The 137377-nt window shown below is 43.9% G+C and overlaps 3 protein-coding genes across 4 annotated transcripts; 2 read left to right on the top strand and 1 right to left on the bottom strand.

Annotated features, from left to right (window-relative positions):
- Positions 1-1501: 1501 nt before the first annotated feature.
- On the bottom strand, positions 1502-10685 carry FKBP4 (FKBP prolyl isomerase 4). The gene is made up of 10 exons (XM_070409532.1): positions 10415-10685; positions 7955-8099; positions 7321-7463; positions 6386-6506; positions 5962-6118; positions 4940-5030; positions 4754-4837; positions 4319-4504; positions 3545-3784; positions 1502-2303 (listed from the first exon to the last, which is right to left on the bottom strand). The coding sequence occupies exons 1-10, from the start codon at positions 10517-10519 to the stop codon at positions 2199-2201; spliced, it is 1377 nt and encodes a 458-aa protein (XP_070265633.1). The 5' UTR covers positions 10520-10685; the 3' UTR covers positions 1502-2198.
- A 45803-nt stretch (positions 10686-56488) lies between these two features.
- Positions 56489-74426, top strand: LOC139006315 (maestro heat-like repeat-containing protein family member 1). The gene is made up of 10 exons (XM_070408757.1): positions 56489-56530; positions 57644-57736; positions 58183-58331; positions 58680-58826; positions 67848-67946; positions 68500-68578; positions 69124-69234; positions 70502-70575; positions 74031-74147; positions 74376-74426. The coding sequence occupies exons 1-10, from the start codon at positions 56497-56499 to the stop codon at positions 74424-74426; spliced, it is 954 nt and encodes a 317-aa protein (XP_070264858.1). The 5' UTR covers positions 56489-56496.
- Positions 74427-75247: 821 nt separating this feature from the next.
- Positions 75248-131398, top strand: LOC139005265 (maestro heat-like repeat-containing protein family member 1). 2 transcript variants are annotated; one of them, XM_070407560.1, is made up of 26 exons: positions 75248-75386; positions 76059-76102; positions 76794-76953; positions 77438-77490; positions 78314-78421; positions 81987-82103; positions 84917-85039; positions 85352-85504; positions 86223-86348; positions 86712-86791; positions 87372-87507; positions 88996-89085; positions 94548-94652; positions 96658-96807; positions 97882-98036; positions 98291-98423; positions 99060-99244; positions 100056-100193; positions 100416-100533; positions 101189-101329; positions 101656-101829; positions 121425-121583; positions 122164-122286; positions 123364-123469; positions 125195-125260; positions 130878-131398. In XM_070407560.1, exons 1-26 carry the CDS (start codon positions 75326-75328, stop codon positions 131147-131149), a joined length of 3276 nt encoding a protein of 1091 aa, XP_070263661.1. In that variant the 5' UTR covers positions 75248-75325; the 3' UTR covers positions 131150-131398. The 2 variants fall into 2 exon arrangements, with proteins under 2 accessions (XP_070263661.1, XP_070263663.1); XM_070407562.1 differs by lacking the exon at positions 86223-86348.
- The last annotated feature ends 5979 nt before the right edge of the window (positions 131399-137377 follow it).

Raw genomic sequence — 137377 nt, 5'->3', positions numbered from 1 at the left:
GTTCAAGAGATCTTATATTCCAGGCAGATCTTTCATTAACTTCAAAGCCTTGGTTTCCTCACTTGTAAAATGGGGTGATACTGCCCTGGCCAGGTAGCTCAGTTGGTTAGGGTATCATCCCAATAAGCCAAGGTTGTGGGTTCAATCCCAAATCAGGGCATGTAATCAACCAATGAATACGTAAGTAGAACAAGTCAATGTTTTTTCCTCTCAAATCAATAAAAAAAAAAAAAAAGGGTAATACCTCCTTTGTAGGATGGTTGCAGGGATTAAGATTAATTCACATGAGGCTCTTGGCTTAGTTCTAGGTTTACATCATGTTAACTAGGGTTACCTATTGTTGGCTGCAGGGAGGGCCATGTCTAATCTTGAAATACCAAAAAGACCCAGACACAAACTCCAGGCCCTAGGACTATGACATGAATCTAGCAAGAGGGAAAGTGGTGATACTAGGAAACTAAGACACCCAAATTTTAATTCTGGCTCCAGCACCAGCCATGCTGTATGACTAGGTGAAACTTTTCACACATGTTCACCTTCAATAGTAAAAGTATGAAGAAAATTCTGGAAGGAACTGAACAGGCCTGTGGGTAGGGAGACTAGCTCTGTCACTGTGTAGGAATTACTCAGCAGCCTGCACAGGAGAGGATAGTGGCATAGATGTAGGCTTTGGCCTGCAGCCAGGTCAGCATAACTGCCTTGTGCCCCTGGCTTCTCCGGGGCCCCATGCTATATGAGTGAAGGGTCAAACGTTTTTTCCTGTTAGGCACAGGAAAGCTGGGAAACAGGCCTGGGTGCCTGTGTTCCCTGGCTTGAGGACTGTTCTTCCCTCTTAATTGTGTAAAAGGTGTCTGATAGGTATGACATCAGGATTTTCCCTTAAGAAACCAAGGAAGCTTGTGCTTTCTATGTTAGTTAGGTGGAAATAGCTACATCTACCTTCAAAATAAACACAAGTGGTCCCTGTATTTTATAGTTCGTATTTCCCTCTTCCTCAGTGTTTGGGAAGACAACCAGAGTTGGCAAAACTGCCAGTCTGCTTGGGGTGGGGGGTGGGGGGGGGGGGGGAGGGGAGGACTGGAGCCTATACAGTACCCAGGAGGCCCTGCATGGCAGTGTTGTACCTGCTCAACTACAGCGGCTCTATCAGGTGCTGCATTTCAAGCAGGACTGGGGATGTGACGGGTGGCTCTGTCAATTTTTAAAAAAATTTTAATTTATTTTTTACAGAGAGGAAGGGAGAGGGATAGAGAGTTAGAAACATCGATGAGAGAGAAACATCGATCAGCTGCTTGCTGCACACCCCCTACCGGGGATGTGCCTGCAACCAAGGTACATGCCCTTGACTGGAATCGAACCTGGGACCTTTCAGTCCCCAGGCTGATGCTCTATCCACTGAGCCAAACTGGTTAGGGCAACTCTGTCAATTTTACCACCATAATGTAGCCCACCCATGCCCACCCTCTGAGGCCAAAACAAAAAGGACTGCCTGACACCCAGGTTTAATTGTTTCCACTTTATTGCTCAAGTGTAGAACTTGAGGTGAGCCTGGACCTTCAGCAACGTGCAGAGAAGAGGCTGAGGGGGGTGGGGATGGGGACACAACCTGGTTGAGAAGAGAAATAGGTTGGAGAGGAAAATACTGGAAGGGGATACAGGGGGTGGTCACCATGACACCAGAAGACAGCATCAACCACACCATCTGGGTGAGGAAGGGAATGGAGAAGTAATGGGCACAACAGTGGTTTTTCCCATGCCCCTAGCACCCACATGGAGTTTACATGTTTGGAAATGGACAGGGAGGAGGAAAGGGGGAGGAAAATGGCTGCCCAAGGAGGTATCCTCTCCACCCTGATTTCACATCCAACCCCACATCCCTACTAACATCCTTCTACCATTTGAAAAACAGGCATAGCAAAAAGAAGCAAAATAAATTAACATTCTGATGTGTGTGTGGACATCCGTTCATATGTAATGGGAGGAAGAGGGGAAGAGGGGATGAAGACACCTAAAATGATACCCCACCTCAATCCCCCAGTCTACTCCTCCTTTCCCCCTTCCCCCAAAGCCATCATCCAACCAGATAGAAAAATAAAGGTCTAATTCACTCAAATTTCTTCATTTTTACAAAACAAACAGGGTGGAGCAGAGAAGGGAGCAGGGGAAGCAGGCAGCTGCAGAAATAGGGCTGGGAGAGGCTATGCTTCCGTCTCCACCTGAGGTTGGCTCCCTGCCACATCCTTCGGCTCGTCCTTCATCTCTGCATCAGTGTGACGGTCTCCTGCAGCTATTGCTGCCTTGGCCTGCAAAAAGAAAGAGGATGAATTCCAGCTCTCATTTGGCTAGTCACCTGATGAGAAAGCTTTTATTTCATGTCCTCAACTCTTGCCTGCCTGCACTCATCTGGTCTGGTGCCACACACCTAGCACCCTGTCACCATGTCTATAGTCTGTACCCACAAATACTCATTCCCCAAGTAAAAACACATACACATTAATTTCTAGCAGAATTACATGGACACAATTCCCTTTCCAGATATGTCCTAAAGATACACCTGCACAAAACTATGAATTTATAAAATAATTCACTGCAATACTGTTTAGTCTGTACTTGTCCACCATGGTAGCTACTACATGTGGCTACTGAGCACTTTAAATTGGCTAGTTCAAATTGATGTGTTTTAAGTCTAACATACATATTGGATTTTGATGACTTAGTTTGAAAATACATAAATGCAATTTTTAAACATGTTTAATATTTAGATAAATTGGGTCAACTAAATAGTATTAAAATTAATTTCACCTGTTTCTTTTTCTTTAACATAGCTAATGGAAAATTTAAAAATTATTTTGGCCTGCATATTTCTACAGGACAATGCTGGTCTAGAACACCGAAGACTAGAGACAGGGAGTGGGGTAAGTGAGATATGATGTATCTATGCAATGGTATACTATATAAGCATAAGGAAGAATGTGAAAGCTCTTTTGGCTGTAGATGTAAAGTAAGTATTCAGGTATGATGATAAGAAAGCATAGTACAGAAAATAGAGCATGTTACTTTTTATTAGGAAAAAGGGAGAAAACATAAATGTATCTGGATGTACATTTATTCAACATACTGGAACGATACAAGAACTGGTAATATCAGTTGCTTTTGGATGGTGGGAGGCTTTTTACTACACATTCTTTTGTACAATTTGAACAATGTAAATGTATTACTATTTTCAAATAGATGTTTAAAACCTGTGTTTTAAAAAGGCAGAGAGAACTTATGTTGGAAAGCACACTCAGCAATCAACTCCTGACCTCTAAGGCTTGCAAGTGGGTTTCCAGCCCTGACCAATGAGGAATGCTGGCCCTGACAGCAGGGGTTTTCACTGAGGAACACCCACACTATTGCTCCAGGGATGAGGGCCACTTCTGGTTGCCAGGACTGGCACAGACAATCACAAAGAGCCCACAACAGCTGGGTTGGGCAGAGGGACGAGGAAATGAGATGGGCAGATAGAGACATTACTGGTCCCTGTGTCTGTCCTGATCCTCACCTTGTTCTCTTCCTCAGCCAGCCTCTCAAACATATTGGCATAGAGCTTCTTCTCCCGTGCAAGCTGCTTGCGGATCCGCTGATGGCAGACAGCCAGCTGGGCCTTGGCGGCTTTGTTGCTGGGGTACAGCTGCAGGACCTTCTGGAAGTCAGCCCGTGCCAAGTCAAAGTCATTCACTGCCAGGTGGGCCTCTCCCCGGCGGAAAAGGCCCTTCTCATTGTTGCTCTCCAGCTCCAAGGCCTAATGATGAGGGAGGAAGCAACAGTGAGACCTCAGCTACTGTAGCTTATCTGGCCAAGACTGGGTTCCAGAGGATGATGGAGAATGGAAACCACTGGCTCTACTCCAGAAAGAACGAGTCTTGAAGCATTAAATGGAAAAGACCAAGGTCTAGGAAAGAACCTCATTTAGTCCAAGAGGCAGAGAGGGAAGACAGGTCTTCAGATGGGAGAAGGACTTCTGACATTTCCATTCTCTTTAGAATAAAGCAAGTATGTAAGAGGGAAAAGCTAAGAACCAGGGTGAACAAAACACTTAAGCAGCTCTTACCATCCAGTGTTTGCTTCCATCTCTGGGTCAACTGCCTCCCACCACTGAAGCCAAGGCACTTGCTTCTCCTATCTCCTGCCTCTGGGCCCTTAATCTCTGAGCTCCCAATGTTCCACCCTGCTTACTCCTACCCTAGTCACTGAGGGCAAGATGCAGACATGCTGGCAGCTCACCCCAACCTTGCCTGTGAATGTTGCTCCCATGCCTTCTTTAAAGGGGCCTCACCTTGTTACAGCTTTCAATGGCAGCTGTGAAGGCCTGTAGTTTCAGATGACACATGGCCAGGTTGAGATGGGAGGCCAGCCGAAGGGCCCGTGCCTTCTGTGCTTCCTCATCAGAGAAACTGGACTCGTATTCCAGCCAGGACACAATCTTCTTGTACTGCAGTAAAGCTTGCTTGTACTTGCCTTCCTAGAATGGGAAGGAGGCTCAGGCATACAGCACAGGTCCAGTGGCACCAGGCTGTCATACCTGGCAGACACCAGTGGGCCTCTGGGCCTACGAGAGTCCTGCCCACCCGTGACCGCGCCCCCGCCAGCAAGACCAGCTGGCTAAGATACACTCAGTGAAGACTGCAGGTGCCACTTGTCTGCTCCCTGCCAGAAAATGACCTCAGCCATCGGGGGAAGGGTATCCTCTGGACCATGGCTGCTGGCTCACCTTGAAGTACACAGTGCCCCGCTCTTTCACTATGGTGCTTTGTTCCAGCTTCTCCTCTGAATTCATCTCCCAAGACTCCTTGGCCTGCCGTCCCCCAAGGAAGAAACACAACTGTCAGTTACCCCAGAGAATCACTTGCAGGGTGGGAACTGACTCCAGGATAGGGAAGGCCTTGAGCAAACTCACCTTCTCAAAACTCTTGAGCTGGATTTCATATTTCAGGTCAGCATTTGGTGGGATTTGGAACTTTTCTTTCCCAACACTGCCAAAAGCATAGCTGTGGGGACAAAAACAAAACAAACAAAAAAAGCTCTAGGTTATCTCAGCAACATTTAACCTGCTCCACACAGAAAAGGCTTTATTATCTGTTTCCTGGAAGTACCTCCCCATCCCTTGAAACCTGGTTCAAATGTTTCCTATTTAGCAAAATCTTCCCTGACCTCTTTACACAATCAGTTGGTCTCTTAGTATCTTACATACCCTTGGAATAACTCATACTACACACTGGCATGATTACGAATTTAAATGGCATCTCACTGAAAAATGAGTCAATAGATGGCAGGAACAATGTCTCTGAATCCCTAGGAATTTCCAGCATTGTGTCTGGCACAGAGTAGGTGTGTTTCAATAAATGTCATTTATGAGTGAAGGAATTTATGGGAGATGGAAATCTTGATGTCAGTAGAGAGAGTTGCCCTAGATGGTTAGGCTCAGTGGATAGAGCACTGAACTGCAGACTGCAAGGTCCCAGGTTCGATTCCAGTCAAGGGGACATGCTCAAGTTGCGGGCTTGATCCCCAGTAGGCCCCCTGGCTGCAGGAGGCAGCCAGTCAATGATACTCTCTCATCATTGATGTTTCCATCTCTCACTCTCTTCCTATCTGAAATCAATTAAAAAAAGTAATATATATATGTATATATATTTATATAAAAAGAAGAGAGAGAGCCTGTAGCAGCCATGACTGAAAAGATTACGTTCTGATCCAAGGAGATGTGGAAAATTGTGGCCACATTCCTAAATACAGCAGAGAGATCATAATGGCCTATGTTTGGTGTGCCCAGAGGCATCGTGAACACTAATGAAGCTGTGGGGGTAGTGAACACATGCAGAGGAAAGGATACACATGGCCAATTATACAACTCACTGTGGATATGTAGATCTCTGACCTTGGTTCACCCACCTGCTCTACAAAGTGCCCATTCCTCACCTGGGCTTGAGGTGCACAATGGAATGTTCTCCTTTTTCCATGTGCTGAATGGCTTTCTCCAGCCCACAAGGCAGATCCAGACTCTCACCCTCGCCGATCTCAAAGTGGAGCTCCCGCTGATCAAAAATCTGGTCCTTGTAGTACCCTTCCAGTGCGACTGGCATGCAAGAGAGGCAATGTACCAGGTGTGTGAGTGGGCAGGTGATTGAAGAAGGATGCTATGAGCCTAACTCTATTACCGCATCACTTCTTGCCCCCAAGATGCCCTGGCTGTGTTCTCAGACTTGGGGGGATAATTAAGAAGATATGTCCAATCCGTCATTTTATAGACAAGAAAAGAGGATCAGAGAAAGGAAGTGACTTGCCCAAAGCCACCCAGAGACTAAGTATCAGAAACCAAATTAAAACCAGACTACCATCTCACCCTCTACAATAGCACCCTCGTTGGGCTTGGCATAGCCTTCGCCCCGAGTCCGTATTCTCCGGATGATTCCGCCATCTTCCTCTTCTGTCAGGTCCTCTCCCTTGAACTCAAATAACTCCACCTGTGGGGAAAGATGTAAGGTGACACAACTCCTTTCAGCACTAACTCATCAACAGTGATATACAACTTTTATTCAGAAGAGTCCCTAGTAACTGCTAGACTAGGTCAGCCACACTAGGAGTGGACAAAGTGACACTTTTGCTTAGTTGTCAAGATCTGCCCTAGGCGTTAACTTTGGTAGAGGCAGGCCACAGAGATTAACCTGAGGAGATCAATCTATTTACTACCTGCTCCACATAGTAAGGATATGTTCCAGACAATCCTAACTTGGTTAATTGAGATGCCCAATCTGACAGGCATTAGAAATGACCCAACATCTCCCAGTAGTTTTCTGAACATTCTCCAAGTATTAGTGGCCATTAGGGCTCAACTACCTTCAGACTGAATGGTGTCAAGTGAAAACGCCCCTCACTTTCTTGACCCATGGAGGGAGGCATCTCTCCCCACCTCTAATCTCTAGGCGCCAATTCTGTACTGTCATTTATAACTGCATGCAGATTCTGACCTCCAGACTCCTTTCAGTTAAAGTTATACCCCATCTCCTCTGGGCACTGCTTTTGAGATAAACATGTCTCAACCCATTATCCTGCTTCGAGTTTGAAAAGGGATTCGTGGCCACCTCTTTCCACCTGAAATCTCCATCACAGCCCGCATTCTGGTAGCAGTAAGCTATGTGCATTTCTCTTCTCCCCTTAAAGGCCAGGCCCTCAGGCTTGGCTACATTGTCTCTAAGCAGCAGGAAGGACTGGAGGGCAGCCAGACCCTGAGCTGAGATAACGCTGGCTCTTTGCCTTGCTCTCTGGCCGGACATTTACCTCAAACACAAGTGTGGCATTGGAAGGGATCTTCGGAGGGCTACCTGCCAACCCGTAGGCATAGTCTGGTTTGCAGGTGATGCGACATACTTCTCCCACCTTCATGGTTGCTACAGCAATGTCCCAAGCCTTGATGACCTCCCCTGTAGGTACAGAGAGCAAACAGGTCCTCCTTGGTAGGGACATGACTCAGGGCTCAGTGGCCTCAGAATACCATGTGCTGAATGGCTTTCTCCAGCCCACAAGGCAGATCCAGACTCTGGGGGGAAGCTGGACAATCTTTTGAAATGGGACCAGAAAGGTAGAAAACCTGGTTGCAACCAGTGCTGTCATCCCAGGCCGCTTAAAACAAACAAACAAAAAGACAACAACACACACTCAACTCTAGAACAAAGGAGTTCAAGAAACAGAGCAGTTCACTCCTGAAGAGGAAGTGAGGTATTCAGAGGTGATCAGGGGAAAAGAGAGAGGAATCAATACAGTTACAGGACAGTGCAGGAAAAAGGAGTAACAATAACAACAAAATCAACAGTCTGTAATAAACCATTCCTCCTTAAGCTTCTGAAAATGTTTTCCACTCGTAACAGCTTACACCCTCCTCAAAGCCTATCTACCAAGCCTAGGTTTTGCCTACCTTTTCCCAGGTCAAAGGAGAATTTGTCTTTGCGGTCCAGACTGGAGTCAAACTTGGTACCATCTAATAGCCAGCCAGTGTAGTGAACGAAGACTCGGTCCCCAATCATAGGCATCTCTGTGCCTGTGCCCTCTCGCTTGATGACCTGGAAGAGGGAGAAGGTGAATTCCCAGGGATGGGGGTAGAAAGAGGCAAAAAACTGCCTGCACACCCCTGACAGGAACATAGAGAAGGTCTTCTGCCTCCTTGTAAATAGATTCAAAGGACCAATCCTCAAAGGATTCTGATACCAAGGTTGGCTAGAAGCCAACTGACTTCCCAAATCTTTCTTGAGGTGTGATATGACTTGGTTTGAAAAACTGGAGACACTCAAACTCTCTAAATCTTATTTGTAAAGTACTGATGATAATCCCTTTCTGAGTTATTGGAGGATTAAATTGGTAAAATTTATAGCAGCAGCAAAGAAGTAGTTATGCTCTGTTTTCTCATTCTTTCTAAATGCCAGTGACCATCAGATCAGGGTCTGATTTGGATATAAGGAGAGGAATATGAGAAATGAAAAGTCCAAAAGAGAAAAAGGAATATACCAGACTAGAGGCCTGGCGCACAAAATTTGTGCATGGGCACAGTCCCTAGGCCTGGCCTGCGATCATGGCCATCTTCCCAGGCTGCTGGCAACTGGCCCCACTCCCCGCTGCCATCCACTCCTGGTTCCCCGGCTGCCATCGGGTGATTGGAGCCTGCTGGCTGGGGAAAAGGACTGAGGGGGTGGCCGGCAGGCCCAGATCAGGCCTATGGGCTGGGGGCAGCTCCTGCGTTGAGCATTTGCCCCCTGGTGGTCAGTGTGCATCATAGCGACTGGTTGTTCTGTTGACCGGTCAATTTGCATATTACCCTTTTATTATATAGGATTACAGATGAAGACAGGTGTCAGGCCCTAAACTCTGACTCAGAACATGGGCATTCCAAACTGGTAGGCTGGTTTAAGTCCTCCATTTCTGGGCTAAGGATATTTCCCAGGAATTTATAAGTCTCTGCTTCTCTTCCTTAGCATTTAGAAAAGGTCCCTCCATGGGCAACCTGGTAGGTGTTTTCATTGTCCTCTTAAGGAAAATTTCCAAGATAGTATGGACAAGGGATTAAGGAGTAGAAAAGTTAAGGGAAAGGAGTGAGGATAAAAGGGGAACTGACCCTTCCTTGTAGAAATCACCAGGACACTGGAGAGATAAGGGGAAGCCACATGCCCACTGGGAGAGCAGCTTGAGATTCCAAGATCTGGAATGCATTTCTGGAGTAGGTAGGGGCTGGGCTCCTGGAGGTTTGTCCAGGAGCACGAACACACACACACACACACACACACACACACACACACACACGTGGCGTTAGGCGGTGGGCATGAGATCCGGGCTAGGATTTCGCTATCCTGGACTCTGCAGAACCTGCTCTGAACCGCCGGTGGTTGTCCTGACCCAGGTCAAGTTGCCTTGCTCCCAGAGTCCCTGACACCTCCCCCTTTACTCGGGCTATTTGTAGTTGGCGGCTACACTGCACCAGGCTCCCAAGCAAAGCACCTCCTCTCGGCACCACACCTCACACCCCAAGCCCCAAATCAGGAAAGGCGGGGGATCCGAGGTGGGAGGGGAACTACAGGTCCCGGCATGCACCGCTCCCTGGTTTTCCCGAGGCTTGCGGGAGGGGGACAGCGTGGCTGAGCGGGTGACCTAGCTAAGTCCCAACCTTTAGAAAGGGGTTAATGAGAGGGCGGAGGGCGCCAGAACCTTCCTCGCGGCCAGGCCCGGGCACCAAGTTGCACACAAGCCTCTCGGTCAGGAAATAACTCTTGTAACCCGCTTCAAGTCCCCGCTAACTAATTGCTAGCGCTAGTAGGCGAGTTCTCGCTCCACAACCGACGAAAGCGGCCATAGGCCTTCCCGGCTGCTGCAGGCAGGGAAGGAGCTAGAAATGAGGTGAGGGAGGGGCGGCGTGGCGGAGGCCCCCCGGGCGCACGCTGCCCAGGGCCCCCGAGCTTCTGCTCGCGTGCACCGCCGCGCCCCATTCCTCCCGCTTCTCCCCGCCCCCTCCCCGCCGCACGCGCACGCCGGAGTTGGCGCTGCAGGGCCGGGGGCCTGAGCCCCGACTACAGGCTTCCAAGGGGGCCGGAAAATGGGCCAGGGGAGGGCCGCGCACCTAGGCCCCCCCCACCCCTTCCGAGCCCGCGGCCGCCCTCTCACTCCAAACTACGCAGCCCAGTCCAGGAAGGCGTTGCAACCAGTCGGTGGCTGCACGACCACTCCACGACTGTCGGGAGAGGCTGCAGGGGCGGCCGTCCCCTCCCCTCCGCCCCCTGTGCCCCCGGTGCCCGGCCGGGGGCTTCCAGGCGCGGTGGGAGGGCGGCTGCGAGGGGGCTCGGGGCTCGGCGGCCCCCGGCGGCCCCGGTTCCCCGGCGCCTCCCGCCCTCACCTTCAGCACGCCTTCATCCTGCTTGGGGCTGATGTCCACTCCTTCGATTCGCAGCGGCGCGGACGGCGCCCCGCTCTCGGCCGCCTTCATCTCCTCGGCGGTCATAGCCGCTCCGTGCGCCGTTTACTCAGGGAGCTGGGTCTTGGGCGCGCGCCAAACCCTCTCGGCCGCCGGCCTGTCTGCACGGGGCTGCGGGCGCCGGCTCGCGGGCTCCGACCTGCGATCTGGTCCGCGGCGCGAGCCCTCCGCCTCCTGCGCTCGCGGGCCGCAGCGAGTCCGGCGGGGGAGCCGGAGGAGGTGGGTACCGAGCGGCCGCGGGAGCGATTGGTCCCACCCCACCGCGGAGGGAGGGGCTGGGAGGAGCCGGGGCGGGAGCGAGAGACGAAGGGGGTGGGGTGGAGAAGTTTCTGGAGACGGCGGCGGCGGAGCCGGTTCCAGTGCTGTGGGCGCAGTTTCCTCCTGCTGGCGGCCGGGTCCGCGGCCCCCACTCCTGGGACCCTCGGGCTCTGGGGACCGGCCTTCCCCCAGCCACACGCTCTCCCTCGGCCGCTTCCCGATCTAACCGGATTCTTCCAGAGCCTTCTCGATGCCCCTACATCACTCAGTACCTAGCCTGCCACCCAGAGCAGTCCTGTACTCGGCAGCCCGCCGCGCGGTGTGTGCAGAGCTGGGTAGCGGCTGTGAGTGGCAGCGCGTCCGTCTCCCCGGGACCCTAGGCGCGCATATTCATAAATGCCGACCGTAAACACCAGACGGCATGGCCTCTCCGTGCTCACTGGGCGTGCACACTCAACGAAATGGGGAGCACGACAGGGAGGGAAGCGGTGGAGTGGCCGGGAATAAGCAGCGCTTACCCCAAATGCACAGAATTGGGCGAGAGCAGCCTCGACTTCCCCAGAGCCCGGAAGATGTGCGGCCTTCAGTTCTTCAAAACGCGTGGAGTAGCCGATTTGCAAGAAATGAGCCGCTGAGCTAAGGATTCTTACACCGGGGCCGTATTTAATGGTCTGTCCGGGACAATAATAAAACTGCTCTTTCGGTTAATATTTAAAAACAGAAATCGTTTCAGCTCATGAAAAAAGTCATTCCATTTTACGATAGACCTGTGGCAAGGTATATTTTCTCAATACTTGATTCCCAAGTGTTTATCAACTGCCTGTGGAGTGCAGAGCATCTGTGTGGTGGGTCAAAGCTCTGCAACACCTAGTTACCCGAACAATAGCTTTTCCTTCTGGAGAGGGTCTTAATTTTGCTCAGAACTTAACCCGTTTATCTTTTATTGAGTGCTTATTTTTAACTTATTATTTTAAATCCTCACTCGAGGATATTTTTTCCATTGATTTTTAGGGTGGACCGGAGGGGGAGAGACAGAGAGAAACATCTAATGTGAGAGATGTACATGGGTAGGTTGCCTCCCGCATGAGCCCCAATGGGGCAGAGGATGGAGCCTGCAACTGAGGTATGTGCCCTTGACCGGAATTGAACCCAAGACCTTCAGTCCACTGGCCAGTGCTCTGTCTACTGAGCCAAACCGGCTAGGGCTTAATCCCAGTTTACTATTGCCTGGTGAGTGATATCAAATAATCATTGGCTATTATGAATTTGTATTCCAGTAATAATAATAAAACTTTATTTTGAGCCCTGGCTCTGGGCCTGGCACTTGGCTATTGTACACAAACTGTCCCATTTAGATAGGTAATCAAAAAGGCAGTTACAGATAAAATTTCAATAACTTAATGTAATTTAATAATTCATCATAGTTCTTCCTGATCAAACTTTACTGGAAAGAGATGCAGAAGAAATGAAACTGTCTTCTCCAGCAATTTACAGCAAATGAATTTAGCCACAACTATAACATTTCTTATTAGATGACTGGGGAGACCCTGGGAGGATACTGGGGGAGAAGGTTGACTCACTAGGGGTAAATCTATTTATTTTCTACACTTTCCTTAGTAGGGTAAGAAGGAAGTAACAGTGCCCCAACCCTCTGAAACTTCAGGAGACAGGGAAGGAGGGGAGGGTGCTTGGCTTGCTGGTTTGGCAGTTGTTTTGCTGTTGGCTTATGAACCTGCTTATTCTCAACATGTGCTAATTTCTTTTAATGCTAGGGCCACTGGGTTTTATTTGGCAGAACAAGTTAGGGTAGAAGAGAAAAGTTCACTTTTAAAGTAATGCTCTTCTGAACATATTTCTTCATTGGAAGCAAATAGCATAAGTCTGTGTCTTTTAATTCCTGTCAGCACGCATTAATCGAGTACTTAAGCTGTGCTTGTCATTGTATAAACACACGATAGCAGTAGAACGAGCATATGCATTGGGTCGCCCATGTACTAACCATTTGATTTGGGGCAGGTTATGGGGATAGTAACATCTGTTGATGAGAGTAGTTGTGATGGTTAAAAAGGAGGAAACGTATGTCAGCTCTCTAGCATGGTGTGGTAAGTGCAATGGTGGAGATGGGAACAAAGTGCTAAGAATACAAAGATCTGTAAGAGAGGGGAAAGACAAGATTGGAGGGGAAGGGGAAGGATAAGAGGGAAAGGTTTCTAGCAAAAAAGTTCTTTCCCCATTCAGTGAGTGAGTAGATGCGGGGGCTGGGAGATGGGATGGGGAGGGAGGGGCAGTAGGCGTTGGGTTCTTCAATCTCAGAGCAGGACCTTATTGTTTCTAGATTTTTTTTTTCTGGTTATTTATGTTATATTCTTCCAATTGTAAAATTTAACACATATTCAGTGTAGAACTTGTACAGATGTTCTGTACTCTCCCTCCTCTTCCTAACCCCTTCCTCCCACCCCACTGTTTGAATTACTTTTTCTCATCAAAGATATTTAACAATGTAATTATTTTCTTTTTTTTTTTTCTGTACATCAGGTTATTTATTCACTTGATTCTTAGATTCATTTGTTGATAGATGCATGTTTGTTGTTCATAATTTGTATCTTTACCTTTTTCTTCTTCTTCCTCTTCTTAAAGGATACCTTTCAGCATTTCATATAATACTGGTTTGGCGGTGATGAACTCCTTTAGCTTTTCCTTATCTGTGAAGCTCTTTATCTGACCTTCAATTCTGAATGATAGCTTTGCTGGATAAAGTAATCTTGGTTGTAGGTTCTTGGTATTCAGCACTTTGAATATTTCTTGCCATTCCCTTCTGGCCTGCAAAGTTTCTGTTGAGAAATCAGCTGACAGTCGTATGGGTATTCCCTTGTAGGTAATTGAGCCTCTTTCTCTTGCTGCTTTTAAGATTTTCTCTTTGTCTTTTGCTCTTGGCATTTTAATGATGATGTGTCTTGGTGTGGTCCTCTTTGGATTCCTTTTGTTTGGGGTTCTCTGCGCTTCTTGGACCTGTAAGTCCATTTCTTTCTCCAGATGGGGGAAGTTTTCTGCCATTATTTCTTGAAATAGGTTTTCAATATCTTGCTGTCTCTCATCTTCTGGCACTCCAATAATTCTGATATTAGTCCGCTTAAAGCTGTCCCAGAGGCTCCTTACACTATCTTCACACTTTCGGATTCTTTTTTCATTTTGCTTTTCCAATTGGGTGTTTTTTGTCGAATCTTTGTTTTGATTCTTGTGCTCCTCTGGTCTGCTATTGGGTATAATATTCTTTATTTCAGTCCGTGTATGCTTACTTTCTAATTTCTTTATCGTAGCATCGAGGGTCTCATTAGTTTTCGTGAGGCTCTGCACAAATTTATGGCAAGCCCTCAAAATTGCGATTCTTAGCTCCATATCCTCCATTTCTGTCATGTTTTTTTGTCTCCGCATCTTTTATGCTTTCTTGGTGCACCCCCTTGTGGTCTCTGTGCGCAGTCTTGTTCTAGCCAAGCCTTAATTGTTGTAGTTAACACTAGAGGGATTTGACCACCAGGCCGACTGGCTGTAGGAATCAGCTGTTTGGAAAGCGTCAGTCTTCTGGGGAGGCGCTAGTCCAGCCCTTGCCTGAGGCGATCGGCAAATGGCTCTGCGCAGGGTTTGGGCGGGGCGGGCTCAACAGGGCGGGGGGAGGGAGCAGCTATGGACGCTCTCAGTCCTGTCCCAGCAACCGCTGCAAACCTCGGAGGGGCCGTAGCCAGACAGTCCCGCTTCTCCCGTTTGAGTCTGGGTCCCTAGAGACTCGCCCGGATCTGTATCCCAGAGTCTGAGACTCACTCCTGAGTGAAAACGACAACCGCGCCCTCAGCCACCAGCCCGCTTTGCGCGCGCACCTCCGCACCACTGTACCTTTAAATTTTCCACACTGCGCCTCCTCTGTGCGTCGGAATGCTGTTGTTTTTGCTTCTAGTTGAAGAGTCTCTCCTCAGCCAGCCTTCCTGTGGTTCTGGTTGATGTCCGTTCCGACTTTTAGTTGTATTTTTGAAGTGGTTGTTTACGGCGGCAGTCTCCGGTGTTTACCTATGCCACCATCCCAAGTTCTGTCAACAATGTAATTATTTTCATTCAGTCATCATTCAGTCATGTAAAATCCTTCCGAAAATTTCCCCTTTTGCTGGAGAAAGAGAGCACACTTAAGAAAAAATCATCCACCATACTCTGCAGATGACTCATGCTACGGTTAGAAATTTTATTGCCAAAATGAGCCATCCTGAGCTCATCTTTCTAATGCAAGGGCCATCTTTCACACATGAAAACCCCTTGTTTTTTAAAGTTGCTATTTTTTCTTCTTAGACTGCCAGTGCTATTTAAATATTTAAAAAATTATGTAATATTTGGATCATTTAAAAAAATGAGAGATAAGAATGTGTTTATGTATATACATGTACACACATGTTATATAACATACCACCCAAGCTAGTAATTAGAACATTACCATTATGATTTATGTCAAAAAATGTAATACCAAAGCACTGGCTGGTATGGCTCAGTTAGTTGGAGCATTGTCCAATACATTAAAAAATGGGTAGTTCTATTTCTGTTCAGGGCACATATCCAAAACTTCTTCTTTTCCAATTTGTATGCCTTTTATTTCCTCTTCTTGTCTGATTACTATGGCTAGCACTTCCAGTACGATGTCGAACAGGAGTGGTGAAAGTGGGCATCCCTGTCTTGTTCCTGTTCTTAGAGGAAATGGTTTTAGTTTTTGCCCACTGAGTATGATGTTGGCTGTAGGTTTGTCATATATGACCTTTATCATGTTGAGATGTGCTCCCTCTCTTTGCTGAGAGTTTTTACCAAAAATGGGTGTTGGATTTTGTCAAAGGCTTTCTCTGTGTCTATTGATATGACCATGTGATTTTTTTCTTTCAATTTGTTTATGTGATGTGTCACATTTATTGATTTGCGAATATTGTACCAGCCTTGCATCCCTGGAATAAATCCCACTTGATCCTGGTGTATGATCTTTTAAATATATTGCTGGATCTGATTTGCTAATATTTTGTTGAGGATTTTAGCATCTATGTTCATCAGGGATATTGGCCTGTAATTCTCTTTCTTTATAGTGTCTTTATCTGGTTTTGGAATTAGGATAATGGTAGCCTCAAAAAAGGGTTTGGAAGTGCTACTTCCTCTTGGATTTTCTGAAATAGTTTGAGGAGTATAGATGTTAGTTCTCCTTTGAATGTTTGGTAAAACTCCCTTGTGAAGCTGTCTGGACCTGGGCTTTTGTTTGGTGGGAGTTTTTATTTTTATTAAATTGTTTATTTATTTATTTATTATTTTTTTTGGTGGGAGTTTTTTTTTTTTTTTCAATATTTTATTTTTTTATTTTTTATTTTTTATTTATTTTTTTTAAGTTATTTTTTTTTATTTTTTTTATTTTTCGCTAAAAGTATTACAAAGTGTATTACATAAGTGTCCTTTTTTCCCCCCCGCCCTTGACAGACCCCTGCCCTCCCTTACCCCCCAGTGTCTTATGTCCGTTAGTTATGGTTATATGGATGCATACCAGTCCTTCAGTTGATCTCTTAATCCCCTCCCTCCTCCCCCCCAACCCTCCCTGGCCTTCCCACTGCAGTTTGACAATCAGTTTGAGGCAGCTCTGCCTCTGTATCTATTATTGTTCAAAAGTTTGTAATGGTCTTTATTATCCATGAATGAGTGAGATCATGTGGTATTTTTCCTTCATTGACTGGCTTATTTCACTTAGCATAATGCTCTCCAGTTCCATCCATGCTGTTGCAAATGGTAAGAATTCCTTCTTTTTTACAGCAGCATAGTATTCCATCGTGTAGATGTACCACAGCTTTCTAATCCATTCATCTACTGATGGGCACTTAGGCTGTTTCCAGATCTTAGCTATGGTGAATTGTGCTGCTATGAACATCGGGGTGCATATATCCTTTCTGATTGGTGTTTCTGGTTTCTTGGGATATATTCCTAGAAGTGGGATCACAGGGTCAAATGGGAGTTCCATTTCCAATTTTTTGAGGAACCTCCATACTGCCTTCCATAGTGGCTGCACCAGTCTGCATTCCCACCAGCAGTGCACAAGTGTTCCTTTTTCTCCACATCCTCTCCAGCACTTGTCGTTTGTTGATTTGTTGATGATGGCCATTCTGACAGGTGTGAGATGGTACCTCATTGTTGTTTTGATTTGCATCTCTCGGATGATTAGTGACTTTGAGCATGTTTTCATATGTCTCTTGGCTTTCTGAATGTCCTCTTTTGAAAGGTGTCTATTTAGATCCTTGGCCCATTTTTTGATTGGATTGTTTATCTTCTTTTTGTTAAGTTGTATGAGTTCCCTATAAATTTTGGAGATTAAGCCCTTATCAGATATGACGTTGGCAAATATGTTTTCCCACGAGGTGGGTTTTCTTGTTGTTTTGTTGATGGTTTCTTTTGCTGTGCAGAAGCTTTTTATTTTGATGTAGTCCCATTTGTTCATTTTCTCTTTAGTTTCAACTGCCCTAGGAGCTGTATCAGTGAAGAAATTGTTTTGGCATATGTCTGAGATTTTGCTGCCTTTGTATTCTTCTAGAATTTTTATGGTTTCCTGTCGTACATTTAAGTCCTTTATCCATTTTGAGTTTATTCTTGTGTATGGTGTAAGTTGGTGGTCTAGTTTCATTTTCTTGCATATATCTGTCCAATTTTCCCAACACCATTTATTGAAGAGACTATCTTGGCTCCATTGTATGTTCATGCCTCCTTTGTCAAAAATTAATTGAGCATATTGGTTCGGGCTAATTTCTGGACTCTCTATTCTATTCCACTGATCTATATGTCTGTTCTTGTGCCAGTACCAGGCAGTTTTGAGAACAGTGGCTTTGTAATACAGCTTGATATCTGGCATTGAGATCCCACCTACTTTGTTTTTTCTCAGGATCGCTGCAGCTATTCGGGGTCTTTTTTTATTCCAGATGAATTTTTGGAGAGTTCGTTCTAGATCCTTGAAGAAGGCCATTGGTATTTTAATGGGAAGTGCGTTGAATGTATAGATTGCTTTGGGTAATATGGACATTTTAATGATGTTGATTCTACCAATCCAAGAACATGGTATGTTCTTCCATCTGTTTATGTCTTCCTCTATCTCTTTTTTCAACGTCCTATAGTTTTCTGAGTAGAGGTCTTTTACCTCTTTAGTTAAGTTTATTCCTAGGTATCTTATTTTTTGGGGTGCGATGGTAAATGGGATTGTTTTTCTAATCTCTCTTTCTGAAAGTTCACTATTGGTATATAGAAATGCCTCGGATTTCTTGGGGTTAATTTTGTATCCTGCTACATTGCCAAATTCATGTATTAAGTCTAGTAGTTTTTTGATGGAGTCTCTAGGGTTCTGTATGTATAATATCATGTCATCTGCAAATAAGGACAGTTTTACTTCCTCTTTTCCAATTTGGATGCCTTTTATTTCTTCTTCTTGTCTAATTGCAATGGCTAATACTTCCAGGACTATGTTGAACAGGAGTGGAGAGAGTGGACATCCCTGTCTTGTTCCTGTTCTTAGGGGAAATGGTGTTAGTTTTTGTCCATTGAGTATGATGTTGGCTGTGGGCCTGTCATATATGGCTTTTATTATGTTGAGGTATGATCCTTCTATTCCCACCTTGCTGAGAGTTTTTATCAAAAATGGGTGTTGGATTTTGTCAAATGCTTTTTCTGCATCAATTGATATGACCATGTGGTTTTTTTCTTTCAATTTGTTTATGTGATGTATCACGTTTATTGATTTACGGATGTTGTACCATCCTTGCATCCCTGGGATAAATCCTACTTGGTCATGGTGTATGATCCTTCTGATGTACTGCTGGATCCGATTTGCTAAGATTTTGTTGAGGATTTTGGCGTCTATGTTCATGAGGGATATTGGCCTGTAATTCTCTTTCATTGTGTTGTCTTTACCTGGTTTTGGTATTAGGGTGGTGCTAGCTTCATAAAATGTGTTTGGAAGTGTTCCATCCTCTTGGACTTTTTGTAGTAATCTGAGGAGGATAGGTTTCAGTTCTTCCTTAAAAGTTTGGTAAAACTCCCCTGAGAAGCCGTCTGGTCCTGGGCTTTTGTTTGCTGGAAGCTTTTTGATGACTGCTTCAATTTCTTCCATCGTTATTGGCCTATTGAGATTTTTAGATTCTTCCTGATTGAGTTTTGGAATGTTGTATTTTTCTAGGAATTTGTCCATTTCCTCCAGGTTGTCTAGTTTGTTGGAGTAGAGTTGTCCGTAGTATTGTTTAACAATCATTTGTATTTCTGTGGGGTCTGTTGTTATTTCGCCTCTATCATTTCTGATTTGGTTTATTTGGGACCTCTCTCTTTGCTTCTTGGTGAGCCTGGCTAGGGGTTTGTCAATCTTGTTTATCCTTTCAAAGAACCAGCTCTTGGTTTCATTGATTTTCTGTATTGTTTTTCTGGTCTCTATTTCATTGATTTCTGCTCTAATCTTTATTATCTCCTTCCTTCTGCTCACTCTGGGCTTTTCTTGTTGCTCTCTTTCTAATTCTTTGAGTTGTAGAGTTAGATGATTGACTACCATTTTTTCTTGTTTTTTGAGGTAGGCCTGTAGAGCTATAAACTTCCCTCTCAGGACTGCTTTCATTGTGTCCCAGAGGTTTTGGATTGTTGTGTTTTCATTGTCATTAGTGTCCAGGATGTTTTTAATTTCTTCTTTGATGTCATCGGTAACCCAATCAATATTTAATAACATGCTATTCAGCTTCCAAGTGTTTGAGTATTTTGGGTTGTTTTTATTGTGGTTTATTTCTAACATTATGCCATCGTGGTCTGAGAAGATGCTTTTTATGATTTCAATCTTCTTGAATTTGTGGAGACTTTGCTTGTGACCCAATATGTGGTCTATTTTTGAATATGTCCCATGAGCACCTGAGAGGAATGTATATTCCGCAGCTGTGGGGTAAAGTGTTCTGAAGATGTCAATTAAGTCCATCTGATCTAGTGAGTCATTTAGGATTGCTGTTTCTTTGCTGAGTTTTTGTCTAGCGGATTTATCCAGTGATGTTAGTGGTGTATTAAAGTCCCCTACTATGATTGTATTGTTGTCGATCTCTCCCCTGATACCTTCCAGGAGTTTTCTTATGTATGTGGGTGCTCCTGCATTGGGTGCATATATGTTTATCAGGGTTATATCCTCTTGTTGTATTGATCCCTTTAGTATTATGAAGTGGCCTTCCTTATCTCTGGTTATGGCCTTCACTTTGAGGTCTATTTTGTCGGATATAAGTATTGCTACCCCAGCTTTTTTTTCATTTCCATTTGCCTGAAAGATATTTTTCCATCCCTTCACTTTCAGTCTGTGTGAGTCCCTTCTAATGAGGTGGGTCTCTTGTAGACAGCAAATGTATGGGTCATGTTTTTTTATCCATTCAGCCACTCGATATCTTTTGATTGGACCATTTAGTCCATTTACATTTAAAGTTATTATTGAAAGGTACTTGTTTGTAGCCATTTCTATTTTTTTTGTGGCTGCTTTCTTTCTGGGCTTTTTATTTCTTCTTTTTACACCAGTCCCTTTAGCATTTCTTGCATTGCTGGCTTGGTGGTGATGAACTCCCTTAGCCTTTTTTTGTCTGTGAAGCTTCTTATTTCCCCTTCAATTTTGAATGATAGCCTTGCTGGATAGAGTATTCTTGGATTCAGTCCTTTGCTTTGCATCACTTTGTAGATTTCCGTCCATTCTTTTCTGGCCTGATGTGTTTCTGTTGAGAAATCGTTTGATAATCTGATGGGGGACCCTTTGTAGGTAACTCTCTGTTTCTCTCTTGCAGCCTTTAAGATTCTCTCTTTGTCTTGTACATTTGCCATCGTTATTATGATGTGTCTTGGTGTCGGTCTTTTGGGGTTCATCTTGCCTGGGACTCTCTGTATTTGTGTAACTTTTTTCTTCCCCATATCTGGGAAGTTTTCTGTCATTATTTCTTCAAATAGATTTTCTAATCCTTGCTGCTCTTCTTGTCCTTCTTGCAGCCCTATTATGCGTATGTTACTTGGTTTCATGTTGTCCTGAAGCTCCCTTAGGCTCTCCTCCTGTTTTTTAATTCTTTTCTCCAGTTGCTGTTCAGATTGAGCTTGTTTCTCTGCCTTATCTTCTACCTCACTAATTCGGTCTTCTGCTTCTTCTAGTCTGCTGTTGAAACTTTCCATGGTGTTTTTGATTGTAGCTATATCACTTTTCATTTCTTCCTGATTCTTGCATAGGTTGTTGATTTTCTCATCCATCCGGTGAATGAATTGTACAACCATCATTCTGAATTCTTTTTCTGTCATGTTGCACGCTTCAGCTTCATTAATTTCCTTTCTTGGTGATTCTTCATTGTCTTTCCTCTGGGTATTGTGTCGTCTCTTCATTCTGATTATCTCCTGATGGTTCAAAGGTTGAGTTGCGTGGGCCTGGGCCGTGCGCAGTGGGAGGCTCCCACCACCCTAGTGTCACTGAAGAGCTCTGACACTAAGATGTGTGGTTGTTGTTGGTTGGTGGGAACCAGGCTCGCTCTGTGTCAGTGTTGCCAACACTCAATGTGGCCTCGCGCGTGCCCTTAGAATTAGGGACCCTGCCTGCACTGTGCTGAAATAGAGGCCCCCCTGACGCGTGTTTAGCACCAGAGCAGAGCCCCCTAGCTTGCGCCAGGAGTCAGAGTTCCCCAAGAGTTCAGTATCAGAGTCTCTGTTGCTTCGCGCAACCTCACCTTGAGAATCAGGGTCCCTGTGTGCCCTTGCACCAGGAATTGGATTCACTGGCTCTTAGTATGAATGCACAGGAAATCAGGATCTCAGGCACAGGTGATAAGAAACACAGTCAAGTCACTGGTGCTTGGTGCTGCCTCCTGCCCTGAGAAACGGGGTTTCTGGGCCTGTGCTAGGCGGACAAACTCCCGTTCGCGCGATTGCTCCCAGCCCAGGGCTCTGATGCCAGCAGTGCGCGCAGGATTAGTTCCTGGTGCTGTGCGCGTTTTTGCTCCCAGCCCAGGGCTCTGATGCCAGCAGTGCGCACAGGATTAGTTCCTGGTGCTGTGCGCGTTTTTGCTCCCAGCCCAGGGCTCTGATGCCAGCAGTGCGCACAGGATTAGTTCCTGGTGCTGTGCGCGTTTTTGCTCCCAGCCCAGGGCTCTGAAGCCCGAAGTGCGCATAGGATCAGTTCTAAGGTGCTCGCGCACTTTCAGGCCAAAGTTTCTGCAGCGCTGAGGCCCCGGCAAGGGGTAGGTCTATCAGTTAGTTACTCTGGCACTGCCCGCGATCCTGGGGGGAGGGGGGATGGGCTCTGCTACTCACGGATCTGCAGCAGGGATCTCCGAACTTTCCGTGTCTGCAGGTCTGTAGCTGTGGTCACAGGTCTCTGTCCCCAGTGGCTGCAGGGTCCTGGTATGCGTCTGAGATCAGACTGGGTGGTGCTGAGGCCAGGATCCTAGTCTCAAGCAGCTCTGTTTCCCAAGATGGCGTGGTCGCTGTGCCTCTGCTGGCCGCCCAGGAGTGTCCGCCCCTCCGTGGAGGGGCGCAGGCCTCCTCTGGGCTCCCGCAGTCGCGCCGCCCGCAAGTCGCCGCCTCCGGGTTAGTAGCCGCTGGGTTAGTAGCCGATCTCTGGATGCCGGTAGGTAACCGCTTCCCAAGATGGCGTGGTCTCGCCGCTGCGCTGGCGCCCAGGGGGAAGTTTCAGCCTCAATCTCTAACCATCCGCATTTTTCAGGAGTTCTCTGTCTTTCCTGGCTGCAGACTGTCTCTCAGCTGAACCTCCCCAGCTTGATCGGGCTGGTTGTTACCCGTTTCAGCTGCTCACCCCTATCTGCTCCGGGACGAAGGACCAACACGTCCGTCTAAGCCTCCGCCATTTTTTTCTCCTGGTGGGAGTTTTTTGATTGCTGCTCAATTTCATCAATTGTTATTGGCCTATTCAGGTTTTCTGATTCTTCCTGATTCAGTTTTGGGAGATTATATTTTTCTAGGAATTTGTCCATTTCATTCACATTGTCCAGCTTGTTGGCATTTAGTTGTTCACAGTATTTTCTTAGAATCCTTTCTATTTCTGTGGTGTCAGTGGTTACTTCTCCACTTTCGTTTGTGATTTTATTTATTCGTGTCCTCTCTCTTTGTTTCTTGATGAGTTTGGCTAACAGTTTATCAATTTTGTTTATCCTTTCAAATAACCAGCTCTTGGTTTCATTGATTTTTTTGTATTTATTTATTTATTTTTAGTCTCTATGTTATTTATTTCTGCTCTAATCATTATTATTTCCTTCCTTCTACTTACTCTGGGCTTTTCTTTTTGTTCTCTTTCTAGTTCTTTAAGTTGTAGGGTTACATAGTTTATTGCTGATTTTTCTTGTTTTTTGAGGTTTGCCTGTTGTGCTATGCACTTTCCTCAGGATTGCTTTTACTGTGTCCCAGAGATTTTGTTGTTGTGTGTTCATTGTCATTTGTTTCCAGGAAGTTTTTGATTTCTTCCTTGATCTTGTTGGTAACCATTTCATTGTTTAATAACATGCTATTTAGCCTCCATGTGTTTAAATGTTTTTGGGTGTTTTTACTGTAGTTGATTTATAATCAACTGTGATATGAGAAGATGCTGGATAAGATTTCAATCTTCTTGAACTTGTAGAGACTTGTTTTGTGTCCTAACATGTGGTCTATCTTTGTGAGTGATCCATTTGCACTTGAGAAGAATGTATATTCTGCTGTGTTGGGGTGATATGTTCTATAAATGTAAATTAAACCTATCTGATCCAGTGTGTCCTTTAGAGTCTCTGTTTCCTTGTTAAGTTTTTGTCTGAAAGACCTATCCATTGAAGTCAGAGGGGTGTTAAAGTCCCCTACTATGACTGTATTGTCGTCGATCTCTCTGTTAAAATCCTCTAGAAGATTTTTAAATATATTTAGGTGTTCCTATATTGGGTGCATATATGTTTACCAGGGTTATATGGTCTTGTTAGATCAACCCCTTTAGTATTATGTAGTGACTTTCGTTGTCTCTTGTGATGGCCTTCATTTTGAAGTCTATTTTGTCAAATATGAATATTGCTACTCCAGCTTTTTTTTCTTTTCCATTTGAATGGAAAAAATTTTTTCCCATCCCTTCACTCTCATCCTATGTGTGTCTTTTTTAAAAAAAAATTAAATCTTTATTGTTCAGATTATTCAGTTGTTCCTCTTTTTCCTCCCCATAGCTCTCCTCCACCCAGTTCCCACTCCTCCCTCTGCCCTTACCCCTCCCACTGTCCTCATCTATAGGTGTACGATTTTTGTCCAGTCTCTTCCTGCGCCCCACACCCCTTTCCCCCCAAGAATTGTCAGTCTACTCCCTTTCCATGCCCCTGGTTCTATTATATTCACCAGTTTACTCTGTTCATCAGATTTTTTATTCACTTGATTTTTAGATTCACTTGTTGATAGATATGTATTTGCTGTTCATAATTTTTATCTTTAACTTTTTCTTCTTCCTCTTCTTAAAGGATACCTTTCAGCATTTCATATAATGCTGGTTTGGTGGTGATGAACTCCTTTAGCTTTTTCTTATCTGTGAAGCTCTTTATCTGACCTTCAATTCTGAATGATAGCTTTGCTGAGTAAAGTAATCTTGGTTGTAGGTTCTTGCTATTCATCACTTTGAATATTTCTTGCCATTCCCTTCTGGCCTGCAAAGTTTCTGTTGAGAAATCAGCTGACAGTCCTATGGGTACTCCCTTGTAGGTAACTGACTGTTTTTCTCTTGCTGCTTTTAGGATTCTCTCTTTGTCTTTTGCTCTTGGGATTTTAATTATGATGTGTCTTGGTGTGGTCCTCTTTGGATTCCTTTTGTTTGGGGTTCTCTGTGCATCCTGGACTTGGAAGTCTATTTCTTTCACCAGGTGGGGGAAGTTTTCTGTCATTATTTCTTCAAATAGGTTTTCAATATCTTGCTCTCTCTCTTCTTCTGGCACCCCTATAATTAGGATGTTGGTAGGCTTGAAGTTGTCCCAGGGGCTCCTTACACTATCTTCATATTTTTGGATTCTTTTTGCTTTTCTGGTTGAGAATTTTTTGCTTCTTTGTATTTCAAATCTTTGACTTGATTCTTGGGATCCTCTTGTCTGCTGTTGGATCTCTGTACATTATTCTTTTTTTAAAAATATATTTTTATTGATTTTTTACAGAGAGGAAGGGAGAGGGATAGAGAGTTAGAAACATCGATGAGAGAGAAACATTGATTAGCTGCCTCTTGTACACCCACTACTGGGGATGTGCCCACAACCAAGTTACATGCCCTTGACCGGAATCGAACCAGGGACCCTTGAGTCCACAGGCTGATGCTCTATCCACTGAACCAAACTGGTTAGGGCTCTGTATATTATTCTTTATTTCAGTCAATGTATGCTTAATTTCTAGTTGGTCTTTTTTCATATCCTCCAGGGTCTCATTAAATTTATTGGCGGTTTCTAGAAAATTCTTGAAAAACCTTATAACTGTGGTTTTGAACTCCATATCCAGTAGTTTGCTTTCCTCCATTTCTGTCATTTGTGACCTATTTCTTTGTCTACGCATTTTTTATGCTTCCCTGTGTTGGTAGAGTGGCTTTGTGTGCTAGGTGTCCTATAGGGCCCAGTGGCTCAGCCTCCCCAATTACCTGAGGTGGACACTCTTTGTGCACCCCTTTGTGGGCTGGCTGCACAGTCTTGTTGTAGTTAAGCCTTGATTGTTGTAGGTATCACTGGGAGGAATTGACCTCCAGGCCATTTGGCTGTGAGAATCAGCTGTGTCTATGGTGGGAGAACTTCTGTGCTGAAGACACCCTTCTGGGGCAAGACTTGCTTCAGTGTGGCTTTGGTGCTCATTGATTCTGCCCCCTGAGTGTGTCTCTTATGGATCTGAGGAGTTGTAATCTGGATGGTCCCTCTCTGACCACTGGGTATCCTGGCTCTTGGATCTAAGGAGGTGCTAATTTAGCCTCTGCCTGAGGCTACCCAGCAGGAGCTATGGAGAGATCTGCAGATTCCCCTTCCTGGTTTGGGGTTTGGAGGTGCCTAGATGAGGCCCAGCTGTGAAGCAATGCAAGCTGCTGTGGGGGCTTGGGCCTTTTCTTGGAAGTTCTGGGTCTGTCTGGCCCAGCTGCAGTTTGTTAGGTAATTTTCAGATTGCTAAGGGCCAGGGCATTCATATGCAAAAGCCTCTGCCAAAGCTTGGGTGGGGTGGGGTCTCAGGGAATCAACAGGGAGGAGCAAACAGCTATGGCTGATCCTCAGCCCTGCCCTAAGAGGCCCCGAGTTTCAGAGTCCTGGTAATCGCTGCAAGCAAATCTGAGAGAAAGCTGCCCTCGAATTCCGAGTTCTGCCCGCTGCCAGACAGTCCAATTTCTCCCCGTATGAGTCTGGGTCCCCAGATACTTCCCGGAACTGGAGTTCAGAGCAGTCAGGGGCTTGTGACTCCCTCCCGATTCAAAAAGACAGCCGCGTCCTCAGTTGCCAGCCCTTGCCGCATGCGCCTCTGTACCTCTGCACTTTACTTCTGTACCTCCTCTGAGTCTCAATGTGCTTTTCTCTTTCCTTTTAGTTGTAGAACTTCCACTCAGCCAGCCTTCCTGTAGTTCTGGATGATGTCCGTTTTGTCTTTTAGTTGTATTTTTGAATTTGTTGTGGGAGGCAGCAATTTCTGGTGTTTACCTATGCCGCCATCTTGGTTTCTCCTGTGTCTTTTGTTTTGAGGTGGGTCTCTTGGAGACAGCATATAATTAGGTCATATTTTTGTATCCATTTAACTACCCTATGCCTTTTCATTGGAGTATTTAATTCATTTACATTTAGGGTTATTGATAGGTACTTACTTACTGCCATTTTAATTCTGTATGGCTAGGTTTTTCTCTCTGTTTCTTCTTCTCATTACAGCAGTCCCTTTAGTATTTCTTGTAATGCTGGTTTGGTGATGTACTCCTTTAGCCTTTTTTTTATTGTCTGGGAAGCTCTTTATTTACTGTCTACTTTGAATGATAGCCTTGCTGGATATAGTAATCTTGGTTTCAGATCTTTGCTTTCCATTACCTTGAGTACTTCATGCCATTCCCTTCTGGCCTGTAGAGTTTCTGATAAGAAATCAGAACTCCTTATGGGAACTTCTTTGTAGGTGACAGTTTTCTTTTCTCTTGCTGCCTTTAAGATTCTCTCTTTGTCTTTAATTTTTGGCATTTTAATTATGATGTGTTTGGGCATAGGCCTGTTTGGGTTCTTCTTGCTTGGGGTTCTCTGTGCCTCCTGAACTTGTGTGACTTTTTCCTTACCAGGTTAGGGAATTTTTCTGCCATTATTTCTTCTAACACGTTCTCTATTCCTTTCTCCCTTTCTGCTTCTTCTGGCACACCTACTATTCTAAATTGTTACATTTCACATTGTCCCGCAGCTCCCTTAAGCTGTCCTCCTGTTTTTTAATTGTTTTTTTTCGTTCTCTGATTGAGTGATATTTTCAGCTGTCTTCTAATTAACTGATTTGATACTCAGCTTCCCCTAATCTGCTGTGTATTCCTTCCAATGTGTTCTTTGTTTGTGTTGTGTCATTCTTTTTCTTTTTTGTTTTTTAAAATATATTTTATTTATTTTTTACAGAGAGGAAGGGAGAGGGGTAGAGAGTTAGAACCATCGACGAGAGAGAAACATCGATCAGCTGCCTCCTGCACACTCCTTACTGGGGATGTGCCCGCAACCAAGGTACATGCCCTTGACCAGAATCGAACCTGGGACCCTTGAGTCCGCAGGCTGACGCTCTATGCACTGAGCCAAACCAGTTAGGCCTGTGTTGTGTCATTCTTTATCTTAGACTGTTCTTTTTTCATAGTTATTATATCTTTTTTCATGCTGTTGAGCATCTTTACCATCAGTACTCTGAACTCTGTTTTAGATAAATTTCTTATCTCTGCTTCATTTATCTCTTCTGGAGAATTCTCTAATTCTTTCATTTGGGGGTTGTTTCCTTGTCTCCTCATTTTGGTAGTCTGTTTGGGTTTATGACTATGTATTAGGTAGATCCTCTACATCTCTCAATGTCTAGTGCAGGACAGTGTTTAAGGCTGTTGCTGTCTAATTAGATCAGGCAAAGACTCAAAGCCTCCAGAAACGGCCTCTGCCTACAGACTGATAGGATTCCAACTTGAATTGCCCCCTCCCCGCCCCCCCCCCCCCCCCGCCCCAAGCAATTGTCCTCAGGTGTGTCAAGAGTTTTTTCAATAGGTTGGGGCATTTGCTTCTGCCTGAAGGCTAATTGTTATTTTTAATCTCTTAAGTGGCCTCAGGAAAAGGTATTTTCCAATAGGGTGTGTCAACTGTTGCCCCCTCTCCCCCCAGGCAAGGCAAATGTCTATGTGGGAAAGATGTCCTTTGCTGCCTGAAGGAATGACTCAGCCCAGGAAAATTGGGGTGTCTGCCTCCTGAGCTCTATCCCCTGAGTCTCTAATCCTGGCCTCTGCTCTCACAGCTCCAGTCCACTTCACCCTCCCTCTGCCTGAGCACAAGGTGAGTGGCTCCACAGGGAATCCTGTGTGCTGGTCCTTTAAGAGGGTGCCTGACTTTCAGATATCACTCCCTAGCAGATAGCACCCTATTGCTTTTCACAGCCAGATGTTATGTGAGTACTCTTAGCTCTGGTGCTCTCTGCTGGGGGGACCAGCTTGAGGATTAGATCCTAGGGTTCTCAGTGGGAGCCCCCCATGACTGAAATATCTCTCTGGGACCTCAGTTGCTGTCTGTGGGCTCCTGGCCCGCCCTTTCTTGCCTTTGCCCCTCCTACCAGTCTCTATGCAGTCTCCACTTTCGGTCCTCGGGTATCAGGGTTCTCTCCTGCGAGTTTTCCGTTGATTATTCAGGAAGTTTTTCTGTATTTTAGTTGTAATTCCAGTTTGTTCCTGGGAGCATGTTTGTGCAGCATCCACTTAACTCTGCTGCCATTTTTAATCGTTCTTGTTTTTCTGTATTTTTCCTCATATAGATCGTGTACATATTTTGTTAGATGTATGCCTAACTATTTAATTTACTGGAAGAGGGGAGGTGCTAATGTAAATGGTATATTGTTTTTAATTTCAAATTTCACTTGTACATTGCTGGTGTATGGGAAAGCAATCGACTTTTGCGTATAAACCTATATCCTACAACATTGCTATAATTCCTTATTAGTTCCATTAGGTTTTTGTTGTTGATTATTTTAGATTTTCTTGTCTCCTTTTTTTAAAATTGATTTCAGAGAGGAAGGGAGAGGGAGAGAGAGATAGAAACATCTGTGATAAGAGAGAGTCATTGATTGGCTGCCTCGTGCACACCCCCCCACTGGGGATGGAGATGGAAATGCGGGCAAGTGCTCTGACTGGGATTTGAACTGTGACCTCCTGGTTCATAGGTTGGTTGATGCTCAACTACTGAACTACACCAGTTGGAATATTTTGGATTTTCTACATGAATAAGCATGTCATCTGAGAAGAAAGGTAGTGATTCTTAAAAAGTATATTTTTACTACTGATATCAGAGAAGAAGGGAGAGGGAGAGAGAAACATCAGTGATGAGAGATAATCATTGATTGGTTGCTTCCTGCATGCCCCACACTGGGGATTGAGCCCACAATCCGGGCATGTGCCCTGACCAGGAATCGAACCATGACCTCCTGGTTCATAGGTCAATGCTCAACTTCTGAGCCGGGCCAGTTGCTCTATGCTAGTGATTTTTTATGCGTCTTATTTAAAAAATCATTGCCTATCCCACGTCATACAGAGAATCTTCTTTTTGATTCTTGAATTTCAGAAACTTTTTTGTTGTATTTTCACATTTAGGTCTGTGATGCATCTCAAGTTAATGAATTAACTTATTTTTTGTTAAACCTCACCTGAGGATATTTTTCCATTGATTTTTTGAGAGTGAAAGGGAGGGAGAGAGGGGAAGAGAGAGAAACATGATATGAGAGAGACACATTGATTGGTTGCCTTCCGCATACATCCCGATTGGGGCTGGAAGATTGAACCTGCAGTCCAGATACATGCCTTTGACAGGGAATCGAATCCATGACCCTTTGGTGTGAGGGCCGATGCTTTAATTACTGAGTGCACCCTCCAGGGCTCAAGTTTATTTTTACATTATTTATTTTAATCCTCACCTGAGGATATGTTATATTATTTATTTACATCAATTTATTTATTTATTTATTTGAATCCTTACCCGAGGATATGTTTTCATTAATTTTTTTTTTGAGAGAGGAACGGGGTTTGGGGCGGGGGGAGAGAGAGAGAAACATTATTTGGTTGCCTTCCATAGGCATCCCCACCGGGGATTGAATCTGAAACCTAGGTATGTGCCCTAATCAGGAATTGAACCCAAAACCCTTTGGTGTATGAGAGAACGCTCCAACCAGTCAAGCCAGGGCAAGGTTTATTTTTTTACTTATGGATGTACAATTGACCCAACACCATTTATTGAAAGACCACCTTCCCTCACTGAACTGTGATGGCTCCTTTGTCATCTGTCAGATGTCACTGTATTTATGTCTGTTTGTGGACTCTCTTTTGTTCCAATGGTTTGTTAATTTGGTCCTGTGTTAATAGGGCTTTAGTTGCGTTAGCTTTAAAAAAGGTTTTGGTATCTGGTAGTGTAAGTCCCCTATCTTTGCTCTTCTGTTTTTTCATTTTTTTGTACACATTTTGAATCACTTTGCCAATGTCTTAAAAAATACTGGTATTCTGATTGGGATTCCATTAAATTTATACATCAAATTAGGGAGATTTGACATCTTAAATAACGAGTCTTCTAATCCAAGAATATGATATATGCCTCTATTTATTTAGGTATTCTTTATTTTTTCTCAGCAATGTTTTAAAAAATTTGTATTTTTATTGATTTAAGAGAGGAAGGAAGAGGGAGAGAGATACAGAAACATCAATGATGAGAGAGAACCATCGATCGGCTGCCTCCTGCATACCCCACACTGGGGATCGAGCCTGTAGCCTGGGCAAGTACCCTGGAATTGAACCGTGACCTCCTGGTTCATAGGTTCAATCACTGAGCCATACATGCTGGGCTGCTGAACTGTTTTTTTTTTAATATATATATATTTTATTGATTTTTTACAGAGAGGAAGGGAGAGAGATAGAGAGTTAGAAACATCGATGAGAGAGAAACATCGATCAGCTGCCTCCTGCACATCTCCCACTGGGGATGTGCCCGCAACCAAGGCACATGCCCTTGACTGGAATCAAACCCGGGACCCTTCAGTCCGCAGGCCGACGCTCTATCCACTGAGCCAAACCGGTTACGGCATGCTGAACTGTTTTTAAATTGGCTGTACCACTTTGCATTTCCACCAGCAGTGTATAAGAGCACATTTGCTCTGCATCCTGGCCAATACGAAATAGTCCTTTAACATTTTAGTGGGTATGCAGTGAGATATTGTGGTTTTAATTTTCATTTCCCTAATAAATGATGTTGAGCATCTTTTTATGTACTTATTTGCCATATTGTATATCTTCTTTGGTGAAGAGTGTCTTCATATCTTTTACCTATTAAAAAAATAAGATGTCTTTGTTATTGATTTGTGAGGTGTGTGTGTGTGTGTATAGCATAGTGGTAAGCTGAATAGAGGCCCTCCAGAGATGTCCATATCCCAATCCCCAGAATCTATGAATATGTGACCTTGGATCTTGAAATAGGGGGTTATCTTAGTGGGTCCAGTGTAATCACAAGGGTCTTTATAAGAGTGAGGTAGGAGGGTCAATATCAGAGATGTAGATGTGACAATGGAAGCAGAAGTCCGTGTGTTGTGGGGCCATAAGCCATGGAATACAAGCAGTCTCTAGAATTTGGAAGAGATAAGGAAACCAATTTTCCCTGGAGCCTCAAGAAGGAACACAGCCCAGCTGACACCTTGATTTTATCTCAGTGAGACTGATTTTGGACTTCTGACTTTAATTACTGTAAAATAATAAATGAATATCTTAAGCCATCAAGTTTGTGCTAATATTTTAGCATTTATGGAAAGATTTGAAGCTAGCTCTTTGCTTCTTAGTCCAGTGTTGTTTTGTTTCTACCTTCGTGTTCTGAGTGGAGGGGGCAGGGTCTTTCAGATGGTGGGAACAGTGCAAGAAAGCCACCCCAAGGTGGACATGACGTCCATGACACAGAGAGTAGAGGAGTCTTAGAGTGTGTTGGAGGAGTGGTATGAGGTTATTAGGTAGAGAGTACTCGATTTTGGAAGCAGAGGAATTTTGGCTTGAGATGGTAAGAAACCACTTAGATGATGGAACATTTAGGCTATTCATCAGAAGTATGGGAGCCCAGCTGGTGTGGCTTAGTGGTTGAGCATTGACCTATGAACCAGGAGGTCATGGTCCCATTCCTGGTCAGGGCACATGCCCAGGTTGCAGGCTCGATCCCCAGTGTGGGGCATGCAGGAGGCAGCCAAACAATGATCGATTCTCTCTCACTGTTGATGTTTCTATCTCTTTCTCCCGCTCCCTTCCTCTCTGAAATAAAAAAATATATATATATATATATATATATTTAAAAAAGAAGTATGGGAGTAGGAGTGGCTGAACTGGGATGGAACAAGTATTGGAGAAAAAGACTCTCTAGCCCTTTCACTCAGTTCTCATGGGAAGGCAAACCTGACATGCTGTCATTATTTTAGAACAGCGTCTCACAGTTCTGCGACCCAAGCTGATTCTGTTAATGAGGGATGGGGAGTCTGGGAGATCAAGGCCATCGCATTTCTTTGGGACTCTCTGGTTCACTGGTCTGCCCAACATGCCCCAACCCCTCACCTCCAAACTGGCACTGGTCTCACTGATGACATTGAGGTGGCACTGTCAGCCTGGTCAGCACTTCACTCTAATCTACCAGCACTTCACTCTGTCTCTGCATGGGCACGGGGTTTGTTGCTGGAGTTGGGGGGGCGGGGCTCTTGCAAAGGAGGCCAAAATATATTGTCTTCTTTGTTGCTCCTGTCCTGTTGGCACAGCTCTCAATAGGGAGAATGTGGCAGGGTGGCTGACTGACCACTTCATACCATGTCTCCCCACCTCTGGAGCTCTTATGAGACCCTTGTCCCTGGGACACGGGATGCCTCCAGACCCTCAGACAACGAATTTTCCATTTTCTTTCCTACTTCTACTTAGCATAGGACAGTTTAAACCCAGCCTCCTTGCTGATAGCTCCACCTAACTGAAAACACTTCTTTTCTATGCCACACATTTTCAGTGTTCAGTGATTATAAATTTCCCATTTTATTATACATTACACTAGAGGCCCGGTGCACAAAAATTTGTGCACTCGGGGAGGGGGAGGTCCCCCAGCCCGGCCTGTGCCCTCTCACAGTCTGGGACCCCTCGGGAGATAACGACCTGCTGGCTTAGGCCTGCTCCCAGGTGGCAGAGGGCAGGCCCAATCCCTAAGTGCAGCCCCTGGTCAGGCTCAGAGCAGGGCCGATTGGGGAGTTGGAGCGCCGTCCCGTCATGCAAAGAGCAGGGCGGATCGGGAGGTTGCAATGCCACCCTCAGGGTAGACTGATTGGGGGGTTGGGGCACCGCCCCCTGTTACACTCAAGGCAGGGTCGATGGGGAGGTTGCAGCGCCACCCCCTGTCACGCACAGAGCAGGGCTGATCAGGGGGTTGGGGCGCTGCCCCCTGTCACTCACAGAGCAGGGCCAATCAGGGGGTTGGGGCGCTGCTCCCTGTCACTCACAGAGCAGGGCCGATCAGGGGGTTGGGGCGCTGCCCCCTGTCACTCACAGAGCAGGGTCCATCAGGGGGGTTGGGGCACTGCCCCCTGTCACTCACAGAGCAGGGCCCATCAGGGGGTGGAGGAGCTCCCCCCTGTCACGCACAGAGCAGGGCCGATAGGGGAGCTGGGGCACCGCCCCCTGTCACGCACAGAGCAGGGCCGATCAGGGGGTTGAGGAGCTGCACCCTGTCACACTCAGGGCAGGGCCAATGGGGAGGTTATGGCTCTACCCTGTCACACACAGAGCAAGGCCCGTGGAGGGGAGTTGGGGCACCACCCTCTATCACCCACAGAGCAGGGCCGATCAGGGGGTTGGGGCACCACCACTGTCACACTCAGGGCAGGGCCGATGGAGAGGTTATGGTTCTACCCTGTCACACACAGAGCAGGGCCCGTGGGGGCAGGGGGTTGGGGCACCGCACCCTGTCACACACAGAGCAGGGCCGATCAGGGGGTTGGGTCGCCTCACCCTGTCACACACAGAGCAGGGCCTGTGAGGACCGGGGGTTGGGTAGCCTCACCCTGTCACACACAGAGCCGCAGGGCAATCGGGGGATTGGGGAACTCCCCCCCTATCAGGCACAGAGCAGGGCTGATCAGGGGGTTTGGGCGCTGCCCCCTGTCACGCTGATCCCGGTGCCGGGAGCCTCGCTGCTCCGCTGATCCCAGTGCCGGGAGGCATATTACCCTTTTACTATATAGGATAGAGGCCTGGTGCACGGGTAGGGGCTGGCTGATTTGCCCTGAAGGGTGTCCTGGATCAGGGTGGGGGTCCCCACTGGGGTGCCTGGCCAGGCTGGCTGAGGGGCTGAGGGCTGTTTTCCCGCTGGCAGTTGACTAAAAGCTCCCAACTGCTCCTTGTTTTCTTTTTTTTTTTTTTAATTCTGGGCCAGCTTTAGCTCTGAGGCTTCGCTGCTGAAAACATGGATACAATGTTGCGGTCCGGGGCTGACTGCAACATAGTAATAGTTGCTTAGAGTTGCAGTTGAGAGGCCAGCAAGTGAGGCGGGGAACGTTGGAGTCTGCAGTTCCTGGAGGAAGCAAGCCTCCCTGCTCCCTTCAGTGCATGGCTGCCGGCCGCCATCTTGGCTGACAGTTAATTTGCATAAGGATACGCTGATTAGCCAATGGGAAGGGTAGCGGTCGTACGCCAATTACCATGTTTCTCTTTTATTAGTGTAGATGGTTTTCTTCAATCATTCTGGAGAAGCCAGTGCAGATGGACACCTTGTCTTCCAGTGAAATTACAAACTTCTTGAGGATGGGAGCAATCTTTCTTCATATGTGCCATGTCTCACCAAACATATTGTCAACTGCTGGAGGGCAGGTATTGTTTTATATGAAGACTAGAGGCCCGGTGCACAAAAATTTGTGCACTCGGGGGGAGAGGGGGTCCCTCAGCCCTGCCTGTGCCCTCTCGCAGTCTGGGACCCCTCAGGAGATAACAACCTGCTGGCTTAGGCCTGCTCCCGTGTGGCAGAGGGCAGGCCCAATCCCTAGGTGCAGCCCCTGGTCGGGCTCAGAGCATGGCCGATTGGGGAGTTGGGGCACCGCCCCCTGTCATGCACAGAGCAGGGCAGATGGGGAGGTTGCGATGCCACCCTCAGTCATGCTCAGGGTAGGGCCGATTGGGGGGTTGGTGCACTGCCCTCTGTCACACTCAAGGCAGGGTCGATAGGGAAGTTGCGGAGCCACCCCCTGCCACGCACAGAGCAGGACCCATCAGGGGGTTGGGGCTCCGTACCCTGTCACACACAGAGCAGGGTCAATCAGGGGTTTTGGGAGCTCCCCCCTGTCATGCACAGAATAGGGCCAATAGGGGAGCTGGGGCACCACCCCCTGTCACATACAGAGCAGGGCCCGTGGGGGAGGGGGGGTAGTTGAGGCACCACACCCTGTCACACACAGAGCCGCAGGGCAATCAGGGGGTTGGGACGCCGCCCTCTATCACCCACAGAGCAGGGCTGATCAGGGGGTTGGGGCGCTGCCCCCTGTCACTCACAGAGCCACAGGGCAATCAGGGCGTTTGGGCATTGCCCCTTGTCATGCTGATCCTGCTGCCAGGAGGCCTTGCGGCTCCGCTGATCCCGCCCGGCAGGGTCGCAGATCCGGGTCCCAGACCGCAGACAGCCTTGCCTGCTGCCGCCTGCCTTCAGTATGCAAATTAGCCGCCATCTTGTTGCTTCAGGGTGGGGGTCCCCACTGGGGTGCCTGGCCAGTCTGGATGAGGGGCTGAGGGCCGTTTTCAGGCTGGCGGGTGACTGAAGCTCCAAACCTCTCCTTTTTTTCTTTTTTTTTATTCTGGCATTTATTTACCTTCTATGGCTGTCACTGGAGCTGAGAGCCGGCTTTCTCTCTGAGGCTCGGCTGAAAGCAGGTTTCTGGCCTTTGTTTTCTGTATTCGAAACAATGTTGCAACTCCAGCTCTGAGATCACGGCTGACTGACAGGAGGTTTCTGGAGTTTTGTTTATCTTCTGTAAATGTTACTATGTTTCCAACTGAAGCTCAGAGGCCGGCAGGGAACATTGGAGTCCACAGCAAGGAAGCCTCCTGTTAGCTTCCAGCTGCCTGGCTGCTGGCCGCCATCTTGGCTGACAGTTAATTTGCATATACTCACTGATTAGCCAATGAAAAGGGTAGCGGTCGTACGCCAATTACCATGTTTCTCTTTTATTAGTGTAGATAGTGTTTATGGTGCCGTTCTGAAAGTAGTTCAGTAAATTCTTCAGGGAAAGCACGAGTGGACAGGAACTAAATCAGAGAAAAGGAGGATTTCTTTGGAGCCTAGAAGAGATTATGTAATTGAAAAAGGCGTTTCTGCTCTGTCCACCATGTAAGGATGCAGTGAGAAGGTGGCTGTCTACAAACCAGAAAGTAACCCTCACCAGGAAGTGACCCTGCTGGCAGATGGATTGTAGATTTCCAGGCTCCGGAACTTTGAGAAATAAATAGATGAACAAGACATGATACCTGTCCCCAGGGAGAGGCTTCCTGGAGGAGCACTGAACAAGGAGTGAGCACTTATTTGCACAATTACAACATGCGGACAAACCCAGAAGAGGGGAGCAGGCCTGCCATTTGCACCAGTACAGCAGTTGGCCACACCACCAGCACAAAGCAAGACACATAAGGGGGCTACAATCTGTGATGATCTGTCAGTGGTGGTAAAGGTGAGGGGTGCAGCTGCTACTCGTCCTCGTCAGAAGACCCTCAAATGTGTAGGCCATGAAGCAAGCATTGGGTCTCTAGGGGACAAGGGGATGCCCCGGCCTCACAGTCTCAAAGCCATAAAACTGAAGGTACGGAGCAGAGCAGCTTTCTCATCACGCTTCTTGTGGAAGCAAAGGGTCAGCATGCAGCTGCTCCTCTGCAAACTCAAGAAAAACTGCGAAGCTGTCTTTGCTCCCCAGGGCAGAGCCCTGCCTGGGATCTCGATGTACAGGCAGCTGCTGCTCAGCACTGCTCCCTAGTTAACGTGTTTGGCATCTGTGAACCTGGTCTGGACATTGAGAATTCTCGTCTTATTATTAGACGTCAGTCCCTCTGTTACATTCAGCCTATTATCAGAGTAAAATAAATTAGCTGAAAGATAAAAAAAAAGAAAAAAAAGAAAAAAAAAAGAAAGAAAAAAAGAAAAAGGCATTTCCTGTCTGGCCCATGGGGCTCAGCTGTTAGAGCGTTGACCTGTACACTGAAGTGTAGCAGGTTCAATTCCTGATTCCTGATTCCCTGGGTTGCAAGTTCTGGACTCCAGCCCCTCCTTGCAGCCCCTCCTGGTGTGTGCAGGAGGCAACCAATCAGTGTGTCTCTCTCACATGGAAGTTTCTGTCATTCTTTCTTTCTCTCTCTTCTCCCCTTTCTCACTTCCTTCCTCCCTAAGGATCAATGGAAAAAATATCCTGGGGTGAGAATTAAAAAAACCAAAAACCAACCAACCAACCAAACAAAAAACCCAATTAGGCCTGCAGCCCCAATTGGAGCTGAAATAATGCTTCTTTTCACCAGAAGGGGGTGCATTATGTCACAAAATTTGCTGAAGCCATGGGAAGGAGTGGGAGTAGGGGAATTCTAATTGGGATTTGGATTTTGGAGAAAGTTGAGAAACACAGAACATCAGTAGGAAGCTGAATTAAAATTAGGAGAAACTACTGGTCAGTTCAGACTTCAAATATAGGGTCGGGCAAAAGTAGGCTTACAGTTGTGAATATGCAACAGTATATGCTTGTATTAATATTTGTTAATTATTGTATTATTTTCCATACAGATAACTGTAAACCTACTTTTTTGCCTTACCCAATACAAGAAACAAAACAAATACTTTACAACAATGCAGGAAAAAATTAGTGATCACCTACTAAAATAAATGAAAGCAGCAGTAATAGTAACAAGACAATAACAACAGCATAGAATGAGAAACAATTAAGACCTAGTCCAAGTATACAGTTTAGTGTGTGTGGAGGGAGTCAGACGCACTCTAAGGAAGTGCCCTTACTTTTGAAGCACTGACTGGCTTGTGCACCCTAGCTTGCATGGACACTTGTAGGAGCTGACAGAGGTGTCCTACCAACACCTCAATCCAACTGGTCTCTTTAGACAGCTCAATTCCCCCATTCTCCATCAGCTCCTTTTCTGCTTTCCCTTCCACCACTTTTTTTGTGGGTTGGGTGGATGCGTGAGTGCATGAAGGGCAGGGAAGGGATGTCTGTGGTTAGGACAATGCCGCATATTGTCAGGAGGGGGCAGCAGATCATTTCTTCTACTGCACAGGGGTAATTTATCTCAGTGCTTCTAGGATTTTGGTAGTTTTTTTCAGTGTTTACTAAGGGCCCACTATGTGCTAGGCTCTGTGCTAGGAAATGCACCACTGACTGAGATATGAGTCCTGGCTCTGCAGGAGCCTGCCTATCTTTCTCTCTCTTTCTCTCTCTCTCTCTCTTTCTCTCTCTTATGCAAATTAGGTCAGGACATTGAAACAGGACCAGCTCAGGAGGAGGCAGCCCTAGCCTGAGAGAACAACACGCAGGCATGGCCAGAGCTGGAGAGAACAACCCCCCAGACGGATCTGGACCCCAGCCCCAGCCCTGCAGCCTAGGCGCTGGGCTGCTGGGGCCAGAGTGAGCAGAGACACAAACCTGCAGAAGATGGCCCTGATTGGGCCAGTCCTCATGAGGTTCACTGTAGCTGGTAAACCAGCCTGATCAGGGGGTAGGGCCGGTGGCCAACCTTGCAGCCCCTCCCCGCTGCCGGCCTGCCTTGGACTCTCCCATCCTGATCAAGAGCAGGCTGCACAGAGCCTGGACCCTTCCTGGCAGCCCCAAGTCCATGGGGTTGAGAATTCTGATGGCCCTGCCTAGAGAGTAGAGGCGCTTGACGGGTAGGGATAGGGACCACAGGCCTCCAGGGAGCACCGCAGAGTTGGCAAGGAGAGGAGAGGACCTGTGAAGGGGGAGGAGGTGAAGCCAGCGGACATCAGTCCAGAATCCAGCCCTTGCCCTCCAGAGGCAGCAAGACCTAAACCCAGAACCCCAGCCCGAATCAGAAGAGCCCTAGGGAGGCTTTAGGAATCTCTACACAAAGCTTCGAGTTGAGAACTAGAGACTTCGTGAGGCCCTGACCCAGACCACGCTGGGGCTGGCGCAGCTCAAGGTGGAGCTGGAGCACACCACACCACGCAGAGGCAGGAGCGCTTTGCAGAGAGGCCGACCCTCCTGGAGCTGGAGAGATTTGAACCCAGGGCTCTGGAGCACAAGACTGCTGAGCTGGAAGAGGAGCTGAAGGGCCTGTCCAAACTCCAGGCTGACAATCAGCTCCTCAAGGAGAAGAATGTGGCCCTGATCCACATAATCAGCAAACTGTCCAAGTGACCCCGGAGGACTTGGCCCTGCATCCGCAGTTATACAGCTGCTTCTGCTACATGCACGCTTCCCCTATGTGAACATGAGTGACAGGGCTGTTGGGGAGTCTCTGAGAAGCCATAACCTTCCCTTGAGACCTCCAGGCTGGGAGGGGAGGACAGAGCCCACAGGAGCAAAGGGGGCCATCTGAGGCCAGGATGGAGATGGGAGGCTGAGTCAGGTAGGGGGACCAGGGCTGCAGGCAGGACCAGGAAGGAACTGAGGACCAAGAAGTGCCAGGACCAGCAGCCAGGACCAGAGTGGGCACCCATAGGTCCCCTTTCACATGTGCTGCCACCAGTCACCCCTCCAGCCCCTGAGCAGGGATCCGAGAATGTGCCAAGCATCCCACCGGCCTGGGCCAGGTGGGCCTATATATAGGGTCTGTGTGCAATAGGGAGGGACGTCTTCTATATTTTGCTGCCCCCTCCTCACTGCTGACCCCGGCAGGGGGAGAAGGTATTTTTGAGACATAGCACAGGCACCACAAATAAAAGTTGTGAAGTTGCCAAAAAAAAAAAAAAAAAAAAAAAAAAGAGGGGGCAGGGCTGAGCGGCCAACCTCATGCAGCCACTGATCCACCCCAATAGGGGGCAGGGCCAGCCAGCCAATCTCCTGCAGCCCCTTCCCCTGCCTGGCCCCACCCCAGATCGGCCCTCCCACCCCAATCAGGGGCAGGGCTGGCTGGCCAGCCATCCATAGCTCCTCCCCCAAGCCACTGGCCCCTGATTGGCACCCCCCACCCCATTCGGGGGTGTGGCTGGCCAGCCCACTGACCAAAGTCCCTCCCCATGGCTGGCACTGGGCCCAATTGGTCCCCCAATCCCAATCAGGCCAGCAGGGGGGGCATTTGAGGGCAATCAAGATGGCAGTTGGGAGCAATCAGGCTGGCAGGAAGAGTGGGTGATCAGGCAGGCAGGCAGGTGAGTGGTTAGGAGCCAGAGGTCCTGAATTTCAAGAGGGATGTCCGACTGCTGGTGCGGGATTGGGCCTAAACCGGCAGTCTGACATCCCCCAAAGGATCCTGGATTGGAGAGGTGCAGGCTGGGCTGAGGGACCCCCCCTCCCCATGCACGAATTTCATGCACCGGGCCTCTAGTCTCTCTCTATAAAAGGCTAATATGCAAAGTGTCCCCTCTGGAGTTCGATTGGGAGACTGGGAGTTCGATCGCTCACTATGACATACGCTGACTACCAGGGGGCAGCATGGAATGAAGGAAGGTGCCAGTCGGCAGCTGGAAGGTCCTAATCAGCTGTGATCACTGGCCAGGCCTAGGGACCCTACCTGTGCATGAATTTCATGCACTGGGCCTCTAGTTGCTGTATAAAAATGCAACCAATTCCTGAATTTCGTTTTCTTTTTTCTTTTTTGTATCTTGCAACTTCACTGAATTCATTTATTAGTTCTAATAGTTTTTTGGTATATTCCTTAGAGTTTTCTATATATAGTATTAAGCCACTTGCAAATAATGACAGTTTTACTTCTTCCTTTCCAATTTGGATGCCTTTTATTTCATTTTCTTGTGTGATTGCTGTGGCTAGGACTTCCAAGATTGTGTTGCATAAAAGTGGTGAAAGTGGACATCCTTCTCTTGTTCATGATCTTAAAGAAAAAGGTTTTAGCCCTATCCAGTTTGGCTCAGTGGATAGAGCATTGGCCTGAGGACTGAAGGGTCCTGGGTTCAATTGTGGCAAAGGGCACATGCCTGGGTTGTGGCCTTGATCCCCAGGGAGGGGTGTGCAGGAGGCAGCAGATCAATGATTCTCTCTCATCATTGATGTTTCTATCTCTCCCTTTCCCTTCTTCTCTGAAATCAATAAAAATATTTTTTAAAGATTTTCAGATATTTAAAATTTTTTAAAAGAAAGAAAAAGCTGCCCTAGCTGATTTGGCTCGGTGGATAGAGCATCAGCCTGTGGACAGAAGGGTCCCAGGTTCGGTTCCGGTCAAGGGCATGTACCTTCGTTTCGGGCACATCCCCAGTGGGGGGTGTGCAGGAGGCAGCTGATCGATGTTTCTCTCTTATCGATGTTTCTAACTCTCTGTCTCTCTCCCTTCCTCTCTGTAAAAAATCAAAAAAATATATTAAAAGAAAGAAAGAAAGAAAAAGCTTTTAGCTCTTCACCATTGAGTATGATGTTAGCTGTGGGTTTGTATATATGGCCTTTATTATGTTGAGATATGTTCCCTCTATACCCATTTTGTTGAGATTTTTTTTTTTATCATGAATGGATATTGGATTTTCTCAAATGATTTTTTGCATCTATTGATATGATCATGTGATTCTTATATTTCATTTTTGTTTATGTGGTATATCACATTAATTGACTTGCAGATATTAAAACAGCCTGACGGATTAAATCCCACTTGGTCATGTTGTATGATCTTTCCCCCCCCCAGGTAACCAGACATTTATTGTGCTTTTCTTTTGAGCATATAATTTCAGCAACAAAAGTATTTCAAAATCAATGGCAATTTACAAAATTTAGTTTTATTATGCATCATTCTCCAGAACCAAATTTTAATTTAAGCTTTCTAGTGAGTTACATATTTGATGCCTTTGCAGATTACACTGTGGACTTAAAGTATAAGAATTCACAAGACAACCTCAGAGTTTTCTTTAGAAACAGCATTTCCAAAATCATTACTCTACCTGCAGGCTCCTTAGTTGATAGATACAGAAATCTAATGGAGACCTAGTAATTCATTTTATTTGTCCTTGCTGCTACATATACCTTCTCAAGAGGAAGGACCTTATATATTTTTTCTTTTTAAAAAAAATTTATTGATTAAGTTATTACATATGTGTTCTTATCCCCACGTTACCCCCTATCCCCCCACTCATGCCCTCACCCTCCTATTGTCTATGTCCATTGGTTAGGCCTATATGCTTGCATATAAGTCCTTTGGTTGATCTCTCCCCCTTACCCCACCCTCCCCTAGTATGATCTTTTTAATGTATTGCTGAATTCTGTTTGCTAATATTTTGTTGAGAATTTTTGTATCTATGTTCATCAGAGATGTTGGCCTATAATGTTTTTTTTTTAAGGGTTTTTGTCTGGTTTTGATATCAGGGTAATGCTGTCCTCATAAAATATGTTTAGATGCCTTCCCTGCTCTTTGGGTTTTTGAAATAGTTTATGAAGGATAGGTGTTAATTCTTCTTTGAATATTTGATAAAATTTACCTGTGAAGCCATCTGGTCCAGAGCTTTTGTTTGTTGGAAGTTTTTGGTTACTGATTTGATTTTGTAGTTATCAGCCTGTTAAGATTTTCTATTTCTTCCTGATTCAGCCTTGGAAGATTGTATGTATCTAGGAATTTATAATTTCTTCCAGGTTGTCAAATTTGTTGACATAAAATTGTTCATAGTATTTCCTTATAGTGCTCTGTTTTTCTGTAGTCTTGATTGTCACTTTGCTTTCATTTCTGATTTTACTTATTTGGGCCCTCTTTTTTTTTCTTGATGAGTCTGGCATAGGTTTATCAATTTTATTTATCTTTTCAAAGAACCAACTCTTGATATTATTGATATTTTCTATTGGGTTTTTTGTAGACTTTATTTCCACTCTGATCTTTTTTTTTTTTTTTTTTTTTTTTTTTTTTTAAATATATTTTATTGAATTTTTACAGAGAGGAAGGGAGAGAGATAGAGAGCTAGAAACATCGATGAGAGAGAAACATCAATCAACTGCCTCCTGCACATCTCCCACTGGGGATGTGCTGGCAACCCGGGCACATGCCCTTGACCGGAATCGAACCCGGGACCCCTGAGTCCGCAGGCCGACGCTCCATCCACTGAGCCAAACCGGTTTCGGCATCCACTCTGATCTTTATTATTTAGGTTCTTCTACTTACTTTGGGCATTGTTTCTTCTTGTTTTTCTAGTTCCTTTAGGTGTCATGTTAGATTGTTTTATTGAGATTTTTTTTTGTTTCTTGAGGTAGGCTTGTATTGCTGTAAGTTTCCCTGTTGGAACTGCCTTGGCTATGTCCAACAGATTTTAGGTTGTTTTGTTTTCATTTCCACTTGTCTCAAGGTCTCTTTTGATTTTTTCTTTGATCTCATTGTTAATCCATTCATTGTTTAGTATCATGTTATTTAGCCTGTACATGTTTGTGTTTTTCAGTTTTCTTCTTGTAATTGATTTCAGTTTCATACCACTGTAATTGGAGAAGATGGTTGATATGATTTCAGTCTTCTCAAATGTATTGAGACTTGTTTTGTTATCTAACATGTGATCTATTTTGGAAAATGTGCACTTGAAAATAATGTATATTCTGCTGCTTGGGGTAAGATGTCCTAAAAATATCAACTAAGTCCATCTGGTCTAATACGTCATTTAAAGCCATTGTTTCCTTTTTGATTTTCTGACTGATTGATCTATCCATTGATGTCAATGGGGTGTTAAAGTCCCCTCCTATTACTGTGTTACTGTCGATATCTTCCTTAATGTCTGTCAATATTTGCTTTATGTATTCAGGTACTCCCACATTGGGTATAGACAGTTACAAGAATTTTGTCCTCTTGTTGGATTGATCCCTTTATCATTATGAAATGCCTTAGTCACTTATTACATCCCTTGGTTTAAAGTCTATTTTGTCTGACGTAAGTATTGCTGCCCCATATTTTTTTTTCATTTCATTTCCACTTTTCTGAAATACCTTTTCCCCACCCCTTTATTTTAGTCTGTGTGTATCTTTTAATCTAAAGTGGGTCTCCTGTAGACAATATACTATGGTTTTTTAAAAAATCTATTCAGGCACCTTATCTCTTTGATTGGAGCATTTAGTCCATTTACATTTAGAGTATTTATTGATAGGTACGCAGTTATTACCATTTTATTCATTGTTTTCTAATTGTTTTTGTTGTTCTTCTCAGTTTGTTTTTATTACCTTGTTTTCTCTATTGCATGTTGTTGACTTCCAACAGTGTCATACTTGGATTTCTTTATTATTTTTTATATCTCTTGTCAATTTTTGGTTTGTGGTTAGTATGTGCTATACCAAGCTATGTTTATAGCAATCTATTTTAAGTTGATAGTCACTTAAGTTCAAACACATTCTAGAATCAGTACAATTTTTACTCATCCTCTCTACATTTATGTTTTTGTCATTATTTTTAGTTCTTGTGTGTCTCTTAATTTATTGTTGTAATTATACATGATCTTCCTACGTTTACCTTTTAACCTTTGTACTAGCTGTGTAGTTGGTTGATCCACTGCTTTTACTCTTTGCCTTTGTCAGTTTTTTTGTTTCCTATATTTTCTTTTTTAAAAATTTTTGTTTTATCCTCAGCTGAGGTCATGTTTTTGTTGTTTGTTGTTTTGTTTGTGGAGTGTTTTCTTTTTTTTTTTTTGAGCAAGAAGGAGAGAGAGAAACATCAATTGGTTGCTTACTGGACAGGGCTGGGATTGAACCCACAACCTAGGTACTAGTATGTGCCCTGACTGGGAATCAAACCTATGGCCTTTTGGTGTATATGGGACATTGCTCTAACCAACTGAGTCATACCAGCCAGAGCTTCCCTATATTTTCTTATTCATATTTTTGACCTTTTCTTTTCTCCTTAAAGAAGTCCCGTTAGCCCAGCCAGTGTGGCTATAGAAGAAATGGGCTCAGGAAAAAAATAGGCAATAGACAGGTTCAATTAAGAAAAAGATTGACTTTTGTCAGGGAAGTTTCTAGCCCAGGGGTGGGCAAACTTTTTGACTCGAGGGCCACAATGGGTTCTTAAACTGGACTGGAGGGCCGGAACAAAAGCATGGATGGAGTGTTTGTGTGAACTAATATAAATTCAAAGTAAACATCATTACATAAAAGGGTACGGTCTTTTTTTTTTTTTTTAGTTTTATTCATTTCAAACGGGCCGGATCTGGCCTGCGGGCTGTAGTTTGCCCACGGCTGTGTAAGTTGGTGGTCTAGTTTCATTTTCTTGCATGTATCTGTCCAATTTTCCCAACACCATTTATTAAAGAGACTATCTTGACTCCAATGTATGTTCTTGCCTCCTTTGTCAAATATTAATTGAGCATATTGGTTCAGGCCGATTTCTGAACTCTCTATTCTATTCCATTGATCTATATATCTGTTCTTGTGCCAGTACCAGGCAGTTTTGAGAACAGTGGCTTTGTAATACAGCTTGATATCTGGTATTGAGATCCCACCTACTTTGTTCTTTCTCAGGATCACTGCAGGTATTCGGGGTCTTTTTTATTCCAGATGAATTTTTGGAGAGTTCATTCTAGGTCTGTGAAATATGCCGTTGGTATTTTAATGGGAAGTGCATTGAATTTATAGATTGCTTTGGCCACCCTTGATTTCTGACCCACTGCCAGACAGTTCAGTTTCTCCCCATAGGATTCTGGGTCCCCAGAGTATTGCCGGAAACGAGTTCAGTGCAGTTGGAAGCTTGTATCTCCCTTTCGAATGAAAAAAACTGCGCACCACTTTGGAGCCTGTTTTGCGTGCCTCTGTACCTCTGCTCTTGGTGCCTCCACATCTCCTAACCAGTCTAAATGTGCATTTTTCTTTCCTTCTAGTTGTAGAACTTCCACTCAGCCAGCTTTCCCGTGGTTCTGGATGATAGCTGTTTTGTCTTTTAGTTGTAGTTTTAATGTGGTTGTGGGGGGGTGGCACATACAGGTATATACCTTATGCCGCCATCTTGGTTCTCCCTGTTTTTGCTTTTTAAATTTTTTATTTAACTTATTGTAGTGATATTGGTTAATAATATATAGGTTTCAAATGTAACCTCTTTTTAAAAAATATTTTTTTATTGATTTATGAGAGAGAGGAAGGGAGGGATGGAGGGAAGGAGGGAGGCAGGGTGGAAGAGAGGGAGGGAAGGAGAAAGAGAAACATGAATATGAGAGAGAAACACCAATCAGCTGCCTCCTGCACGCCCACCCCGACTGGGGATCGAGCCCGTAACCTGATTATGTGCCCTGACTGGTAATCAAACCAGTAACCTTAAGTGCCTGGGACAACACTCAAGCAAATGAGCCACATCAGCCAGGGCATGAAACCTCTTTTTTATTTTTTATTTATTTATTTATTTATTTATTTATTTATTTATTTTAATATATTTTATTGATTTTTTACAGAGAGGAAGGGAGAGGGATAGAGAGTTAGAAACATCGATGAGAGAGAAACATCGATCAGCTGCCTCCTGCACATCTCCTACTGGGGATGTGCCCGCAACCCAGGTACATGCCCTTGACCGGAATCGAACCTGGGACCTTTCAGTCGCCAGGCCGACGCTCTATCCACTGAGCCAAACCGGTTTTGGCATGAAACCTCTTTTTTAAAACTTAATGTAGTATGAACATTTTCTTATGTCATTAGAAAGTATTTAAAAATTATTTTAATGAATTGTGTCATGTATTTGAACTGTAATGTACCTATATACTGTGAAATGCCAAGTATTTTGAAGTTTACTTATTGATAAACTAGAGGTCTGGCGCACAAAATTTGTCCAGGGGTATGGTCCCTAGGCCTGGCCTGTGGTCAAGACCATCTTCCCAGGTGCCCACAGCCAGCCCCGCCCCCCACCGCCACACACCCCCGGTTCCCATTTTGCCATCAGGTGATCAGTGCCTGATGGCTGGGGGAAGGGACTGAGAGGTAGGCTGTTCCCCCTGGCTCTTTATCCCCGCACCTGCCGCAGGTGGCCATCGGGCGATGGGAGCCTGCTGGCCGGGGAAAGGGACCAAGAGGTGGTCAGTGCGCCTCATAGTGACTGGTCCAGCGGTTATTCTGGTCATTCTGCCCTTACAGTCAATTTGCATCTTATCCTTTTATTATATAGGATAATGTCATTGTGAACATATATTTGTATATATCTCCTTGTGCATAATTTTGATTCAAAATAAGATAAAAAATAGTTCATTTACTCATTTTTTCTCTCAACAGATATTTATGGAGTAACTGCTTTGTGCCATTTCTCTCAGGAGTCAACATTGGGGGGAGGGGCTTTCCATTCCACCTTAGGTTCTTTAGATATGAGCTGATTGGTCAGTTACAGTTGGGCATTCTAGGCTTGGTTGCTAAGATACGAATATTACTCAACAGCTGAACAGTAGTCTCAGGAGACATTTCTGTGTCGTCTGACTGCTTTCTCATAGTGCTACTTTCGCATTTGGTGTTGGTGAGAGAATAGAAATAGGCTTAGGCCTAGAGTGGAGGTGAGTTTGAACATGAGAAATAAAGCTGGACAGTGGCTGTGTCAGAATAGGAAAGGGATGGATTCAAGGGGTATTTCTTAAGTACAATTTTCTGTTCTTGAAGGGCTGTGGGTGGTTCAAGAGAGAAGGAGTAAGACTCAAGCACTAGACACAGAAATTAAGTTTGAATGGAGAGCAGATACTAAGTTCAATGTGATATGTACTGAGTTTGAAGAACTGTAACAAATAAGGAATTCTAAAATATAGAGATAAGGGTTTGCAACTCAAACAAGACTGGATATATATATATATTTTGTTACTCTACTCTAAAAAATTTTAAACATTCATTCTGACTATATTTTTCTAGCAAAGTTTAAATTTCACTAATTCTCTATATTCATTCTGAACAAGCTAAGGGTCTTCAACCCCTTAATTGCCCTGTAATTCACCTTTCTCATCTTTTCTGTTGTGTTGGCTAATGTTTTAGTTCTATCACACCTTAAATTCTCTCAAATTAGGTGATTATTACTACATTTTAACAGTTAATAACTTATTTAAATTTGCCTACTTCTTAGTCAAGGTCCTAAAAGAAAACAGATTACCTACTCAAATTAGAACAATTCCAGGAGAGTTTAACAAATAAATTAATTAATTAAAGCAGCTTTATCTAATGGGTATGTATGGGTAGAGAAGAAGAAACCCAAAAGAGGCAGTTTAATGTGCCAGAGCTTGTAACAACCAGAGTTTTAGCACTGCTAGGCCTGAAGGGATTTGGGAAAGGAACAGTCATAGAAACCTGAAAGAAGAGATGTATGTACCGAGTTATCTTGAGAGAAGCAGTGGCCTCAGAGAATTAACACAGTGCATTTCATCAACTTAATGAAATCTTAGTGATATAATAACTCAGGGAAAGTTCCTCATATGTTTCTCATTCAGATATTTTAAGCAATTTATATGCATTTATGGGGGCATCTATGTTACTCCATCTGTCCTCCTCACTCTTTGTTTCTTTTTCCCAAACCAAGGATCATCATGCCAGGAGGAACCATGAGACTATACTCTCTGACACGACCATCCTCCCTTTCTGCAGTATCCTATTGGGGCTATTCATTGGCAAAACTCAATTGCAAGCAAGAGAATAAGGGAACTTACTTGATGTAGTCCATACTGTCCAGCCTCCACGACACTTAGAGTAGAGCAGGGTGTGTAGGGAAGATTTGGAGAGCCAACAGAAGATATTCAGGGTGCCACGTGTTTTTACTAATTCCTAGTACATAATTTCTCGCATCCCACTACTCCTTTCCAGGTTTATTTTATTTCTTGGTGAAGAAAATATATTAGAATTTCTTTCAGTGAGGGCTTATGAGTAATACATGTCTTAGTATATCTGAAAATGTATTCATTTTGCCTTCACTCTTGAATGTTATAGCTGAGGATAAGTTTCTAGTTTGATAGATATTTTCCTTCAAAACTTGGAGGCTATTATTGCATTGTCTCATCTACTATTGATCAAGAGAAGTCTGCCATTGGTCTGTTATCTCCTCTGTAGTTCATCTTTTTTCTCTGAACTTTTTATGATTCTCTCACTTTCCTTGATCTTTTATCTTATTCCAGTGTATCTAGATATGAATTTATTTTTATCCTGTGAAAGACTTGGTGTGCTTTTTCAATCTGAGGATTCATATCTTTAATTCTGAAAGATTCTCAGCCATTATTACTATTACCTTCTGCCCATTCACTCTATTTTTTTTGAAGTCCCATTAAGCATCTATTGGAGTTTTTCATGCTATCTTTCATATCTCTCAACATTTTTCTTCATCTCTCTCTATGTCTGTACTATGTTCTGAGTCACTTTAGTCTACTTTCCAATTCACGAATTCACTTTCAGCTGTTTCTAGTCTACTATGAAATGTTCCTACTGAGGTGTTTGATTCATCTCGATGTTTTTCTTTTCTGTATCTGTCATGTAAAAATGTAACTGCTGCCCTGGCTGGGTGGCTCAGTTGGTTGGAGCATCATCCTGTACACCAAAAGGTGTGGGTTTGATTCCCATTTAGGGCACATACCTAGGTTGGGGATTCACTCGTAGGTTGGATTTATATACAGGAGGCAACTGATTGATGTTTCTCTCTCACATTGATGTTTCTATCTTTCCCTTCTTCTTTTTCTCTAAATCAATAAACATATTTTCAGAGGAGGATAAAAATTTAAAATATATATTTTTGTTGTTAAATAAGCATTGAAAAACATACATGAGCCAATTATGTAGACCTCAGTGATTTATCACAAAGAAGGTATCAGTGTTACTACCATCTAGGTCAGGGGTCCTCAAACTACGGCCAAAAACATTTACCCGGCCCTCCGGGTGTTTTTGCCATCGCTGTGTGCATAGGAATTTGTCCATAGTTTTTTTTAAACTATAGTCCGGCCCTCCAATGGTCTGAGGGACAGTGAACTGGCCCCATGTTTAAAAAGTTTGAGGACCCCTGATCTAGGTAAAAAATTGACATCACCAGAACCCTGGAATTCCCTATTGTGATCCTTCCTAGTCACAATTCCCTCCCAGCATAGCCCATGAGAACTTTATTAAAAATCACTCCCTTGCCTTTCTTGAAAGTTTTACTACCTAAGTTTACATCCCTAAACACTGTAGTCTATATATGCCTGCTGTGAGCTTTTTATAGATGCAGTAATGAAATTTGTGTTATTTTGTGTATGGTTTTTTTTTCACTAATTTTACATTTGTTAGATTTATACATATTATTACATCAGATTGTCATTTGTTCATTTTCATTGCTGTAGACGATTCCATCAGATGAATGATATATAGATATATCACAACTTATTTGTTATGATGATGATGAAAATTTGACTCACAGTTTGTGGCTATTATGATAATAGCACTATGAACAGTCATGTGTGTCTGCTGCTGTAAGTGAACATGCATTTTTGGTAGGGGCATTGCTGGGAAAGGATCATAAAGTAGATAATACCAAATTGTTTTCCAGAGTGGCTGTTTTGTTTTACACTCCCACTAGTAGTATAAGAAAATTTCTATTGTTCCACATCCTTGCCACATTTGTCATTGTAAACCTTTTAAATTTCAGCCATTCTGGTGAGTGTGTAGGATACATTTTTGTGGCTCTCATTTCCACTTCCCTAATCCCTAGTGAGGTTGAGCCACACTTTTTAAGTGTTTATGGACCATTAGTATATCTTCTTTTATGAATTCCTCACAAGTCTCTTATCCAATTTTTCAATTTGTCTTTTTTCTTGATATGCAGGAAAGTGTTATATATTTTGGATGTGAACCCTTTGTTGATTTTATGGTGATATTGCCCTTTTTTCATGCTGTAGTTTACCAGTTTTTACTCACCTGTTGAAGTCTTTTGATGACTAGTGGATTTTAATTTCTCTCCCAACTTTTGATTTGAGAAAATGCCAAACCTATAGAGAAGTTGAAAGAACAGTACAATGAGCACCTATTATTCTTCAACTTACATTCACCAAATTGCTAAAGTATTTTGCCATATTGGTGTTCTCTGTTTCTTTTCCAGTCTCTCTCTCTCCCTCTCTCTCTCTCTCCCCCACCTCTCTCTCTTTCACACACACACACACAGGTCTGAATCATTTTGGAGTAAACTCAGATTTATATTATGATACTATTAGTATTCTGGCATGCATCCCCTTTGAAAAAAGCAAATTCTAATAAAATTATTATTCTCCAGGAACTTACTGATACAATAAAATTGTCATTATAATATAGCCTATGGTCAAATTTCCCAAATCTCCTCAAAATTTTCTTTATAGCTGTGTTTCCCCCACATAAGTTCCAACGAAGATAATGGATCGCATTCTCCTTTTAGCAAAACATTCCACCAATAATTTGTATCTTTAGTTGCCTTGTAGACTGTCCCACAATCTGGATTTCAGTGATTCTTTCCTCTTTAGAGATTCAGGTCAAATGTATTGAGCCAAAATGCTACATGGGTGATGTCATATATTTTCTTTTTCATCATCAGAAGACACATGATATCAACTAGTTCCATTATTGGTGATGCCTAGTTTGATCACTTCGTGAAGATGGTTTCCATCAGGTTTTCCCATTGTAAAGTACCATTTGTCCTTTTGCAATTTGTAAGTAATATGAGTGGTGATACCTTGAGGCCATGTGTATCTCTTGTTTCATTGATGCTTCTTCTCTGCATCAACTATTTCATCTGTAGTTGCAATTCTGTCATTTCTTCTATATTTACTAGCCGGCATAGTTTGGAGTGGAATCCCCTCTTCCAGCCATCGTGCATTTTTTGTTCCAATTTGGACTCATGGGTTGGTATTTCTTTTAATATATTTTATTGATTTTTTACAGAGAGGGACGGAGAGGGATAGAGCGTTAGAAATACCAATGAGAGAGAAAAACATCAATCAGCTGCCTCCTGCATACCCCCTACTGGGGATGTGCCTGCAAACAAGGTACATGACCTTGACCGGAATTGAAAGCTCTATCCACTGAGCCAAACCGGTTAGGGCCATGAGTTGGTATTTTACTCAGTGGGCTTTAATCTATTCCCATCATTATTCGTTTCGATGTTCAAATTGTTTCTCATTTCGCCAATGGGAGAACCCTTTAATCGGAAACTTCTGACCTTTTAATGTATACCCATTAGTTTTTGAGCACTTCCTTAGTTCTGGCATAAAAAGATACTCAGATTGCACTTTTCCTACTCCCAACCAGTAGTCAGCTACTTCTCCAAGGAGTCCGTTCTTTTTAAAGAGTGTTGTATGAATGGTATGTGGAAAGTAGCATTTGGGTAGTAGGTGTGCTTTTGCTACTGGAGTGTCATTGCTTCTAGGCTTTTTCAGTGAACAGAGATAACTATGAGTGATGAATTTTTATTCACACTTCCAATTAAAATTGGAACATCGTAAGGCTCCCATTACACATTTACATCTCGCATTTTCCATGGCAAGAATCCTGTTTCCTGAGAAGCATCACTACATTTAGCACAATATGCACAATAGTTGCAGCATTCCCACCATAATAACACTACCAATAACAAACTCATTAAGTTGGTTTCAGGGCTTCTTTGCAGGTATTTTTATCCTTAGAATATATCACAGTAAGGATGTACAGTTAGAGCAGTGTGTTTAAAGTTACTTGAATTATTTTTTTCTGCATTGCTATATAATCAGTTTTGTATGCAGTTAGATTCACTTATTTCTGTTGTATACATTTTTTGGTCCAACTGGATTTAGTTTATTTTTGAATATGTACAGCATTTACATGGTTTAAAAGTCAAAACTTTATGGAAAGGTAAAGCCAGATGAGTTTTAATCCCATCCTTAGCCCTTCCATTCTCTTTTTACACACCCCAATAGTAATCATTTTCATTAATTTCTGGGTTATATTTCTCTGTGGTCCTCTCCCCTCCTATTAAATAAAACTATTCACATTAATAGGAATATATATGTGCACACAAATGTACACTTATCCTTATTTTATTTATTACTCTAAAGGTAGCATAATTACACATTGTTTCATAGAGATCTTACTTACACTTTGGTTGCATAATACCCCACTGGGGAATATGCCATAGTATATTCATCCAGTCTCCAATTCCTAGTCATTTAAGTTGTTTTCAATATTTTGCTGTTACAAATATGAAACGATATGTGGACAAAGTTACTCATTATAGTGACATAATATAGTCTCATATTAATGGAGGGGGATTTTTCAGGGTAAATTCTGGAAGTGAGAGTTTGCTGAGGGAAGAGTGAATAAAATGTGATGTTAGATGTGATGATACTTCACTCCAGTGGGTCGTGCTGGTGTGCGTTCTCACCAGACCTGTGTGGCAGAGCTTGTTTTCCCAGCATTGCATGCTTTAAAAATTGTGTCAATCTGATATGAGAAGAAATGGAACCTTGGTGTGGTTTCAGTTGTTTCTTTTTTATAAAACTTGTAATGAATTCTTTCCCCTGCTTCCATTGATTTTCAGAGAGAATGGAAGGGAGGTAGGAGAGAGAGAGAGAGAGAGAGAGAGAGAGAGAGAGAGAAAGAAAGAAGGAAAGAAAGAAGAAAGAAAGAAAGGAAGGAAGGAAGGAAGGAAGGAAGGAAGGAAGGGAGGAGAAGGAAAGAAAGAAAAGAAAGAAAAGAAAGAAAAGAAAGAAAGAAAGAAAGAAAGAAGAAAGAAAGAAAGAAAGAAAGAAAGAAAGAAAGAAACAAGCAAAGAAAGAAAGAAAGAAAGAAAGAAAGAGAAAAACGTTGTTGTGAGAGAGACACATAGATGGTTGCCTCCCACACGTGCCCTGACCAGGACCAGGGAAGAACCTGCAACTGAGGTATCTGGCCTTGACTGGAAATCGAAGATGAGATACTTTGGTTTGAGGGCCAATGCTCAAATTTGCCAGGGAGATTATAATTCTTTAAATAGATTTGTATTGATCTGCAGGCCGATGCTCTTTCCACTGAGCCAAACCAGCCAGGTGTGGCTCAAGTATTGAGTGTTGACCCAGGAACCAAGAGGTCACTGGTTCAATTCCCAGTCAGGGTACATGCCTGGGTTTTGTGCTCAATTCGAAGTAGGGGGTGTGCAGGAGGCAACCGATGAATAATTCACTCTTTTTTAAAAAAATTTTTTTTATTGCTTTTTTTACAGAGAGGAAGGCAGAGGAGAGGGTTCCTGCCTTTTACAGAGAGAGTTAGAAACATCAATGAGAGAGAAACATCGATCAGCTGCCTCCTGCACACTCCCTACAGGGTATGTGCCACAACCAAGGTACATGCCACTGACAGGAGTCTAACCTGGGACCCTTCAGTCCGCAGGCCGATGCTCTATCCACTCAGCCAAACCACTTAGGGCTGAATGATTCTCTCTTATCATTGATGTTTCTAGCTCTCTCTCCCTCTCCCTTCATCTCTGAACTCAATAAAATATATATATTTACATTTAAAAAAAGATGTGATCGAAAGGGCAGGCTGAGATCCTAAAAGTTGATACCTAATAACACATATACAATCTCTTAGGATTCTCATATTGATTTTTATTATACTAAGTTTTCATATGAAGAATAGAGTCTCCAGGATTTAATGAATTGCCAAAGGATATATTGCTAGTGAAGGGCAAAGTCATAATCAGCAACCAAACTGGTCTCTTGTGGTTTTTCATTATTTTTTGCATGGTTTCATCATACTATGTTACTCACTTTTGAAGAAAAACATACCCAATTCCAGCAAGAGAGAAACAGTTCCCCTCTACTAACCCTCTTTCTTCCTTACAGAGATATTTAGAGCTATGGCAGTTTCCTCAGAGAATTCTAAAGGGGAGTTAAGCCAGTATATCTCAAAAGAAGACATCGAGAAATTTATGATGGCACTCCAAGTTGGAGATCAGGTGAGGACATCTCAGACATCTTCCTGGCACTGGCTCCAGGGTGGAACCACCTCCATAAAGGTAGCTGGTTGGGTGCATACCCATTCTGTCAGGAGAGGGGCAAGTATTTCCAGTCAGCAGAGCACTATTCGGCTCAGTCCCTTCACAGCTCCATGTCAGGTTCCCATGTCCCTAGGTTAACTCATAAACTTCTCCACCTATTTCCCCCCAAACCTGGGTCCAGCTTTAATCTGCTCTCTAGACTCAGTCCTCCTCTTCCTTTCTCTACCATGGATCATTATTCTCTTTCTTTCTTTTAACCCTCCATCCTTCAACCTTCCTTCCTTTCTTGAATCCCTTCTCTCCTCTAGATGTCAGAAGATGATATCATAAAAACCCTCAAATTACTGGAAGTCAAAATTCTAAATACTAAGATGCCTAATACATTCTGCCGGAAAATTACAGGTGTCCTTATCAACTACCTGAGGAGAATGGTGAGGGGCTCATGCCTTTGGGTTGGGGGCTGTGGGGAAAGAAAGGATTCCAGATCTCAAGCCAGGAGTCCCTTTCTGGTGGGTGATGACATTTTGTAATTAAGTAGTATTTTCGAGATGAGTACCTCAAGTTTCTAAACAATTTCCTAGAGCCTATGTCTTATACCCTGAACATGTCTCAAGAACTGTGACCTAAAAGGTAAAGTAATGAAGTAAGGAGGTAGGGTGAAAGAAGTGAGATGGAAAGGGGGAAAGGATTTAGGCTCTGGGCCTCAAAATCTAAGCTGTCCTAATCCTCCTCCTGGGATATCTTAGGCAGTCACACCTTTGCTGTTGCAACTCAGCTAATCACCTCAATTTATTTACTAACCTATTTAAATCCACCCACTTGCCTGCTAGCCCAACTTTGGACTGAACATTCATGACCACTACCTATTCATCTATCCAGATACTTTTATACTTAATTTTCCTGGTACTGGGTAAATCTGGTTTCTGATTTTCTTGGTTAACTGTCTACATACAAGGTGTCTTCCAGTTTACCTGCCTTCTTTGGCACACCTGTTTACTGATCAAGACCTGACCCTTCAAGAAATTTTCAAAGTTACCTCCATAATCTACCCACCTCTGTGATGACAGTCCACTTGTTGCTTCAGGGAAAGCTCTGTGCTCTGGAAATGCCAAGCCCCATTCCCACCCCAACACAAGCCCAGAGACTTTGCAGAGTTTTTCATTTCCTGCCCTCTTGCACACTCTAGGAAGCTCTTGCCCTCTATCATGGGGAAGGTATATGTTGAATGGGGTTGTAGGATGTGATAGGATAGCTACCACATTCTAGATTGAGGAGAACCACTTACTGAGCAAAGCCAATTCTCAGAAGCTGAGGGATTCATCTTGGAGATTAGCCTTGGAACAGTGAGTCTTTCTTTTTCCAGGAGACAAAGGGAGAATTGGAGAAGGTATTCACTGCGGTCCTAATGGCTCTGGGGTCACATTTTCCAGAAGTGATCATTGTCAAGCTATGGGGCAGACCAAATACACACTGTCTGCCCCCAAGGAGCCTCATGGTTGCAGTGGGGAAGATCATCCTTTCCCAAGGTATTGGTCCCCGGAATGGAAGAGTTTGTCTGAGAAAGGAACAGGGCAAAAGGCCTTGGGGGTGCTGTATGGAATTTGGAGTATAGCTTTATTCTCCTGACTCCTTTCACTGTACTAGTATATCTCCAGTTAGTTTACTCATGGGTGTGTGTGTACTGATGAGGGGGACAAACTAACATCCCTGTGGGACCAATGGGAACTCAGGAGGGAGTTCCTGGAGACTAGGAGTGGCACAGGAGAGCATATTAAAAAGCACAGGAAACTGTGGGGCTGGAGGTAAGACTAGGAGAACTGGAGGGAAGGCTGAATAGAAAGCCCCTATTCAACAGAGGTGGGGAGGGGCAAAAGAGAAGTGAGGAGTGCTTTGCTTAGGAGAACCTGAGGTTTTGAATTTGATTAGAGGTTTGGAAGATAATAGTGTAGTAGGATGAGGCAGAGAATCACCATACAATCTTCATCCTGGTGGCTGTTGGTGACAGCATTAGTTCCCTTACCCATTGTATTCCCCTCCCTCAATCAAAAAGTGTTGGGGAAAACAATCAAGTCATCAGGCAAATGTCAGATCCTGCTCTTCCTTTGCCACTTGGAGTTTGGGCCAGAGAGATGTTGGGGGAAGTCAGCTGGCCTTCTGAGAATTAGGTTCAAAATGACAAGGCTTATGGGTTGGGCTGCATAGCAAACTCAGAGGACACAGCACAGAAGCTGGAAATGTGTCTCTTGATCTAACCAGGGCAAATGTTCTCACTATAGAAGAGTGAGAGAGCCTCAGGCAGCACAGCTCTTTGCTCCATAAGGGTCCTTGGAAGGGAGTGTGCATGTGTAGGGTGTGGCAGTACCTTGCATCTGCATGCTGTGCTAGCATCCATTATGGAGCTTAATTTTCCCAACAGCCCTGTGAGGTGGGCACATTAGGAACTGTAGTCCTATTTAACAGCTGAGGACACGGAAACTAGCATAAATTAAGTATCTTACTCTGGGTTACCCAGACTCTTTGGAGGCAGAGCTAGGATCAGAACCCAAACCTACTGGTCTCTAACCATAAGATTTTGTACACTAAGGTGGGAGGCTCCTTTCCTTGGGATAGGGATGTTTTTCTTTTACTCTCCCTCCCAGATACAGTTTCCTACATTGGTTCTATATGGAGATATATCCAGCCTCTTCTCAAGTTGGCCCAAGAGGAGAATGACATGTTGGCAATATGTCATGGTAAGGGTCAGGAGGATCTGGTGAAGGGCTTAAATGGAATCAGGGAGGGAGGAAAGAAGGCCAGGAAGAGACTGGGTCTCTCTGAAGTTGGACCCCATAAGTCTATGGGAGGGGCAGATGATGGCTGAGAGCAGGCCACGTATGAGTAGATGCTCTTCTCCATCTGACCTTTCTTGGCCTGGTTTGGGGCAAGGAGCAAGCTTGATAGGGAGGCTGTAGGTGTTGACAGCCTTTCTCTTTTACTTCCCCTGCCTATCCTGGAACTAGGTGTGGTCAGAAAGGAACAATAGTTGGGGAGGTGGTGGGCAGGTGGGTCTTTCCCATAACAGGACCCCCGAAGCCCTTTTTGGGTTGGGGAGGAGAGGACTATACTTATAGGTGTGTATGCTTTACTTTGTTGGATGGGAAAGGTGATGGGCAGCTCTAACTCCCTTCCTTCCGTACAGTATTCTACGGATTGGTCGTCAGTGCCCATAAACACCTGGATTCCTGGGATGATAAGGTGATGGACTTTAGTCAAAGGGAAATGTCCATGAAGGCCTACATCACCTTCCGCGTCTTCCTCAACCGATGGACTTTGAAGAGCAAGGACAAGGTGGGCGTGGCAGATAACAGGGGTTGGGTGGATGGGCTGAAGGAGTAAGGCTTGAGCCAAAGGTGGGCTCAAGTTTATCCACTTGCTGGTGGAAGGCTGACTCATGAGGATCTTCTGGGAGAGCAGGTGTTCCTCCTCAGGCTCCTCTTACCATGCTCCAGAAAAACAGAGTAAAAAAACACCGCACTGTCCATTCACTTATTTGTTAAGTGTGCAATTTTCATATTGATTAGTCTCATTTGCCAGGCATGATGCTAGGCCCTGGTCATACAAAGATGAATAAAGCACAACCCCTGAGGGTTTGTCTTCCTCATCCTATTGCTGATGCAAGTTTGTATATCTCCGTAGGCACAGGTGACAGAGCAGGTTCTGCAGATAATGGGCCGCCTTTTCTTCCTTATGCCACCATCCAAACTCAAGGACCAAGTGAACCGGTTAACACAATGGTTAATGAGTTTGATGTCCACGAAAGTGACACCTTTCTACATTTCCCAGGTGATTGGGTTGTGCGTGAGAGGGAAATTTGACTCGTTCATGTATTTCATATTTATTGAGTAGTTAATGCTGGAGTGGGCAAAGCTTGGCCCATAGGTCAAATCCATTCTGAAGCTTATTTTTGTAAGGAATGTTTTACTGTAACTCAGCCATGTCCATTTGTTGAATTCACCTCATGCTTTGAAACTCTCTGACTTCCCTGTCTCTGACCTTTAGATCCAGCTTTAAAGGGCCTATGAGATTAGGTCAAACCTACCTGGAATACCTCCCTATGTTAAAGTCAACCGTTGTGGGACCTTACTTATAAAGGGTGTCCCTAAATTCACGCAAGAAGTAATTTTGATAGAAAACACAGGTTTACAATTAAAAATTGTAATCTTTTCGTTGATTCATGAAGTATACAGTATAGGGTTATGTATGTAATAGCATATTGGGTAAATGGCCTTTCGAAATGTCCAATTCTTGACCACAGTGCCGAATTGATGTCCCTGGACTCTCAGCTACACTCTCACGAACTGCTTTGATGTTTTGTGTTGAACGACTTGTTGAAGGTCGGCCAGTGTTTAAGATCACTAATTGATCCAGTCTGTCTAAATTTTTTAATTAATCTTTTCACAGTTGATGAAGTTCAATCACTATTCCGACCATATTTTGCACGAAAATCGCAAACTGTAGCTGCGAAACCTTCATTATTTTAAAAATATTGCTCAACAATGAAAACATGTTGTTCTTTCATGTAGCCCTCCATTTTTAATAACCCTGAACTGTCAGCTGTTATGCTTCTTTTTCATTGGCAACACTTGACAGCACACATGGCATAAAATTCAAATCTTGAGTGAAATTTGGGACACCCTTTATCTGCGAAATCCTTTCACATCAACACCCAGCTTAGTGCTTGATTGAAAAACCAGGAGAAGGTGTGTGTACACCAGGGACCTGGGATTTTAAGGGCCATTTCAGAATTATGCCTGTGATAGAAATGTTATACACATATTAGGTATTTTTATGAACAGAGTTTCAAGAACCAGAACACAAATTTTCTGATTGTTGTTTCAGTTTCCCTTCTAATTCAATGGCATTTCTCAAACCGAGTTCCCCCAACTTCTAATGAGTATTCCACAAAAAGAAGGCGTGTTATTTAGTAAACTGGGTGAGAAATGTTGAGTTTGAAATTAAACCAATTTCTTACCTGTAGGACTTCTCTGAGTCTTCAATATGTGGGTTAGTCTGGTCCTCTAAGAAGCAGATACCAACCTGGACTTGAGGTGCAAGAGAGTTATTGGAGGAACACCTGTGAGGAGAAAACAGGGAAGGAGCCAGAGGAGGCTGGGAGAGCCATCAGACTGAGTAGTAGTTCTGTCCATTGATAAGGAGAAGGGGAAGGAGGGGAGAAGGGGGAGAAGGGAAGAAGAAAGGAAAGTTTTACATTAGAGTGTAGTTTTAAGAAAGTTCAATGCCAACAGAGTCATCAAGCCAATGTCCTACATCTTGCATATGTAGGCCTGCTTTAGTGGACCTTCCATACTCAGTCATTGGCTGGAAGAAACCTTTGGGAATCTAGCCTAACTTTTAAACAGTGATGGATTTTATTTTATTTAAAATATATTTTATTGATTTTTTACAGAGAGGAAGAGAGAGGGATAGAGGGATTGTTAGAAACATCGATGAGAGAGAAACATCGACCAGCTGCCTCCTGCACATCTCCTACTGGGGATGTGCCCGCAACCCAGGTACATGCCCTTGACCGGAATCGAACCTGGGACCCTTGAGTCCGCAGGCCGACGCTCTATCCACTGAGCCAAACCGGTTTCGGCAACAGTGACGGATTTTAAAGTAAAGAAGTTGGAGATGTTGGTCAATTATGCCCTCCAGAATAGGCATCTGAGAGGCACATTTTTCATGGTTGCTCAACATGTTAGTATGCACTTGTAAATTTCCAAGAGGAGATTTTTTTTCTTTTTTGTGCAACCCCCATTAGCATCAAGTTTTCAGGGATCACCATTTGTGGTCTACCATTGCACTACCACCTCACATGCACTTTCCTTGGTGTATGAAGATTTGACCTTCCTCATGTTTGTGCTCTGAGCTTTCTCCTTTAGTGGAGCAGCCAGTCTCTTATTTACTAGTACTTACCCTCCTGTTATGTGTCTGCATGTTGCCTAAGATAAGGTCTATGAACCTTGAGCAGAGGTTTGCTCTGTGTAGTCAATTAGCCAGTTAGAGGATGAAATTTGTAACCTACCCGCTAGTCTGCAGATTGTGCAGGTAGAGATTGTACCCTACATTTTGCTGACAGTGGAAATGTTTTGGCTACTTCCTCCTTCTCTCTCCACCTCTATCACTCCATGGAATAGTGATTAAGAATTGAGATATTTGTCCATCTGTAGTACAATTTGTTTGGAAATTAACTAGCACTAGCCAGCTCTACTTAGGGAGGCTGGCCCAATTTGGGGGTCCATCAGGCACACCAAAGGGGAAGAAATGTTAAATATTTAAAATCCAGTGAAGGGATTTCTGCTCTGACAGAGATGGAGTGACCGAGGCCAGAATTACTCTCTTCTCTGAAATAACTTAAACACTACGCAAAATATATGAAATAATGGTTCTCAAACTATTGAACTGCAGGCAACAAAGAACAGTGCCCCTGAGAGACAGTGGAGACATGGAATAAGCTCTATTACTGCCCCTATTTACTTCCTTGAGAGAATTTCCAGTCAGTGGCAAAAGAAAAGAAACCCCAGGAAGAGTTGATGGACTTTCTGAGTTGAGAAGATAGCACTGAGAGACCAGGGAAACCAGCATAGCTAGAGTTTACAGGGTGGAGTACTAAATAGTCCACGTGTGTGAGGAAATGGTTCCAGGTGAGGAAAACCCCCAAACCTGAAAGAACAGTAGGCAGAACTCACACAGGGCCAATTATTATACCTGTTCCCACCAACCAGCCTTAAAACCTTATAATTCATAGGACGTTAGGTAGATGTGTGGGTTGGGGACCAAAATTAACAGTAGGCTGAATGCTTTTCTGTTCCTGTCCAACTAATTTTAAAAGCAAGACCCAAAGGATCAAATTATTTTCAAGTAACTTTAACTGTGTTCCAGGGAAAACTCAAGAATATTTATAGGAATACTAAAATGTCCAATACCCAATAAGTAAGTTTACAATGAGTCACATTAATTTTCTAAAAAATAACCAGGCATGCTTAGAAGCAGGACAATGTGACCTATCATAAGGAGAAAAATAAATAAAAAACTGACCCAGGACTCACACAAATGTTAGAAGTAGCACACAAGGACATTTAAACAGATATTATAACTGGTTCTGTTGGATTAAAAACTAGTAGAAAGATTAAGTAAATAAGTAAAAACCAGGAAAAATATATTTTAAAAGGACCCAAATTGAACTTCTAGAGTTAAAGACTAGAATATCTGTGATGAAAAACACTGGATAGTATTAATGACAGATTAGACATTGCAAAAGACAATACTGGTTAATTGAAGACTACAATTGAAATTACACAAAATGAAACAGAAAAAATGAAAAAATAAATAAAGAAGAAAGCATCAGCCTGGCCAGAGTGGCTCAGTGGTTGAGCATCGACCTATGAGGCAGGAGGTCATGGTTTGATTCCGGGTCAGAGCATATGAGTAGGTTGCAGGCTTGAACCCCAGTGCGGGGCATGCAGGAGCCAGCCAATCAATGATTCTCTCTCATGGTTGATGTTTCTATCTCTCCCTCTCCTTTTCTTTCTAAAATCAATAAAGCAATAAATTAGGAAAAAAAACATCAGTGAGGCATGCAACAACTTTAAGCAGCTTAATTTATGTGCAATATGAGTCCCCTCATAAGGGAAGAGACAGAAAATGTATTTGAAGAAATAGTGGTTGAACAATTCCCAAATCTGAAGAATAGATTAAACCTACAGATCTAACACAGTCAATGAACCCAACACAAGAAATAAAAAAAAACTACTCCAAATCATGTCACAATCAAATTTCTCAAAACCAGTGGAAAAGAAAAAATGATTTTTTAAAATTAAATTTATTGGAATGACATTAGTTAGCATGAACATAGAGGTTTCAGGTGTGGGTTTCTGTATTATAAGATCTGTATATTGCTCCATGTGTTCACTACCCAGTCAGATCTTCTCATGTCACCATATATTAGATCCCTCTTCTCTCCCCACCCCTTTTGATCCAGGTTGAATTTATTTCTGTACTTGGGACCAAACTGTAACCCACTTTCATTCATTTAAATGTGACTTTCCAGTTTTCCCAGCACCATTTATTGAAGAGACTCTCTTTATTGTGTGTTTCTGGCTCCTTTGTCGAAAATTATCTGTCCATATACATGTGGTTTTATAGCCTGGCTCTCTATTCTGTCCCATTGATCTGTGTGTCTGTTTCCATGTCTGTACCATGCAGTTCTGATGATCATAGCTCTGTAGTATAATTTGAAGTCAGGTAGCGTGATACCTCCAACTTCATTCTTTTTTCTCAGTATTGCCTTGGCTGTTTGGGGTCTTTTGTGGTTCCATACAAATCTGATGATTTCTCATTCTATTTCTTTAAAAAATGACATTGGAATCTGTATATTGGTTTGGGTAATATGGCCATTTTAAGTATTTTGATTCTTCCCATCAATGAACATGAAATATTTTTCCCTTTTGTTGTGTCTTTTTCAATCTCTTTTAATATTTCTTTATAATTTTCAGTAGCTAGGTCTTCCACATTCTTTGTGAAGTTTCTTCCTAGGTACTTTATTCTTTTGATTGCAATTGCAAAAGGAATTATTTTTTTCATTTCTTCTTCTGAAGTTTTGTTGTTAGTATTCAGAAAGGCAATGGATTTTTTTTTCTTGGTGCGTGGGGGGAGGCTCCACCAATTGCGCCACACCCTCCAGGCAGTTTATTAATGAGATATTTTACATTCTTTTTTTAAAGTGTTATTAAGTCCTCAGAACCTGTTGAGTATTTTGCACTTATGGCATGTCTCAACTCAAACTGGCTGTTTTCAGTGCTCAGTGGCCACACATGGGTAGTGGCTGCCTGATTGGCTGGTGCCCTTGGCCATCCCCATGTCATTGGCTGTGAGGCAATGGATTTTTGCACATGGATTTTTGTATTCTGCAACTTTACAGTATTTGTTTATTGTTTCTAATAGTTTTGTTTTTTTGGTGGAGTCTTTAGTGTTTTCTGTATACACTAGAAAAATGTCATCCACAAAAAGTGATAGTTTTATTTCTTCCTTCCCTATTTGGATGTCTTTTATTTCTTTCTCTTGCCTTTTTGCTCTGGTTAGGATTTCTAGCACTATGTTGAATAAGAGTGGTGAGAGTGGACATCTTTGCTTTGTCCTGTTCTTAGAGGAAAAGTTTCAGTTTTTCACCATTGAGTATGATATTAGCTGAGGATTTATCATAGATGGCCTTTATTATGTTGAGGTACTTTGCTTCTATTCCTATTTTATTGAGTGTTTTAATCCTACATGGATGTTGTATCTTATCCAATGCTTTTTCTGCATCTATTGATAAGATCATAGGATTTTTATCTATTCTTTTGATGATGTGGTGTATTACATTGATTGATTTGTGTATGTTGAACCATCCTTGTGACTCTGGAATGAACCCCACTTGACCGTGATGTATTATTTTTTTTGGATATACTGTAGTATTTGATTTGCTAGTATTTTGTTTAGGACTTTTCATCAGAGATATTGAACACAATATCTCTGTGTTCACCAGAGATATTGGTCTGTAATGTTCTTTCTTGGTGTTATTTTTGCCAGGTTTTGGTATCAGGGTTATATTAGCGTCATAGAATGTGTTAGGAAGTATTGTCTCTTTTTCAATTTTTTGGAAGAATTTGAGAAGGATAGGTTTTGAAAAAGAGAAAATCTTAAGTAGACAAAACGATATTTCATATGGAGGAATAACGATAACAGTAATAGATTTCTCAATGGAGACAATGGAACTGAGAAGATCTATAATAAAAGGGTAATATGCTAATTAGACTGGACATCCTTCTGGACAAAGCCAGGGTGAAAAGGAAGCCAGCTCATGTCTGGGATGCCTACAGGCAGCCAGAGGGAAGCCAGCCCGGCCTGTAGAAAAACACTGTCAACGATAAAAAAGAATGAAGTCTTAACATCTGCAACAACATGGATGGGCCTAGAGCAGTGATGGCAAACCTATGACACGCGAACTCATTTTTTTGGTTGATTTTTCTTTGCTAAATGGCATTTAAATATATAAAATAAATATCAAAAATATAAATCTTTGTTTTACTATGGTTGCAAAAATAAAAAAATTTCTATATGAGACGCGGTACCAACGTTAAGTTAGGGCTTTTCACAATGCTGACACGCCGAGCTGAAAAGTTTGCCATCACTGGCCTAGAGGGTGTTCTGCTGAGTGAAATAAGTCAGTCATAGGAAAACAAATGCCATATGATTTCACTTATTTTTGGAATCTAAGAAACAAAATAAACAACCAGAATTGAAACAGACTCATAGATACAGAGAACATTTTGATGATAGCTAGATAGGAGGCAGGTGAGTGATGGGTGAAAAAGATGAAGGGATGAAGAAGTACAAATTGGCAGTTACAGAATAGACATGGGATGTGAAGTACAGCCTAGGGAACATAGTCAGTAATACTGTGACAACCCTGAAGGGTGTCAGATGCTACAGATTTATCGAGGTGACTGCTTTGTAAGTTAGTTAATGTCTGGTCACTGGGTTGTGAACTGTAAATGAAAAATAAAACATGATTTTATTTATTTATTTTAAAAAGATTTAAAATAATTTTTTAAAAAATAAATAGGAAGGGAGAGGGAGAAAGAGAAACATCAATGGGAGCAAAGCATTGATCCTTCGATTTGCTGCCTCCTGCAACCCCCCATCAGGGAACAAGACTGAAACCTGGGTATGTGCCTGACCGGGATCAAACCTGCAACCTTTCAGTGCCTGGGACAATGCCACATTGGCCAGGACAAAAAATAAAACATGATTTTAAAAAACTGGATTAATAAATTGGACTTCATCAAAGTGAATACTTTATTTTTAAATTTTATTTTAATTGAATTTTTTCCCATTTTTATTGAATGTATGGGGATGACATTGGTTAACAAAATTACACAGGTTTCAGGTGCACAACTCTACAACACATCACCTGTACACTGTATTGTGTGTTCACCGTCCCAAGTCAAGTCTCCATCCATCACCATTTATCATCTCTATTCCCTCCTCAACTTCTCTGTCCCCCATACCCACACTGTTGTCCCCGACCATGAGGTTTTTTTTTCTCTTTTTAAAATTTTTTGCTCAATTTCTCCACCCCCTTCACTCTCTCCACCCTCCGAAAGTGAGTAATTTCTGTTCTTTGAAAGTTGTTAAAAGAATGAAAAGACAAGTCTCAGACTGGAAGAAAATATTTGGAAATCATATATATATATATATATATATATATATATATATATATCCAGAAAATATAAAGAACTCTCAAAATGCAATTTAAAAAATTAAAAACTGCCCAGGCCAGTGTGGCTCAGTTGGTTGGAGCGCTGTCCTGTCCACCAAAAGGTTGTGGCTTTGATTCCCATTCAGGGTACATATCCAGGTTTTGGTTTGATCCTAGGTTCGGTCAGAGCACATGTGGAAGGCAACTGATTGATATTTCTCTCTCACATTGATGTTTCTCTCTCTCTCTCTCTCTCTCTCTCTCTCTCTCTCTCTCTCTCTCTCTCTCCTCTTCTCTCTCCCTTTCCCCCTCCTACCCACCATCCTCTCTAAAATAAAGTTAAAAATATTTTTAAAATGGGCACAAAAATTGAATAGATATGGGGATAGCAAATTAGCACAGGAAAAGTTGCTAAACATCATTTTGGAAATGAAAAATTACAATGAGATGCCACTATACATCTGATAGAATGTAAATTTGCACAACCATTTAGGAAAAACAGTTTGGCAGTTTTTTAAAAAGTAAGTGAGAGATTTATAATGACAGAGAGCAGATCAGTGGTTGTATGGGGAAAAGAACGGTGTTGGGAGGGCAGGGCAAGAGGAGTTACAAAGTGACCAGAGGAAACTTTTGGGGACGATGAATATGCTTATTATCTTAATTGTGGAGATGGTTTTAAGGGTGCTAACATTTATTAAATAGTATATTTTAAATATGTGCACTGTATTATATATCAACTGTAGGCCCAGTGCATGAGATTCATGCCCTCAGTGGGGGAGAGGTGTGGTCCCTCAGCCTGGCGTTCACCCTGTTGCAGTCCAGGAGCCCTTGGGGGATGTCCCGTGCCATGGAGGCAAGAGAGGCTCCTGCAACTGCAGCTGCAACTGCATGAGCCATGCCTCTGGCTGAGCAGCACTTCCCCTATGGAAGCGCACTGACCTCCAGGGAGCAGCTCCTGCATTGAGCTGCAGCCCCCTGGTGGTCAGTGCACATAATAGTGACTGGTTGTTCTTCCATTCAGTCAATTTGCATATAACCCTTTAATTATATAGGATTAGACATCAATAAAGCCTTTTTTTAAAAAAAATAAAATGGACTGCTTACACATGTCAAAACTAAGGCTATTTGTAGCCTTTCATAGAGAAGAATAACCCATAAAACAATACAATTCACTAGGTAAAGGGTAGATATTTAGGCTTTAAAACGTGGTTTTCTGAATTTTGAAAGTCAGAACAATAGAACCAGTTCTTTCTTTGGCCATGATTTCTTTGTCCTATTTCTTTGAAGTCAGCCAACACCTGCAATGTTGAGTTGCTCTAAAAGTTACCGTGAAATAATGAGGTTATGTGAAAGTAAGTGTAGCTTCTTGGGTGAGGTGAAAGAACAGGTCATGGCTGTATTTGGCTATGGAAAAACTAGCCCCTGGGCCTTCATGAAAAGGTCCAAGAGGGCAGTGTGAACTATGATATTGGGCCACCTCTGAGAGGAGATCTGAGGACAGAGGCTTTCCTTTGAGGCTGTGGCAAGGGCTGGCTGAGTGGCTGACTCTGTCCTTACACACACAGTGTATCTACCAACTCGTGGATGCTCTGGCGCTCAGCGGCTGCGGAGGTATAAACTTGGAATCCCAGCTGGAAAACATTACTGGCATGCTGTTCCAGCAGGTGAGTGCTGGAGGCTGCAGGTATCCTGGGCTTGGTCTTCCCCTCTTGTTTGAAGGTGATGGTTACCCCAGAGCAGGTCACTACCTCCACCCAGCCCTGGGCTTTTGTCATGGTGACCGTAACTGCACACACCTCAGGCTTCCCTGCCTGGATTGTGGTCACAGAGTGGATATTCTCTATGAGGTAAATTGAATACATTTCTGTATGTTTCTGGGGGTGGAGGCCATTGTTGCTCCCTCTAAACTGGCTAAGGGCAGAGAGTCCAAACCGACCCATTATGCCTGTGGGAAATGGCAGGCCCTCTGTGTTGTAGCCTAGAGGAGGAAGAGGACAATTGAACATTTTGTTAAAAGGTGTTACCGTCCATATATTTGCTGGCCACTGTCTTCTTTTCTTTGGGGCTGTGTAGGTGTATTCCTGGGTCCTATTTTCACGTTCTCCTTATGGGCAAGTGCCGCACTTTTTCTGGCTGCATACCTCAGTTTCTCCATCCATGCCCAGAGCCCCAGATTTTTCAGTGCTCCCAGGTCTGATGCCCTTGGTCTCCCCACAGCTTTGTGAAGGAGTGAACCCAGCAGACCCTCACTCTGTGGAGAACCGTAGCCTCGTCCTGAGGGCTTTCTTCATCCTGGGTAAGTCCACACATTTTTCTAACCCCAGGTATAGGCCCGGGGACTTTGTACTCCATGGGAGGCTAGGTTCCCAAGACCGCCTTCTTTTCTTAAGACAAGATGCAAAGTAATCCATGTAAAGTTTGCCTGAAATTCAATGAATCTCCAAGGGCATAGACATTCTCCCTTCCCTATCCCTTTTGTTACCACTCCCTTCCCCTGGGATTGGCTTCCTGGTCTCCTTTGGTGATCCTGAGCTCAGAAAGGTGATACTGTGATTAGAGCACTGATGGTCACGAAAGAGGTTCTGACCTAATTGGTGAGCATATGGTGGGGCAGGGGAGGGACAGGCCTAGGTTAGGAAAAGCATCTGCCCCCAAGCGTGGCACATGGCAAATGCTGGACAAACACTGGCTCTCTTTCTTCCTGTTTCTTTTCTCTAACCTAATAGACCCTAATTTATCCAGCCCATGGCATCAGTGGTTTGCTGTGAGCATGATTTACTTCTACACACCACCTCCCACTTAAACATACCCCTGACTCCCTTTATTCATGCCCTCTAATAGCCAAGTTATACCAGGATCAGATGGTATCCCTATTACTAACCGCCATGGAATCCTGTGATCCAGAGAAGATGGAATCAGCCTTTCAAGCGTTCACTGATGTGTTCCAGGAATGTGAGTAGGAAACAAGCCTGGTCCTAGGGATCTTCTTGCTCAGGAAATCTCCTTGCTCTGGCAGACAGTCCCATTTAGTAGTTAAAAGCACAGATTTATTTTTTTTAATTCAATCTTTATTGTTCAGATTATTACATTGGTTCCTCTTTTTTTCCCCACCATAAAAAAGCACAGCTTTAAACTCAACATAAACACAATGGGTTCAAATCCTGATTTTGACTCTTAATAGCTGTGCAAACTGGGGCAGATTACTTGTAGTCTGAATCTCTATTTCCTCATTTGAAAAATGGAGTTGCCTTGACAGGGTGGCTCAGTTTGGTGGACTGTCATTCTATACACCACAAGACTGTGGGTTCAATTCCCGGTCAGGGCACATACCTATGTTGCTGTGTCGCTGGTGTGTTTTCAGATCAGGGGCATATGGGAAGTGATTGATCAATGTTTCTCTCTCACATTGATCTCTCTCTCTCTCTCTCTCTCTCTCTCTCTCTCTCTCTCTCTCCCCCCCCCCCCCGCTTTCAATAAAATAAAAACAACATATCCTTTGGGTGAGGATTATAAAAACTAAAAATGTAGGTAACATTAATTCCTACCTTTAGCCATTTTTAGTGAGAATTAAAGGACAAAACATATCTTGGATTGTAGGTTTTAACTTCAATCAAGTGTCCATCAAAACATTGCTGTGTGATTAACAGTACGAAGCACAGAAAATACACACATAAATAAGACATGGTCCTTGTTCTGAGGAGCTCAGTCAAGTAGGGAAGATGAGACTGTTCACACAGCAAAAGGATACAGGATAATAGGTGATAAGTTACTTAAATGTGATGGCAATGGGCAACAGGAATGGAGAAGGCGTCAGTCAGGAGATGGGACAGACTCTGTGTAGGAGCTGTGCTGAGAGTAGAAAGGAGACTGAGTCAGCAAAAGGAATTCACACAGAAGAGCAGTGCTGGCAGTTCTAAAGGTTGAGGTAAGCAGAGGGTGAGCAGAACAGCTCCGCCAATGAGGTAGACTTGTGTGGTCAGCTGTGGGAGCCTGGCAAGCTCTGAGGGGCAAGTGCTAGCTTGCTGAAATACTGTTTTAGGTCACTTTTAGTCTGGTTTGAAGCAGAGGGGTGGTGGAGATAGCATCTTGGGTTTGATCTGGCCTTGAAGAGCAGGACTGTATCTAAAATTTCTCCTGGCTGTCTGTCTTCTCATGCCTCCCAAAGCAACGAAGGGGGAGAGAGGAGACTGACCGCTCCGCATGTCTGTCTTTCCTCTAGTGCCTCAGACCAAGGAGCTGCAGCGCATGGTACTGAATTCAACCATTCTGGTGATTCAGGAGGACCTCAAACCAGTGAGCAGAATGGCAGAATGTTGGGGCTGGGAGGGCAGTTGGTGTTTTGAGAACTTGAGGTGTGGTAAGATGGAGAGGGGAAGGTTTGAGGGAATGAAGAGAGAGGTAAGGCCCCCTTGCCAATCTAGTTCTGGCCTCAGACTTCTGCCCATGGGTTACATTTGGGCTTGTCAAAACCTGAGAAAGGTTTGAGAAGTGAAGGTTGCTTCCTATTTTCTGAGCCTTTTCTGTGGGCAATACTGTGGTGAGCCCAGTAGGGACATGGAGCTCTGAAAGATATTAATTTTGCCCCCGGAAAATTCACAGTTTTCTTAGGGAGAGAAGTCCTGAAACATCACATCTTGCATGTGGTCTGAGAAGATATATATATATATTATCAATATATGCTTATGTTTTCTTTATATATATATGTAAATTCTTTCTTTAAAAATTTTATTCAATTACAGTTGATATACAATATTATATTAGTTTCACATGTATTTCTTAGGGATTAGACATTTATTTATATAACTTATGAAGTGATCACCCAATAAATCTAGTATACACCCAGAATAGTTATTACAAAATTATTGACTATGTTCCCTATGCTGTACTTTACATCCCATGACTATTGTATAATTACCAATTTGTACTTCTTAATTCCTTCACCTTTTCATCCATCCATCCACTCCCCTCCCATTTGCCAACTATAAAATGTTTTCTGTGTCTATGAGTCCATCTCAGTTCTGCTTGTTCATTTATTTTGTGTTTTAGATTCCACAACTAAGTGAAATCATATTGCATTTGTCTTTCTCTGTTTGACTTATTTCACTCAGTACAACACCCTCTAGCTCTATCCATGCTGCCAATGGCCAGATTTCATTGTTTTTAAGGGTTGAGTCATATTCCATTGTATATATGTACCACTTCTTCTTTACTCATTCCTCTGTTGATGGACACTTAGGTTGCTTCCAGATCTTGGCTATCCTATCTAATAATAGACAAACATGGTAATTAACCTTACCTTCACTATGCCTCCCATTGGCTAATCAGCGAGATATGCAAATTAACCCAACCAAGATGGCGGCCGGCAGCCATGCAGCTGAAATGAGCAGGCTTTCTTGCTCCAGTGATGGAGGAAGCCAAGGTTCCCCGCCTGCTGCGGCCCGGCTCTGCGCTCCAAAAGCAACAAAGTTTCAATTATAGAAGCTAAACAAACCCCAGATACCTACTTTCAGCAGGCTGTGGCCTCAGAGCTGGAGCGAGTAGGAGCCGGCTCTCAGCTCCTGTGACAGCAACAAAGTTTCAATTATAGAAGGTAAATAAATCCCAGAATAAAAAAAGAAAAGAAAAAAAGTAGAGGCTGGGAGCTTCAGTCGCTGGTCAGCCTGAAAACAGCCATCAGCCCCTCATCCAGGCTGGCCAGGTACCCAAGCGGGACCCCCACCCTGATCCGGGACACCCTTCAGGGCAAACCAGCCGGCCCCCACCCATGCACCAGGCCTCTATCCTGTATAATAAAAGGGTAATATGCAAACTGACCCTAACAGCAGAAAGCCTGGGAATGACTGGGCAGTATGACACACACTGACCACCAGGGGGCAGACGCTCAATGCAGGAGCTGCCCTTTGGTGGTCAGTGGGCTCCCACATGGGGGAGCTCTGCTCAGCCACAAGCCAGGCTGATGGCTGCCAGTATAGCAGTGGTGGTGTGAGCCTCTCCTGCCTCCTCAGCAGCGCTAAGGATGTCTGACTGCAGCTTAGGTCTGCTCCCCGCTGGTAAGTGGACATCCACTGAGGGCTGCCGGGCTGCCAGAGGGATGTCTGATTGCCAGCTTAGGCCCAATCCCCTGGGGAGCAGGCCTAAACCAGTAGGTGGTCATCCCCTGAGGGGTCCCAGAATGTGAGAGGGCACAGGCCGGGCTGAGGGACCCCCCTGCCCAGAGTGCACAAATTTTTGTGCACCAGGCCTCTAGTTATAAATAATGCTGCAAGAAACTTATGGATGTATATGACATTTCAATTTAGTGTTTTGGGTTTCTTCAGATAAATATCCAAAAGTGAAATTGCTGGGTCCTCCTTTGGCTCTCCATATAGTCTTTGTTTTAAAGTCTATTTAGTCTGATATAAGTATTGGTACTCCAGCTATTTTAGTTTTGTTACCATTTTCAAGAAATACCTTTTTCCACCCCTTTATTTTCAGTCTGTGTATGTGTCTTTTGACCTGAAGTGGCTCTCTTGCAAATAGCATATGTAAGCGTCTTGTTTTCGTATCCATTCAACCATCCTATGTCTTTTGATTGGAGCACTTAATTCACTTGCATTTAAAGTAATTGTTGATAGATATGTACTTATTGCCATTTAATTATTCATATTTTTGATATTCCTTTCTTCTTCTCCTTAAAGAAGTCCCTTTAACATTTCTTGTAATATTGGTTTGGTGTTGATGAACTCCTTTAGCTTTTTCTTGTCTTGGAAGCCTTATCTCTTCTTGGATTCTAAAGGACAGCCTTGCTGGTTAGAGTGATTTTGGTTGTAGGTCTTTGCTTTTCATCACTTTGAATATATCTTGCCAGTCCCTTCTGGCAAGCAAAGTTCCCATTTAGAAATCAGCTGACAGTCTTATGGGAGCTCCCTTGTAGGTAACTAACTGTTTTTCTCTTGCTGCTTTTAAGATTCTCTGTCTTTAACCTTCTGCATTTAATTATGATGTGTTTTAGTGAGGGCCTCTTTGGGTTCATTGTGTTTGGGACTCTCTGCACTTCCCTTGATGTTGTACCAGATGCCCCTAAACTATCCTCATTTTTTTTTTTTTTGCTATTCTAATTAGGTGTTTTCTGCTACCTTATCTTTCAAATTGCTGACTCAATATTTCGTGAGAAACCATATTTTTTAAGAAGCTCTTCAGACAGGGCTGGAGACAGCAGAGACTGCTTCAGTTCTAGATCACACAGGATAGGGGAACAGGAGAGGAGGGGAGCAGTGGTTTGGGGTACCAAATGCACGACAATGGCATTATCCCTAAAAATACATCCTCAGAAGGTTAATGGAAAGCTTGGAATCTTGGGGGATGGGCCCTCAGGACTTGTGGGATTTGTTCCTGGCTTTCCCTAGGAAGGCCAGACCATGGGACTTTCTGGGACTCAGATTCTCCCCCAATACAACATTCCTGCTAATTTTCATATCTCTGGGGAAATAAGGTGAGGGCAAGGTAAGTACTTAGAGTTCTCCAGGGAGGTGGTTGGAGCTGAAGCGGTTAGAACTTCAGGGCAAAGTACAGAAGTGGTCAGGGTTAGTGGCTTGTGGTCTGTCATTATTGAGAGCCCACTGTAGAGTCTCGCTGGGTTTGGTGTCAGGAGATCTGATCCCCTCACCTGCCTTGGTCCTCTGTGTCCTCACCTGGATTATGGAGGGTCACACTGGGCAGTCCCTGACATTCCTTTCTGTCTTGTCATGTGATGATCTGTGACTCCACAGGTGCCGAAGGTCCTCGTGCACTTCATTGAGATGCTGGGCCAGCATAACTACTTGGCCTTGCCCCAGGGGAACGCTCTAATCAGCTATATCATCAAGCTTGTGGAGACTGACTCATCAGTGAGCAAGGGACTAGGCAGGGAGGGGACCGAGGATGGGAGCACACCTCAGGGGATAGAACAAGAGGAAGGCAGGGTTGGGAGCAGGAGGGAAACAGGAGGGTATGCCTGGCACATGTGAAGGGTCTTTGGCCTGTAAAACCCTAAGCAGTGAGCCAGGGAAGGCTGTGAACCCAGAGACTTAGCTAGCATTGGTTTTAGATTTAAATCTTTCCTTTTCTTATCCTAGAATGAAGAGGACATCCGAATAATGTGTTCCAGAATCCTACTGATGGTATAAACAGCTAGGGCCAAACAGGCCTCTCCATTTCCTCCTCCCCTGGCTCCCCAGATCACTACCCTGACCCTGGCCCCACCCCCGACTGCCTCCCACCTTCCCCTTCCATCAAATGCCTTGTGGTGTCTCTGTCCCCTCAACCCACCTGCATTTCATTCCCTACAAGTGCCTGGGGTTCCACTGAGAAGTGCTCAGTGCAGCAAAGGAGGGTCACTGGGTGTGGATCTGGAAGCCAGAGTCTGAGTCCTGATCAGCCAGTTTTTTAGCTGTAAAATCTTGAATAACTTGTTCTCCCAGCTGCAGTGTCTTCTTTTTTTAAAAAGGGGGTGGTTATATTTCCTGACTGTTCTCAGCAACCTCCAGGGATTCTGGGAGGCTCATATCAACTGATTTGCATCAGAGCTGAGGAAAGGGCTGTGTTGTGGGAGGAAAAGGACTTAAGATTCACTTTCCCTCCCAGTGAGCTCTGCCTCCTGACCTTCAGCATGTCTTTCACTCTGGAAGGTTCCTCACAAAGGTGATTACAAGTCACACATTCCAAATTTCAAGAAGTCCTCATCTGTCAAGTCAACTTATGCCTGCTATAAGTTTAATCAGGACCTTGGTTATACTTTTCCAACATGCAGTGAGGGGTTGGGGGTGGGGGAGAGAGAAAGAAGAGGGAGAGAAGGGAGAGAATGGATATGAATGGGTTAAGGGGGATCTGTATATAGGCCTCAAATACTCGGTCCGGAAGGGAGACAAGGTCTTGGGGTTGGAGACTGATGACGGGCTGACTTGGGGCTTGGCATTGAAATTCTTGCCACATCTCCTGCCAGGTATCTTTGCCCAAACTGGTCACATTGGTGTGTGAGCCCAACAACACCTTGGCCTTTGTGCCTCTGTGTAAGGCAGCCACACAAATGGCTCTGAAGGCCTGTTCCCTGGGCCAGGTTCCTTACCTCAGCAGCTTTTACCAGGATCGTAAGTACAAGGGTGGGGCAGCCTGTGGAGAGTGCTCACTGTGAAATTAAGTCTGTTTGTGGGCATGGAGTGTTGTAGTTGGGGGCTGGCTGAGACACTTCAGGGGTGATGGGTGTGGGGAAGAGGATGAAGAGGATGCTGGAGATGGGGTTGTAGGTCCCATGCTTGGGCCATGATGGGAAGAGTAAGGCAACTACTTAAGGCCATTTGGCTTCATGAATGAAAAGGGGATGCCTCTCAAAGTCACAGTTCCTTCTTGCCTTCACTCCTCATTATAAAACACTTGATTCAAGATGTACAAACATTGTTAATTACAAAGCAATAATACACACACTCCTGACCCTTAGTTCTTCCTTTGCCCTAACTCTGAGCCTCACTCTGTGCTCACCCCAACCCTGACCTCTAACCCCAGTGGGACTTAGGGTTAGAGTTAGGATGTCTGTTCAGCATACCATTGGTGTGTGTGTGTTTTTAAAGGCTGAAGATATAATGGTTTGTGTTTTAGTCTGAATCAAAAGGTCATAGCTCCCGTGGCATTGACACTGATGTTCCCTCTCCTCTTTGCTCTTTCTCCTCGTCAAAGTACTGATGGGGAGCTGCCAGTGGAGGCTGGGGGTTGAGTATCCTGAAGTGTGCACTGACTCTGTCCTCTTCTTTAATCCTCTAACTTAGCTACCGAATACATTTCCCCTCAGAGACTCCTGACCCATCTTGTGGTAAGTGATGCCAGAATGAGTACTACAGTCATATATTCTTCCATCCACTCATCAACCCATCCATCCATCAATTCATTTCACAATGACCTGGTTACTACTTTGTCTCAGGCATTATGCTGGGTATGGAATAATGAGATAGGGGCCAAAGAGAATGGAGGAGGGACCTGGGAGTATAGTGGTGAGGCCTCGAGATGAGGATGTGGGCAATGGGAAAGGCTTGCCTTTCTCCTATGTGGCCTTATTGTGAGCTGCTCTCTGTTGACCGTGGACAAGCCCACATACCTTTCTGGATCTCTGTTTTGAATTTCTCTATTAGCCCAGACATTATGTGCTAGAAATATGCACACTTGGAATGACAAAGGTAGACCTACCCTTGAGGTGTTCACAGACTTAGTGGGGAAGACAAGTGTGGGAATAGCTATCTGTAGTCTAGTGTGACAAATGTACTAATAGATGAATACATAAGGTGCAACGGGACTTAGAAGAGCAACAGGCTGACATGGTTTCCAGGAGGCAGGAAGGCATCACAGAAGAGGTGATGTTTCCAGAGCATCTGGGAGGATGTAGGAGTTCAACAGGTGGCAAAGAATGGGCAGGGCCTAAGCTCCAGCTCTACCATTCTATGGATTTGCTTTCATTTTCTTTCTTCTCTTCTTTTAAATATTTTCTCTGCCTCCTGCTTGCTTCTCAGATGTGTTCCCGGAAGCCCTACAGGGAAAAGGAGTTTGGTACAAGCTCTCTGAGGCTACTATCTGCCCTGCATCCTATCACTTCTCTGCATCCTGTTCTAAACCACAGTGTTGGCCAGCTGTGGAGGAAGGTGATCCCACAGATGTTGGAGATACTGGATGGTAAGGGCTTGGTTAGCAGGGGGAGGAATGAAGCTGGGACAGTGGCCAGACTCCAAAAGAGATGGCGTCCCCAGGTGCAGGATGGACCTTCCTTGGGGTGAGGAGAACTGGAACCAGTCTCTCTGTCCTTTTGAGGTGCTATTGGATGGGTCTGCTTTTGGAGGCAATGTTGTGAACTGAGCAGAAACACAGTCCAAAGTTCTGTGGCTCCAGGGTTCCCAGAATGACTCCTGCACTTGCTTATGGGCAGAAGATCAGGGAAAAGTGTGGGCTTTGGAAACAGACAGACCCGTTTTGTATCCTTGCTCTGACACTGGTCAGCTGTGTGTATTTGACCTTTGGAAAGTCATTCATCTTCTGGAGGCTCTGGAAAGTGGGAGAGCAGTTACCTTGTAGGCTGAGTGCCACGTAGTACTTAAATGTTTTCTTCTCCCTGGCTGGGACCTTCCGGTTGAGTGGGTCCCCATGCTCTCTCCTTTCCTAGATCATACTGAGAAGAGCCTGAATCAGGAGGAGTGGGAGGACAGGCTGTTCCGGGTAAGCACTCCCCAAGACCTCCCTCCCTCCACACTTGCCTTCTTTCCCATCTTCAGGAACCTGAGGGAGGATAGCCCCAATCCCCCCAGAGACTGAGGCCATGATCAAGGGCCTAACTGCTCAAGTAAACCTCTTTCTGTGGTCCCCTTGCCTCCTGGCCTCTGCCTCAGAGTATTTGACTATGTGCTAAGTCTTGAGCCCCCTTCCATACCCTTACAACCCTATATCAAGGGGGAGTCAGGGAAAGGGCCCTAGCTGTATGTCCTTGGGCAAGGTATTTAGCCTTTGCATGTCTCAGGTTCTTCATGGGTTAAATGGAAGTAACTCCTGCCTTCCATAATTAAAAAGGATGATATCGGAGAGGACCTTGTAAATTGAAAAGGGAATCACACATGTAATTGGCATTACCATCATTGTCACTGTATTATCATTCTTCAGTCCTAACTCCCACCATGTGTTTCACCTCTTTATCCATATTTACAGGCCATAACCCTGTGTCTTGCTTCTTCTTCTTTTTTTAAAAGAAATATATTTTATTGATTTTTTTACGGAGAGGAAGGCAGAGGGATAGAGAGTTAGAAACATCGATGAGAGAGAAACATTGATCAGCTGCCTCCTGCACACCCCCCACTGGGGATGTGCCTGCAACCAAGGTACATGCCCTTAACCGGAATCAAACCTGGGACCTTTCAGTCCGCAGGCCGACGCTCCATTCACTGAGCCAAACCGGCTACGGCTCTTGCTTCTTCTTGAACCCACTTTTGTGGGGCAGAACAGCCTACCACTGACCTTTGTGGTCCTCTTCTCCCTTCTTCTTCCTCAGTTTTTGAGTCAGTCATTAGTGGCTATTGATGATGACCGCTGGCAGGAGCAACTCATCAGAGTCGTCTTGGAGAGGATCCGTTATTTCAGTGATGATGGTGATGAGAAGGTTTGTCTGGGTGTGTGGTGGTTGCAATGCAGGGGCGCGGGGAGGGCGGTGAAGGTGGAGGATGATGCTGAAGAAACCTGGTGCTCACACAGGTGGCTGAGGAAATGTGAATGAGTACAGGCCTTGGGGAAAGAACAAGCCAGTGTTCCTGCATCCTGGCAATCAAGGGGTGGAGAGGACCACAAACTGGTCGTTACACTGGCATGACAAAAATATCAAAGTGTCTTACTTTTGCTTAGCCTTTTAGGCTTTATCAAGAACTTTGCCATCTGTTGTCTTCATTGAAACCTCCTAATAGTCTTAATAGAATGGAGCTTGTACTTGGTGCAGTGGAAAGATTGTTGATTTTAGAGTCCTATTTAAGCAGTCAATTCAAGTAATATTTGAGGGCATCCCATAGACCAGTGATGGCGAACCTTTTGAGCTCGGTGTGTCAGCATTTTATAAAACCCTGATATTTGCAACCATAGTAAAACAAAGACTTATATTTTTGATATTTATTTTATATATTTAAATGCCATTTAACAAAGAAAAATCAACCAAAAAAATGAGTTCACTTGTCACCTCTGACACGCGTGTCATAGGTTCGCCATCACTGCCACAGACTGTGCTTCATGTTGGGGATACAGAGTTGAGGAAGAAATGTGGGCTCCTTTCCTCACAGAGTGCAAGGTTGGTGGTGGTGACGGCCTGGGGTCCTGCCCTGGCTTTTCCATGTGCTCCCAATTTAGTCTTAATAAAGTGTCAACAATAAAGATTTTTAAAATATTAGCCTAAATAACCTATAGCTGTTGTCATCCCTACCCTGAAGCTTAAGAAACACAATCCAGGAGGATTTAAAATCTTAAGAAAATTATTGGTAAAACTGGCACCTGAATCCAAGTTTTTTCCTTCCCTCCTTCCTTCCTTCCTTCCTTCCTTCCTTCCTTCCTTCCTTCCTTCCTTCCTTCCTTCCTTCCTTCCTCTCCTGAGGATATTTTCCCATTGACTTTTTAGAGAGAGTGGAAGAGAGACAGAAAGACAGAAAGATCTAGGTGAGAGAAACACATCAATTGTTTGCCTCCTGCATGTGCCCTGACTAGAGACCAGGCCAGGGAGGAGCCTGCAACCGAGATATGTGCCCTTAACTGAAATTGAACCCAGAACCGTTCAGTCCGCAGGCCAACACTCTATCCACTGAGCCAAACTGGCTAGGCCTGAATCCAGGTTTCTTGATTTCGATTCCTGTTTTCCTGTCACCGAGAAATACTTTATTTGAGCTCTGGAGGTTTCCAGGAAAGAGGCCTTATTTCCAAGACCGTTTGCTCTCTCATTATTAACAGTACTTACCAAGCACCTAATGTATGCACATCTTTGTGGTTGGTAGATTAGGGACACAAAATGAAGCAAGAGAGAATTCTGATCTTTTTAATTCAGTTATTTAAAAGGTGCACTAGCCCTAGCCAGTTTGGCTCAGTGAATAGACCTTTGGCCTGTAGATCGAAGGGTTCCAAGTTCGATTCCAGTCAAGGCCACATACCTTGGTGGCAGACTCCACCCTTTCTTGGGCCCTGTTCAGGGCGTGTGCTGGAGGCAACAATTGAGGTGTCTCTCTCACATCGATATTTCTCCCTGTTTTTCCCTCTCTCTTCCACTCTCTCTAAAAAAAATCAATGGAAAAATATCCTTGGATGAGGATTAAAAAAGGGGTTCACTAAATGCCTAGAGCAGAGCAGACACTGGGCTGGGCCCAAGGTATTCATGTAAAAACAGCCTCTGCCGTCAGGAAAGCATCATCTGCTTGAGTGCATAGACAAGAAAGTGGGCAATTATTCTAAGCCTTGTAGGTGTCAGGGTGGAAATATGCCCTGTGTGCTTGGGAGCAGGGAGGAGGCCTGAGGGGGCTGGGCAGAGAAGTTTTGTCAGAGGCGATCCGCTGTTTAGGTTTGTTCAAGACTGTTTTGATGTTAGTGCTGAAAGTTCAGTGTCCGGGGAACCACCTTAGTCCTGGGCAAAATGGGAAGACGAGTCTCCTGCAGAGGAGTGGATAAGTCTGGGAAGATGAGTAGTCTTTGCCAGTGAAGCAGAAAAGTAGGTGCCTTAGGTCAGGTTTAATTGATGCAGAGCCTAAGGTGAGGATTCTTATCAAGTGACTTGGCGAGGAAATGCTCTCAGGAGAACTTGTGATAGAGTGAAGGGCACAGGATAGGGGAGAGGAGAAGCCAAGCCAGGATGTGGCCTGATCCCATGGGAGCCCTGCATGGAAACTGCAGAGTCTATCCTGCCTGGAGACAAGTGAGGGGGCTTTTGTACCCTCTGCCTCCAGGTTGTTTGTCATTGGCCCAGGTTTCCAAGGTTGGTCCTGTGCAGGGAGGGGAGAGAGAACAATGTAGCTCCTGAGCATCTGGGGTAAGGAGGCCCTAGTCACTTCAGGACAGTTCTCCCCCAAGGCTGCAGGGAGTAGCTGTTCAGAAAAGTTCCTGCAGCCAGTTGAAGGGAAGGAACCCTGAGGTCTGGGCAAGGCACCATGAGCATCTGCTAGAGGGGAAAAGATACCCATAAGGGGGGGAGTTAAGGCATTCATTGAACAGCTGGAATGTCCTGTTTGCCTACTGCCTCAGGCACTGATAGCAATGGGGCAGAGTAATGAACTGGGTAGACACTGCTCTTGAGCTCCATTCTCACCTGAGATGTGGGGTTGGTACAAGTTGGGAACTAACGGAACAAATCCACAGTGAAGATGAGTGATTATGATGAAGCCCTGAAAGAAGGAAACGGTGATGAGCTGGAGAGGGACTTCGGAGGTCAGAGCAGGCTCACTGAGGTGATATCTGAAAGATGAGAATGAGACATTTTTTGAAAAATATATTTTATTGATTTTTTACAGAGAGGAAGGGAGAGGGATAAAGCGTTAGAAACATCAATGAGAGAGAAACATCAATCAGCTGCCTCCTGCACACTCCCTGCTGGGGATGCGCCTGCAACTAAGGTACATGCCCTTGACCGGAATCGAACCTGGGACCCTTGAGTCGCAGGCCGACACTCTATCCACTGAGCCAAACCGGTTTGGGCAAGAGAATGAGACATTTTGAAGAGCTTGGGGAAGAGGGTTTTACACAGAGAAAATGGGGAGTACACAGACCCTGAAGAAGGAAGTGGTGAGTCCACACAGTCTGGTATTACAAGGTAGACAGGACAGTGTGCAGAAAGCAAGGATAAAGGCCACTGAAATTCAGAGGAGGGAGAAAGAATTACCTAAATGTACTTCTTCAATTATACAATTTTGGTTTTAAAATTATGCAAGTTTAAGGAACTTTTTAATTTCCTAGCTGTAAGTGGGAGGTATGGGGGTCAGAGAAAGTTCCTAAAGGATGATCCCTAAGAGGCTGAGACATTGGAAAGGCAGCTTTCTCTTCCCTGTAACTTGAACCCCTGCTCTATGGGATCACTGCCTTATCCAGAAGCCTCTAGAGAGCAAGGGCCAGGGTGGAGGATGGGCTGTGGGCAAAGGTGGTGGCTAGTATAGGAAATGCTGCCCTACCCTCATTTCAAGCTATGCGTGACCCTGCCCTCCTACCTTTCCTAGGCTTTTCTCTATAAATTCTTTGGCTTCGCCCTGTGGACCTCAAGAAGTGAGAAACTGGTGAAGATGATGCTCTCCGCCATCCTTCAAACTTCCCATGAAAACGTGCAGGAGAGGGAGGTGAGGCAGAGTGCATTGGCCAAGCATTTTCAGGTTGAGTCAGGATGGCAAGGTGGCTAAAAGCGTGGGCCTGGCAAACCAGAGCACCTGGGTGAGAGTTCCAGCTCTGCCACCTACTCGCTTTGGGCCCTTGAGCAAGTTACCGAACCTCTCTGTGCTTCAGTTTCCTCCTCGTTAAGACAAGGCTATGGTACCTTCCTGATAGGATATTTCTTTAAAAGATTTATTGAATTTTAAATAATTTTATATTTAGAGGAAAGTTGCAAAAATATCCCAAAGAATTCCTATTTATTCTTCTCCCAGATTCCCAAAATATAAATGTTTTTCCATGTTTGCTTTATCATTCTCTTTCTCATAAATTACATAATTTATTAACTAACATTATTACTATATTTTTTTAATCTGAAATGAAAGCTGCAGTCATGAAGCTCATTTACCCCTAAATACTCTAATAGCTAAAAATAAAGATATTCTCTTACATAAGCACAGTGCAATGATCAAAATCAGGAAATTAACATTGCTACACCACTGATATCTAAATTATAGACCCAGTTTGAAAATCATTAATTGTCCCAACAATGTGTTTTAGAGAAAAAGAAAAATACTCTTTTTTTTATGATTTTACTCCAGGGTCTAATTCAGAATCAAGCCGTGCATTCAGTTGTCATTTCTCTTTATTCTTCTTTAATCTGGAACAAGTTCCTAACCTTATCTTTCATGGCCTGGACATTTTAAAAATGCACAGACCCCTTATTTTGTACAATGTCTCTCGGTTTTGGTTTGTCTCATATTTCGTCATGATTAGATTCAGAGTGTGCATTGTTGGTGGAATACCACAGAAGTGATGTGTGTTGTAGGATGGCATTAAAATGTAAAACCACTAAGAGCAATGCTGGTACATAAGCACTCTCTACTTGCTGATTACTGGTAGTGCTGGTGTTCATGCCCTAGGACCTCCCTCTCCAAGGCCCTTCTCCTGCCAGATTCCCAGAGCATCCATCAGCTCCACGATCAGCAACAGGTATTTACTAAGCCTGAGTTGCAAACAGTATCAATGAGGAGAAAGACATATACAGGAAGGAAACGGCTAACTATACTCAATGGCCTTCTAAAGGCTACATGAGCAGTCATTGTGGCATTGAGGCTTGCTGGGACTTGGGTTGGTTGGGGCGAGTTTAGGAGAAGGAGGGAGGCAGGTATTCCCAGTTGACATAACATTCTGAGTCAAGATTCAGGATCAAGACTTTGGGGAGCACATCTAGGGAACAGTCAGTGGTCCAGTGGGACTGGAGTGCAGAGTTCTTTGACAAGGAAGTAAAAGTGACCTCTTGCTAGCACTTGGGAACAGATTGAATGCAGAAGATAAAGATAAGAGAAAAAAGGACATCTGGGATGATTCTTGGGTTTCTGGTCCAAGTGGGAGGAGAATGGTATCCTTCCCTAAGACCAGGAACCCAGGACAAAGGGGGAGGAAGTAGATGTACTTAGTTTTTGACTGGGAGGGGTTGCAGTGTCAGGTGGACATGCACAGAAGCATGTAGACCGGGAACTCAAACCGGGGCTACGTGTCTAGATTTGGGAAACATATTTTCCCTGCCTGTTAAATGGGGATGACAATATTTACCTCAATGCATTAGTGAGGATTAATCAAGTAACATGTATAAGGCTGGTAAACATTAAGCACTGATGTTCTGATGATGTCAGTTATGATGATGATATATGATGATGATGACCAGAAGGAGTGGTAGCCATGGCTAAGGGAGGACATAAGAAGAGGGACAGAATAGAACCCCCTTCTGATGCTCCACTAGTCCCTCTTTTCTAAAGAGGTAAAATTTTCCCTTTATCTACCTGATATCCAATGGTCTACAAGTCCCACTAAAGTTTCATTCCTCTCCAGGATCTGTGTCCTGGAGCCTGTCACTGTCCTGAGGCTCCCTCCATCTGTCTTCTCTTGCTGCAAAGTCTGAATGGTGGCCCTTCCAGCACAAATGAGCCAATTTGCTAACAACTGGCACCTGAATGTCTGCTTGAGCATTTTCTTAGCTCTGTGCCCAGTCATCCTTGTTCAATTAGCTCTAGGGAGAGACTCAGCTGACACTGAAGTCAAAAGGGCCTGCTATGAGGCTGAGGGGTTAAGTTAAAGACTGTTCCTGGCAGGAACCACAGAATCCCCAAGTCTTCATGCTTTTGACTCTCTCTAGGGTGTGATTCCCAAACCCACTGGCACTGACAACATTACCACTGAGTTGTTTTGCCATGATCTCCCATACAACACATTCAGACACTCACTCTTTTCTCTCTCTTTCCAACGTAGACAGGCCTCTTTTTCACCTGCCTGTTTTGGTCAGAGTTACTGATGTTTCCTGTTCTCCTAAACTAGAAATATTGGCATTCTCTGCAAGTCTTCCTGTCTTCCATCTCCTCTCTGACTAGCTATCCAATCCTGTCAGCAAGGTGCCTGGGATTTGTTCTTCCTTCTGTTCCCTCCTCAGAGCAACCATTCTCTGAATTCCTAGTGCCTATAAAAGTATTCTGAAATGTACAGGGTTAGGTTTGACAATACCAAGATTTTGTAAATCTGTGACTATGATTTTTCTTAATAATTGACTTCTTAAATTACTTCTCGCAAAGATATTTGGTTCTTCACCCGGATTTTAAATAAATCAAATGTGGAGAACCAAATTCCCTTCCATTTCTTTCCTCTCCTTTCCCTTCCCCTTCCTCTATGTATATCCTGCTTGTGGGGGAACATAGCATGTGTCTGGTTCACCCCGAACTGTGGCATGGGGTTGAGGCTCTCTTTGTTACAGGGCATTGCTGTGGCATTCAGCATCGTGTCCAAGAAACATCTGAAGATAGTCCTGGAGCAATTGAAAGTGTATAGTGCTGTGCTCACTGACAAGGAGTCATCGTCCATCCTCACACTGGCAAAGGTGATGTCATTCCCAGGGTGCTCTACCAGCCTCCCATACAAAGCCTTCCAAGGCATCCCCATCACCCCAGCCTCCCATTTCTCTGAGGCCTTGCGACTCATCTATAAATGCTTCTCTTTCCCTGGAAACAACTGTGGGAAAGTTTCATCCTCGATCCCTTTCTCTTACTCTGCATTTCAGGCCCTGGTATCACCAGCTACATGCCCACCCTGTCCCCCAAGCTGCTCGCCATCCCACAGTCCCATCTTCTTTCCCAAATCCTCTGAGCAACCTTTTCCTCTCTGAACCTCTGTTTCCCCCTCCCCCCTACAGGAACATCAGCGAAGGGAATGGGTGCTTGTGTGTCACACCATCTACTTAAGCTATAGCAAGATTATTTTAGAGAGCAAGGGAGATATTTTCATGCATTTCGATGCCGTGCTGGCCTTGATCCTGCAACACTACCACAACTGCATTTTGGAAAAGGTACTTCCTGCTTACTGTACTTCTCCAGCTTTCCATTTCTGCCACGTCCTCTCTTACCGCCCAAGAAAAAGGTGCTTGGCCTTAAATGGGAGTCAGGGGCTAGTACAGGGACTTCTCCCACATTTTCATCCTTTCACTTAATCCTGCTACTTGGAGACTCTAATCGGCCCAAGGAGGAGACCACAGTAACTTTAGGTCTGTTTCAAAGTGTGTCCTTCCCTGTGACAGAGCTTCGTAACCTGCCAGTGAGCTCTTCACTGCCCTCTCTGATGAAGGGATGAGTAAAACCTAAATTCCCTAGTGTTTGTAGGAAGAAGCATTCAGGAGAGGCAGAGGAGCTCCATACTGCTTTCCTGCCTTTGCTATGTGTCCGAAGCATGGGTCCCCAGGGTTGGAGAAGAATCCCTTTCCATTCCCAAGTCAGATATCTTTTGGTAAAACTTGTTCAAGGGAAAGACAATACCTTGAGAGACCGGGAAGCTTGATCTATCCTAATTTCAGAGTAACATGAGGGTGGCTTCAGAAGGGGGTTGGTGAGAGGAGTGGCTCTCTCCACCGCAGGGATGCACTGGTCTACCCTCAGAGGGAAGATGCAGAGCATCAGCCTAAGGAACGCTAAAGAAGGCTTAGGTCCTCACCCCCCAGACTGTGTAGGTAGTGTGCCCTGGCCCAGAGCCATTGCCACCTTGGAGAACCCTGAGCATACTGGTTCATTCAGGATAAGGACCTGAAGCTGGATTACCTGAGTGCCCTCATCATACTGACAAAAACCCTGGGCAGGCAGCAGCACATGGCCTTTCAATTCAAGTTCCCCCACAAGCTAGCAATTGTTACCTTCATGCTGGTGAGTATCTTGCAGGAGGATGGAGGTGGGAATGCAGAGAGGAGGGAGGATGGATCTACATGGAAACCATTGATGGCACTCCTAGGCTAGAGCTGAAGGTAAAAGCCCAGATTTTCTAGTTTCCTTTTCCTGCCTTAGTGTTCCCTTTGCCATCCTCAAGGCTGGGGTGAGTACTGTAGGGAAGGTGTGGTGGGGAGTAGGAGAGAGGTGCTGTCCTCAGAGCCTTTGGAAGTCACTAAAAATTCTAAATTCCACCTTCTTACGAACACAGCCTGGAGTGGGAGGAGGCAGAAGCAAACAAGAAAAATATGTTCACCATCATTTTGGTGTGTGTGTGTGTGTGTGTGTGTGTGTGTGTGTTAGGACCTAATCAAGGAGGAGCCATTGAACTCCATTTCCAGCCCTATTAGACAGAAGGCAATGAACATCATCAATAACTTCAGGTAACAACACACCATCCACTCTGTCTTCCTTGACCTGGTTCTATTGCAGCTCTTTATTCCCTAGTTGATTCCCACCTCTTAGTTTCTGCTTCTGCTTCTAGCATAAGGGAATAGTAGGAATTTACTGGCCAATCTCTGCCACTTCTTTTTTGAATTGGATTTTCAAAGGACCCAGGAGAGATGGCCTCTCCTATCTCCATAGGCACTTGCTGTTAATTCTGCCCCAGGCATCCTTTTGCTTTCAGCCCTGTCCCTGATAGGCACCTCCATCTCCATCAGTGATGTCCCGTTCTCTCAAAAGCTCTGGGGAACTAACAAGTAATAATATATCATCCCAAATTAGCAGTACCCTTTCCTGTAATAGTCATGCCTCCTCTTTTTCCCTTAGTTCCTTTCTTTCCATCTTCCTGGCTCTTTTCACACTTTCTTACTGTTACTCCCTTTCTTCTTTTAATATCCTTTCTTCTGATATCTTCCTGTTTCTTGCTCCCACTTATTCCTCTGTTTCCATCTTCTCTTTCTATACCCTTTTCTGTTGTTATTCCTGACAACACTGGTTACACTTCTCCCTGGATCTTAGGATGTTCAGGCCCCTCTTAGAGATAGAAGAAAGAGTAGAGCTCCTGGGAACATGCTTCAAGAGTGTGTTCTGTCTGCCATCCATTGAAGTGTTACGAAAGGAGGCATCTAGTCCCAAGGAGGGCCAGGCGAATGTGGTAAGTAACTCTTTGATGTTTGTCTCTTTGGCTTCATTTTTTATTTTTTTTAAGAGGTTAGGAAGTATAGATTGGGCAGTTTTATGTAAAAGTCTTCTGCCTTCTTTAATAAAAACACAAAACCATTGGAAGGAAGCCCTCCTGTGAAGAAGAGGTTGCTAGGTCATGTAGTCTGAACTCTGCTCCTGAGATCTAACTTCCTCCTTCTACCCGTTGATTACCACTGCCACCACTTTAACACTCTGGCCCCAAGGCAGACACTTGATCCTCCCCTTTATAACTGCTGTGTGATTGGAATGAGACTAGAAGGTTCAAATATGATTTTAGTAACGGTTGATATGTATGTAAATCCAGGGAATCCCAGGATCAAGCAATCAGAATCTATTTCTTATAGGGCCTGCAGTGTTTCCTTGAGGAAGGAAAGAGGGATTTAATTTTTAATTTATATTCATATATTTAATTCCTAGGAATTCTTTCATGTGTTCTGATTACACCTTTATCTTGCCTGGTTGTTCTTGTTTTATTGATGCCAAAGTCTCTTGAAATGTTTCTGAAGATATTAAAGAGAATTTAACAATACAGGTTTCTATTATTTACCAAATTAGCTTGATTTTCTTTAAGGTCAGTTGGTTTGTTCATCTTGGGCCTCCTTTTCATCTGATTTCTGGTAATTCTTATTTTTTAGTTCATAGTTATGTCATGAAGGAAAGACTGGTACATATAGAAAAGGCGGAGGTGGGTTTTCTCTGGCCTCCCTCAGTGTAAATCTGATTTGGATAAGGAAGTTATTTTGACAGGATTTCCCTGTGTTTGGAGCAAGCTGGGAGTTCCAGCTGCCCAGTACAAATAGCTTTACACCTAGGTAGGTTTCTTCTGAGTATTTTATTCCAGGGAGAGCTGACTTTCTTTTCTTTTCCCCTGCTGTTCAGTGTTAGTGGCTGGGATCTATCACAATGTTGCTCTGGTTCTCCCAGCAGGCCCTACGTTTAGAAGCCCTCCTTGGCAGATCACCTACTCTCTTTATAAGGCTTTGGGCAAGGCCACTTGGTTCATTAAAGGATGAGAGGGAGAAACCCACTGTCCTAGCTTTTGTGAATCAGTTACTCTACAGACAGCCAGGCCAGTCCTCCTCCCACCTGGAACCAGCTAGCCTGTCAGTCCTGGCTGCTTACTGAAGCTGTAACCCCTGGGACCAGAGTCCCAGATGAGCTAGAGTTAGGGAGTGGGGATGGAGGAGGCGGGGTAGCTACGTTGCAGGGGAACTTCCAGTCCACCAGGACAAACTACACACCAGGCAGACATTTGTGCTCTGGTGAAACAACAGAGGGATTTATTGAAGTGAATGATGGGCCAGTAGTGCTTTAATGTAGGGAAGTTTTTGGAGCAGGCTTTCTCAAGGAAGGCTGGGAGAGCCAGAATGCTGAGCAGTTTAGACGGAGGGTTGGGGTTGATAGGTTGGCAATTTTTTGAGTTTCTTTTCCCCCTCAGGATCTGTTTGAGGGGACCATGCAATCCCTCCTAAGACTATTGGAGACACTTATTGTTGAGATGCCCACCCAGATCCAGAACTGCTTGCAGGTTCGTGGTGTATTCATTTCCTAGAACTGCCATAAATAAATACCACAGGAAGTGACGTCAAACAACAGAAATACATTCTCTCAAGTTGTAAAGGACAGAAGTCCAAAATCAAAGTTGTGGCTGGTTTGGTTCCTACTGGAGCCTCTGAAGGAGAATCTATTCTGTGCATCTCTCCTAGCTTCTGGTAACTCCTGGCAACCCATGGTATCTCTTGGTTTGTAGACATATCATTCCAATCTGTGCCTCCATTTATTTTCACAGGGCATTCTTACGTGTGTGTGTGTGTGTGTGTGTTCTTTCTTAAAAAAATATGTTTTTATTGATTTCAGAGATGGAGGGAGATGGAGAGAGAGAGAGAAACATCAATGACGAGAGAGAATCAGTGATCGGATGCCTCTTGCACAACCCCCACTGAGGATTGGGCTCACAACCTGGACATGTGTCCTTGACTGGAATCTAACCCAGGACCCTTTGGTCTGCAGGCCACCCTCTATCAACTGAGCCAAACCAGCTAGGGCTCTTAATACGGACAGCAGTCATTAGGTTAGGACCCACAAATCCAGTATGAACTCACTTTAATTTGAATCATCTGCAAATACCCTATTTTCAAACAAGGTCACATTCTGAGATTCTGAGTGGACATGAATTTTGGGGGGACACTATCGACCTAGTACAGTTGGGAACTGACCAGGAGAACTGTCTAGGGACTGTTTATTTTCACAGTAAGAAAAACTAAGAAGTGGAACTGCTGATGAAGGTTGGGTGCAAAGCTTTTAGGGAAATGATAATAAGGGCTAAGATCGAATAACTAATGTTGGTCTTGCCTTTAGAGGAGAAAGCTTCCTCCTTCTTCCCCTTCAGCCATAGCTGTGGCCAGCTTCTCTCTCAGCTGCCCACTGCTCCCGCATAGCAGTTAACAGTTAAAAACATCGGCTCTGGACTGCCATACACTATGGTTCCAGATCGTGGCTCTGCTGTTTGCTGTGTGGTCTTGGGAAGTTGTTTACCTTCTGTTTGCCTCAGTTTTCTCTTGGAAACTGGAATGACATATAGTACCTAGTTAATACAGTCATTTGGTAATCAAATGAGATGTTTACAAAGTGCTTGGCTCAAAGACGTGAGGTGCAGGTACAAATGATTTGCCCATTTTAAAATTGTCTTTTTATTGACTTGATTTACTCTATGCTCATGTCATTGGGATACTTTGGCTTTCTCCTGAAATTGCTATTCCCCAGTTACCACAGGGAGTTCAAGATTTCTTTGCAGTTCCCGTGTTATTAAAATATAGGTGATCGAGGACTATATTCAGAGTATGGCATTCAAAAGTTACTTGAAATATTTTTTTCTGTATGATTATATTGTCAATTGATATAATTTAGACTTGTTTTTCTTAAATTTTAGGGTTTTTCTTTTACTTAACTGAAGAGCTTGATGATATAAAGATTCACATAATTAAAAACTTACTAGTAAAACCATGTAAAGTTTTACTCAGAGAATTTTTGCTCCCAAACTGATCCTCTTAACCTTATTCCCACTCACCCTCTATAGATAACTATTTTCATTAACTTCTGGTTTGTCCTGTCTGTTTTTCTTGTGAAAATAAACAAATCTCTGTTTATGCTATATTCTTATTTCCCTTTCTGTTTTACACAGTCGTTAGCACATTCTATTCAGTGCTCTTGACCTTGCTTTTTTCATTTATCCACATCAGTTCACAGATATATTCCTTTTTTATGGTTTCATATATTGTGTGCATGTAATATAGTTTATTCAATCAGTCCTCTATGGATGGATATTGGACTGCTTGTAATTATTTTGCTACTGGTTTTCTTCTTAACTTTTAAATTTGAATGGATTGTAGATTCACTGGGAGTTGCACAAATAGTACATAAAGCCTCTATTAAAGCCAGGGAATTTCCTAGCCAGTATGGCTTAGTGGTTGAGCAGTGGTCCATGCAGCAAGAGGTCACTGGTTCAATTCCCGGCCAGGGCACATGCCTGGGTTGCAGGCTTGATCCCCAGTGAGGGGGTTTGAGGGTATATGCAGGAGGCAGATAATCAGTGTTTCTCTCTGATCAATGTTTTTATCTCTCTCCCTCTCCTTTCCTCTCTCTCTAAAATCAATAGAAACATATTTAAAAAACACACAAAAAACAGCGAATTGATGTTGACACGCCATTGTAAGACATAGACTTTATTCAATTTTAAAGAATTTTTTAAATATTTTTTTATTGATTAAGATATTACATATGTGTCCTTATACCCACGTTACCCCCTACCCCCCCCCCCCCCCCCCGCTCAGGCCCCCCCCCCCGCCCCCGCTGTCCGTGTCCATTGGCTAGACCTACATGCTTGCATGTAAGTCCTTTGGTTGATCTTTCCCCCTCACCCACACCCTCCCCTACCTTCCCTCCAAGGCCCGACAGTCCAATCAATGCCTCTCCGTCTCTGGATCAGTCCTTGTTCATCAGTTTATGATGTTCATTATATTCCACAAATGAGTGAGATCATGTGGTATTTATCCTTCTCTGACTGGCTTATTTCACTTAGCATAATGCTCTCTAGTTCCATCCATGGTGTGGCAAATGGTAAGAGTTCCTTTTTCTTCTTCCTCTTCTTAAAGGATACCTTTCAGCATTTCGTATAATGCTGGTTTGATGGTGATGAACTCCTTTAGCTTTTTCTTATCTGTGAAGCTCTTTATCTGACCTTCAATTCTGAATGAAAGCTTTGCTGGATAAAGTAATCTTGGTTGTAGGTTCTTGCTATTCATCACTTTGAATATTTCTTGCCACTCTCTTCTGGCCTGCATGGTTTCTGTTGAGAAATCAGCTGACAGTCGTATGGGTATTCCCTTGTAGGTGACTGACTGTTTTTCTCTTGCTGCTTTTAAGATTCTCTCTTTGTCTTTTGCTCTTGGCATTTTAATGATGATGTGTCTTGGTGTGGTCCTCTTTGGATTCCTTTTGTTTGGGGTTCTCTGTGCTTGCTGGACTTGGAAGTCTATTTCTTTTACCAGGTAGGGGAAGTTTTCTGTCATTATTTCTTCAAATAGGTTTTCAATATCTTGCCCTCTCTCTTCTTCTGGTACCCCTATAATTCTGATGTTGGTTCGCTTGAAGTTGTCCCAGAGGCTCCTTACACTATCTTGGTATTTTTGGATTCTTTTTTCATTTTGCTTTTCCAGTTGGGTGTTTTTTGCTTCTTCGTATTTCAAATCTTTGACATGATTCTTGCGATCCTCTGGTCTGCTGTTGGGAGTCTGTATAATATTCTTTATTTCAGTCAGTGTATGCTTAATTTCTAGTTGGTCCTTTATCACAACGAGTGTCTCATTAGATTTCTTGAGGATCTCACTACATTTATTGGCGGTTTCCATAAAATTCTTGAAAAATCTTAGAACAGTGGTTTTGAACTCTATATCCAGTCGTTTGCTGTCCTCCATTTCTGTCATTTGTGACCTGTTTCTTTGTCTTTGCATTTTGTCTGCTTCCCTGTGTTGGTAGAGTGGTTTTGTGTGCTAGGTGTCCTACAGGGCCCAGTGGCTCAGCCTCCCCAGTACCTGAGGTGGACGCTCTTGGTGCACCCCCTTGTGGGCTTTGTGCACAGTCTTGTTGTAGTTATGCCTTGGTTGTTTTAGGTGTCACTAGGAGGAATTGACCTCCAGGCCAATTGACAGAGAGAATCAGCTGTGTCTGCAGTGGGAGAACTTCTGTGCTGAAGACACCCTTCTGGGGCAAGACTTGCTTCAGTGTGGCTTTGGTGCTCACTGAGTCTGCCCCCTGAGTGTGTTCCTTATGAATCTGAGGAGTTATAATCTGGGTGGTCCCACTCTGACCACTGGGTACACTGGCTCTTGGATCTAAGGAGGTGCTAATTAAGCCTCTTCCTGGGGTTTGGGGGTTCCCAGATGAGGCCCAGCTGAGAAGCAATGCAAGCTGCTGTGGGGCCTTGGGCCTTCTCTTAGAAGTTCTGGGTCTGTCTGGCCCAGCTGCAATTTGTTAGGTAATTGTCAGTTTGCAAAGGACCCGGGCATTCATATGCAAAAGGCTTTGCAGCAGCCTGGAAGGGGCGGGGTCTCGGAATCAACAGGGAGGAGAAGCAGCTATGGCTGATTCTCAGCCCTGCCCTAAGGGGGCGCCCTTCTCAGTGTCCTGGTAATTGCTGCCAGCACCTCTGAGGGAAAGCCGCCCTCAAGTTCCGAGTTCTGCCTGCTGCCAGACCGTCCAGTTTCTCCCCATATGAGCCCTGGGACCCCAGAGATTTCCCGGAACCAGAGTTCAGAGCAGTCGGGAGCTTGTGACTCCCTCCCAATTCAAAAAGACAGTCGAGTCCTCAGGTGCCCGCCCCTTTCTGCGCGCGCCAGAGCCTCTTTACCTCTGCACTTCACTTTCGTAGTGCCTCTGAGTCTGTGTGCTCTTCTTTTTCCTTCTAGTTGTAGAATTTCCACTCAGCCAGCCTTCCTGTGGTTCTGGATGATGACCGTTCTGTCTTTCAGTTGTATTTTTGAAGTTGTTGTCAGAGGCAGCAATTTTCGGTGTTTTTCTATGCCTCCATCTTGGTTCCTAAAGAATTTTTTAAAATTGATTTTAGAGGGGAAGGGAGAAGGATAGAGAGAGAGAGAAACTTCAATAATGGGAGAGAATCATTGATTGGCTGCCTCCTGCACACCCCCTAATGGGGATCGAGTCTGCAACCCGGCCATGTGTCCTTGACCAGAATCAAACCCAGGACCCTCCGCAGACCGACCCTCTATCCACTGAGCCAAACTGACTAGGGCAGGACGTGTTTCTTCTGGTCAGTGCAGCATCAGTGTTCTTTTGAGTTGGTTGTGGATTTTTCACCTGCTACTCTTCTTCTTTTTCAATTATATATCACGGTCTGTGTGGTTGTATCATTATCAGAATGATGACTGTAGATTGACAAGTAGCAGTGGTATTTGGGACCCATAATTAACCAAAGGTGAGACACTTTTCCATTGTGTTTCAAGTGAAACCATTTATAATGATATTTTTCAAATAGATTTACACACACTTTACTCTGGAATCTGTGAACGCAGTGACTGTTATTTTTTATCACCAAGTATTTTTTCTACTGAAGAATGGGAGGCAGACGGTAGGGGAACTCAGGGGTATGTTGAATCACTGAAGTGAATAGAGTGGATATATTTTGCGAGCCACTGTTGAACCTGAAGGAAGGGGGTAGGAATTGAGGAGATTTCTATCACCTAGACAAAGGGAAAATATGGGGCTGGAAGACTTAATATCGTGTATACTTGATAGGAGAGAGGAGAGAATGAAACCTCTGGTGCCAGACCCACATATAACCTGCCTCTTGGCAAAAGAGGTCCTGCTGTCAGAACTCTTGCCCTGAAACTTTGTAAAAGCCAGGTTCAAGAATATCTTTCTGTTCTCTGGGACACAGATGAATGGGCCTCTCCTTTCATTATCTTCTTCCTCCAGATTATGGATCCTTGGCTCAATTCCCAGAAGGATAACGAGCGGGAACGGGCCATGTGGTGTGCTGCGCGTATTCTGGAGTTTACAGCAAAAATGGAGGACTTCAGTGTGAGTGGAGCGGGCCCTGGAGTCTGAATTCTCATACCCTGTCTGGTTGCCCTTACCCCTACCTTCATCATATATATGACCTAGCCTCAGTCACTCATCCTCATCCTCATTCTCCGTAGCCCATGCTGTTTTCTCTTGTGCATCCCATCCTGTTCTCTCCTTTCTCCCTTCTCTCATCTTCTACTTGGTCTTTTTCTCCAACCATCAGTTTTATTTCATCCCACTTGGTTCAGTTTGACGTTATTTGTCTGAACAAGCAATGACTAAACACTCGCCTTGTGCCAGGCACTGTGGTAGGTGCTATAGCGAATGCACAGATGACCAAGATAGTTTCTGACTTGATGAACCTTACAGTCCACTGGGGACAGAGGCATGCATAGAACAAACTTAAATAGCAGGTGATAATGAATATATAAAGTGAATATAGTGGGACTAAAAGATCAAAACAAACAATTACAAGTTGAGCGGGCAGGGAAAGGTTCATAGAGAAGGTGGCATTGAACTAGACTTGACAGATGAGTGGGGTGTCAAGGGGCAAAGAAGGGGGATAGAGCAAGGTAATTATAAAACGATGACCTCTGATGTCCTTTATGGCCACAACTCATCTATCGAATTCCATTCCCATTAACCTCACATAGTCTCACCTTTCATGTCTCTGGCACATGCATTTCCTCCTCTGAGTTCTTCCTGTGATAGCTCAGCCTAAGGGAATGGCTGGGATAACTTGTGACTTCCAGCTTCCTTCCCCAGATGGAAATTGAATTCACCCGGCTGGGGCGCTTGGTAAAGCTGCTGGCCATGCGCTGCCAGGACCCAGTGGACAGCATCTGCTTCCTGTCTGCCAAGGCTGTGTATCACCTCTACTGTATCCTCTTGAAGAAAAAGCGTATGAGGAACCTGCTCTTACCACTCCCCCTCCAACCACACACTTAGGCCTGGCCATCCCCACACACTCGTCCCAAGACAGTGAGAGCCAAGAAGCTGCTGGAGTACCTCATTTCCATTGAGGAACCTACTCCCAAACATCTACAGATAATCTCTTGGGAAAAAATACCTACATAGGAAATATTTCTTTGGAATTAGTTTCTTCGTTTTTGGCTCAGCCCCATCCTTTTACCCAATTCTATCTCCGCTCTGAGGCAGGCAAGATAGTTTGTTTGTCTTTTACCTCAGCTCCCACCATTTTTTACCTGAATGCCCATTCCTCTACTCTCAGCCCCAAAGGACATACATAGCCCCAAGCTGACTTAATTCAGTAGGAGCTTTGGGCTAGAAGGTGGGAAAGGGGGAGTTTAACATGCCTTCTGAGTGTCTGAGAGGTGGGGCTGGGTGTCTCTGTTTCAGAGATGAAGAAGAAAATACAAGGCTTGTGGATAGAAGAGGGCATGGATGAAGCCTATAGTACCAATTTGTTCTATAACAACACTGTTGAGATTGCCGAGGTGAGGGAGCAGGACCAGAGACAAAGTGAGGGAAGCCTGGGCGTCTCATTTACACGCTATTATAGACTCCTGGGGTGGGACTCCTATCCTGTCTCTCTCCCCATTCTATTACTGGATGGGAACTTTTCCTTTGGGGGAAATTTTCCTATCACATGCTACTATTTGTCCCTCCTTGAGCATCATGGGTCCTAATCCTTGTCTTTCCCTGTTCCCCCAGAAGCATTTGCTTCATGCTAATGCTGCTTTGTGAGCAATGCGTAGACTCAGAGATGTCACTGAGGATCTTAGCCCCAGCCCTCCTCTCCCGGGGTTCTGCTTCTGCACCCCCTGACCTCTGAGCCCCACATTGCACTTGAGACCACTGTTTCCTCCCTTCCATCTCCAGGACTCTGTCCCCAGGAAAGGGTCTTCTAGGAGTTAGGGAGATAGCACAAGCCTAGGACAGAAGTACAGAAGCTCCCAAGAGAAGCCCTCCCTCACCAGGAGGAATGGCACAGGCTGTCTCAGGCAGGGGGAGCCCTGCATCCAGACTCATCGAACCATGTGATCCCACCCTGTTGCAGGCCTTTGCAGAGTACTTCACCCAGAGCCAGCTCACCAACCTGGTGCTGACAGCCATGGAGGAGCTGACGGGCAGCAGGGCTAAGGTGTCTCTGGCTGCAGCCCAGTTGATGAGCGCTGTCATGAAAAAGCGCGGCTCAGATTTGATAAAGGTAGTGTGGTGCTGGGTGGGAGCTCTGCCCTGAATGTCAGGGGCACTGGCTCATGTCCTGGCTCTGTTACCAAGCAGCCAAAGGGCTGTAGCCAAGTCCCTCTCCTCAGCTGGCTTTAATTCATTCACTTCTAAAATGTAGGCTTGCACTACATTTCCTCTGTGGTCACACTGAGCTCGGACATTTGTAATCCTGAGCTTGTAACTGCAGTGCCTCCTATCTGGGCGGCCAATTCCTCAGTAATGACAGCCATGTGCAGGGGTGTAGGCATTGTTGGGGGACTCAGCCCGACCCCCTGGGAGCTTAGACCTATGTGAAGGGGTAAGGGTTTGGATTGGAAACAAGGAAGCTCACAGAATGACTGACCTATGTATAAATGTTCTTTTAAGCTAGCATAAATATGGGAAGGCCTAGCATTTAGAAATCTGTTCCTCACTTCACTAAGAAAAAACAACTTCAAAATCGGGTCACATAGGGGAAGTCTCTGAGTGGCCACCATCCTCTTTATATGTGTCATGGGCTGTCCACCGCCTTCTCTCTATGAATCCCAAGACACCTGTTGCCTCCACTCATTTATGTGACTGGCGTGGCCTAGGTACCAGAAATGGAAGGGCACCATGACAGTCCTTGAGATATTACAATGAAATGGACTTCCCAGAGGTCCATAGTTTAGAGCTCTGAGCACCAGATGAGAACCCTGTGGTCTTTCCACATCCAGTGCCACTGTCCCTGCAGTTTCAGGGCTGGAAGTTGACCTTAGCTGGGAGGGAAAGGCCTGAGTGCCTCCAGGGCTTTGGCTTTCTTTCTGGAGGGTCTTCTGTCTCCTGAGGAATCTCAGACCACCTCTCTGGATGTGGGGGTTCTGGGCAGGCATTTGCTCTAGTGGGCCTTGGCCCGAGCTCCCTTTTGTGGGCCCTGGTGCTCTGGCCTTTGGCACCCCGGAACTCTGCCTTGAGAAGAGAGTCAGTGACAGGATTGCAACTAGGCCCCTTGCGTTTGAGGACTCAGTAGAGCGGGAGGAGGAAGGAAGGAAGTCAAGAAGGACTGACGGGGTTTTCTGGCTCTCCCCTGCAGGTTGAGGAAATTGTGGTGGGCATCCTGGAACGGCTCAAATTGCAGCTGGAGCCCAACACAAAGGAGGAGACCCTTCGGGCCCTGTGCTTGCTGGCAGGCAACTGCACCCACAGCGTTGTGCCCCTGCTGCTCAACAGGCCCCTCCCTTGGGATAGGTACCTCTCCCACACCCAGGAGCACACTCCATCCCAGTAAACCCTCCCCTGCTCCAACCCAAGCCCATGTTAAAAATCACTGCACAAGGATGCTTTCTTCTTGATGCCAATCAAACTTCATGTTCTTTGGCCAAGTCCTCTTGGGCCTCACTCCCCCTACAACCTGAGAACTGGCCCTTTATAGGCTCAAGACCAGATTGGTACTAGAATATGATTACCAGGGCCCATGACATAGCTGTCCCTGCCTCCTGCAGAACCATTTTGGCCCCGTGGAGGTTGTTCGGCAACCAGCGAAAGACCACAATCAACGTCCTGCAGCTGCTGATAGGCATTCTGGAAAACCACTCCACAGAGGGCACGACGGAGAAAGCCCTAGAGCCCGAGGAGGTCAGCATGGGGAGGGCTGGCGCTGGGCGGAGGACTTATGTCTGGGACTTCCGTGCAGATTAAAGGGCACCTGCTGGGTGCGGTCAGTTGTTAGGGAGCAGTGAAGAGGAGACTGTTAACACTGGACTCACAAATACTGCATATACGGTTAGCACTTGAACTTTGTACGTCCAAGAGCTGCATGATGTAGAAAGTGCAGGAATCAATCCCATTTCATAGACAAGGAAACTGATGTTCAGTGTTAATCAGCTTTTTCTATCTCCTGATTTTGGGTCTGGCACCCATATTTCTGGGTGCCTGGCCAGGAGCATGCGGTGCTAGGCGCAGAGGATGAAGTTTGGTTGTCTGAAATGGGGTGGCCCAATTTATTTTCTGCTGAAAAATTAGAGTTGGTTCCCTTTTTGTTTTTAATATTTGGGAATAAAGAGAGAGCAGATTACATGTGTATGGCCCCTCATTTCCCCAGGGATGAGCTGTGGGCTTTCAGTCTTTGGATGCTTCTTAGAAACCTCAGTCAGAGTGCACTGTGACCTTTGGGCACTGACAGGGAGGGGCAGTGTGTGGGATTGTGGGACCATTTATATCTTTACCAGACCTAGTCAATTCTGTTTCCTCCTTTCCATGTGTCTTCCCCAGGCGGCGTTTGCCTTGTGTGAGATGCTATCCGGGACTCTGTGCCGGGAGGCCATCCTGGAACTCTACCCCCGGCTATTGCTGGCTGTGCTATGTCATCTCTTCTGGGTGATTGAGCAAAAGACCCCCAAGAATGTGCTGGTCTACAGGAAGCATGGGGGCTCAGGCAAGACCTTTGACCCCACTAGGTAAGCCTAACCCTGGTGTGATGGAGGAATGAGACTAGTCAACTCCAGAGGGTCTTGGACAACTGGATGCCAATCCCCTAGGGAAGCTGAAGAAGAGACTGACAGCAGCACAGAGCTAGAATGTTGGTGTGGGTGCCCCAACATCATGTGCTGGAATGTCCCCACATATTTTCATGTTTCTCATTACCCTTTTCCTTGCATGCACTCTTGTGCTTCACCCAGAGGTTCACATCTCTGTTCATGACTTGGCACATGAAAGATTCAATTCTCTCCATGCTGCTGTGGCCATTCGAATCTGGATAACCTCTGGCTTAGCTTTGTCACTAACTGCGCCATCTCGTGCAAGTCACTACTGCAGTTTAGGGTGTTGAACTCCTAAATAAGTGGTTGTCATTCCTTTTTAAATACCCACAGGGTATTCTATTCAAGTGAAATCTTACAGTAAAAAAATAAAGAAAACCAGTAACCAGAGACATTCTGGTTAGGTGGGTGTGGAGGTAAAGAGGTATCCTAACCCTGCTACACTATGGAGAGCTGAATTTGAGCTGTGGCACTAGCACATCTCTATAGTCTCTTTTACAAGATTCTGTGGTTGGATGAGCACCAAGGCTGAAGGGGTGAGCAGACACAATTGGAGATGGGTTTCAGAGAGCCATGTGTTTTCATCAGCTGGAAAGGAGGATCCAGCTAGCCACCAGATTAGAGAACTGTCTCCTGGCTTGCTAGGACAAGGATGCAAACTAGGGCATAACACCTTGTCCATCCTTCTGTTCCTTTCTTTTCACAAACCTCGTGACGATTGGCCTTCAAGTTGTGCCCTGGAGGTGGTGAAGCTTGTGTTCCTCGCAGCCGCATACGATGGAGTGGTGGTCTATGCAGATGAGCATAAGTGCTGGGATCATCTGTCCTCCTCTAAATTTTACTACAGAGGGATCATGGACCTGACAAGGTGGGACCATTTCCCCAGCATGCCCAATACCACTCAAGCCCCCAATCCCAATTTTCCAGGGTCCAGCACTCAAATACAGCAGCCTTTAACCCTCCCGTGCTCATCTCCCAGACCTCAGCCTTCACATTTTCCCTGTTCTGTGCATACTGTTCCCTTGCCACCTCCCCTCCACCACTGCCCACTCCCCACCCAGCAACTCTTGGCTTCCTCTGCCCCACCCAGTGGCATTGTGAAGAACTGTGAAGCAGTCATGCTGCACCGAATTCTGAACCTTGCCAAGACCTTCCTTGACAGTGGAGATAATCATCGGAAGACCTTGGCCAGGGCCGTCTATGCACAGGTGAAAGCCTGGAGGGAGGACCACAGCCCTAGCCATTCATTCCCTGTAGCTGAGGAACATTGAACAGAAATGTTAAATAACTTGCCCCAGAAAGTGGAAAGAATAGAGAGTGCGGTTTGCTTCCGTGCCACTTCAGAGCCTGGTTAAAAAGAGGCAGGGGAAGCCTGGGGAGGAGATCAGCAGCAATAGTTTTCCCAGAATGATTTTAGGATCCCAGGATCTGGCCCAAAATGCTAAGGTTATCAGTGCTGTCCACCATTGCCTTATACCAGTGATGGCGAACCTTTTGAGCTCGGAGTGTCAGCATTTTGAAAAACCCTAACTTAACTCTGGTGCCGGGTCACATATAGAAATTTTTTCATATTTGCAACTGTAGTAAAACAAATATTTATATTTCTGATATTTATTTTATATACTTAAATGCCATTTAACAAAGAAAAAATCAACCAAAAAAATGAGTTTGCGTGTCACCTCTGACACGCGTGTCATAGGTTCGCCATCACTGCCTTAGCCTCTAGCCCATGTGCACAGATCTACTACTGCTCTCAACTGGTCACAGTTCTTACCTGAGTATGGGGCCTGCGGGGAGCTAGGGAAGCACCAGGTACCCATGACCTTTTCTCCATCCATGGTTATAGTAACCTTGTTTCCACAGCTCCTCTGGCATCGATCAGTGGCTCAGGCTCTGGGACAAGACTTTGTGGGCAATCTAGTCAAGTGGACCAAGGAGCCCAACCTCATCATGAAAGAAATTGGACTCCGTGGAATCAGTAACCTGGCACTGCATCCAAGTCAAGTAAAAGTGGGGGGCCCAATGGGAATCAAATGTTAGTCTCTGAACCACTTAATTTATTTCCCTTGGGGTCTCTTAATTACCCAGAGCTTAGTAAATTTCCAACCCCTCATCCCAGGGCAGTACAACATCCAGTTTACAGACTTACATAGCCTGGCCATCTGGCCTCCCAAACACCCTGAGCACCAGCCTTCCACATCCTCTGCACATCCAGCTCCTAGATTCCCTAGGTCTGTTTCTTTTAGGCACCACCTGTTTTCTCAAAACCCTGTCCCTAAAGTGTTGCATGATGCCCACATGGAAAGTGATCTCTGCCTTCTTTCAAACAGTCAGAGTCTGTCAAGAGCCTGTTTCCATCCTTGCGAGACTTCCTGAAGAGTGAGGCACGGGTCACAGTTCAGGCAGTGAAGGCCCTACGGAACATCATCTACCATGCGCATGGAGAAGAGGTCAAGGCGATGTTCTGCAGCATCTCCAAGCATCTGCGTCCACTCATCAATGATGTATGGGTCTAAGTCCCTAGGATTAGTTGGGAACAGTATGGGCTGGGGCTGAAGGTGAACCCTGGAAGCTGAATTAAGGGTGCTGGGGCGGGGCTATGGGACTTGGTGGAAGGCTAAAATCACTGAGGGGCAGAAAAAAGGAGACTTGGCTACTTGAAGCAGTGCATTAGACAGGTGCAAAATTCATTCCCTATTACATACAGATGAAGAACTCACCCACTTACTCTCTTACCACAAATTTCCTGAAGGAGCCACTGAAGGGGGAAATGTGACATACTGATGTAAAATTGGTTCTGACTCCAACGATCTTCTCCTGCAAACTTAAAGAGTGGGGGAAGAACTCATTACTTTTACCCTCCTTCTAAACAGCGCAGGGACCCTAGAATGCTAGGAACCTTGTTACAAAACCCAAAGGCTCAGAAATCTGAACTACCCAGGCCAGTAACAGCCCACTCCATGTCTCAGCCTCTTTACAGATCACAGACATTTTGAGTTGAAGGGACTTCACATCAGAGATGTATGCTTACTTACAGTATTCCTGTTCTGGCATCTATCAATTTTTAATATTTGAACCTTGGATTTGAATTATTTTTGTATCAGCCTCATAATCTTGAAGAGCCTGGACACTCACTCCATGATTCATCTATTTTTCAGTTACTTTTAAAACCCAACATGAATATTTGACTTGATAAAGCCTAAAAATAATCTTTACCCTTCATCCAAACAATATAAGAACCTTAGAAGCTTGATTACACTGCCCCCGTTTTATTAATTAATATTTTGTAGTAGTTTAGTTTCACATTCTTTGAAAATCCCCAAATGTGGTCTTTAACATAATCACCACCATTGCTGTTATGTTATACAGTCAATATTCATTGAGATTTTTCTCATATGTTGCTTACACATTTCTTCATTTACCTTTCCTTCTTATAGCTCTCTCCTCCCTTCTAGATTCATTTTTGTCTTTTTCTTTGTGTCTTTTTTTTCTCATTATTAATGTATTTTTTTTTATTGCTTAAAGTATTAGAAAGGGTATTACATATGTGTCCTTTTTTCCCCCGCCCTTGACAATCCCCTGGCCTCCGCTACCCCCCAGTGTCTATGTCCATTGCTTATGCTTATATGCATGCATACAAGTCCTTCGGTTGATCTCTTACCACACTCCCTCCTGCCCCCCAACTCTCCCTGGCCTTCCCGCTGCAGTTTGGCAATTTGTTTGAGGCAGCTCTGCCTCTGTATCATTGTTCAAAAGTTTATAATGGTCTCTATTATCCATGAATGTGTGAGATCATGTGGTATTTTTCCTTCATTGACTGGCTTATTTCACTTAGCATAATGCTCTCCAATTCCATCCATGCTGTTGCAAATGGTAAGAGTTTCTTCTTTTTTACAGCAGCATAGTATTCCATCGTGTAGATGTACCACTGTTTTCTAATCCATTCATCTACTGATGGGCACTTAGGCTATTTCCAGATCTTAGCTATGGTGAATTGTGCTGCTATGAACATAGGGGTGCATATATCCTTTCTAATTGGTGTTTCTGGTTTCTTGGGATATATTCTTAGAAGTGGGATCACAGGGTCAAATGGGAGTTCCATTTCTAGTTTTTTGAGGAAACTCCATACTGTCTTTCATAGTGGCTGCACCAGTCTACATTCCCACCAGCAGTGCACGAGTGTTCCTTTTTCTCCACATCCTCTCCAGCACTTGTCGTTTGTTGATTTGTTTTTTTTTTTTTTTTTTTTTTTTTTTTTTTTTTTTTTTATTTTTTTTTTTTTTTTTTTTTTTTCGCTTAAAGTATTACAAAGGGTATTACATAAGTATCCTTTCCCCCCCGCCCCTTGACAAACCCCTACCCTCCCTTACCCCCCAGTGTCTTATGTCCATTAGTTATGCTTATATGCATGCATACAAGTCCTTCGGTTGATCTCTTACTCCCCTCCCTCCTGTCCCCCAACTCTCTCTGGCCTTCCCACTGCAGTTTGACAATCAGTTTGAGGCAGCTCTGCCTCTGTATCTATTATTGTTCAAAAGTTTGTAATGGTCTTTATTATCCATGAATGTGTGAGATCATGTGGTATTTTTCCTTCATTGACTGGCTTATTTCACTTAGCATAATGCTCTCCAATTCCATCCATGCTGTTGCAAATGGTAAGAGTTTCTTCTTTTTTACAGCAGCATAGTATTCCATCGTGTAGATGTACCACTGTTTTCTAATCCATTCATCTACTGATGGGCACTTAGGCTATTTCCAGATCTTAGCTATGGTGAATTGTGCTGCTATGAACATAGGGGTGCATATATCCTTTCTAATTGGTGTTTCTGGTTTCTTGGGATATATTCTTAGAAGTGGGATCACAGGGTCAAATGGGAGTTCCATTTCTAGTTTTTTGAGGAAACTCCATACTGTCTTTCATAGTGGCTGCACCAGTCTACATTCCCACCAGCAGTGCACAAGTGTTCCTTTTTCTCCACATCCTCTCCAGCACTTGTCGTTTGTTGATTTGTTGATGATAGCCAGTCTGACAGGTGTAAGATGGTACCTCATTGTTGTTTTGATTTGCATCTCTTAGATGATTAGTGACTTTGAGCATGTTTTCATATGTCTCTTGGCTTTCTGAATGTCCTCTTTTGAAAGGTGTCTATTTAGGTCCTTTGCCCATTTTCTGATTGGATTGTTTATCTTCCTTTTGTTAAGTTGTATGAGTTCCCTATAAATTTTGGAGATTAGGCCCTTATCAGATATGACACTGGCAAATATGTTTTCCCACCCAGTGGGTTTTCTTGTTGTTTTGTTGATGGTTTCTTTTGCTGTGCAGAAGCTTTTTATTTTGATGTAGTCCCATTTGTTCATTTTCTCTTTAGTTTCAAGTGCTCTAGGACCTGTATCAGTGAAGAAATTGCTTCAGCATATGTCTGAGATTTTGTTGCCTTTGGATTCCTGTAGAATTTTTATGGTTTCCTGTCGTACATTTCAGTCCTTTATCCATTTTGAGTTTATTTTTGTATATGGTGTAAGTTGGTGGTCTAGTTTCATTTTCTTGCATATATCTGTCCAATTTTCCCAACACCACTTATTGAAGAGACTATCTTGGCTCCATTGAATGTTCTTTCCTCCTTTGTCAAATATTAATTGAGCATATTGGTTGGGGCCGATTTCTGGGCTCTCTATTCTATTCCATTAACTATATGCCTGTTCTTGTGCCAGTACCAGGCAGTTTTGAGAACAGTGGCTTTGTACTACAGCTTGATATCTGGCATTGAGATCCCACCTACTTTGTTCTTTCTCAGGATCGCTGCAGTTATTTGGGGTCTTTTTTTTATTCCAAATGAATTTTTGGAGAGTTCGTTCTAGATCTGTGAAGTATGCCGTTGGTATTTTGATGGGAAGTGCGTTGAATTTATAGATTGCTTTGGGTAGTATGGACATTTTAATGATGTTGATTCTACCAATCCATGAACACGGTATGTTCTTCCATCTGTTTATGTCTTCCTCTATCTCTTTTTTCAACGTCCTGTAGTTTTCTGAGTAGAGGTCTTTTACCTCTTTAGTTAAGTTTATTCCTAGGTATCTTAATTTTTTTGGTGCGATGGTAAATGGGATTGTTTTTATAATCTCTCTTTCTGAAAGTTTACTATTGGTGTACAGAAATGCCTCAGATTTCTTGGGGTTAATTTTGTATCCTGCTACATTGCCAAATTCATGTATTAAGTCTAGTAGCTTTTTGATGGAGTCTCTAGGGTTTTGTATGTATAATATCATGTCGTCTGCAAATAAGGACAGTTTTACTTCCTCTTTTCCAATTTGGATGCCTTTTGTTTCTTCTTCTTGTCTAATTGCAATGGCTAATACTTCCAGTACTTTGTTGAACAGGAGTGGTGAGAGTGGGCATCCCTGTCTTGTTCCTGTTCTTAGGGGAAATGGTGTTAGTTTTTGTCCATTGAGTATGATGTTGGTTGTGGGCCTGTCATATATGGCTTTTATTATGTTGAGGTATGATCCTTCTACTCCCACCTTGCTGAGAGTTTTTATCAAAAATGGGTGTTGGATTTTGTCAAATGCTTTTTCTGCATCAATTGATATGACCATGTGGTTTTTTTCTTTCAATTTGTTTATGTGATGTATCACGTTTATTGATTTGCAGATATTGTACCATCCTTGCATCCCTGGAATAAACCCTACTTGGTCATGGTGTATGATCTTTCTGATGTACTGCTGGATCCGATTTGCTAAGATTTTGTTGAGGATTTTGGCATCTATGTTCATGAGGGATATTGGCCTGTAATTCTCTTTCATTGTGTTGTCTTTGTCTGGTTTTGGTATTAGGGTGATGCTGGCTTCATAGAATGAGCTTGGAAGTGTTCCTTCCTCTTGAATTTTTTGTAGTAGTCTGAGGAGGGTAGGTTTTAGTTCTTCCTTGAATGTTTGGTAAAACTCCCCTGTGAAGCCGTCTGGTCCTGGGCTTTTGTTTGCTGGAAGCTTTTTGATGACTGCTTCAATTTCTTCCATAGTTATTGGCCTATTGAGATTTTTAGATTCTTCCTGATTGAGTTTTGGAATGTTGTATTTTTCTAGGAATTTGTCCATTTCCTCCAGGTTGTCTAGTTTGTTGGAGTAGAGCTGTCCATAGTATTTTTTAATAATCATTTGTATTTCTGTGGGGTCTGTTGTTATTTCGCCTCTATCATTTCTGATTTTGTTTATTTGGGTCCTCTCTCTTTGCTTCTTGGTGAGCCTGGCTAGAGGTTTGTCAATCTTGTTTATCCTTTCAAAGAACCAGCTCTTGGTTTCATTGATTTTCTTGTCTCTATGTCATTTATTTCTGCTCTAATCTTTATTATCTCCTTCCTTCTGCTCACTCTGGGGTTTTCTTGTTGCTCTCTTTCTAATTCTTTGAGTTGTCGAGTTAGATGATTTATTACCATTTTGTCTTGTTTTTTGAGATAGGCCTGTAGAGCTATAAACTTCCCTCTTAGGACTGCTTTCATTGTGTCCCATAGGTTTTGGATTGTTGTATTTTCATTGTCATTAGTTTCCAGGATGTTTTTAATTTCTTCTTTGATCTCATTGGTAACCCAATCAATATTTAATAACATGCTATTCAGCTTCCAAGTGTTTGAATATTTTGGGTTGTTTTTATTGTAGTTTATTTCGAATATTATGCCATCATGGTCTGAGAAGATGCTTTTTATGATTTCAATCTTCTTGAATTTTGGGAGACTTTGCTTGTGACCCAATATGTGGTCTATTTTTGAATCTGTCCCATGAGCACTTGAGTAGAATGTTTATTCCGCGGCTTTGGGGTGAAGTGTTCTGCAGATGTCTATTAAGCCCATCTGATCTAGTGAGTCATTTAGGATTGCTATTTCTTTGCTGATTGTTTGTCTAGAGGACTTATCCAGTGATGTCAGTGGTGTATTAAAGTCCCCTACTATGATTGTATTGTTGTCGATCTCTCCTTTGATATCTTCCAGGAGTTTTTTTTATGTATTTGGGTGCTCCTGCATTGGGTGCATATATGTTTATCAGGGTTATATCTTCTTGTTGTATTGATCCCTTTAGTATTATGAAGTGGCCGTCCTTATCTCTGGTTATGGCCTTCACTTTGAGGTCTATTTTGTCTGGTATAAGTATTGCTACCCCAGCTTTCTTTTCCTTTCCATTTGCCTGAAAGATATTTTTCCATCTCTTCACTTTCAGTCTGTGTGAGTCCCTTCTAATCAGGTGGTTCTCTTGTAGACAGCAGATGTATGGGTCATGTTTTTTTATCCATTTAGCCAGTCGATGTCTTTTGGTTGGAGCATTTAGTCCATTTACATTTAAAGTTATTATTGAAAGGTACTTGTTTGTAGCCATTTCTTTTTTTGTGTGGCTGTTTTCTTTCTGAGCTTTTTATTTCTTTTTACACCAGTCCCTTTAGCATTTCTTGCATTGCTGGCTTGGTGGTGATAAAATCCCTTAGCCTTTTTTTTGTCTGTGAAGCTTCTTATTTCCCCTTCAATTTTGAATGATAGCCTTGCTGGATAGAGTATTCTTGGGTTCAGTCCTTTGCTTTGCATCACTTTGTAAATTTCTGTCTATTCTTTTCTGGCCTGATGTGTTTCTGTTGAGAAATCATTTGATAATCTAATGGGAGATCCCTTGTATGTAACTTTCCTTCTCTCTCTTGCAGCCTGTAAGATTCTCTCTTTGTCCTGAACATTTGCCATGGTAATTATGATGTGTCTTGGTGTGGGTCTTTTCGGGTTCATCTTGTTTGGGACTCTCTGTGCTTGTGTGACTTTTTTCTTCCCCACCTCAGGGAAGTTTTCTGATATTATTTCTTCGAGTAGGTTTTTTAACCCTTGTTCCTCTTTCTGTTGTTCTGGCACCCCTATTATTCATATGTTGTTTCGTTTCATGTTGTCCCAAAGCTCCCTTAGGCTCTCCTCCTGTCTTTTAATTTTTTTCTCCAATTGCAGTACAGTTTGGGTGTTTTTTTCTTCCTTGTCTTCTATTTCACTAATTCGGTCCTCCACTTCTGCTAGTCTACTGTTGATGCTTTCAATGGTGTTTTTTATTGCAGCTATATTGCTCTTCATTTCTTCTTGTGTCTTGCATATGTTATTGATTTTTTCATCTGTTTCATCTTGCTTCTAGCACATGTTTTTGATTTTTTCCTCTATCCCGTTTATGCACGCTAGGACCCTTATTCTGAATTCTTTTTCTGTCATGTTGCATGCCTGTGTCTCACTTAGCTGCTTTTCTGGCGAGTCCTCCTTTTCTTTCCTTTGGGGGTTTCTTTGCCTACCCATGTTTGATTTCACTGACATATCTAGATGTTGAGTCGTTCAGTGGCTGCTCCCTGGGTGGCAGTGGCTCCTTGGGCTGTGGTTGCTCCTTGGGCGGTTGTGGTAGCAGCTCCTTCTCAGTTGGCAGCAGCTCCTCTGGTGGGTGCTGTTCACAGCTGTGGTGGCTCTTCTGGCTGGTGGGGGGAGGCTTCACATACAGCTGCTGTTCCTCAGACAGAGGGTGTGGTGATCAGGAGGCCGCTGTTGCTTGGATTTGCTGTGTTGATTTAAAGGCACAAAATACAACACAAGAAGGGACAACATACCAGGCACTGAACACAGATATATTCATGATATTAACAACCCCAAATAAAGGTGACCACTCAAATTAAGAGAATTGGGGGATAAGGAGGAAAGAAGAGAAAAAGATAAAAGAGAAAATGGAAAAGAAAAGAAAAATAAGAAAAAACAAAACAAAAAAGAAGTGCAAAGATGAAATTGAGAAAAAAAAGAGAGGGAAAAAAGAGCGAAAAGAGAGAATGAAGTAGAAGAGGGGGAGAGAGTATTTGTATGAGGAGAAAACTCCGGTAGAACTGCCACTAATCCCAACAAATTCCAGCAACAGATCCCTGGAGATGAATGCAAACTACAAACAACCAATGATATCAAGAGAGGCAAGGGAAAACAGAAGCACAAAAATAGCCGGGGGGTGGGGGAGAGGAGGGAGGGGAAAAACCAGCAGAAAAAAAGAAAAAGAAAAAGAAAAACAACCTCACAATCAGTCCTAAAGAAGAAAAAAAAACCACAAAACAAAACGAGCATAAAAAAAAACCACAGACAAACAAAAAAAACAATATATTCAACAATCAAGCAAACAGCAAGTAAACAATAGAAAGATAAGAGAAAGAAAATATTTGGATAGTGAGGAAGGTAAAAAATGGTAAAATGGTAGCAGTAATAATAATGGTTAAAAATAAAGTAGTAATTAAAAGGGTAAAATCAGGTGATGGAAAAAGAAGAAAAAGAAAAAAAAATTGGTTTCTTAGTTAAAAGGCGAAAAAAGACAAAAAAAATTTGCAGTAGTAAAGGTCTTTCCGTTCTTCTACTCTTCAGCCTGGCTCGCCTTAGTTCTGCCAGGTATTCAGGAGAGTGTTGAATTTCCCTGCAATACACTGTTCCTCCGTGTTGTAAATCACAGTCCTGATTTTAAAGCAGGCCGTATTTGTGATCCAGACTGCCTTAATTTGTGTTCACCTAAGAGTCAGTTTGTGGCTCAGCCTCTGGGTGGCAGTGTTTTGGGGTTGGCCTCTGAGGCTATAGGGCTTCTCTACCCAGCAGCAAGGGTTTTTTTTTTTTCTATTGCACTTAAAACTGGTTTGGGGAGGGCAACTACCCAGAGCTGGTTCTTAAATAAATGTTACCCTGCTCTGTCTCTTTGTATCTTCTTCAGTGACGGTCTGTTAATAGCAAATGTTTTCAGTCTTGGTCTGAAAATGTCTTTATTTTTACTCACATTTGTCTTTAGTTTTTAGCAGTTTAGGATGTGTTGGCATGAATTTCTTTAGGTTTAGCCTGAATTTTTTGAAATCTCTATGTTTATGTCTTTTACCATACTTTAAAAGTTTGTAGCCATTATTTCTCCAAAACATTTTCAGCACATTCGTGTTCCTCTCCTTTTAGAAATCTGATGACAGAAATGTTGGACCTTTTGCTCTTGTCCCATCGGTCCCAAGATTCAGTTCATTTTCAATAATTTTTCTCCTTGTGTCCAGATTGGAAAATTTTTATTGATCTGTCTTCATGTTCACTGTGTCTTTCCTATGACATCTCTGTTTTGCTAATTTATATTTATCAGTTTAAATATTTCCCATTTTTCTTTATCTTGTCTATTTCTTTGCTGAGGCTTTTATTTCTGAATTTATTACAAGGTTATTCAGTGTTGTTTTTGGTGTATTTGATATCATAACTCCTTGAAGGTTTATATCAGATAATTCCAACATCTGTTTCATCTTAACACTTGGAGTGGGGGAAACGAGTTAAGTCGGCTCGCGTGAATTGCGCGTACTCCGCGGGAGCCGTCTTAACTCGGTTCATATAGATTTGCGGTGGAGTGCGGGAAACGTGTAAACTCGGGCTGATTGTAACTGCGTATTACCAAATATTTGTTTGTTTGCCGTTCACAAAGATACCTACCTGCGTATGCGAACCGTTTCATACCCATTGGGGTAATAGGTATCATAAAAATCCCTGATTTTGCGCGGGAAACCTAAATAATTGCCCGCGCCATCTTATATTTTGGCGGGAAATTCACCCCACACCGGAGTGTTAACTGGTATCTGTTGTTTCATCTTAACTGTTTCATCTCAATTGGCTTTTCCCATGTGAGTCAAGATTTTCCAGCTCTTCATATACAGAGTAATTTTTTTTTTTATTCTTCACCTGAGGATAATTTTTCTATTGATTTTTTAAAAGAGAGTGGAAGGGGGAGAGAGGAGAAAGAGAAAGAGAGAGAGAGAAACATGGATATGAGAAAGACACGTAGATTGGTTGCCTCCTGCTCCTGCAGAGGATCGAACCTGTAATGGAGGTACATGCCCTTGACCAGGAATTGAACTTGTGACCCTTTGGTCCATAGGCTGATGCTCTAATCATTGAGAAAAACTGGCCAGAGTGATTTTTGATCATATCTTTATAAATATTAAGTTATGTGACTCTGAGTCTCATTGAAATCCTAAGGAGGATGTTGATAGTTTTGCTTTAGAAGGCAACTGGCCTATTTAACTTCAGGCTGCAAGTTCTGACTAGCCTTCTGTGTGCACAGTGTGATTTCAATGTCAGTCTGAATTGCCAGCCATTGTCCCTTTGAATGTTCACTTTCCCAAGGTCCTCCCTCTCTGTGACCTCCCTGATTTTACAGTTCCCTGCGGCTCCCTTTTTCCCTTCGTTTGGCCATAAAGCTGAGGCTTTAGTTAGCCTGCAATGCCAGGGACTTCTGTGACTGTGCCTACGTTTGGGCCAAGTGGCATGAAGGCAGAGAGAGGAAATAAAGAAATGGGGGTTTGCCCATCCTCTTGGGGCCTCAGCTCCATCAAAGGGAAAGTAAGGTTTCCCTTCCTCAGAGTTTTGGCTCCTACAGGTTCCCACTGGTTTGTGTGGGGGCTGTGGCATGAGAGAACAGTAGGAGAAAAAGAACTGAGGGAATTTCCCTCTTTGAGCAGTGTGAGTTCCCTTTCTGGCTCTTTGAGATTAACTAGACGACTTCTCTTGGAGCATTCTGTCAGCCTATGGTGCTTGCTTCCCAGTTTCTGGTTGCCTTCTGGGCAGGTTGGTGAGACCAATAGATAGGAAAAGCCAGGCGCCTAGGTCATAGAAACCAGTGATATCTCTCTACCCCATGGGTGCTGGAGTGTCAGCAGCCTCTTTATCTTTGGCCCTGGGAATTTCTCTTTCTTGAAATTGTAGTTATTTAAATATTTCTTGGTATATTTTCTTTTGCATTTTAAGACGTCTATAATGGGAAGGTTGTCAGGTTATCTTCCTTATTGCTGGAATGGGAAGTCAAGATTTATGGTCTAACTGAGAAATAGTAAATGGCCATTATAATGGCAACCTAGAAAGTGAAAGGAACACTAACCCAGGCAAAGGCTGTGAAATTTGGGTTCTAGGTGCTGCTTTAACATTCACCTACTCATCATATATATTTACTTGGTTAAATCTCTGTAGTTTTCGCTCCCAGTCAAGATGGCAGCATAGGTAAACACTGTACTCCCCTTCTCCCATGACCACATTAGAACTAAACTTCAGAGCAACCATCATTGATACCTGCCTGAACTCTAGCTAAACAAAAGCGCTATAGCTAAGGATACACAGAAGAATCCACATCAAGGCCACACCCACATGTACTGGTTAAAGATTGGGAGAGATATCTCAGCTGTGAAGTCTCCCACTGTGGAGTAGGAGTCCCAGCCCCACACCCGGCCCTCCAGCCCAGGGTTCCAGTGCTGGCAAGAGAAGTCCCTAACTTCTGAATAGGGAAACCAGTAGACATGGTGGCTTAGTGAGGCGTGGAGTTAGGGGGTTGGTGGGTGGAGGGGGCGAGGACCTTGGAATCCCAAGCATTGCTCTTAAAGGGCCTTTGCATGGAATTACTCGCTGATGGGTTCACTTGCTCTGATCTCCAGCCCTGGGGCAGTACCTCAAAAGAAGCCAGAGGTAGAACTGACTTATCTGGCTTCAAGGAAAAGCTGGAAGGGCAGCTGTCTCCCAGAGGAAGTGCTGGCAGAGGCTACAGTTCCTTTGCTAAGCCCTCCCCATGCATGTGGAGGCAAGCATCACATCTGAGTCTCCATCAACCTGGCTAACACTGTTCCATACAAAGAGCTTGTCTTAGCATATGCCAACATTCCTAGAAATATCTCAAAGGTCCGCAAACCCCAAACAAGCAGCATCTGGCCCTGGCATGCCTGGTCCCACTTCCCAAGCAGCTCCAAGCCTGGCACTAGCAGCATCTGGCCTCAGTTTCCATCTTAGCCTCTCCCAGGCACCTCCAAGTCCACCACAAGCGGCAAATATCTGCAGAACACTTTGTAGCTAATACCAGGTGGCCCTAGGCATGTCACAGGCAACAGATAACCTTCACTTGCACCTCTCAATCGGCCCGAGAAACAACACACCCCGTGGTCAGCTTCAGACTACACCAGAGCAGCACCCAACTCCATCCACAAATGACACACTCAAAGGGCAGACTCAGATGGTACCAGAGTCATGCTAAAGCAAATTCTGTTCTGTAGGTTCACCCCTGCACAATAGCTCCTCCACTGGAGTCATGACCCGTCCTCACACGCAATCTGCCTGAAGGTCACTCCCTACCATTGATGTGCCAACAGCAATCAAGGCTCAAGTACAATAGGAAGGCACACAAACACACACAAGGGACATACCTGGAGCACCCAGCTCAGTTGAACAGGGAGACTGTGTCACTGGGCCCCATAGGACAGCTACTACATAAGATGACTCTACCAGAGTGAGGGATGTAGCAGCTCTCCCTAATACACAGAAATAAACACAAGGAGGCAGCCAAAATAAGGAGACAAAGAATCATGTTCCAATAAAAGAACAGAACAAAATTCCAGAAAAATTTCTAAACAAAATGGGAGACAAGCAGTCTACCAGATGCAGAATTTAAAACACAGGTTATTAGGATGCCAAATGGTCTCAGTGAGAACTTTAATGCAGAGGAAATGTAAAATCAAAGATAGAGCCTGAGCCGCGTGCCTCAGTGGTTGAGCATTGACCTATGAACTAGGAGGTCACGGTTCAATTACTGGTCAGGGCACATGACTCAGTTGTGGGCTCCATCCCCATTGGGGGACATTCAGAAGGCAGCCAATCAATGATTGTCTCTCATCATTGATGTTTATATCTTTCTCCCCCTCTTCCTATCTCTCTGAAATCAATAAAAATATATTTTCAAAAACCATGAAGATAGAAAATATAAAAAAGAACTAGTTGGAAATGAACATACAATAACAAACAAAGAAATACATTAGAGCCCTAACTGGTGTTCCTCAGTTGATTGGATGGTGTCCTGTGCACCTAAATGTTGTAGGTTCAATTCCCAGTCAGGGCACATGCCCGGTTTGCAGGATTGATACCCGGTAGAGGGCATGCAGGAGGCAGGCAATCAATGCCTCGCTGTCACATGAATGCTTCTCTCTCCCTCTCCCTTCCTCTCTGTCTAAAAATAAATTTAAAAATCTTTGAAAAATAAAGAAATACATTAGAAGTAGTTAGCAGTAGATTGAATGAAGTAGTGGATCAAATCAGTGATTTGGCAGATAAGGGAGCAGACCACACCCAATCAACACAGCAAAAAAATAAAATAAAATAAAAAGAATCCAAAAAAAGTTGAGGATAGTTTAAGGGGCCTCTGTGATATCAAGTGTACCAGCCTTTGTATCATTCAGGTACCAGAAGAAAGAGAGCAAAGAATTGAAAATCTATTTGACAAAGCCAGAAAACAGACATACAAGTCCTGAAAATGCAGAGTGGCCCAAATAAGATGAACCCAAAGAAGCCCACACCAAAACACATAATTAAAATGCAAAAGATTAAATATAGAGAATCTTTTTTTTTAAAGTATTGATTTGAGAGAGAGAGAGAAGGGAGAGAGGGAAAAACCGTTTTGTTGTTCCCCTTCTTCATGGATTCATTGGTTAGTTCTTATAGGTGCCCTGACTAGAGATCAATCCACAACCTTGGCATAGCCGGCAGCACTCTAACCAACTGGGCTACCCAGTAAGGGCCAAAGAGAGAATCTCCATACTCTTTTCCACTTCCATGCACCAATCTACATTCCCACCAACAGTGCATGAAAATTCCTTTTTCTCCATGCCAATAATTGTTAGTTATTTATTGATGATAGTCATTCTGACTGTGTGAGGTGATATTTCAGTGTGGTTTTAATTTGCATTTCCCTGATGATTAGGACAAGCATTTTTCCATGTCTATTTTCCATCTGAATGGCCTCTTTGGAAAAGTGTTTAAATCAATTTTCCCCCTGGTGTTGAATTGTATAAATTCTTTATAAATTTTGTATATTAACCCTTTATCAGAATATGTTAACCCATTGGCAAACATGTTCTCCTATTTAGTAGGTTGTCTTTTAAAAAATACTTTCCTATTGATTTAAGAGTGGAAGCGAGAAATAGAAACATCAGTGATGAGAGAGTCAGTGTTAAGCTGCCTCCTGCATGTCTACATGCCTGCAACCCACGCATGTGCCCTGAATGGGGATCAAACTGTGACTTCCTGATTCATAGGTCGATGCTCAACCACCGAGCCATGACGGCTGGACTGACTTTTTACTTTGTTGATGGTTTTCTTTGCTGTACACAAACTTTTTAGATTGATGTAGTCCCGTTTATTTTTTCTTGTTTCCTTTGCCCAAAGAGATATATCAGAAAGGAAAATATTGCTAAGAGAAATGTCAGAGATTTTACTATGTTGTCTTCTAGAAGTTTATGGGTTTAATTCTTTAATCCTCTTACAGTTTATTCTTGTGTATGGTGTATGGAGGTGGTCTAGTTTCATTTTTTTTGCATGTGTTTGTCCAATTTTTTCAACACCATTTATTGAATGTACTGTCTTTACCCCATTGTATGTTCTTGCCTCCTTTGACCATATAGTCGAGAGTTTATTTCTGGACTCTCCATTTTGTTCTGTTGATTTGTATGGTTTTTTTGTTTGTTTGTTTGTTTTTTGCTGCCAGTACCATGTTGTCTTGATTACTATGGCCTTGCAGTATAGTTTTATATCAGGTAGCATGATGCCTCCAATTTTGTATCCCTTTCTCAAGATTGTTATTGGCTATTTGGGGTCTTTTGTGGTTCTATATAAATTTGTGGATTATTTGTTCTAGTTCTGGGAAATAAAGCATTGATATTTTAATGGGAATTGTATTAAATTTATAGATTGTTTTATGTAGTATGGACATTTTAACTATGTTAATTTTTCTTATTTAGTATAATCTTCCATTTATTTGTATCTTTTTTATTTATTTATTTATTTATTTTTATTGCTTAAAATATTACAAAGGGTATTAAATATGTGTCCTTTTTTTTTTCCCGCCCATGACAATCACCTGGCCTCCCCTACCCCCCAGTGTCTTATGTCCATTGGTTATGCTTATATGCATGCATACAAGTCCTTCGGTTGATCTCTTACCCCCCTCCCTCCTGCCCCCCAACTCTCCCTGGCATTCCGGCTGCAGTTTGACAATCTGTTTGAGGCAGCTCTGCCTCTGTATATATTATTGTTCAAAAGTTTATAATGGTCTCTATTATCCATGAATGAGTGAGATCACGTGGTATTTTTCCTTTATTGACTGGCTTATTTCACTTAGCATAATGCTCTCCAGTTCCATCCATGCTGTTGCAAATGGTAAGAGTTCCTTCTTTTTTACAGCAGCATAGTATTCCATCATGTAGATGTACCACTGTTTTCTAATCCATTCATCTACTGATGGGCACTTAGGCTGTTTCCAGATCTTAGCTATGGTGAATTGTGCTGCTATGAACATAGGGGTGCATATATCCTTTCTAATTGGTGTTTCTGGTTTCTTGGGATATATTCCTAGAAGTGAGATCACAGGGTCAAATGGGAGTTCCATTTCTAGTTTTTTGAGGAAACTCCATTCTGTCTTCCATAGTGGCTGCACCAGTCTGCATTCCCACTAGCAGTGCACGAGTGTTCCTTTTTCTCCACATCCTCTCCAGCACTTGTCGTTTGTTGATTTGTTGATGATAGCCAGTCTGACAGGTGTGAGATGGTACCTCATTGTTGTTTTGATTTGCATCTCTTGGATGATTAGTGACTTTGAGCATGTTTTCATATGTCTCTTGGCTTTCTGAGTGTCCTCTTTTGAAAGGTGTCTATTTAGGTCCTTTACCCATTTTCTGATTGGATTGTTTATCTTCCTTTTGTTAAGTTGTATGAGTTCCCTATAAATGTTGGAGATTAGGCCCTTATCAGGTATGACATTGGCAAATATGTTTTCCCATGCAGTGGGTTTTCTTGTTGTTTTGTTGATGGTTTCTTTTGCTGTGCAGAAGCTTTTTATTTTGATGTAGTCCCATTTGTTCATTTTCTCTTTAGTTTCAAGTGCCCTAGGGGCTGTATCAGTGAAGAAATTGCATCGGCATATGTCTGAGATTTTGTTGCCTTTGGATTCTTCTAGAATTTTTATGGTTTCCTGTTGTACATTTAAGTCCTTTATCCATTTTGAGTTTATTTTTGTATATGGTGTAAGTTGGTGGTCTAGTTTCATTTTCTTGCATATATCTGTCCAATTTTCCCAGCACCATTTATTGAAGAGACTATCCTGGCTCCATTGTATGTTCTTGCCTCCTTTGTCAAATATTAATTGAGTATACTGGATAAAATACCCTAGGATGAAGATTAACAACAACAAGAATTCTCTCATTCTCTCTCTCTCTCTCTCTCTCTCTCTCTCTCTCTCTCCTTTTTTCATGCTCTGATTGGCTATTCTGTGCTACCTTATCTTCCATATTGCAAATTCAATCCTTTGCTTCATTTAGTCTATAGTTGGTTCCTCCTAGTGTATTCTGTATTTTTCAGTGGTTCTTTTTTATAGTTTCTGTGTCCTATTACTTTCTTTTCTTGTTTCCACTGAGTTCATCCATTCTTCCCTGGGTTTATTGAGCATCCTTTTAACCATTGTTTTGAACTCTGTATTTGGTAGATTGCTTGCCTTCATTGTTTTTAGTTCCTTTTCTGGGGATTTCTCTCTTATTTTATTTGGGGCATGTTTCCTTGTATTCTCATGTTGGCTACCTCTCTGTATTTGTTTCATTGTATTAGGTAGATGTGCTATGTCTCCCAATCTTGGTATTTATTTCGTAGATGTCCTGTGGGGCTTGGTAGTGCTGTCTCCCTGATCACTAGAGCAAGGTGTTCTGGGAGTGTGTTATGTGATCCTTCCTGTTGTAGTTGAGTCTTTTAAAAAAAGATTTTTAAATTTATTTTTGGAGAGAGAAGGGAGAAAGAGAGAGAAACATCAGTATGTGAGCAACATTGATCAGCTGCCTCCTGCACGCACCCCTAAAGGGATTGAGCCCACAATCTGGGCATGTGCCCTGGCCAAGAATTGAACTGGCAATCTTTCAGTTCTCAGGAAGACACCCAACCTACTGAAGCCCACAAGCCAGGGCTGTAGTTCAGCCTTATTGCTGTTGGTGCATCCATGTGTAGGGTTAACCTTCAGGCTGGCTGACTGTGAGGATTGAACCTGACCTCACTGTATGAGTTGCTGGGCAGGGACTAACCCCATGAAGTAGAATTCACCCCAGCAGGGACTGGTATCTGCTAAAATCTTCCGATCGATGTGCCACTGGTGGGGCTAATTGGGTTGTGCTTTAATGTGGTCTGAAGCCTGCCACCAGGTTCTGAGGCCTCTTGGGAGGGACTCTGGTGCTGGTGAATATCAGATGCTGCCTGTGACTGGCCCTGGGCTACCTGTTAGGATCTACAAACGATCCACATTTTGTGGCAGCCTCTGTAGGAAAAGGGTACATATGGGAGGAGCCAAAGTGCATGCCATATCTGGCCTCCATCAGCACCAAACCCGTGGGAGGGGTCAGCAAAAGTCCCAAGGCACTCCAAGATATGCCTTTGCCTGCTGGCTTCCTGTTAGGCCCAATCACTGGAATTGCCTCTGGCAATATGCAAATTGAAGTAGGTTCTCATGTTGGGGCCAGTCGTATTCATCGGGTTGATACATATACAAACTTCAAGCCAGTACTGCTTCTGAGGCCACTCAGCAAATGTGTCATGGTACACCAAAGCCAGCTGCCAGCTGCCACCTGCATGGGGCCTGCAGACATTTGTGGTTGGGTGGGTTCTGAGGGAGTCATCAGGGTGAGGCCAGCAGAGTTTATAGGGCTAAAACAGACCAATAGTTGGTCATGTGGATAGAGAGCTTTGCACAGCAATGGTGGCTCCAGTCAGCATGTGAGGGGGAAAATGACCCTCACCCTAAAGCCACAGAACTTAGTCTCTGACATCCCGTTTGTCTGCCTACACATCCTAAAGATCCCTCCAAGAAAGTCTGCACTGCCAGCTCAGGCTGGCTGGTGGGAGCTTGGCAGGGCAGGGATACAGGTATTTGGGAGGGAGTACTAATGCATTCCACCACGTTGATGCCCCGTGGAGGGGAATGCTCAACCCAAGAAATATGGTATCTATGGACTGTGGTGGGGGAGGTATTCAACACAAGGACCCTGCTGGCTGTCCCTTTAGCTCTCCGTGAAGCCACACATCCCAGTCTCTCCCTGTATGACTCAGTCTGCTCTGAGCTACCTTCCCTCCGCTGGAGCCCATGGTGAGTGGCTGGAAATGACATTTTCTGCACTGACTTTTTAAGAGGGCTCCTGGGTTTCTGGCAGACTCCCTTCTCTCCCTAGTAGATGGAATCTCTGATGACTTTCACAGCCAGGAATTAGGTGGGTTTCTCTTCCTTTTGTGATGCTCCAGACTGGGGAGCCTGTGTTGGGTTGAGCCTGTTGCTCCTGACAGTGGACTTTGTAGGTGAAATATCTCTCCAAATTCTCTACTGCTGCACATGTGGGGTCACCTCTTTTTTTATTTTATTTTTTTATTTTTTTTATTTGTTTTTATTTTTCGCTTAAAGTATTACAAATGGTATTACATAAGTGTCCTTTTTTCCCCCCCGCCCTTGACAAACCCCTACCCTCCCTTACCCCCCAGTGTCTTATGTCCATTAGTTATGCTTATATGCATGCATACAAGTCCTTCGGTTGATCTCTTACTCCCCTCCCTCCTGCCCCCCAACTCTCTCTGGCCTTCCCACTGCAGTTTGACAATCAGTTTGAGGCAGCTCTGCCTCTGTATCTATTATTGTTCAAAAGTTTGTAATGGTCTTTATTATCCATGAATGAGTGAGATCATGTGGTATTTTTCCTTCATTGACTGGCTTGTTTCACTTAGCATAATGCTCTCCAGTTCCATCCATGATGTTGCAAATGGTAGGAGTTCCTTCTTTTTAACAGCAGCATAGTATTCCATCGTGTAGATGTACCACTGTTTTCTAATCCATTCATGTACTGATGGGCACTTAGGCTGTTTCCAGATCTTAGCTATGGTGAATTGTGCTGCTATGAACATCTGGTTACATATATCCTTTCTGATTGGTGTTTCTGGTTTCTTGGGATATATTCCTAGTAGTGGGATCACAGGGTCAAATGGGAGTTCCATTTCCAATTTTTTGAGGAACCTCCATACTGCCTTCCATAGTGGCTGCACCAGTCTGCATTCCCACCAGCAGTGCGCAAGTGTTCCTTTTTCTCCACATCCTCTCCAGCACTTGTCGTTTGTTGATTTGTTGATGATGGCCATTCTGACAGGTGTGAGATGGTACCTCATTGTTGTTTTGATTTGCATCTCTCGGATGATTAGGGGGGGTCACCTCTTTTTGAGCCTCAGTCCATCCTACCAGTCTCCATGTGGCTTCTTCTATAAATCCTTGGTCATAAGACTTCTGTTCAGCTGGACTTCTATTGGTAACTTAGGTTGATTGTTCTGAAATTTAGTTGTACTTCTGGCTTGATCCTGGGAGGAGGTGAGTGTAACTTCCACCTACTCCACCACTGTATTGGATCCTGTTTTTTGGTGTGTTTTTTTAATTTAAATGCTAACATTGAATGATCCCTCTGTTTAGACATGTGCTTTGTGCAAAAAATAATTCAACTTGTTAAAATATCTGTTTTCTGTATCCTACCAATTCAGGAACTGTCTTGTCCCATCATGTCTGCTATTTAGTAAGTCCCTAGCTCATTATAGGTGCTTAAAAATATTTGTATACTTAAAATAGACTATACTCTTGAAAGTGTATAAAGTTTAGCTGTTTGTGATCCTTGCTAATTAACACAAGCTAATATAGATTTAAACAATTACAGCATAACTAGGACAATTAATTTTTTTTAAAATTTCGCATTCTTGAGCTAAATCCCCAGAAGAGAATAAAGTGATAGGTTGTAGACATGATCCAGGGCAACACTGAAATTATAATCTTAGTTTCCCTGGCACAGTGCCATAACTCTAGGAGGCTTATTAGCTCTAGGGGGCTAAAGAGATTTGCTCAGCTCCACAAATCATGTTGCCTTTTTAGTATGTAAATGCAGTGTCCTATGGACATGAAAAATGAAATGTGTGTGTATGAAAGCCAAGCGAGGCAGGGTCAGAGGGAAACGATAGCCTCCTCATCTCCGTTTTGCTCTTCATGGCAGGAGAGGGACCAGGTGAGGATCACAGCCATCTCTGCCCTTAAGCACATGCTACATAAAGTCAACAAATTCAAGCCTGGATATGCCATCAAGAAACATCTGTACAGTTTTTTAGTCCCACTGCTGCTTAGCTTAGAGGACAACAACACCAAGGTGGTCAAGGTACGGGTGACCTCTTGTCCTGCCAACCTCAGCCTGACATAACCCCTTTCTGCTAGAGCACGGCCCCTTCCCTTTAGTCCTCTTTCATGAGCCTAGTCTGGTATCTGCATTCACTCTACACCAGTGGTTCTCAACCTTCTGGCTGTTTAAATACAGTTCCTCATGTTGTGACCCAAACCATAAAATTATTTTCGTTGCTACTTCATAACTATAATGTTGCTACTGTTATGAATCGTAATGTAAATATCTGATATGCAGGATGTTCTTAGGCGACCCCTGTGAAATGGTTGTTCAACAGCCAAAGGGGTAGTGACCCACAGGTTGAGAACCACTGCTCTACACCTCTTTGGTATCATTTTCTGGGCTGAATCTGAGCACTTTTACCCTCTACTGGGTGCCATCAATCTTAGACTGATATGGTACTCCTCCCTGAAGTTATGTACATATTTTCACATGATCAAGGCCCCTGATCTCAGCTACTAATCCCAACCAAACCCCTTGTGGACTAGTTTCATGGTCTGGCCTGGCTCTCCAGAATTATAGGAGGTAGACTTAGGATTTCCTTGTGTCCATCCCATAGGCCTGTGGAGCAGCCCTGACTGAGTGGATGAATGTGATTGGCTGGTCATCCTTCACACAGATGTTTCAGCATACCACCCTCAGTGATCACATGCAGGTGTTGGAAGAAACATGCAACCATTTGGTGAGTGAGAGTCTCTGAGGAAGCTGGTTGCAATATACATGCTATGGACTCACTGGCAGGCTTGGTGGGCTAAGAGGAGAGGGCTGACAGAAGATGTATTCTTTCCTTTCCTTGATTCTCATTCTTTCTCATCAGCAAACTCTGAGAACCCACATTTGGGATGCCAGTCCCTGGATCTCCATATTTGATCCTCTTAGCATCCCAAACTCTGCCTCAGAGGCTAGGGGCATCATGCAAGGTTAATAGATGCCAATGGGATAGAAGCCTTCTGGCTAGAGGAAGAGATATAGACAGGAGTCCTCAGGGCTGGAGATCAACAGTCATTGTGGTAACGGTCTGTAGCTTCAGTGACTTCAGTGAAGTCAAGAACAGGTCATAGAGCAGGAATCCTTGTTGAAAATTAAACATTTAAGGGCCACGCAAATAGGTTAGGAACTAAATGAGTAATTCTAATATTATGAATTTGAATGCCTTACATAGATAGAGCACTTTACCATGTACACTTTAACATCCATTATCCCATTGGAGCCATTGGTAGGTTAGGCAGGTTTGATTTCAACACTTCAGATGAAAAAATTGAGGCCAGTGTCAGGGCCAGTATTCAAACATGGGTCTCCTGGCTCTACATCAGTTGTTTTCTCCCTTATCATGTTGGTACCAAGGAGCAAAATTCTCTTTATGAACTTTCTGCTGAGGCTGCACTTTTGCTGGGGTGGGGGTGTCTGAGTGTATAGGTTCAAATCATTTAAGCCAGTGATTCCCAAAGTGGGCGCTTCCGCCCCCGGTGGGTGCTGCAGCAATCCAGGGGGGCGGTGATGGCCACAGGTGCATTTGGGGACGATGAGTAACTGCTATTAAAATTTAAAAAAATTAATTTCCAGGGGCTGAGTAATATTTTTTCTGGAAAGGGGGCGGTAGGCCAAATAAGCTTGGGAACCACTGGTTTAAGCTGACTGAAGACAGAAAATGCTGCTGCTTGTGGACAAGGTGATAGGGCCAAGGCTGCAAGACGGTCTCCAGTCGAGTTCCCAGCAACCCTCCTCTCCTTGTCAGCATTACTCCTCTTTGCCTTCACAGGTGAATACATGCAAAATACAATTAGTGGGGGAGTTACTGTTTCAGAGCTTCAGCTTCCTGAAGAGCTCCGAGTCCTTCCTACGGACAGCTGCAGTCCATTTCATAGGTAAGGTGGTCCCTCCTGTCAATTCCTCCCTTCTCTCCAGCAGGAAAGCCCTCCTTGACCTTTCACTAAAGGGCAAAGCCAGAACCATGGCATGATGAAGTTGGTTACATCCTTTCCTAGCTCTGACCTGGTTTAGAGATGTTGTGCTGTCAGAATCCAAAATTTGTGTTAGAAAAGCCTGGGGAGGAGGAGTAAGCTATCTGCCTTTGTCCTGGCTCTGTGTGCATCTACCCACTTTGTCAGCATGCTGCTTTGTGAGGAAGAGAAATGTAGGCATTTGGAAGGAAAAAGCTGTTGCTTCAACTGGAACCCCATGGAATTCCCAAAATATTTTTTGTTTTAAACTATAACAGTATGTGTTTATGTTAGAAAGCATAACATATTCAGACTGGCTGAAAGAAGACAATGAGTAATGCCAGAATGTGCATCATTTGGATTTAACCACTACTAACACCATAGAATTATTTTTCTTAAAAACATGCTACACACACACACACAGCACTTTAAAAAATATGTTTTTAATTGATTTTAGAGAGAGTAGAAGGGAGAGAGAGAATCATTGATTGGCTGCTTCCTTCATTGTCCCTACTGGGGATTGAGCCCACAAGCCAGGTAGGTGCCTTGACTGGGAATTGAACCATAATCTCTTGGTTCCTGGATCGATGCTCAATCACTGACCCACTGGAGCAGAGCTATAGAACTTTCATTTATTTGATTATTGTAAATATTTTTATTGATTTTTTACAGAGAGGAAGGGAGGGGGATAGAGATTTAGAAACAAAACATCCATGAGAGAGAAACATTGATCAGCTGTCTCCTGCACACCCCCTACTGGGGATGTGCCCACAACCAAGGTACATGCCCTTGACCAGAATGGAACCTGGAAGTTTTCAGTCCGCAGACCAATGCTCTATCCACTGAGCCAAACCAGTTAGGGAAACTTTTAAAAAAGAAACTTTGGTACACAGCTCTATCACAAATACATGTATTACTTACTCATCAACATTATATTTAATGACTACATAATATTAATTTTATTGTATAGATGGATTTATGAAACCAGTCCTTATTTTTGAATATTGAGACTGTGTTATCTTTTGTTTTTATAGACAGGGACATAGTGGTTAAATCTCTGCATGTCATCATGATTATTTTGTTAAGATACATTGCTTAAAAGTAGAGTTCCTGGACTCAAAGGGTATGCAGAATTTTAAGGATTTGGAACTGCCCTCTAAAAAGTTAGATTCATTTTCTCTCGTCACCAGTATGTACATGAGTATCTATTTCGCCAAACATTTGGCAACCCTAGGTAATATGTTTTTAAAATCATTACCAATTTGATAGGTGAAAACAAAGAAGCTTGTTGTTTTGGTTAATTTTTTTTTCAATCAGCAGCTAGGTTATGTATTTTGTCCTGTTTATTGGCAATCCATATTTTATTTTTGCAAATTATTGCCTTGTGCCCCCAGTCCATCTTTCTGTTGGAGTAGGAGCCCCATGAAGTTTAACATCCTTGGCACGGGCTCCACTTATCACCTGGGTCACAGCTGCTCTGAGGGCTGTTCTTTCACTAGGACACTGACATGTAGCCAGCAAGGCTTCTCTTACATACATTCCTTGCTAAAATCATTTTATAAATGTCCTTGTTCACTACTGAGCCTGGGGAAAGGGATGGCCCAAAGGCTCAGGAATTCTGGATGGACTTTACATCTGTTCTGTCTTTAGCATTAATAGCTAAGAAGATAAACCTGCATTCCATACATGAGGATGATGTGCAGCTGTTACGAAATGGTGAGTCTGGGCCTCGCACCTGGGTTCTGGGTTATATAAGGGGATGGTGCAAGATAGAAATTAGGAAGAGGCAATTCCTGACATACATGTGACATTATTTTAAAAGTTTACTCTTACCAGTATAAATGTTATATCTAAAAGTTTAAGTGAAGAGAAGTAAGAGAAAGGCAACATTATTTATCATCATACCAGTTAGATAAAAACTCTGCTAACAACACGTTCTTGTCACTGCCCCTCTGTCCTGTGCTCTGGGCTGACCCTGCAGAGGTGTGTAAGGCAGACATGGTTCCTTTCCCCCCAAAGAACATGCAGTTTTGTGTTCTTTTTTACTGCCTTGAAATATTTTAAAATTAATTTATACTTATAGAGCCCTTGATATATTAACATTTAAGTTATTTCAATTTTTTTGCTATTCAAACACTGCTACCATGAACATTCTTATATATGCCTCCTCATATACAAGTGTAATTCTTACTCCAGACTAGATACTAAAAACTCGACTTTTATCATGCATGTTGAACTTAACCAAGTTTAAAGTACAACATTTTAATCTTCCCCACTATGTTGACATGAATTTCAATCACCGCCTTTCCCAATTACAGGCTTTTATTAACCAATATTTTAGTTCCGTTTGTAAAATCATAATTTATATGCTATGATTATTGTTATTTTATACAAACCATAGATTTACAGAGTGTTACATGCTCACCCTTTTTGTTTTGTTTTGTTTCTCTGACCATCCCTCAGGGGTCATTTTTCTCCATCCTTCTAGAAGTAACCTTTTAGAAGTTTCTTTAGTGCTGGTATCTTTTAAAAAAATCCTCACTGGAGGATATGTTTATTGCCTTCAGAGGGAGAGAAGGATTGGGAGGGAGGGAGGGAGGCAGGGAGAGAGAGAGAGAGAGAGAGAGAGAGAGAGAGAGAGAGAGAAACATTCATTGGTTGCTTCCCGTACATGCCCCGATAGGGGATGGAACCTGCAACCTTTCGGTGTAGGGAATGACACTCCAACCAACTGAGCCACCTGGCCAGGGCTAGTGCTGGTATCTTTTTTTTTTACACACTTTTTATTAATTTTTTTATTGATTAAGTTATTGCATATTAGTGCTGGTATCTTGATAATATACTGTCTTAGATTTTGTTTTGTTTGTATGAATTTCTTCTTACCCTCATCCTTGCAAGATAGCTTTACTAGTTTTAAAATTCTACACCAACAATTAATTTCTCTCAGCATTTTTAAGACACTGTGCTATTATTTCCTGGCTTTCTTTGTTGCTAATTAGAAGCCTGCTATTCTAGTTTTTTTTCCTTTGTAGGTAATCTCTCCTTTTCCTGTGGCTGTTTTAAGATATTTTAAAGTGTTATTTAAAAGTATAGAGAATCTATCTAATAAAGAGGAAATATGCTAATTGACCCTCATGCCATTGCAAAGATGGCAGTGTCCACAGCCAATAAGGAGGGAATATGCTAATTGATAGCCCTACGGCACCCACAGCCATAAGATGGTGGCACCCACAGCCATAAGATGGCAGTGCCCAGTCCCTTCAGCCCCGCCAGGGCGGCAGGCACGCATCAAGGCTGAGCCTGCCCTCAGTGGGCATGGCTGCTCCACTTGCCTACTTCCGGAGACCCCCTTTCCCCTCAGCGCCCCAGCTTCCCAGGTCCAGCCCGAGACTCAAATATCCAGGGCTAGCCGAAGGTTATGCTGCCGGCAGAGGCAGCAGCAGAGGTGTGATGGGGTGTTGCCTTCCCCTTATCGCCGGGTCACCTCCCACACCTGAGGGCTCCTGGACTGTGAGAGGAGCCCCCTCCAGTGCATGAATTTTCTTGCACTGGGCCTCTAGTAATATAGTAACAGGTACCCATACCCCAATTTCAAGACGTAGCAATTCATGGTCACCTTTTCTTTTTTAAATGATATGTGGTTTGTTGTTGTTGTTTTTTATTTCAGAAAGAGGAAGGGAGAGGGAGATAGAAACATCAATGATGAGAATTATCAATCAGCTGCCTCCTGTACGCCCCCTACTGGGGATTGAGCTCACAACCAGGCATGTGCCCTGACCAGGAATCGAACAGTAACCCCCTGGTTCATGCGTCAATGCTGAACTACTGAGCCATGTTGGCCAGGTCTCCATTATTCATAATCTTACCAAAGTCCTAAAAAAGAGGTAGGGAATGGAAGTTGGTAGTGTGGAGAAAGAGAAGCTGCTATTCCCAATGTCTATCAGAAGAGAAAGTTTTACCTCACCTTCCAAAACCCTTTGTTCCCTTCAGTCCCTGAAGAGCCACACCTATGTTTTATATAGGATGTACTTCTGCTGACTCCCTGCCATTGCTCTCTAGTAATTACATTTGTTAAGTATTGAAAACCTACTGTATACTATGTACTATTCTAAGCATGAGATACTGCAGTGAACAAAACTGATAACCTTGCCTTCATGCAGTTTACATTCTAGTCAGGAAGGGAGGAATACCCCCTCAACAAATACACAGATGTTAGATAAGCACTGTGGAGGTCACTATCTCCATAAGGCAAGGGGTAAGAAGGGCCGGATTGGGGCCCGGGGTACCCCTCCGCTCTGGGACATTGAAGCAGAGAGCCGGAGGAAATGAGGGAGTGAACCCTATGACTCTTTGAGGGATAAGCACTTGGCATGTTCATGGAAGAACAAGAAGATCAATGTGATGGCATGGAGTGAGCAAAAGGCAGGGCAGGAGGTGATGAGATCAGAGAACAGCAGTGGGGCCACGTTGATGCGGCCTTTAGCCATGGTAAAGATTTAGGGTTTCACCTGAGTGTAGGGTGCAGCATTGAACACAGTTCTTAACTCTGCTAATGGACACTGGGAAGAGTTTAGGTAGCTTGTGATCAATGGTGGGTGGTAGAATTCATTCCAGGAGCAAATGGAAAGGATTTTTGAATTACTTATTCTTCTTTGTTTTTCATACCACAGTTTCCTTCCTTGATGTAGAGACAAGATGAAGAGAATGTTTGCTTTTCTAGCTCCTGTTCCTATGTCTCAGCCCTTTTGTAGTTGAGAGTGTTATGTGTTTGTCTGAAAGTCCTGGCAGGAATGCCACAGGCTTGCTGTTCTGGTGTTGCAGATGCCTATCTTCAGGGGCTTTGCCCTCTGGTTTGAGCCCAGTTAGAGTTTCCTGGTGCCTGCTGTGAGGTAATATTTGAGGGATGCTGTTTGTGAGGTAGTGGTGGAATCCTGTCTCAGAGGAAATGCCTAGCAGACAACTGGAGATAGACAAGTCCTTGTTTTCTTTACAGCTCTTTGTCCAGAGAGTAAAAAGGTAAATGACTTCTAAGGGTACTTTCTTGCACAAAGTCTGCATTACTCAGACCACTTTCACATACTAGATCTCTAATGAGCCATGTGAACTTGGGCCAGTTACTTTGCCTCTGTGCCTCAGTTTCTCCATTGGCATCATGAGGATAATAGTGCTGATCTTGAACATTGTTTTGATGATTGAACACAAAACATGGGGAGCACTGAGCTTTGCTGGGCACATAGATGTCCCACAAAACATCTGTGTTGAACTGACTCAGGCTTCTGGGCCAGGGGAGGGGTGGTATTGGGAGGGCAGGTAGGGAGTATATTTGTAGCTAAGGGAGTATATTTGTTGCTTCCCAGAGAGAAGCCATGCAACTGCTAGCACATTAATCATCAGTTGGTAGCATCTGCCCTCTGAGGGCTTGACCTGGCTTCAGTTCTGACTCTGACACTTTATATGCTGGCTGCCTTCTCTTAGGTTTTACAGTTGAGGTCTCTACTGTGTAGTAGACACCTATTCCAGCTACCATAGTTCAATTTCAGGGAAAGTATATACAGAATGGAAATCTTGGACTCCTAAGTCTATCAGAGAATTCAGCTTTCCTTCCTCTTCCCACCCAGCCTCCTAGAAAGATGCCCAAATACCTAGAGAGGAGGAAATTTTTCCCAAGGAAAATACTTCTAATTACACTTCCACCCATATGTAGTTCTGAGCAAACCTGTGGTTGAGAAGTGGTTCTTTAAAGGATTGTATATTTTCTATATAGTGCAAGCCCAACTCTTTTTTTTTTCTATTCTAAATGAGATCAACATGAAGCTGTAGACTTTGATGGGCCTGGTTGGCTTTTAGATTTGTTGAGCCCACATTCTTCCTGTCCCTATTCTCCTTTGCAATACTAGTAAGTAATTTCCTGTCTCCATCCCTCTGTTCCCACTCAACTCTAAACTATGCACCCCTATTCCTTAACTGGACCACTTTGACAGCTCCAGACATCCTGTTCCCCTCTCTACACTACTCTCCATGCAGCAGCCAGGATCTCCTTGAAACATGTACACTGGATCATGGCACGCTTTTGCTTAAACCCCTTCAGTGGCTCTCCACTGCTCTTTGGGTCAAAGTTTGGTCCCTTACCCTGGGTCACAGGCCCTGAGAAGTCTGGCTTCTGACTTCTCTCCACCCCTAGCCTACATCATGTCCCCCTCACTAGAAGGGGCAGCCACACTGGCTATTTTCTGCAGGATGACACGATCCCTGCCTCCACTGGGACATTTTCTGCCCTTGATCTTCATGGGGCTGCCTTGGAGGCTGGCTCCCATTCTTTGCATCCCAGCTCAAATGTCACCTTCTCAGAGAGGCGTTCCCTGACTGGCCTATATAAAGGGGTCCTTCCTAGTTAGCTGTTCTCATCATCCTGTTAAATTTCCTTCTTTGCACTTAATTTATGTTTACTTTTTTTTCTCCACTAGAATATTAAGTTCTATTTTTAAAAATATATACATTTTTATTGATTTCAGAGAGGAAGGGGAAGGGAGAGGTAGAGAGAGATAGAAACATCAATGATGAGAATCATTGATCGGCTGCCTCCTGCACGCCCCACACTGGGGATTGAACCTGAAACCCGGGCAGGTGCCCTGACCAGGAATCGAACCGTGACCTCCAGGTTCATAAGTTGATGCTAAACTACTGAGCTGCACCGGCTGGGCTAGAATGTTCTCGACTGTGGGGAATCTGTCTTTCTTATTCACTACTATATCTCTAGGAAGTTGCATATGCCTCTTTCCCTTACACCCACTTGGTCAGAACTTAGTTATATGACCACACCTAGCTGCAAGGGAGGATGGGATATATAGTCTTTGTTTATAGCACAGCGCATGATGATAGTACTGTAAATCTCAATTAAGAGTTGTTGATCATTGTTTATAATAGTGAAAAATGGAAAGCAGCCTTATTGTTCACTAATAAGGAATTGATCAAAGAAATTATGATAGAATCATGTGATTGGATATTAAGTTATATGGGGAAATATTTTATGGGAAGAAAAATGTAAATCCTATTTTTGTAAAACAAAGTGTCTATGTTAGATATTTAAGAAATACTGCAAGGACAGGTATGAAAATATCATATTTTTTTTGTGTGCTTTTTCTTCCTTTCCTTTTTAAAAAACAATTTGTATTTAAACATTTTCTATAATCAAACAATAGCACTTTTACAATGACACAAAATTATTCTAAATGAAGTTATATTATAATGTGACAAGTGGGGTGGAAAACAATGGTGTTTGGGTAAACAGTTTTTGGAGCTTGAGAATCTGAGTTGACTTCCTTTCTGGTTTCAGCTCTTGAAAGTATGAAGAATGATCCTGTGGAATCTATCCAGATTCTGGTGACTACTCTTCTTCAAAATATTGAGGAATATGTTAATCCTGAGGACAGCTCTACTTCCATTATAAGTACTCGCTTCTTCCGATTATGTGGCAGGAAAGCCCGAAAAAGAAAGAGGCACCTATTTAAGATTGTCAGACAAGAAGGAGATAATGATACTGATCGGCCCAGGAATTTCCTCCTAGGCCCTCTAAATTTACTGTGGAACTGGTGCAAGGGAGAGTAAAAAATACTTGCCTTATAATAGGCAACTTAGAAAAGTCAGCACAGTCACAAGCACCGAAGTCTGAAAGTCTCCCTGAGGAAACTGAATTGATCCCAAAACAAGTTGCTCCTGAGTCACTGTGAACATTTAGAACTGGTGGCTAAAGCCTTTTCCAGTTGTCTATTCTGACGTCAGTGCTGGACTCTGCATAGTCTCTCCCACCTTTTTTCCAACTGGAGGGCGACTTTGGTTTAACCGCAAATAGGTAGTTTTGATCTTAGAAGATATAGTATATTCCTTGTTCTCTATCTCCCCTAGGGTATTGTTAGCTATCAGTATATACATTTTTAAATAAATATTATTTTTTCATCCTAAACAAAATGGCTTCCATCTTAGATTGGGGGGTTAGGGCTTAAACCTGAGTGACAGCAACAGCTCTGGAAGCAGTTCCTTCTACCTTCAGGCAAAGTTTCAAATGGCAAAAGGGAGGAGTAGGGTGGTAGAATCACAGGGCACCTAGTTTTCAATCTTTCCCTCACCTCTTCACAGGTTGCAGGAAATTCACATGCTTGACACATTTCCACGGGTGTATTCAGATTTCAGGTTAGAGCATAAAAGGCGGGCTGTGGTTTACATACAGTGGAGCAGCAATAACTCTAACTCTCACTCAGAAAGCACATCCAATAACCATGAAAGCACATACTGTTTACATAATTTTCAGTCCATTCTAATTTATTTATTTTTATTTTTAAAAAAATATATTTTATTGATTTTCTACAGAGAAGAATGGAGAGGGATAGAGAGCCAGAATCATCGATGAGAGAGATCGATCAGCTGCCTCCTGCATGACCCCAGTGGGGATGTGCCCGCAACCCAGGTACATGGCCTTGACCGGAATCGAACCTGGGACCCCTGAGTCCGCAGGCTGACGCTCTATCCACTGTGCCAAACTGGTTCGGCTCTAATTCATTTTTTGAAATTATTCTAGAACTTAGATTTGAATCCTTGCTCCCTTTTCCACAGACCAATTGTTAGTGACTAGTTTGCTACACTATTTCAGTTCTCCTTGTGCCTGATTTTTCATCCACAAAATAATATTATAATACCTCCAGGGTGTTGTCCTCCAGTATCCATCCTTCCCTTCTTCCCTGTTTTGTTTTGTTATAAACTGTGCAGAACAAAGAATATGTATCCCATCCTCCCTTGCAGCTAGGTGTGGTCATATAACTAAGTTCTGACCAAGTGGGTGTAAGGGAAAGTGGAATATGCAACTTCCAAGAAGTGTTCTTAAAGGCAGGGGCACATACATTGTTGTACCACCAGTCTTCCTGGTGACTAAATGTAAACATAGTTGGAACTAGGCATCTGCCTTGGACCATCAGGAGGAAATGATATATTAGAAGTGATAGCAAAGCCAAAAGATAGACAGAACCTACATCAGTTATGAGAAGAGATCTGTTTTCCAGTATCGATAGCTTACCCTGAAGACTGTTTATCTGGGGGATGTGGTAGAGATAAAATTTTATCTATTTTAACCAATCTTGAGTTTTCTGTCACCATCAAACCCAATTCTGATGGATTTACTTAATCTTTCCACATTGCTATGAGGATTAAAAGAGATCATTAATATAAAGAGCTTAGCAGTTTGTCTGGCATGAAGGAAGAAGTCATGAAACAGTTCGGCTATTGGAACTTAGTTCTGAGAACTTTGAAAGGGGTGAAAAAACCAGAGAACTAGTTCCCACTTTGGTCAAATTGACTAATTTTACTTCTTTGAATTTAGCAGTGATCAGAATGATTTTGATTGCTTTAAAATTTTATGAACTTTTAGATAAAATCTTTTTGAAACTTGGTTTCCTCTTATAAAAATGAGAATATTTAAACTTTCTTCATGGGCTTTACAGAATTAAACAAAATGGTGCGATAGACTAGCTATATCTAAGTGCTAAATAAATGGCTATAGCTATTACCCAGGTGTGATGGTTAATTTTATATGTCAACTTGGCTGGGCCATGGTGCCAAGATATTTGATCAAACATTATTCTAAATGTTTCTGTGAGGGTGTTGTTGGATCAGATTAACATTTAAATCAGTCGACTTTCAGTAGAGCAGATTATGTGTATTAATAAAGCCTAGGCGGCTTCGTGTGCAATGTTGTTGCCACACGATGGCTGCCACACAATGGCCTTATGCATAGCAAAGGTGGGGCCTGGCAGCCGCTCTGCACAATGAACCCTGGGGGTCCCATGGCTCCACGCAGCGTGGAAGAGGCCCATCCCAATGTCTCTCCTGCCACGCATGGAGGAGGTGGGTCGCGGCAGGGGAGGCAGTTGTGGGTGATAGGGCTGGCAGGGGAGGGCGGTTCACCAACCGGGCTGGCAGGGGCGGGCACTTGGGGGTGATCGGGCAGCAGGGGAAGGCAGTTAGAGCCCATGGGGCCGGCAGGGGAGGGCAGTTGGGGGCTCTCAGGCTGGCAGGCAGAAGCGGTTAGGTACAATCAGGCAGGCAGGTAGGCGAGTGGTTAGGAGCCAGCAGTCCCATATTGTGAGAGGGATATCTGACTGCTGGACATCCCCCGAAGGGGCCCCAAATTGGAGAGGGTGCAGGCCAGGTTGAAGGACAACCACCGGCCCCCATGCACAAATTTGGTGCACTGGGCCATGAGTTCTATATAACTTGCATGGGCCTCATTCAGTCGGTTGAAGGCCTGAACAGAACAAAGACTGATCTTCCCAGAGCAAGAGGAGATTCTACCAGCAGAAAGCCTTTGCACTTGAACTGCAACTGATCCTGGAATCTCCAGCCTGCCAATCTACCCCATCAGATTTTGGACTCACCAAGCCTCCATAATTGTGTGAGCCAATTACTTAAAAGAAATCTCTCAGGATATAGTATATCCTATTGGTTCGGTTCCTCTGAAGAACCTTAACTAATGCTTATGATGTCCTCAAGGTTCATTCACGCTCTAGTATGGGTCAGAATTTCCTTCAAATGTAACGCTCTTTGCAGATACATTTTCATTCATTCATTCATTCATCCATTGATGGACACGTGGATTGCCTCCACCTTTCAGCTAGCCTATCCAATAATAGACAAACATGGTAATTGACCATACCTTCGCTACACCCTCCATTGGCTAAGCAGTGTGATATGCAAATTAACCACTGACAAAGATGGTAGCTAATTTGCATACTGCAGGCAGATACTGCAGGCAGATCCCGCTGTGCCGCCCCGCCTGGGGCTGACGGCAGCACAATCCCCAGCCACTGGTCGCCCCAGTGAGAGATCCTGGCCTGCTGTGTGCGGGGCGGGGTGGGTGGGGCAGGTGGCCATGTAATCCGGAGCTGCCACCCACCCCAGCGCGGGATCCAGGTCTGCTGTGTGCGGGGCGGGGCAGGCAGGGTGGGCGGCAGCGCAATCCCGAGCCGCCACCTGCCCCATGACAGGGAGAGGCTGTCAGCCTCTCCCCCGCCTGGGGTAGGAGCCCCTGGCACAGGCAGCTCCTCAGAAGTGACACGGGAGCTGTGACCTGAACCTGCCTACTCGAGCATCAGGCTTATGCTTATTGGAACTAGGCACCAATACATTAGAGAAGTTATTTTAAAATAAACAACAAAGAAGAAAATAGGTGTTGACCCCAGAACTATGTCCCCACAGGGTGTGGGTGACAGCGAAGAGGAGCACAGGGCTGACACGCTGCGGGCGGCGAGGACATACACAGAGCTGAGGGAAGCAGCCGGTGCAAAGGCCCAGGCTGTCTGACTCCATTTACCTGAAATGCCAGGAGCAGGAAGCGCATGGGCACCAGAAGCGATCAGTGCTTCCAGGGGGGTGTGAGGGGCTGGGGCCTAAGGGAGAAATGATGTTAGAGGAAGCGCAGCAGCTTGCGGGTGCAGGAGGCCTGGCTCCCAGGTCCAAAATCAGAAAAACAGCTCAGAAAGGAAACCTGAAGAAAGCCCTTGAAGTACCCAAAGGAAAGAAAGGTCTGGGCATCTCCAAGGCAGAGCGAAAGGGCGCGGGACACAGCAAGACGGGCGGTTCTGGAAGCAAAAAGGAGGGTCAGGGAAGCGGCGAGCACAGGGGAGGGCGGGAGACTGCACAGGGGCCGGTTGTGGGGGTGGGGGGGAGGGTCTGAGGAAGTGGAGGCCCTGGGCCAGGACCAGGATGGCTCCTCAGGAAGAAACATGCCCCCCGCCCCCACATCGGCCAGAGGCGGACAGAGACCAGGAGTGACCCACAAGTCCGGGACGAAAAGTGAAGGAGGACAGCAGGGCTCCTGGCAGCAGCTGTGCGTGCCCTTTGCAGGAAGGAGACAGAGCTGCGCCAGGGTCCTGTCTCCTGGGGGCGCTTCAGCTCTGCGAGCTTAGACTCTGACAACACAAGCAAGCACCCCAGGCTTTAAGGCCTCACTGGGTGCTTGAGCTATTCTTTTAAAAAAATATTTTTAACACATTTCAATTTCAAGAAGTAAAAACAAAACCAAGAAAGAAGAACTATGCTTTTGGAACCTGAACATCCACAGGGACCTCAGCGCGATCCCGAGCAGCCGCCGGCCCCAGCGTGGGATCCTGGCCTGCCATCTGCCACCAGGGGACCTGGCCTAATCCAGCAGGTGGTTATCTCTCGAGGGGTCCCAGACTGTGAGCGGGCACAGGTTGGGCTGAGGGACACCCCCTCTCCCCCGCCAGTGCACAAATTATTGTGCACAGGGCTTCTGGTTGTGGATAATGTGTCTAAAGACAGGGAGATTAAAAAATCTGCTCAAGTCTCTGCTTTCACATTATTGAGTACATTCCCAGAAGTGGGACTGCTGGATCATATGGTAATTCTATTCTCAATTTTTTGAGGAACTGCCATGCTGTTTTCCATAGTGGCTGCACCATTTTACATTCCCACCAGAAGACACAAGAGCTCCAATTTATCCACATCCTTGCTAACCCTTGTTTTTCTTCCTCTCTCCCTCCCTCCCTAACCTCTCTCCCTTCCTTCCTTCCGCCATCCTAATGAGCATGAGGTGGTATCTTATTATGGTTTTGATTTCCATTCCCCTGATGATTAGTGATGTTGAGCACCTTTTTATGTGCTTGCTGGCCATTTGTATATCTTCTCTGTAGAATTATCTTTTCAACTACTTTGCCCATTTTATAATTGGGTTATCTGATTTTGTTGTTGTTGTTGAGTTGTACAAGTTCTTTATATATTCTAGCTAGTAGCCTTTTATTGGATATATGATTTGCAAATATTTTCTCCCATTCCATATGCTGTCTTTCCACTCTGTTGATTGTGTCTTTTGATGCGCAGAAGTTTTAATTTTGTTTTAGTTCAAGTTACCGATTTTTATTTTTTCAGCCTTTGTGATTGTTATATCCAAGAATTATTGCCATCCAATATCTTGAAGTTTCCCCCCATTTTCTTCTAAGACTTTTATAGTTTATAGTTATGTTTAATTCCATTTAAGTTAAGTTTTATAAATGGTGTAAGGTCCAACTTTATTCTTTTCCATGGGGATATAACCTCCCCTCCCCCTTTTTTAAAGCTATTCACGCTTTAGAAATCACTTACCATGGGTTTAGTTTTATCACTTACCATAGATTTAGTTCTTTTATCCAGGGGTGACCAAATCCATACATCTAGACTGCCTCTTCCCTGAATTCTAGTCCCCCATTTTTAAACACCATGGAATACCAATTGGAGTCAGTGAAAGTGGGGCAGCCTGGAAATTCAGATTGATTAATTATTGACTATTACATGAGGAAAGAGAATATGTCCCATGCCCACTATAGTGTGGCTTAATGAGCAAAAGTAGTGTAATTAGATGTACACTGGAGAGTTATCAAAGAAACTGAGGTTCAGAGAGACAAGTATTATTAGGGTACACGTTGTACTGTTCCAGGGAGAGGCACATGGGGTCTGGGGGATGGGAACAACTGCTCTCTAGAAATGTGTTTTCTCTTACAGGACAGGCAGATTTCATGGGACTTTCTCAGGCCTAGGTAATATGTCTCACTCAAATCCCTATGTTTTCCTGGTTTTGAGTCTATGATCAACAAGCAATTCCAACTCACATCTACTTCCCAAAGAGAAAATTAGCTTATGCTCATTGGAAAGGGCTCCTTTATAAATACACATCCCTTAGCAAATATAAATTTAGTGATTATGTATCTGTCATGAACCTGATACTTTCTGAGTTGCTAAGATAATTCAGTTTCTGGACTGATGCTCAGTTAATGACGTTTCCTATAGCTGGTC

This window comes from Myotis yumanensis, unplaced genomic scaffold (assembly GCF_028538775.1).
Source record: "Myotis yumanensis isolate MYYU_CA2020_CCGP unplaced genomic scaffold, mMyoYum1.0.hap1 SCAF_3, whole genome shotgun sequence".
Taxonomy (NCBI): Eukaryota; Metazoa; Chordata; class Mammalia; order Chiroptera; family Vespertilionidae; genus Myotis; species Myotis yumanensis.
The sequence above is the reverse complement of the archived record's forward strand: the minus strand, read 5'-3'. Positions and strand labels throughout refer to the sequence as shown.

What these genes read in the sequence shown, in the direction of transcription:
- LOC139005265 (XM_070407560.1), top strand. Translation starts at nt 75,326, where the DNA reads ATGGCTCTGAAGGCCTGTTCCCTGGGCCAGGTTCCTTACCTCAGCAGC. An exon ending in GACTCCTGACCCATCTTGTG is followed by an intron (nt 76,103 to 76,793) that starts GTAAGTGATGCC and finishes CTTGCTTCTCAG; the next exon opens with ATGTGTTCCCGGAAGCCCTA. An exon ending in AGCTGCAGTCCATTTCATAG is followed by an intron (nt 123,470 to 125,194) that starts GTAAGGTGGTCC and finishes TTCTGTCTTTAG; the next exon opens with CATTAATAGCTAAGAAGATA.
- FKBP4 (XM_070409532.1), bottom strand. Translation starts at nt 10,519, where the DNA reads ATGACCGCCGAGGAGATGAAGGCGGCCGAGAGCGGGGCGCCGTCCGCG. An exon ending in AGGATGAAGGCGTGCTGAAG is followed by an intron (nt 8,100 to 10,414) that starts GTGAGGGCGGGA and finishes TCCCTCTTCCAG; the next exon opens with GTCATCAAGCGAGAGGGCAC. An exon ending in ATTGTGCACCTCAAGCCCAG is followed by an intron (nt 5,031 to 5,961) that starts GTGAGGAATGGG and finishes TTGTCCCCACAG; the next exon opens with CTATGCTTTTGGCAGTGTTG.
- LOC139006315 (XM_070408757.1), top strand. Translation starts at nt 56,497, where the DNA reads ATGGTTGCAGTGGGGAAGATCATCCTTTCCCAAG. An exon ending in CATGTTGGCAATATGTCATG is followed by an intron (nt 57,737 to 58,182) that starts GTAAGGGTCAGG and finishes CCTTCCGTACAG; the next exon opens with TATTCTACGGATTGGTCGTC. An exon ending in GAGGGCTTTCTTCATCCTGG is followed by an intron (nt 68,579 to 69,123) that starts GTAAGTCCACAC and finishes GCCCTCTAATAG; the next exon opens with CCAAGTTATACCAGGATCAG.